This window comes from Diorhabda sublineata, chromosome 6 (assembly GCF_026230105.1).
Source record: "Diorhabda sublineata isolate icDioSubl1.1 chromosome 6, icDioSubl1.1, whole genome shotgun sequence".
NCBI lineage: Eukaryota > Metazoa > Arthropoda > Insecta > Coleoptera > Chrysomelidae > Diorhabda > Diorhabda sublineata.
This window is the reverse complement of record NC_079479.1, coordinates 16072956-16217134: the sequence shown is the minus strand read 5'-3', so window position 1 is coordinate 16217134 and position 144179 is coordinate 16072956. Positions and strand designations below refer to the sequence as shown.

At 32.8% G+C, this 144179-nt stretch overlaps 4 protein-coding genes and 1 long non-coding RNA gene across 5 annotated transcripts; 3 read left to right on the top strand and 2 right to left on the bottom strand.

The window, feature by feature from the left end:
- Positions 1–60204: 60204 nt before the first annotated feature.
- Positions 60205–104346, top strand: LOC130445622 (UMP-CMP kinase 2, mitochondrial-like). The gene is made up of 6 exons (XM_056781357.1): positions 60205–60366; positions 90026–90099; positions 94958–95090; positions 98604–98802; positions 99930–100205; positions 102758–104346. Exons 1-6 carry the CDS (start codon positions 60255–60257, stop codon positions 102891–102893), a joined length of 930 nt encoding a protein of 309 aa, XP_056637335.1. The 5' UTR covers positions 60205–60254; the 3' UTR covers positions 102894–104346.
- LOC130445623 (uncharacterized) lies at positions 68777–77848 on the bottom strand. The gene is made up of 3 exons (XR_008910071.1): positions 75353–77848; positions 74181–74237; positions 68777–69105 (listed from the first exon to the last, which is right to left on the bottom strand). It is a non-coding gene; the product is annotated as an uncharacterized LOC130445623 (long non-coding RNA).
- A 17342-nt stretch (positions 104347–121688) lies between the features above and the next one.
- Positions 121689–122954, top strand: LOC130445814 (uncharacterized). Its single transcript, XM_056781698.1, has one exon. The coding sequence runs from the start codon at positions 121689–121691 to the stop codon at positions 122952–122954; it is 1266 nt and encodes a 421-aa protein (XP_056637676.1).
- Positions 122955–129000: 6046 nt separating this feature from the next.
- On the bottom strand, positions 129001–131247 carry LOC130445813 (matrix metalloproteinase-16-like). Its single transcript, XM_056781697.1, has 3 exons — positions 131188–131247; positions 130364–130970; positions 129001–129266 (listed from the first exon to the last, which is right to left on the bottom strand). The coding sequence occupies exons 1-3, from the start codon at positions 131245–131247 to the stop codon at positions 129001–129003; spliced, it is 933 nt and encodes a 310-aa protein (XP_056637675.1).
- A 2336-nt stretch (positions 131248–133583) lies between these two features.
- LOC130445812 (uncharacterized) lies at positions 133584–134294 on the top strand. The gene has a single exon (XM_056781696.1). It carries the CDS (start codon positions 133584–133586, stop codon positions 134292–134294), a length of 711 nt encoding a protein of 236 aa, XP_056637674.1.
- Positions 134295–144179: the final 9885 nt, after the last annotated feature.

Genomic DNA, 144179 nt, shown 5'->3' with positions numbered 1-144179 from the left:
CAACACAAAGTGACAATCGACCTCAATGGGCTTCAATGAATGTAAATCGACGATATCTGACAAAGTCAGATGCGAACTCACTCAAATATATAAGAAATGTTGAAATTCGACTTCAAATGAGGAAGATAGACTTTGAAAATTTTCAATCAACACAAAGTGAGAATCAACTTCAATGGGCTTCAATGAATGTAAATCGACTATATCTGAGAATGTCAGATACAAACTCATTCAAATATATAAGAAATGTTAAAATTCGACTTCTAATGAGGAAGATTGACTTTGAAAATTTTCAATCAACACAAAGTGGGAATCGACTTCAATGGGCTTCAATGAATGTAAATCGACAATATCTGAGAAAGTCAGATACAAACTCATTCAAATATATAAGAAATGTTAAAATTCGACTTCAAATGAGGAAGATTGACTTTGAAAATTTTCAATAAACACAAAATGACAATCGACCTCAATGGGCTTCAATGAATGTAAATCGACGATATCTGATAAAGTTAGATGCGAACTCATTTAAATATATAAGAATTTTTGAAATTCGACCTCAAATGGGGAAGATAGACTTTGAAAATTTTCAATCAACACAAAGTGACAATCGACCTCAATGGGCTTCAATGAATGTAAATCGACTATATCTGAGAAAGTCAGATACAAACTCATTCAAATATATAAGAAATGTTGAAATTCGACTTCAAATGAGGAAGATAGACTTTGAAAATTTTCAATCAACACAAAGTGGGAATCGACTTCAATGGGCTTCAATGAATGTAAATCGACTATATCTGAGAAAGTCAGATACAAACTCATTCAAATATATAAGAAATGTTAAAATTCGACTTCAAATGAGGAAGATTGACTTTGAAAATTTTCAATAAACACAAAATGACAATCGACCTCAATGGGCTTCAATGAATGTAAATCGACAATATCTAATTAAGTTAGATGCGAACTCATTTAAATATATAAGAATTTTTGAAATTCGACCTCAAATGGGGAAGATAGACTTTGAAAATTTTCAATCAACACAAAGTGACAATCGACCTCAATGGGCTTCAATGAATGTAAATCGACGATATCTGACAAAGTCAGATGCGAACTCACTCAAATATATAAGAAAGGTTGGAATTCGACTTCAAATGAGGAAGATAGACTTTGAAAATTTTCAATCAACACAAAGTGAGAATCGATTTCAATGGGCTTCAATGAATGTAAATCGACGATATCTGACAAAGTTAGATGCAAACTCATTCAAATATATGAGAAATGTTGAAATTCGACTTCAAATGAGATTGATTGAATTTGAAAATTTTCAATCAACACAAAGTGGCAATCGACCTCAATGGGCTTCAATGAATGTAAATCGACGATATCTGACAAAGTCAGATGCGAACTCACTCAAATATATAAGAAATGTTGAAATTCGACTTCAAATGAGGAAGATAGACTTTGAAAATTTTCAATCAACACAAAGTGAGAATCGACTTCAATGGGCTTCAATGAATGTAAATCGACGATATCTGACAAAGTTAGATGCAAACTCATCCAAATATATGAGAAATGTTGAAATTCGCCCTCAAATGGGGAAAATAGACTTTGAAAATTTTCAATCAACACAAAGTGACAATCGACCTCAATGGGCTTCAATGAATGTAAATCGACGATATCTGACAAAGTCAGATGCGAACTCACTCAAATATATAAGAAATGTTGAAATTCGACTTCAAATGAGGAAGATAGACTTTGAAAATTTTCAATCAACACAAAGTGAGAATCAACTTCAATGGGCTTCAATGAATGTAAATCGACTATATCTGAGAATGTCAGATACAAACTCATTCAAATATATAAGAAATGTTAAAATTCGACTTCTAATGAGGAAGATTGACTTTGAAAATTTTCAATCAACACAAAGTGGGAATCGACTTCAATGGGCTTCAATAAATGTAAATCGACAATATCTGAGAAAGTCAGATACAAACTCATTCAAATATATAAGAAATGTTAAAATTCGACTTCAAATGAGGAAGATTGACTTTGAAAATTTTCAATAAACACAAAATGACAATCGACCTCAATGGGCTTCAATGAATGTAAATCGACGATATCTGATAAAGTTAGATGCGAACTCATTTAAATATATAAGAATTTTTGAAATTCGACCTCAAATGGGGAAGATAGACTTTGAAAATTTTCAATCAACACAAAGTGACAATCGACCTCAATGGGCTTCAATGAATGTAAATCGACTATATCTGAGAAAGTCAGATACAAACTCATTCAAATATATAAGAAATGTTGAAATTCGACTTCAAATGAGGAAGATAGACTTTGAAAATTTTCAATCAACACAAAGTGGGAATCGACTTCAATGGGCTTCAATGAATGTAAATCGACTATATCTGAGAAAGTCAGATACAAACTCATTCAAATATATAAGAAATGTTAAAATTCGACTTCAAATGAGGAAGATTGACTTTGAAAATTTTCAATAAACACAAAATGACAATCGACCTCAATGGGCTTCAATGAATGTAAATCGACAATATCTAATTAAGTTAGATGCGAACTCATTTAAATATATAAGAATTTTTGAAATTCGACCTCAAATGGGGAAGATAGACTTTGAAAATTTTCAATCAACACAAAGTGACAATCGACCTCAATGGGCTTCAATGAATGTAAATCGACGATATCTGACAAAGTCAGATGCGAACTCACTCAAATATATAAGAAAGGTTGGAATTCGACTTCAAATGAGGAAGATAGACTTTGAAAATTTTCAATCAACACAAAGTGAGAATCGATTTCAATGGGCTTCAATGAATGTAAATCGACGATATCTGACAAAGTTAGATGCAAACTCATTCAAATATATGAGAAATGTTGAAATTCGACTTCAAATGAGATTGATTGAATTTGAAAATTTTCAATAAACACAAAATGACAATCGACCTCAATGGGCTTCAATGAATGTAAATCGACGATATCTGACAAAGTCAGATGCGAACTCACTCAAATATATAAGAAATGTTGAAATTCGACTTCAAATGAGGAAGATAGACTTTGAAAATTTTCAATCAACACAAAGTGACAATCGACCTCAATGGGCTTCAATGAATGTAAATCGACGATATCTGACAAAGTCAGATGCGAACTCACTCAAATATATAAGAAATGTTGAAAATCGACTTCAAATGAGGAAGATAGACTTTGAAATTTTTCAATAAACACAAAATGACAATCGACCTCAATGGGTTCAATGAATGTAAATCGACGATATCTGATAAAGTTAGATGCGAACTCATTTAAATATATAAGAAATGTTGAAATTCGACCTCAAATGGGGAAGATAGACTTTGAAAATTTTCAATCAACACAAAGTGACAATCGACCTCAATGGGCTTCAATGAATGTAAATCGACGATATCTGACAAAGTCAGATGCGAACTCACTCAAATATATAAGAAATGTTGAAAATCGACTTCAAATGAGGAAGATAGACTTTGAAATTTTTCAATAAACACAAAATGACAATCGACCTCAATGGGTTCAATGAATGTAAATCGACGATATCTGATAAAGTTAGATGCGAACTCATTTAAATATATAAGAAATGTTGAAATTCGACCTCAAATGGGGAAGATAGACTTTGAAAATTTTCAATCAACACAAAGTGACAATCGACCTCAATGGGCTTCAATGAATGTAAATCGACGATATCTGACAAAGTCAGATGCGAACTCGCTCAAATATATAAGAAATGTTGAAATTCGACTTCAAATGAGGAAGATAGACTTTGAAAATTTTCAATCAACACAAAGTGACAATCGACCTCAATGGGCTTCAATGAATGTAAATCGACGATATCTGACAAAGTCAGATGCGAACTCGCTCAAATATATAAGAAATGTTGAAATTCGACTTCAAATGAGGAAGATAGACTTTGAAAATTTTCAATCAACACAAAGTGACAATCGACCTCAATGGGCTTCAATGAATGTAAATCGACGATATCTGACAAAGTCAGATGCGAACTCACTCAAATATATAAGAAATGTTGAAATTCGACCTCAAATGGGGAAGATAGACTTTGAAAATTTTCAATCAACACAAAGTGACAATCGACCTCAATGGGCTTCAATGAATGTAAATCGACGATATCTGACAAAGTCAGATGCGAACTCGCTCAAATATATAAGAAATGTTGAAATTCGACTTCAAATGAGGAAGATAGACTTTAAAAATTTTCAATCAACACAAAGTGGGAATCGACTTTAATGGGCTTCAATGAATGTAAATCGACGATATCTGACAAAGTCAGATACAAACTCATTCAAATATATAAGAAATGTTGAAATTCGACCTCAAATGGGGAAGATAGACTTAGAAAATTTTCAATCAACACAAAGTGGGAATCGACTTCAATGGGCTTCAATGAATGTAAATCGACGATATCTGACAAAGTCAGATACAAAGTCATTCAAATATATAAGAAATGTTGAAATTCGACTTCAAATGAGGAAGATAGACTTTGAAAATTTTCAATCAACACAAAGTGGGAATCGACTTCAATGGGCTTCAATGAATGTAAATCGACGATATCTGACAAAGTCAGATACAAACTCATTCAAATATATAAGAAATGTTGAAATTCGACTTCAAATGAGGAAGATAGACTTTGAAAATTTTCAAACAACACAAAGTGGGAATCGACCTCAATGGGCTTCAATGAATGTAAATCGACGATATCTGATAAAGGTAGATGCGAACTCACTCAAATATATAAGAAAGGTTGAAATTCGACTTCAAATGAGGAAGATAGACTTTGAAAATTTTCAATCAACACAAAGTGAGAATCGACTTCAATGGGCTTCAATGAATGTAAATCGACGATATCTGACAAAGTTAGATGCAAATTCATTCAAATATATGAGAAATGTTGAAATTCGACTTCAAATGAGGAAGATTGACTTTGAAAATTTTCAATAAACACAAAATGACAATCGACCTCAATGGGCTTCAATGAATGTAAATCGACGATATCTGACAAAGTCAGATGCGAACTCACTCAAATATATAAGAAATGTTGAAATTCGACTTCAAATGAGGAAGATAGACTTTGAAAATTTTCAAACAACACAAAGTGGGAATCGACTTCAATGGGCTTCAATGAATGTAAATCGACGATATCTGATAAAGTTAGATGCGAACTCATTTGAATATATAAGAAATGTTGAAATTCGACCTCAAATGGGGAAGATAGACTTTGAAAATTTTCAATCAACACAAAGTGACAATCGACCTCAATGGGCTTCAATGAATGTAAATCGACGATATCTGACAAAGTCAGATGCGAACTCACTCAAATATATAAGAAATGTTGAAAATCGACTTCAAATGAGGAAGATAGACTTTGAAATTTTTCAATAAACACAAAATGACAATCGACCTCAATGGGTTCAATGAATGTAAATCGACGATATCTGATAAAGTTAGATGCGAACTCATTTAAATATATAAGAAATGTTGAAATTCGACCTCAAATGGGGAAGATAGACTTTGAAAATTTTCAATCAACACAAAGTGACAATCGACCTCAATGGGCTTCAATGAATGTAAATCGACGATATCTGACAAAGTCAGATGCGAACTCACTCAAATATATAAGAAATGTTAAAATTCGACTTCAAATGAGGAAGATTGACTTTGAAAATTTTCAATAAACACAAAATGACAATCGACCTCAATGGGCTTCAATGAATGTAAATCGACAATATCTAATTAAGTTAGATGCGAACTCATTTAAATATATAAGAATTTTTGAAATTCGACCTCAAATGGGGAAGATAGACTTTGAAAATTTTCAATCAACACAAAGTGACAATCGACCTCAATGGGCTTCAATGAATGTAAATCGACGATATCTGACAAAGTCAGATGCGAACTCACTCAAATATATAAGAAAGGTTGGAATTCGACTTCAAATGAGGAAGATAGACTTTGAAAATTTTCAATCAACACAAAGTGAGAATCGATTTCAATGGGCTTCAATGAATGTAAATCGACGATATCTGACAAAGTTAGATGCAAACTCATTCAAATATATGAGAAATGTTGAAATTCGACTTCAAATGAGATTGATTGAATTTGAAAATTTTCAATAAACACAAAATGACAATCGACCTCAATGGGCTTCAATGAATGTAAATCGACGATATCTGACAAAGTCAGATGCGAACTCACTCAAATATATAAGAAATGTTGAAATTCGACTTCAAATGAGGAAGATAGACTTTGAAAATTTTCAATCAACACAAAGTGACAATCGACCTCAATGGGCTTCAATGAATGTAAATCGACGATATCTGACAAAGTCAGATGCGAACTCACTCAAATATATAAGAAATGTTGAAAATCGACTTCAAATGAGGAAGATAGACTTTGAAATTTTTCAATAAACACAAAGTGGGAATCGACTTCAATGGGCTTCAATGAATGTAAATCGACGATATCTGACAAAGTCAGATACAAAGTCATTCAAATATATAAGAAATGTTGAAATTCGACTTCAAATGAGGAAGATAGACTTTGAAAATTTTCAATCAACACAAAGTGGGAATCGACTTCAATGGGCTTCAATGAATGTAAATCGACGATATCTGACAAAGTCAGATACAAACTCATTCAAATATATAAGAAATGTTGAAATTCGACTTCAAATGAGGAAGATAGACTTTGAAAATTTTCAAACAACACAAAGTGGGAATCGACCTCAATGGGCTTCAATGAATGTAAATCGACGATATCTGATAAAGGTAGATGCGAACTCACTCAAATATATAAGAAAGGTTGAAATTCGACTTCAAATGAGGAAGATAGACTTTGAAAATTTTCAATCAACACAAAGTGAGAATCGACTTCAATGGGCTTCAATGAATGTAAATCGACGATATCTGACAAAGTTAGATGCAAATTCATTCAAATATATGAGAAATGTTGAAATTCGACTTCAAATGAGGAAGATTGACTTTGAAAATTTTCAATAAACACAAAGTGAGAATCGATTTCAATGGGCTTCAATGAATGTAAATCGACGATATCTGACAAAGTTAGATGCAAACTCATTCAAATATATGAGAAATGTTGAAATTCGACTTCAAATGAGATTGATTGAATTTGAAAATTTTCAATAAACACAAAATGACAATCGACCTCAATGGGCTTCAATGAATGTAAATCGACGATATCTGACAAAGTCAGATGCGAACTCACTCAAATATATAAGAAATGTTGAAATTCGACTTCAAATGAGGAAGATAGACTTTGAAAATTTTCAATCAACACAAAGTGACAATCGACCTCAATGGGCTTCAATGAATGTAAATCGACGATATCTGACAAAGTCAGATGCGAACTCACTCAAATATATAAGAAATGTTGAAAATCGACTTCAAATGAGGAAGATAGACTTTGAAATTTTTCAATAAACACAAAATGACAATCGACCTCAATGGGTTCAATGAATGTAAATCGACGATATCTGATAAAGTTAGATGCGAACTCATTTAAATATATAAGAAATGTTGAAATTCGACCTCAAATGGGGGAGATAGACTTTGAAAATTTTCAATCAACACAAAGTGACAATCGACCTCAATGGGCTTCAATGAATGTAAATCGACGATATCTGACAAAGTCAGATGCGAACTCACTCAAATATATAAGAAATGTTGAAAATCGACTTCAAATGAGGAAGATAGACTTTGAAATTTTTCAATAAACACAAAATGACAATCGACCTCAATGGGTTCAATGAATGTAAATCGACGATATCTGATAAAGTTAGATGCGAACTCATTTAAATATATAAGAAATGTTGAAATTCGACCTCAAATGGGGAAGATAGACTTTGAAAATTTTCAATCAACACAAAGTGACAATCGACCTCAATGGGCTTCAATGAATGTAAATCGACGATATCTGACAAAGTCAGATGCGAACTCGCTCAAATATATAAGAAATGTTGAAATTCGACTTCAAATGAGGAAGATAGACTTTGAAAATTTTCAATCAACACAAAGTGAGAATCGACTTCAATGGGCTTCAATGAATGTAAATCGACGATATCTGACAAAGTTAGATGCAAATTCATTCAAATATATGAGAAATGTTGAAATTCGACTTCAAATGAGGAAGATTGACTTTGAAAATTTTCAACAAACACAAAATGATAATCGACCTCAATGGGCTTCAATGAATGTAAATCGACGATATCTGACAAAGTCAGATGCGAACTCACTCAAATATATAAGAAATGTTGAAATTCGACCTCAAATGGGGAAGATAGACTTTGAAAATTTTCAATCAACACAAAGTGACAATCGACCTCAATGGGCTTCAATGAATGTAAATCGACGATATCTGACAAAGTCAGATGCGAACTCGCTCAAATATATAAGAAATGTTGAAATTCGACTTCAAATGAGGAAGATAGACTTTAAAAATTTTCAATCAACACAAAGTGGGAATCGACTTTAATGGGCTTCAATGAATGTAAATCGACGATATCTGACAAAGTCAGATACAAACTCATTCAAATATATAAGAAATGTTGAAATTCGACCTCAAATGGGGAAGATAGACTTAGAAAATTTTCAATCAACACAAAGTGGGAATCGACTTCAATGGGCTTCAATGAATGTAAATCGACGATATCTGACAAAGTCAGATACAAAGTCATTCAAATATATAAGAAATGTTGAAATTCGACTTCAAATGAGGAAGATAGACTTTGAAAATTTTCAATCAACACAAAGTGGGAATCGACTTCAATGGGCTTCAATGAATGTAAATCGACGATATCTGACAAAGTCAGATACAAACTCATTCAAATATATAAGAAATGTTGAAATTCGACTTCAAATGAGGAAGATAGACTTTGAAAATTTTCAAACAACACAAAGTGGGAATCGACCTCAATGGGCTTCAATGAATGTAAATCGACGATATCTGATAAAGGTAGATGCGAACTCACTCAAATATATAAGAAAGGTTGAAATTCGACTTCAAATGAGGAAGATAGACTTTGAAAATTTTCAATCAACACAAAGTGAGAATCGACTTCAATGGGCTTCAATGAATGTAAATCGACGATATCTGACAAAGTTAGATGCAAATTCATTCAAATATATGAGAAATGTTGAAATTCGACTTCAAATGAGGAAGATTGACTTTGAAAATTTTCAATAAACACAAAATGACAATCGACCTCAATGGGCTTCAATGAATGTAAATCGACGATATCTGACAAAGTCAGATGCGAACTCACTCAAATATATAAGAAATGTTGAAATTCGACTTCAAATGAGGAAGATAGACTTTGAAAATTTTCAAACAACACAAAGTGGGAATCGACTTCAATGGGCTTCAATGAATGTAAATCGACGATATCTGATAAAGTTAGATGCGAACTCATTTGAATATATAAGAAATGTTGAAATTCGACCTCAAATGGGGAAGATAGACTTTGAAAATTTTCAATCAACACAAAGTGACAATCGACCTCAATGGGCTTCAATGAATGTAAATCGACGATATCTGACAAAGTCAGATGCGAACTCACTCAAATATATAAGAAATGTTGAAAATCGACTTCAAATGAGGAAGATAGACTTTGAAATTTTTCAATAAACACAAAATGACAATCGACCTCAATGGGTTCAATGAATGTAAATCGACGATATCTGATAAAGTTAGATGCGAACTCATTTAAATATATAAGAAATGTTGAAATTCGACCTCAAATGGGGAAGATAGACTTTGAAAATTTTCAATCAACACAAAGTGACAATCGACCTCAATGGGCTTCAATGAATGTAAATCGACGATATCTGACAAAGTCAGATGCGAACTCGCTCAAATATATAAGAAATGTTGAAATTCGACTTCAAATGAGGAAGATAGACTTTGAAAATTTTCAATCAACACAAAGTGACAATCGACCTCAATGGGCTTCAATGAATGTAAATCGACGATATGTGATAAAGTTAGATGCGAACTCATTTAAATATATAAGAAATGTTGAAATTCGACTTCAAATGAGGAAGATAGACTTTGAAAATTTTCAATCAACACAAAGTGGGAATCGACTTTAATGGGCTTCAATGAATGTAAATCGACGATATCTGACAAAGTCAGATACAAACTCATTCAAATATATAAGAAATGTTGAAATTCGACCTCAAATGGGGAAGATAGACTTAGAAAATTTTCAATCAACACAAAGTGGGAATCGACTTCAATGGGCTTCAATGAATGTAAATCGACGATATCTGTCAAAGTCAGATACAAACTCATTCAAATATATGAAACATGTTGAAATTCGACTTCAAATGAGGAAGATAGACTTTGAAAATTTTCAATCAACACAAAGTGGGAATCGACTTCAATGGGCTTCAATGAATGTAAATCGACTATATCTGAGAAAGTCAGATACAAACTCATTCAAATATATAAGTAATGTTAAAATTCGACTTCAAATGAGGAAGATTGACTTTGAAAATTTTCAATAAACACAAAATGACAATCGACCTCAATGGGCTTCAATGAATGTAAATCGACAATATCTAATTAAGTTAGATGCGGACTCATTTAAATATATAAGAATTTTTGAAATTCGACCTCAAATGGGGAAGATAGACTTTGAAAATTTTCAATCAACACAAAGTGACAATCGACCTCAATGGGCTTCAATGAATGTAAATCGACGATATCTGACAAAGTCAGATGCGAACTCACTCAAATATATAAGAAAGGTTGAAATTCGACTTCAAATGAGGAAGATAGAGTTTGAAAATTTTCAATCAACACAAAGTGAGAATCGACTTCAATGGGCTTCAATGAATGTAAATCGACGATATCTGACAAAGTTAGATGCAAACTCATTCAAATATATGAGAAATGTTGAAATTCGACTTCAAATGAGGAAGATTGACTTTGAAAATTTTCAATAAACACAAAATGACAATCGACCTCAATGGCTTCAATGAATGTAAATCGACTATATCTGAGAAAGTCAGATACAAACTCATTCAAATATATAAGAAATGTTAAAATTCGACTTCAAATGAGGAAGATTGACTTTGAAAATTTTCAATAAACACAAAATGACAATCGACCTCAATGGGCTTCAATGAATGTAAATCGACAATATCTAATTAAGTTAGATGCGGACTCATTTAAATATATAAGAATTTTTGAAATTCGACCTCAAATGGGGAAGATAGACTTTGAAAATTTTCAATCAACACAAAGTGGGAATCGACTTCAATGGGCTTCAATGAATGTAAATCGACGATATCTGACAAAGTCAGATACAAACTCATTCAAATATATAAGAAACGTTAAAATTCGACTTCAAATGAGGAAGATTGACTTTGAAAATTTTCAATAAACACAAAATGAACATCGACCTCAATGGGCTCACTCAAATATATAAGAAATGTTGAAATTCGACTTCAAATGAGGAAGATAGACTTTGAAAATTTTCAATCAACACAAAGTGGGAATCGACTTCAATGGGCTTCAATGAATGTAAATCGACGATATCTGACAAAGTCAGATACAAACTCATTCAAATATATAAGAAATGTTGAAATTCGACCTCAAATGGGGAAGATAGACTTAGAAAATTTTCAATCAACACAAAGTGGGAATCGACTTCAATGGGCTTCAATGAATGTAAATCGACGATATCTGTCAAAGTCAGATACAAACTCATTCAAATATATAAGAAATGTTGAAATTCGACTTCAAATGAGGAAGATAGACTTTGAAAATTTTCAATCAACACAAAGTGGGAATCGACTTCAATGGGCTTCAATGAATGTAAATCGACGATATCTGACAAAGTCAGATACAAATTCATTCAAATATATAAGAAATGTTGAAATTCGACTTCAAATGAGGAAGATAGACTTTGAAAATTTTCAATCAACACAAAGTGGGAATCGACTTCAATGGGCTTCAATGAATGTAAATCGACGATATCTGACAAAGTCAGATACAAACTCATTCAAATATATAAGAAATGTTGAAATTCGACTTCAAATGAGGAAGATGGACTTTGAAAATTTTCAAACAACACAAAGTGGGAATCGACTTCAATGGGCTTCAATGAATGTAAATCGACGATATCTGACAAAGTCAGATACAAACTCATTCAAATATATAAGAAATGTTAAAATTCGACTTCAAATGAGGAAGATTGACTTTGAAAATTTTCAATAAACACAAAATGACAATCGACCTCAATGGGCTTCAATGAAGGTAAATCGACGATATCTGATAAAGTTAGATGCAAACTCATTTAAATATATAAGAAATGTTGAAATTCGACCTCAAATGGGGAAGATAGACTTTGAAAATTTTCAATCAACACAAAGTGACAATCGACCTCAATGGGCTTCAATGAATGTAAATCGACGATATCTGACAAAGTCAGATGCGAACTCACTCAAATATATAAGAAATGTTGAAATTCGACTTCAAATGAGGAAGATAGACTTTGAAAATTTTCAAACAACACAAAGTGGGAATCGACTTCAATGGGCTTCAATGAATGTAAATCGACGATATGTGATAAAGTTAGATGCGAACTCATTTAAATATATAAGAAATGTTGAAATTCGACTTCAAATGAGGAAGATAGACTTTGAAAATTTTCAATCAACACAAAGTGGGAATCGATTTTAATGGCCTTCAATGAATGTAAATCGACGATATCTGACAAAGTCAGATACAAACTCATTCAAATATATAAGAAATGTTGAAATTCGACCTCAAATGGGGAAGATAGACTTAGAAAATTTTCAATCAACACAAAGTGGGAATCGACTTCAATGGGCTTCAATGAATGTAAATCGACGATATCTGTCAAAGTCAGATACAAACTCATTCAAATATATAAGAAATGTTGAAATTCGACTTCAAATGAGGAAGATAGACTTTTAAAATTTTCAATCAACACAAAGTGGGAATCGACTTCAATGGGCTTCAATGAATGTAAATCGACGATATCTGACAAAGTCAGATACAAACTCATTCAAATATATAAGAAATGTTAAAATTCGACTTCAAATGAGGAAGATTGACTTTGAAAATTTTCAATAAACACAAAATGACAATCGACCTCAATGGGCTTCAATGAATGTAAATCGACGATATCTGATAAAGTTAGATGCGAACTCATTTAAATATATAAGAATTGTTGAAATTCGACCTCAAATGGGGAAGATAGACTTTGAAAATTTTCAATCAACACAAAGTGGCAATCGACCTCAATGGGCTTCAATGAATGTAAATCGACGATATCTGACAAAGTCAGATGCGAACTCACTCAAATATATAAGAAATGTTGAAATTCGACTTCAAATGAGGAAGATAGACTTTGAAAATTTTCAATCAACACAAAGTGAGAATCGACTTCAATGGGCTTCAATGAATGTAAATCGACGATATCTGACAAAGTTAGATGCAAACTCATCCAAATATATGAGAAATGTTGAAATTCGACTTCAAATGAGGAAGATAGACTTTGAAAATTTTCAATCAACACAAAGTGAGAATCGACTTCAATGGGCTTCAATGAATGTAAATCGACTATATCTGAGAATGTCAGATACAAACTCATTCAAATATATAAGAAATGTTAAAATTCGACTTCAAATGAGGAAGTTGACTTTGAAAATTTTCAATAAACACAAAATGACAATCGACCTCAATGGGCTTCAATGAATGTAAATCGACGATATCTGATAAAGTTAGATGCGAACTCATTTAAATATATAAGAAATGTTGAAATTCGACCTCAAATGGGGAAGATAGACTTTGAAAATTTTCAATCAACACAAAGTGGCAATCGACCTCAATGGGCTTCAATGAATGTAAATCGACGATATCTGATAAAGTTAGATGCGAACTCATTTAAATATATAAGAATTTTTGAAATTCGACCTCAAATGGGGAAGATAGACTTTGAAAATTTTCAATCAACACAAAGTGACAATCGACCTCAATGGGCTTCAATGAATGTAAATCGACTATATCTGAGAAAGTCAGATGCGAACTCACTCAAATATATAAGAAAGGTTGAAATTCGACTTCAAATGAGGAAGATAGACTTTGAAAATTTTCAATCAACACAAAGTGAGAATCGACTTCAACGGGCTTCAATGAATGTAAATCGACGATATCTGACAAAGTTAGATGCAAACTCATTCAAATATATGAGAAATGTTGAAATTCGACTTCAAATGAGGAAGATTGACTTTGAAAATTTTCAATAAACACAAAATGACAATCGACCTCAATGGGCTTCAATGAATGTAAATCGACGATATCTGACAAAGTCAGATGCGATCTCACTCAAATATATAAGAAATGTTGAAATTCGACTTCAAATGAGGAAGATAGACTTTGAAAATTTTCAATCAACACAAAGTGAGAATCGACGTCAATGGGCTTCAATGAATGTAAATCGACGATATCTGATAAAGTTAGATGCGAACTCATTTAAATATATAAGAAATGTTGAAATTCGACCTCAAATGGGGAAGATAGACTTTGAAAATTTTCAATCAACACAAAGTGACAATCGACCTCAATGGGCTTCAATGAATGTAAATCAACGATATCTGACAAAGTCAGATGCGAACTCACTCAAATATATAAGAAATGTTGAAAATCGACTTCAAATGAGGAAGATAGACTTTGAAAATTTTCAATCAACACAAAGTGGGAATCGACTTCAATGGGCTTCAATGAATGTATATCGACGATATCTGACAAAGTCAGATACAAACTCATTCAAATATATAAGAAACGTTAAAATTCGACTTCAAATGAGGAAGATTGACTTTGAAAATTTTCAATAAACACAAAATGAAAATCGACCTCAATGGGCTCACTCAAATATATAAGAAATGTTGAAATTCGACTTCAAATGAGGAAGATAGACTTTGAAAATTTTCAATCAACACAAAGTGAGAATCGACTTCAATGGGTTTCAATGAATGTAAATCGACGATATCTGACAAAGTTAGATGCAAACTCATTCAAATATATGAGAAATGTTGAAATTCGACTTCAAATGGGGAAGATAGACTTTGAAAATTTTCAATCAACACAAAGTGGGAATCGACTTCAATGGGTCTCAATGAATGTAAATCGACGATATCTGACAAAGTCAGATGCGAACTCACTCAAATATATAAGAAATGTTGAAATTCGACTTCAAATGAGGAAGATAGACTTTGAAAATTTTCAATCAACACAAAGTGAGAATCGACTTCAATGGGTTTCAATGAATGTAAATCGACGATATCTGACAAAGTTAGATGCAAACTCATTCAAATATATGAGAAATGTTGAAATTCGACTTCAAATGGGGAAGATAGACTTTGAAAATTTTCAATCAACACAAAGTGGGAATCGACGTCAATGGGCTTCAATGAATGTAAATCGACGATATCTGATAAATTTAGATGCGAACTCATTTAAATATATAAGAAATGTTGAAATTCGACCTCAAATGGGGAAGATAGACTTTGAAAATTTTCAATCAACACAAAGTGGCAATCGACCTCAATGGGCTTCAATGAATGTAAATCGACGATATCTGATAAAGTTAGATGCGAACTCATTTAAATATATAAGAATTTTTGAAATTCGACCTCAAATGGGGAAGATAGACTTTGAAAATTTTCAATCAACACAAAGTGACAATCGACCTCAATGGGCTTCAATGAATGTAAATCGACTATATCTGAGAAAGTCAGATACAAACTCATTCGAATATATAAGAAATGTTGAAATTCGACTTCAAATGAGGAAGATAGACTTTGAAAATTTTCAATCAACACAAAGTGGGAATCGACTTCAATGGGCTTCAATGAATGTAAATCGACTATATCTGAGAAAGTCAGATACAAACTCATTCAAATATATAAGAAATGTTAAAATTCGACTTCAAATGAAGAAGATTGACTTTGAAAATTTTCAATAAACACAAAATGACAATCGACCTCAATGGGCTTCAATGAATGTAAATCGACGATATCTGATAAAGTTAGATGCGAACTCATTTAAATATATAAGAATTTTTGAAATTCGACCTCAAATGGGGAAGATAGTCTTTGAAAATTTTCAATCAACACAAAGTGAGAATCGACTTCAACGGGCTTCAATGAATGTAAATCGACGATATCTGACAAAGTTAGATGCAAACTCATTCAAATATATGAGAAATGTTGAAATTCGACTTCAAATGAGGAAGATTGACTTTGAAAATTTTCAATAAACACAAAATGACAATCGACCTCAATGGGCTTCAATGAATGTAAATCGACGATATCTGACAAAGTCAGATGCGAACTCACTCAAATATATAAGAAATGTTGAAATTCGACTTCAAATGAGGAAGATAGACTTTGAAAATTTTCAATCAACACAAAGTGAGAATCGACGTCAATGGGATTCAATGAATGTAAATCGACGATATCTGATAAAGTTAGATGCGAACTCATTTAAATATATAAGAAATGTTGAAATTCGACCTCAAATGGGGAAGATAGACTTTGAAAATTTTCAATCAACACAAAGTGACAATCGACCTCAATGGGCTTCAATGAATGTAAATCGACGATATCTGACAAAGTCAGATGCGAACTCACTCAAATATATAAGAAATGTTGAAAATCGACTTCAAATGAGGAAGATAGACTTTGAAAATTTTCAATCAACACAAAGTGGGAATCGACTTCAATGGGCTTCAATGAATGTATATCGACGATATCTGACAAAGTCAGATACAAACTCATTCAAATATATAAGAAACGTTAAAATTCGACTTCAAATGAGGAAGATTGACTTTGAAAATTTTCAATAAACACAAAATGAAAATCGACCTCAATGGGCTCACTCAAATATATAAGAAATGTTGAAATTCGACTTCAAATGAGGAAGATAGACTTTGAAAATTATCAATCAACACAAAGTGAGAATCGACTTCAATGGGTTTCAATGAATGTAAATCGACGATATCTGACAAAGTTAGATGCAAACTCATTCAAATATATGAGAAATGTTGAAATTCGACTTCAAATGGGGAAGATAGACTTTGAAAATTTTCAATCAACACAAAGTGGGAATCGACTTCAATGGGTCTCAATGAATGTAAATCGACGATATCTGACAAAGTCAGATGCGAACTCACTCAAATATATAAGAAATGTTGAAATTCGACTTCAAATGAGGAAGATAGACTTTGAAAATTTTCAACCAACACAAAGTGAGAATCGACTTCAATGGGTTTCAATGAATGTAAATCGACGATATCTGACAAAGTTAGATGCAAACTCATTCAAATATATGAGAAATGTTGAAATTCGACTTCAAATGGGGAAGATAGACTTTGAAAATTTTCAATCAACACAAAGTGGGAATCGACGTCAATGGGCTTCAATGAATGTAAATCGACGATATCTGATAAAGTTAGATGCGAACTCATTTAAATATATAAGAAATGTTGAAATTCGACCTCAAATGGGGAAGATAGACTTTGAAAATTTTCAATCAACACAAAGTGGCAATCGACCTCAATGGGCTTCAATGAATGTAAATCGACGATATCTGATAAAGTTAGATGCGAACTCATTTAAATATATAAGAATTTTTGAAATTCGACCTCAAATGGGGAAGATAGACTTTGAAAATTTTCAATCAACACAAAGTGACAATCGACCTCAATGGGCTTCAATGAATGTAAATCGACTATATCTGAGAAAGTCAGATACAAACTCATTCAAATATATAAGAAATGTTAAAATTCGACTTCAAATGAGGAAGATTGACTTTGAAAATTTTCAATAAACACAAAATGACAATCGACCTCAATGGGCTTCAATGAATGTAAATCGACGATATCTGATAAAGTTAGATGCGAACTCATTTAAATATATAAGAATTTTTGAAATTCGACCTCAAATGGGGAAGATAGACTTTGAAAATTTTCAATCAACACAAAGTGACAATCGACCTCAATGGGCTTCAATGAATGTAAATCGACGATATCTGACAAAGTCAGATGCGAACTCACTCAAATATATAAGAAAGGTTGAAATTCGACTTCAAATGAGGAAGATAGACTTTGAAAATTTTCAATCAACACAAAGTGAGAATCGACTTCAACGGGCTTCAATGAATGTAAATCGACGATATCTGACAAAGTCAGATGCGAACTCACTCAAATATATAAGAAATGTTGAAATTCGACTTCAAATGAGGAAGATAGACTTTGAAAATTTTCAATCAACACAAAGTGAGAATCGACGTCAATGGGCTTCAATGAATGTAAATCGACGATATCTGATAAAGTTAGATGCGAACTCATTTAAATATATAAGAAATGTTGAAATTCGACCTCAAATGGGGAAGATAGACTTTGAAAATTTTCAATCAACACAAAGTGACAATCGACCTCAATGGGCTTCAATGAATGTAAATCGACGATATCTGACAAAGTCAGATGCGAACTCACTCAAATATATAAGAAAGGTTGAAATTCGACTTCAAATGAGGAAGATAGACTTTGAAAATTTTCAATCAACACAAAGTGAGAATCGACTTCAACGGGCTTCAATGAATGTAAATCGACGATATCTGACAAAGTTAGATGCAACCTCATTCAAATATATGAGAAATGTTGAAATTCGACTTCAAATGAGGAAGATTGACTTTGAAAATTTTCAATAAACACAAAATGACAATCGACCTCAATGGGCTTCAATGAATGTAAATCGACGATATCTGACAAAGTCAGATGCGAACTCACTCAAATATATAAGAAATGTTGAAATTCGACTTCAAATGAGGAAGATAGACTTTGAAAATTTTCAATCAACACAAAGTGAGAATCGACGTCAATGGGCTTCAATGAATGTAAATCGACGATATCTGATAAAGTTAGATGCGAACTCATTTAAATATATAAGAAATGTTGAAATTCGACCTCAAATGGGGAAGATAGACTTTGAAAATTTTCAATCAACACAAAGTGGCAATCGACCTCAATGGGCTTCAATGAATGTAAATCGACGATATCTGATAAAGTTAGATGCGAACTCATTTAAATATATAAGAATTTTTGAAATTCGACCTCAAATGGGGAAGATAGACTTTGAAAATTTTCAATCAACACAAAGTGACAATCGACCTCAATGGGCTTCAATGAATGTAAATCGACTATATCTGAGAAAGTCAGATACAAACTCATTCAAATATATAAGAAATGTTGAAATTCGACTTCAAATGAGGAAGATAGACTTTGAAAATTTTCAATCAACACAAAGTGGGAATCGACTTCAATGGGCTTCAATGAATGTAAATCGACTATATCTGAGAAAGTCAGATACAAACTCATTCAAATATATAAGAAATGTTAAAATTCGACTTCAAATGAGGAAGATTGACTTTGAAAATTTTCAATAAACACAAAATGACAATCGACCTCAATGGGCTTCAATGAATGTAAATCGACGATATCTGATAAAGTTAGATGCGAACTCATTTAAATATATAAGAATTTTTGAAATTCGACCTCAAATGGGGAAGATAGACTTTGAAAATTTTCAATCAACACAAAGTGACAATCGACCTCAATGGGCTTCAATGAATGTAAATCGACTATATCTGAGAAAGTCAGATACAAACTCATTCAAATATATAAGAAATGTTAAAATTCGACTTCAAATGAGGAAGATTGACTTTGAAAATTTTCAATAAACACAAAATGACAATCGACCTCAATGGGCTTCAATGAATGTAAATCGACGATATCTGATAAAGTTAGATGCGAACTCATTTAAATATATAAGAATTTTTGAAATTCGACCTCAAATGGGGAAGATAGACTTTGAAAATTTTCAATCAACACAAAGTGACAATCGACCTCAATGGGCTTCAATGAATGTAAATCGACGATATCTGACAAAGTCAGATGCGAACTCACTCAAATATATAAGAAAGGTTGAAATTCGACTTCAAATGAGGAAGATAGACTTTGAAAATTTTCAATCAACACAAAGTGAGAATCGACTTCAACGGGCTTCAATGAATGTAAATCGACGATATCTGACAAAGTCAGATGCGAACTCACTCAAATATATAAGAAATGTTGAAATTCGACTTCAAATGAGGAAGATAGACTTTGAAAATTTTCAATCAACACAAAGTGAGAATCGACGTCAATGGGCTTCAATGAATGTAAATCGACGATATCTGATAAAGTTAGATGCGAACTCATTTAAATATATAAGAAATGTTGAAATTCGACCTCAAATGGGGAAGATAGACTTTGAAAATTTTCAATCAACACAAAGTGACAATCGACCTCAATGGGCTTCAATGAATGTAAATCGACGATATCTGACAAAGTCAGATGCGAACTCACTCAAATATATAAGAAAGGTTGAAATTCGACTTCAAATGAGGAAGATAGACTTTGAAAATTTTCAATCAACACAAAGTGAGAATCGACTTCAACGGGCTTCAATGAATGTAAATCGACGATATCTGACAAAGTTAGATGCAAACTCATTCAAATATATGAGAAATGTTGAAATTCGACTTCAAATGAGGAAGATTGACTTTGAAAATTTTCAATAAACACAAAATGACAATCGACCTCAATGGGCTTCAATGAATGTAAATCGACGATATCTGACAAAGTCAGATGCGAACTCACTCAAATATATAAGAAATGTTGAAATTCGACTTCAAATGAGGAAGATAGACTTTGAAAATTTTCAATCAACACAAAGTGAGAATCGACGTCAATGGGCTTCAATGAATGTAAATCGACGATATCTGATAAAGTTAGATGCGAACTCATTTAAATATATAAGAAATGTTGAAATTCGACCTCAAATGGGGAAGATAGACTTTGAAAATTTTCAATCAACACAAAGTGACAATCGACCTCAATGGGCTTCAATGAATGTAAATCGACGATATCTGACAAAGTCAGATGCGAACTCACTCAAATATATAAGAAAGGTTGAAATTCGACTTATAATGAGGAAGATAGACTTTGAAAATTTTCAATCAACACAAAGTGAGAATCGACTTCAATGGGCTTCAATGAATATAAATCGACGATATCTGACAAAGTTAGATGCAAACTCATTCAAATATATGAGAAATGTTGAAATTCGACTTCAAATGAGGAAGATTGACTTTGAAAATTTTCAATAAACACAAAATGACAATCGACCTCAATGGGCTTCAATGAATGTAAATCGACGATATCTGACAAAGTCAGATGCGAACTCACTCAAATATATAAGAAATGTTGAAATTCGACTTCAAATGAGGAAGATAGACTTTGAAAATTTTCAATCAACACAAAGTGAGAATCGACGTCAATGGGCTTCAATGAATGTAAATCGACGATATCTGATAAAGTTAGATGCGAACTCATTTAAATATATAAGAAATGTTGAAATTCGACCTCAAATGGGGAAGATAGACTTTGAGAATTTTCAATCAACACAAAGTGACAATCGACCTCAATGGGCTTCAATGAATGTAAATCGACGATATCTGACAAAGTCAGATGCGAACTCACTCAAATATATAAGAAATGTTGAAAATCGACTTCAAATGAGGAAGATAGACTTTGAAAATTTTCAATCAACACAAAGTGGGAATCGACTTCAATGGGCTTCAATGAATGTAAATCGACGATATCTGACAAAGTCAGATACAAACTCATTCAAATATATAAGAAACGTTAAAATTCGACTTCAAATGAGGAAGATTGACTTTGAAAATTTTCAATAAACACAAAATGAAAATCGACCTCAATGGGCTCACTCAAATATATAAGAAATGTTGAAATTCGACTTCAAATGAGGAAGATAGACTTTGAAAATTTTCAATCAACACAAAGTGAGAATCGACTTCAATGGGTTTCAATGAATGTAAATCGACGATATCTGACAAAGTTAGATGCAAACTCATTCAAATATATGAGAAATGTTGAAATTCGACTTCAAATGGGGAAGATAGACTTTGAAAATTTTCAATCAACACAAAGTGGGAATCGACTTCAATGGGTCTCAATGAATGTAAATCGACGATATCTGACAAAGTCAGATACAAACTCATTCAAATATATAAGAAATGTTAAAATTCGACTTCAAATGAGGAAGATTGACTTTGAAAATTTTCAATAAACACAAAATGACAATCGACCTCAATGGGCTTCAATGAATGTAAATCGACGATATCTGATAAAGTTAGATGCGAACTCATTTAAATATATAAGAAATGTTGAAATTCGACCTCAAATGGGGAAGATAGACTTTGAAAATTTTCAATCAACACAAAGTGACAATCGACCTCAATGGGCTTCAATGAATGTAAATCGACGATATCTGACAAAGTCAGATGTGAACTCACTCAAATATATAAGAAATGTTGAAATTCGACTTCAAATGAGGAAGATAGACTTTGAAAATTTTCAATCAACACAAAGTGGGAATCGACTTCAATGGGCTTCAATGAATGTAAATCGACGATATCTGACAAAGTCAGATACAAACTCATTTAAATATATAAGAAATGTTGAAATTCGACCTCAAATGGGGAAGATAGACTTTGAAAATTTTCAATCAACACAAAGTGACAATCGACCTCAATGGGCTTCAATGAATGTAAATCGACGATATCTGACAAAGTCAGATGCGAACTCACTCAAATATATAAGAAATGTTGAAATTCGACTTCAAATGAGGAAGATAGACTTTGAAAATTTTCAATCAACACAAAGTGAGAATCGACTTCAATGGGCTTCAATGAATGTAAATCGACGATATCTGACAAAGTTAGATGCAAACTCATCCAAATATATGAGAAATGTTGAAATTCGACTTCAAATGAGGAAGATGGACTTTGAAAATTTTCAATAAACACAAAATGACAATCGACCTCAATGGGCTTCAATGAATGTAAATCGACGATATCTGATAAAGTTAGATGCGAACTCATTTAAATATATAAGAAATGTTGAAATTCGACCTCAAATGGGGAAGATAGACTTTGAAAATTTTCAATCAACACAAAGTGGCAATCGACCTCAATGGGCTTCAATGAATGTAAATCGACGATATCTGATAAAGTTAGATGCGAACTCATTTAAATATATAAGAATTTTTGAAATTCGACCTCAAATGGGGAAGATAGACTTTGAAAATTTTCAATCAACACAAAGTGACAATCGACCTCAATGGGCTTCAATGAATGTAAATCGACTATATCTGAGAAAGTCAGATACAAACTCATTCAAATATATAAGAAATGTTGAAATTCGACTTCAAATGAGGAAGATAGACTTTGAAAATTTTCAATCAACACAAAGTGGGAATCGACTTCAATGGGCTTCAATGAATGTAAATCGACTATATCTGAGAAAGTCAGATACAAACTCATTCAAATATATAAGAAATGTTAAAATTCGACTTCAAATGAGGAAGATTGACTTTGAAAATTTTCAATAAACACAAAATGACAATCGACCTCAATGGGCTTCAATGAATGTAAATCGACGATATCTGACAAAGTCAGATGCGAACTCACTCAAATATATAAGAAATGTTGAAAATCGACTTCAAATGAGGAAGATAGACTTTGAAAATTTTCAATCAACACAAAGTGGGAATCGACTTCAATGGGCTTCAATGAATGTAAATCGACGATATCTGACAAAGTCAGATACAAACTCATTCAAATATATAAGAAACGTTAAAATTCGACTTCAAATGAGGAAGATTGACTTTGAAAATTTTCAATAAACACAAAATGAAAATCGACCTCAATGGGCTCACTCAAATATATAAGAAATGTTGAAATTCGACTTCAAATGAGGAAGATAGACTTTGAAAATTTTCAATCAACACAAAGTGAGAATCGACTTCAATGGGTTTCAATGAATGTATATCGACGATATCTGACAAAGTTAGATGCAAACTCATTCAAATATATGAGAAATGTTGAAATTCGACTTCAAATGGGGAAGATAGACTTTGAAAATTTTCAATCAACACAAAGTGACAATCGACCTCAATGGGCTTCAATGAATGTAAATCGACGATATCTGACAAAGTCAGATGCGAACTCACTCAAATATATAAGAAATGTTGAAATTCGACTTCAAATGAGGAAGATAGACTTTGAAAATTTCCAATCAACACAAAGTGACAATCGACCAAAATTGGCATCAATGCTTGTAAATCGACGATATCTGACCAAGTTAGATGCAAACTCACTCAAATATATGAGAATTGATGAGATTCGACTTCAAACTAGTAAGATAGACTTTGAAAATTTTCAATCAACACAAAGTGACGATCAACCAAAATTGGCATCAATGCTTGTAAATCGACGATATCTGACCAAGTTAGATGCAAACTCACTCAAATATATGAGAATTGATGACATTCGACTTCAAACTAGTAAGATAGACTTTGAAAATTTTCAATCAACAAAAAATGACAATCGACCAAAATTGGCATCAATGCTTGTAAATCGACGATATCTGACCAAGTTTGATGCAAACTCACTCAAATATATGAGACTTGATGAAATTCGACTTCAAATTAGGAAGATAGACTCTGAAAATTTCCAATCAACACAAAGTGACAATCGACCTAAAATGGCATCAATGGTTGTAAATCGACGATATCTGACCAAATTAGATGCAAACTCACTCAAATATATGAGAATTGATGACATTCGACTTCAAACTAGTAAGATAGACTTTGAAAATTTTCAATCAACAAAAAATGACAATCGACCAAAATTGGCATCAATGCTTGTAAATCGACGATATCTGACCAAGTTAGATGCAAACTCACTGAAATATATGAGAATTGATGAGATTCGACTTCAAACTAGTAAGATAGACTTTGAAAATTTTCAATCAACACAAAGTGACAATCGACCTAAAATGGCATTAATGGTGTTAAATCGAAAATATCTGACCAAGTTAGATGCAAACTCACTTAAATGTATGAGAATTGATGAGATTCGACTTCAAACTAGTAAAATAGACTTTGAAAAGTTTTAATCAACACAAAGTGACAATCGACCAAAACTGGCATTAATGGTGTTAAATCGAAGATATCTGACCAAGTTAGATGCAAACTCACTCAAATGTATGAGAATTGATTAGACTCGACTTCAAATTAGGAAGACAGACTTTGAAAATTTTCAATCAACACAAAAAATGACAAGCGACCTAAACTGGCATTAATGGTGTTTAAACGACGATATCTGACCAAGTAAAATGCAAACTCGCTCAAATATATGAGAATTGATTAGATTCGACTTCAAATTAGGAAGATAAACTTTGAAAATTTCCAATCAACACAAGGTGACAATCGACCTAACCTGGCATCAACGGTTGTAAATCGAAGATATCTGACCAAGTTAGATGCAAACTCACTCAAATATATGAGAATTGATGAGATTCGACTTCAAATGAGGAAGATAGACTTTGAAAATTTCCAATCAACACACAGTGACAATCTACCAAAACTGGCATCACTGCTTGTAAATCGACGATATCTGACCAAGTTAGATGGAAACTCACTGAAATATATGATAATTGATGAGGTTCCACTTGAAACTAGGAAGACCGACTTTGAAAATTTTCAATCAACACAAAATGACAAGCGACCTAAACTGGCATTAATGGTGTTTAAACGACGATATCTGACCAAGTAAAATGCAAACTCGCTCAAATATAAGAGAATAGATGAGATGCGACTTGAAATTAGGAAGATAGTTTTTGAAAATTTTCAATCAACACAAAGTGAAAATCGACCTAAAATGGCATCAATGTTTGTAAATCGACGATATCTGACAAAGTTAGATGCAAACTCACTTAAATATATGAGAATTGATGAGATTCGACTTGGAATTAGGAGGATGGAATATGAAAATTTTTAATCAGAACAAAGTGACAATCGACCTAAAATGGCATCAATGTTTGTAAATCGACGATATCTGACCAAGTTAGATGCAAACTCACTCAAATATATGAGAAATGATGAGATTTGACTTGAAATTAGGAAGATATTCTTTGAAAATTTCCAATCAACACAAAGTGACAATCGACCTATACTGACATTAATGGTGTTTAAACGACGATATCTGACCAAGTAAAATGCAAACTCGCTCAAATATAAGAGAATAGATGAGATGCGACTTGAAATTAGGAAGATAGTCTTTGAAAATTTTCAATCAACACAAAGTGAAAATCAACCTAAAATGGCATCAATGGTTGTAAATCGGAAATATCTGACAAAGTTAGATGCAAACTCACTTAAATATATGAGAATTGATGAGATTCGACTTGAAATTAGGAAGATAGACTTTGAAAATTTACAATCGACACAAAGTGACAATCGACCTAAACTGGCATGAATGGTTGTAAATCGACGATATCTGAACAAGTTAGATGCAAACTATTTCAAATATATGAGAATTGATGGGATTGGACTTCAAATTAGGAAGATAGACATTGAAAATTTTTAATCAACACAAAGTGACAAGCGACCTTAGCTGGCATCAATGGTTGTAAATCGAAGATATCTGACCAAGTTAGATGCAAACTCACTCAAATATATGAGAAATGATGAGATTCGACTTCAAATTAGGAAGATAGACTTTGAAAATTTCCAATCAACACAAAGTGACAATCGACCTATACTGGCATTAATGGTGTTTAATCGGCGATATCTGACCAAGTAAAATGCAAACTCGCTCAAATATAAGAGAATAGATGGGATGCGACTTGAAATTAGGAAGATATTCTTTGAAAATTTTCAATCAACACAAAGTGACAATCGAACTAAAATGGCATCAATGGTTGTAAATCGGAAATATCTGACAAAGTTAGATGCAAACTCACTTAAATATATGAGAATTGATGAGATTCGACTTGAAATTAGGAAGATGGAATATGAAAATTTTTAATCAGAACAAAGTGACAATCGACCTAAAATGGCATCAATGGTTAAAAATCGACGATATCTGACCAAGTTAGATGCAAACTCACTCAAATATATGAGAACTGATGAGATTCGACTTCAAATTAGGAAGATAGACTTTGAAAATTTCCAATCAACACAAAATGACAAGCGACCTAAACTGGCATTAATGGTGTTTAAACGACGATATCTGACCAAGTAAAATGCAAACTCGCTCAAATATATGAGAATTGATTAGATTCGACTACAAATTAGGAAGGTAGACTTTGAAAATTTCCAATCAACACAAAGTGACAATCGACCAAAACTGGCATCACTGCTTGTAAATCGACGATATCTGACCAAGTTAGATGCAAACTCACTCAAATATATCAGAATTGATTAGATTCGACTTCAAATTAGAAAGATACACTTTGAAAATTTCCAATCAACACAAGTTGACAATCGACCTAACCTGGCATCAACGGTTGTAAATCGACGATATCTGACCAAGTTAGATGCAAACTCACTCAAATATATGAGAATTGATTAGATTCGACTTCAAATTAGAAAGATACACTTTGAAAATTTCCAATCAACACAAGTTGACATTCGACCTAACCTGGCATCAACGGTTGTAAATCGACGATATCTGACAAAGTTAGATGCAAACTCACTTAAATATATGAGAATTGATTAGATTCGACTTCAAATTAGAAAGATACACTTTGAAAATTTCCAATCAACACAAGTTGACAATCGACCTAACCTGGCATCAACGGTTGTAAATCGACGATATCTGACCAAGTTAGACGCAAATTCACTCAAATATGTGAGAATTGATGAGATTCGACTTGAAATTAGGAAGATAGACTTTGAAAATTTACAATCGACACAAAGTGACAATCGACCTAAACTGGCATGAATGGTTGTAAATCGACGATATCTGAACAAGTTAGATGCAAACTATTTCAAATATATGAGAATTGATGGGATTGGACTTCAAATTAGGATGATAGACATTGAAAATTTTTAATCAACACAAAGTGACAAGCGACCTTAGCTGGCATCAATGGTTGTAAATCGACGATATCTGACCAAGTTATATGCAAACTCACTCAAATATATGAGAAATGATGAGATTCGACTTCAAATTAGGAAGATAGACTTTGAAAATTTCCAATCAACACAAAATGACAAGCGACCTAAACTGGCATTAATGGTGTTTAAACGACGATATCTGACCAAGTAAAATGCAAACTCGCTCAAATATAAGAGAATAGATGGGATGCGACTTGAAATTAGGAAGATATTCTTTGAAAATTTTCGATCAACACAAAGTGACAATCGACCTAAAATGGCATCAATGGTTGTAAATCGGAAATATCTGACAAAGTTAGATGCAAACTCACTTAAATATATGAGAATTGATGAGATTCGACTTGAAATTAGGAAGATGGAATATGAAAATTTTTAATCAGAACAAAGTTACAATCGACCTAAAATGGCATCAATGGTTGTAAATCGACGATATCTGACCAAGTTAGATGCAAACTCACTCAAGTATATGAGAAATGATGAGATTCGACTTCAAATTAGGAAGATAGACTTTGAAAATTTCCAATCAACACAAAGTGACAATCGAACTATACTGGCATTAATGGTGTTTAATCGGCGATATCTGACCAAGTAAACTGCAAACTCGCTCAAATATAAGAGAATAGATGGGATGCGACTTGAAATTAGGAAGATATTGTTTGAAAATTTTCAATCAACACAAAGTGACAATCGACCTAAAATGGCATCAATGGTTGTAAATCGGAAATATCTGACAAAGTTAGATGCAAACTCACTTAAATATATGAGAATTGATGAGATTCGACTTGAAATTAGGAAGATGGAATATGAAAATTTTTAATCAGAACAAAGTGACAATCGACCAAAGCTGGCATCAATGGTTATAAATCTACGATACCTGACCACGTTAGATGCAAACTCACTCAAATATATGAGAATTGATGAGATTCGACTTCAAACTAGTAAGATAGACTTTGAAAATTTTTAATCAACACAAAGTGACAATCGACCAAAATTGGCATCACTGCTTGTAAATCGACGATATCTGACCAAGTTAGATGCAAACTCACTCGAATATATGAGAATTGATGAGATTCGACTTCAAACTAGTAAAATAGACTTTGAAAATTTTTAATCAACACAAAGTGACAATCGACCAAAACTGGCATCAATGCTTGTAAATCGACGATATCTGACCAAGCTAGATGCAAACTCACTCAAATATATGAGAATTGATTAGATTCGGCTTCAAATTAGGAAGATAGACTTTGAAAATTTTTAATCAACACAAAGTGACAATCGACCTATACTGGCATTAACGGTGTTAAATCGAAGATATCTGACCAAGTTAGATGCAAACTCACTCAAATGTATGAGAATTGATGAGATTCGACTTCAAACTAGTAAAATAGACTTTGAAAATTTTTAATCAACACAAAGTGACAATCGACCAAAACTGGCATCAATGCTTGTAAATCGACGATATCTGACCAAGCTAGATGCAAACTCACTCAAATATATGAGAATTGATTAGATTCGGCTTCAAATTAGGAAGATAGACTTTGAAAATTTTTAATCAACACAAAGTGACAATCGACCTATACTGGCATTAACGGTGTTAAATCGAAGATATCTGACCAAGTTAGATGCAAACTCACTCAAATGTATGAGAATTGATGAGATTCGACTTCAAACTAGTAAAATAGACTTTGAAAATTTTTAATCAACACAAAGTGACAATCGACCAAAACTGGCATCAATGCTTGTAGTAAATCGACGATATCTGACCAAGTTAGATGCAAACTCACTCAAATGTATGAGAATTGATGAGATTCGACTTCAAACTAGTAAAATAGACTTTGAAAATTTTTAATCAACACAAAGTGACAATCGACCAAAATTGGCATCAATGCTTGTAAATAGACGATATCTGACCAAGTTAGATGCAAACTCACTCAAATATATGACATTTGATGACATTTGACTTGAAACTAGGAAGACAGACTTTGAAAATTTTCAATCAACACAAAAAGACAAGCGACCTAAACTGGCATTAATGGTGTTCAAACGACGATATCTGACCAAGTTAGATGCAAACTCACTCAAATATATGAGAATTGATTAGATTCGACTTCAAATTAGGAAGATAGACTTTGAAAATTTTTAATCAACACAAAGTGACAATCGACCTATACTGGCATTAATGGTGTTAAATCGAAGATATCTGACCAAGTTAGATGCAAACTCACTCAAATGTATGAGAATTGATGAGGTTCGACTTGAAATTAGGAAGATAGACTTTGAAAATTTTTAATCAACACAAAGTGACAATCGACCAAAACTGGCATCAATGCTTGTAAATAGACGATATCTGACCAAGTTAGATGCAAACTCACTCAAATATATGAGAATTGATTAGATTCGACTTCAAATTAGGAAGATAGACTTTGAAAATTTCCAATCAACACAAAGTGACAATCGACCTAAACTGGCATCAATGGTTGTAAATCGACGATATCTGACCAAGTTAGACGCAAACTCACTCAAATATGTGAGAATTGATGAGATTCGACTTGAAATTAGGAAAATAGACTTTGAAAATTTTCAATCAACACAAAGTGACAATCGACCTAAAATGGCATCAATGTTTGTAAATCGAGGATATCTGACAAAGTTAGATGCAAACTCACTCAAATGTATGAGAATGATGAGATTCGACTCGAAATTAGGAAGATAGAATTTGAAAATTTTTAATTAACACAAAGTAACAAGCGACCTATACTGGCATTAACGGTGTTAAATCGAAGATATCTGACCAAGTTAGATGCAAACTCACTCAAATGTATGAGAATTGATGAGATTCGACTTCAAACTAGTAAAATAGACTTTGAAAATTTTTAATCAACACAAAGTGACAATCGACCAAAACTGGCATCAATGCTTGTAAATCGACGATATCTGACCAAGCTAGATGCAAACTCACTCAAATATATGAGAATTGATTAGATTCGGCTTCAAATTAGGAAGATAGACTTTGAAAATTTTTAATCAACACAAAGTGACAATCGACCTATACTGGCATTAACGGTGTTAAATCGAAGATATCTGACCAAGTTAGATGCAAACTCACTCAAATGTATGAGAATTGATGAGATTCGACTTCAAACTAGTAAAATAGACTTTGAAAATTTTTAATCAACACAAAGTGACAATCGACCAAAACTGGCATAAATGCTTGTAGTAAATCGACGATATCTGACCAAGTTAGATGCAAACTCACTCAAATGTATGAGAATTGATGAGATTCGACTTCAAACTAGTAAAATAGACTTTGAAAATTTTTAATCAACACAAAGTGACAATCGACCAAAATTGGCATCAATGCTTGTAAATAGACGATATCTGACCAAGTTAGATGCAAACTCACTCAAATATATGACATTTGATGACATTCGACTTGAAACTAGGAAGACAGACTTTGAAAATTTTCAATCAACACAAAAAGACAAGCGACCTAAACTGGCATTAATGGTGTTCAAACGACGATATCTGACCAAGTTAGATGCAAACTCACTCAAATATATGAGAATTGATTAGATTCGACTTCAAATTAGGAAGATAGACTTTGAAAATTTTTAATCAACACAAAGTGACAATCGACCTATACTGGCATTAATGGTGTTAAATCGAAGATATCTGACCAAGTTAGATGCAAACTCACTCAAATGTATGAGAATTGATGAGGTTCGACTTGAAATTAGGAAGATAGACTTTGAAAATTTTTAATCAACACAAAGTGACAATCGACCTAAACTGGCATCAATGGTTGTAAATCGACGATATCTGACCAAGTTAGACGCAAACTCACTCAAATATGTGAGAATTGATGAGATTCGACTTGAAATTAGGAAAATAGACTTTGAAAATTTTCAATCAACACAAAGTGACAATCGACCTAAAATGGCATCAATTTTTGTAAATCGAGGATATCTGACAAAGTTAGATGCAAACTCACTCAAATGTATGAGAATGATGAGATTCGACTCGAAATTAGGAAGATAGAATTTGAAAATTTTTAATTAACACAAAGTAACAAGCGACCTAAAATGGCATTAATGGTGTTAAATCGAAGATATCTGACCAAGTTAGATGCAAACTCACTCAAATGTATGAGAATTGATGAGATTCGACTTCAAACTAGTAAAATAGACTTTGAAAATTTTTAATCAACACAAAGTGACAATCGACCAAAACTGGCATCAATGCTTGTAAATCGACGATATCTGACCAAGCTAGATGCAAACTCACTCAAATATATGAGAATTGATTAGATTCGGCTTCAAATTAGGAAGATAGACTTTGAAAATTTTTAATCAACCAAAGTGACAATCGACCTATACTGGCATTAACGGTGTTAAATCGAAGATATCTGACCAAGTTAGATGCAAACTCACTCAAATATATGAGAATTGATGAGACTCGACTTCAAATTAGGAAAATACACTTTGAAAATTTCCAATCAACACAACGTGACAATCGACCAAAACTGGCATCACTGCTTGTAAATCGACGATATCTGACCAAGTTAGATGCAAACTCACTCAAATATATGAGATTTAATGACATTCGACTTGAAACTAGGAAGACAGACTTTGAAAATTTTCAATCAACACAAAATGACAAGCGACCTAAACTGGCATTAATGGTGTTCAAACGACGATATCTGACCAAGTTAGATGCAAACTCACTCAAATATATGAGAATTGATTAGATTCGACTTCAAATTAGGAAGATAGACTTTGAAAATTTTTAATCAACACAAAGTGACAATCGACCTATACTGGCATTAATGGTGTTAAATCGAAGATATCTGACCAAGTTAGATGCAAACTCACTCAAATGTATGAGAATTGATGAGGTTCGACTTGAAATTAGGAAGTTAGACTTTGAAAACTTTTAATCAACACAAAGTGACAATCGACCAAAACTGGCATCAATGCTTGTAAATAGACGATATCTGACCAAGTTAGATGCAAACTCACTCAAATATATGAGAATTGATTAGATTCGACTTCAAATTAGGAAGATAGACTTTAAAAGTTTTTAATCAACACAAAGTGACAATCGACCAAAACTGCCATCAATGCTTGTAAATCGACGATATCTGACCAAGTTAGATGCAAACTCACTCAAATATATGAGAATTGATGAGGTTCGACTTCAAATTAGGAAGATAGACTTTAAAAATTTCCAATCAACACAAAGTGACAATCGACCTAAACTGGCATCAATGCTTGTAAATAGACGATATCTGACCAAGTTAGATGCAAACTCACTCAAATATATGAGAATTGATTGGATTCGACTTCAAATTAGGAAGATAGACTTTAAAAGTTTTTAATCAACACAAAGTGACAATCGACCAAAACTGCCATCAGTGCTTGTAAATCGACGATATCTGACCAAGTTAGATGCAAACTCACTCAAATATATGAGAATTGATGAGATTCGACTTCAAATTAGGAAGATAGACTTTGAAAATTTCCAATCAACACAAAGTGACAATCGACCTAAACTGGCATCAATGGTTGTAAATCGACGATATCTGACCAAGTTAGACGCAAACTCACTCAAATATGTGAGAATTGATGAGATTCGACTTGAAATTAGGACGATAGACTTTGAAAATTTTCAATCAACACAAAGTGACAATCGACCTAAAATGGCATCAATGTTTGTAAATCGAGGATATCTGACAAAGTTAGATGCAAACTCACTCAAATGTATGAGAATTGATGAGATTCGACTCGAAATTAGGAAGATAGAATTTGAAAATTTTTAATTAACACAAAGTAACAAGCGACCTTAGCTGGCATCAATGGTTGTAAATCGACGATATCATGTACATGTCCGTGTACACTTTTTCGACATAAGTTAACACAAATACGTGGTTCTCCTGTAATTGCAAAGTGTTCGACTCTAACGCTAGTCCATTCTCTATATAAATATCTGCAAAATTTCTAGTAGTTTCCACATTGACGAAATTCACCTTTGTTTCATCATTGGGCTGCGAATTTAAACGTTTTAATAACTTGATCATTCAAATCCACATCATGTAACTCGCATTTCTAATAACCCCTGGAAACTTCTTTCACTTATTTTCCACCTCGTCATCACTATTGTTACGCTATGTTATTATCAATCTCTCATATTATAAATAAATGGTGACTACCACTTCTTCAAATTACTCCTCCTAGTTTAAAAACAAGGTATAATGCGACATACATAAGTGACGGAGGATACTTACTACATCGCGTTTGTGTGATAGCGAAGAAACGTTATCTTAGATAAATACGTTCAGTACATACGTCGATACTTTGGTTCCAAAGTTACTGTCGTATTTGATGGGTATAATGATTGCATAAGAAATATCAAGGCTGCAGAACAACGTCGTCGAACTTTAGCAACAACCTCATCTTCTGATATTTCTTTTGATGAACATATGATAGTTCCAACCAGTCAACAAAAATTCCTTACAAATATTCATAACAAGTCTCGGTTTATTTCAAGCTTACTGCTGCAAATATACTGGTAAAACGAGCTAATAATGATGCTGATGTATTGATCATTGAAACAGCAATACAACCACAACTATTGTTGTTGGTGAAGATGTAAACTTACTCCTATAACTCACTACTCGGACTCCAACTGAGAAAACTATTTTCTTCATAAAACCAGGAAATGCTCAACATCAATTGGAAACGTATTCATCACAAAGCTTATCTACTTCTGCAAAGTGTCAAAATCATGTTCTATTTTTACACTCAATAACTGGTTGTGATATGACATCTGCATTTTATAGGAGGGGTAAAATAACAGTTTTCAAAATGTTTCAAAAACAAAATTTAGTTCAATGTGCTGAAGTTTTTAAAAACAGTAATTCAACTCTACAAGAAATTATCACTAACGGCATTCGCTTTCCTCTCTATATGTACGGAGCTCCTAAAAAAACGACCTGCTTAGAGAAGTATAAATATGCATGTTTTCATGTTCAAGTAGCTTGGCTTCCTCTAACCTCAGTTGCTGCTCATCAACATCTTTTTCGGATATATTACCAAGTTCTAGTGTGGTTTGGTGATCAACTAGACCTTACAGACTGGGTTTGGAAGTTGGTGAACAATGCATTAGATCCAGTCCAATCTTTACTTCCAACTGCGCCGGAAAAACTGTGCTGATTACAGTTTTTTGCAGCTGCAAAAAGGGATGCAGTGCAAAATGTGGTTGCAAAAAAGTTGGACTGTTCCTTTTTCTGGCATGTACAAATTGTTAAGGCCGGTCGTGCTCTAATGTTGAATCACCAACAATGGAGGATTCGTTTGATTCGGATGAGGTGACATGCCATACATCGCTATTGACGCAATTTACATGCACCTCGAATGAAGATGAAGAACAAGAAGAAGAATTTGAAAGCTACGAATCTGATGATTGAACTCCACTATTTTGTTTTAACTTACAACGCTTTTATCTTTACCAGTCTTTGCTGATTTTTATTATTTTGCAATAGTTTCAAATTAAACGGGATCACAACTGACCCGTGGAATAGGCATATTGGGGAAACCACTTTAAAAAAACACGCAAAGTACATTACCTCATAGGTAGCGTGGAAACGTGTGCATATTACAACTTTTACAACTTTTTGAATCGTTATATCTCAGAAACGGTGGCTCGTAGTTAATTTTATGATCTACAATTTTTGTCAGAGGTATTTTTATGATAAAACTTACCTTTTTGCTGAAAATCGCAAAAAAATCATTTTTTCGACCTTTGACCTTGAATAAAATATTTTGCAAAAAGAGGAGGGATGGGGAACTTTCTGATTTTGTTTATAATCATATTTTGAACGATTTCACCGACTTTCAGCTTATTGTGAATTGATGTAACTTCGAAGGTCTAAATTGACCGGACTATATGCTCAATACCCTTGGTGATCAATGTCCTTCGTATGCGACCGTGAAAAATTGGACTACAAGCTTCAAAAGGGGTAAATTTTCCATTGAAGATGATGTCCGATCGGGAGGGCCAGCTATCCAAAGATGTTTTGTTTTAACACGACAACACCCCTGCACACAAATCTCATGTTGCCATGCAAAAAATTCGTGTTCTAGGGTTTGAACTATTAGAACACCCCCCTTATTCACCAAATCTGGCTCCGTCCGACTATCATCTCTTTCCTCAACTGAGAAAAAAGTCGTAAATTTTCTTTCAACGAGGAGGTAATAAAAGCTGTGGAGAAACAATTTTTTTAAAGGCCTAGAAGAAGAGTAATAAAATATTTTGACATTGAAATTCTATTCAGCTCTATAGTAAGCTAAGAATTTTTCAATATATCCTCGTAGATACCCCAAATTCCCAACCACATATGTTAAATCATATCGCTACCCTCAAATCCATAAACAAGAACTGAAAGATCAGATCAATCAAATACTTTCACAAAATATTATACCATTTGGTAATTCTCCATGGACGTCACCTATTTGGGAATCCCTAAAAAACTTGACACATCCAGCCTGTTGTCGAAGACTACAGAAAATTGAATGAGGTTACTCTAAATAATATATATATACCCGGTCTATTGAATCGGCTTGAGAAATATCTATATTTCACAACAATAGATCTCGCATCCGGATTTATTCAGGTTGAAATAAAGCCAGAAAATATACCAAAGAGCACTTTCACAATTCAAAACGGAAATTTCGAATTTCTTAGAATGCCGTACGCTCTCAAAAGTGCCCCTTAGACATTCCTTTCTGGAATTCAAAATAAAAGATGCCTTGTCATATGTACGACATTATTGTTCATTCATCGATTATACAAAAAAATATTTTTCACTTAACGGATGTATTTAAGCCAACCTCAAACGTCAGCCTGGCAAATGCTAATTTTTGAGAAGAGCAACGCCTACTTCTACAAAAATATGATCTGTTAATTTTTGACTCGAAATATCCAGTCGTTTCAAGAATTGGAAGATGCTTCAACTACCACGCCGAATTTGATATATCCTAACTTTGAAGAACCTTTCCTTTTAAATACGGATGCTGACGCATTTGCAATTGCCACGGTTTTATCACAAGGTTCAATAGGGAAAAAATATCTATAGCTTATGCGTCTAGGACATTCTAGAAAGCCGGAACAAAATATTCTACGATAGAAAGAGAACTTTTAGCAATTGTATGTGTAGTGAAGAAGCTTAGACCCTATTTATATGGAAGAAAAATTACTCTGATAACTGACAACGTTATTTTCAATAAAAGATCTTGGCAAATATGGCAAATCTAATAAAACTGCAAATGCCCCTTCTTGGATCGAAATCAACTACGTAAGAGATTTCCATTCTTTTCTTCCAAAATTAGGAAATTTCATTTCATTACCTAATATAACCCACTCATGGAATTGTAGAGTTATCCGAACAAACTGATGAAAGTAAATTTAAAATTGATTGGAAAGTTGCCGTAAAAGAATAAAAAAAGAAATGACCACCTAAAATTGGTCACTGGCTCTTCCTCTATAGCAGGGGTGGCCAACCTGTGGCTGGCGAGCTAAATGCGACTCTTTGGAGGATTATTTGTGGCTCTCGATAAATCTCCTTTTCATTTTTGTGTTATTACATTAAAAAAATATCGTTCTGTATGTGTTTCAAAATGTTTTAAATTACTGACAACAAATAGGAATGACTAAGTGCAATAATGTAACAAATTTCATTTCCGACGAAGTTACGAATATAACTCTCGAAAACACGCGAACGAATATAAACAGTGGCGTAATCGACCGACTCCAGGTCAGTGAAAGCGCTGCAGTCGTTCAATGGAGTTCTTGAAATCAGCAAAAAACACGGACTTTCAAGGTTCAAAACAAGGGAAAGTTGATCAAGAACACTGGCAATCTTGCTCCAGACCGTATTTGAATGTGTAAACTTTCATTGCAACCAACAGTTGACATCGTGCCCGCCTACCCGTACGATTGTCCGCCGTGATTTTCTCTGAATTTGGACTGGATTCTTTGAGGTAACACGGAACGGTTGGTTGTAGCACACACCTCATACCCACAAAAGTAAAAGTGAAGACCGTTGACATTGTGCTTTGGAGGAAACAATTTGTATCACTCTTGCTAACGATGTAATTTGTAATCTGGAATTCTTAGTAATTTAATAATTTGTTTCGTTGTATGTAGTACGTGTAGTTATTATTTAATAACATAAAACTTGTATTTTCTAAATTTCTTTATTTATTTCCAGTTCTTTCACAAACATGACGACAGAGCACGAAAATAAAAAAAGGAAATACGAGCAAGAAAATAGAAGTTTTAATAGGGAGTGGGAGAATTTCTACTTTATTGTCAATAACGGAAAAGCATTAAGTGTTATTTGTAATTCTACGGTCAAAAATTATAAAGCTTGCAATTTACGTCGACATTATGAAACCAATCATCCTTAGTTTTCTAATCATTATCAAATAATGCAGCATTGCATCAAGTTATTTCGCAGATTCCCATCTCGAGACTCACAACCGAACGACACATAACTGCAATAATTAATATTTCTCTTGAATATCATCGACAATTCAAAAATTTCCTTGAAGAATTTAAAAACGAAGAACTTCCAAGTGATATTAATTTTTTTTGTATTGTTAGATGGTTATCTAGCTACAATGTATTAAATCGATTTGTAGATTTGTTTGATCCGATACCTGCATTTCTAAAATAAAAGGAAATAACCTATTCAGAATTAGACGATGACAAGTGGTTTCAAGACTTAATGTTTTTGATGACTTTTTCAAAAAGACATTGCCACTTTCCTCGAATTAAAAAAAAAACTATTCCAATATTAAACAAGAAACACACAACGAGTATATAAAACAGCTAGAAGGAATATTGGCGGAATTCCAAAACAGATTTCAAGACTTTAAAATTTTGAAATCGTCTCTTGATTTTTTTCTGAATCCATTTGAAATTAACATAATTCAAGATGAGTTTACCATTTCCAATATAACTATGACCCAAAAAACATCTGGAGAATTAGAATTAGTAGAGATGCAAGCAGATCAAGCTCTACAATTAAAATATAAGTCGAAGTATCCTGAATTAAAAAAGGCTGCTTGCCGAATTATTTCAATATTCGCAACAACGTACCTATGTGAATCATTTTCTTCTACTTTAAAATTCGTGAAATCCAAACAACGATCAGTATTAACTAACCAGCATCTGAAAGAATTATTGAGAAGTGCTTTTACAAATTATTCACCACATTTTAAAAAATTATCAAAAGATGTAAAATAAATATGTTTAACTTTTAAATTCAATACAAACATTTTGTATTTTAATTTATGTTTTCAATAAACATAATTTCTGTAAAAAAAGAAAAAATAATACCCTTTTTGCCTACATTTTCAAATGCGACTCGCGAGACATTTCAAATTTTGAAAAATGGCTTGACAACACCCCTGCCCTATAGCTTTGTCCATAAAATTGTAAAAATATTCTAGTCTCATTGAGGCTTATAACTCTCTTAATACACTCGAGGACTAGCTGCTGGTACATGTAAACCTGTTTCTGAAGTTAGCAAAAAAATATTCTGATGTAATTTATTTAGTATTTCCTATGTTATATTGGACACTTGGTAAGCACACAACTGTCATTACATTTTATAGATTTAAATTTTTTGATCACTTATTGCTTTTATTTTCATAAAATATTTATTTCGATTGTAGTAGGCAGGGGCACATTGATACGTATCAATATGCCCCAATATTTTTTTGAATGTATGGGAATGTAAGACATATTTTTATTTTCTTTATAGAAAAATCGTTCGAACATTTAAACGCAAAACTGTTGGAAGGAAAATTATCAATAAGAAAAACAGCTGCAGATCTAATTAAAGTGAGAAGAATCACATTAACTATTAAATTTTTAGTTGATGCGTTTAGTAACGATGATTCTTCCACATATGTTCATTTTGAAATTTAATTGTTTAAAAATACTTTAGTACTTTCCAACATAATCCTCCCTAAATACTTAGTATTTAGGGAAGATTATGTTGGAACAACCCCATAAACTATTGTTTCTGTAAGTTTTTAGCTAAGCCATCTTCAACTATTCTTCATCAAGATGTATTCATTGCCTTTTTATTTCTGCTATTTGGAATCCAACAGAAAGCAATAATAGTGACGAACAAAGTTGAAACTATTATCGACAATATAAAATTATGAGATACTTTTTATATAATTTATATGCGGAGAATCATATTAACTTTTGAATTTTAGATGATGTGTTTAATAAAAATGATTCTCCCGCACGAGTTAATTTCAGTTTTTTCAAGGAAGTGTATTGGGAAAATTATTTTGGACGCAGGAGCCCCTAAAGTATTACGTACGCACTATAGGAGGTGAGGGAGTCTTTGTTTTGCTTATTTCGGATGACATTGGGGTAGGGGAGTCTAGATGATGATTACGGTAGTCATTTACTTTTTTGCCCGAATAGCAAACCTCACATTGTCTATGCTTGAAAACGAAATGTATTTTCGGGGATTCCCGCATACGTGTAAGCAATCGCTTTAGAACCGATAGGAATTACCGCGCGCTATTCACTTGTCTAGCAAAGCATGTTACGTCACCGTTGATTTCATTATCCAAAGTTTAACATTTAAATAAGATATCGTTTCAAATAAACAAATCCAAGTTATACCAAAAATTGTTTGAAAGTTTTAAAAAATCTCTTAAAAGTACGAAAGTATAAAATGTACAGAAGTTAGTAAACGAAGTGTGGCAAAATTATAAATTTCAAGCAAAGTTCGATAAAGAACTAGATTTGCTTGGCCACCGAGAGGCCCTGATTTAAATCCTTTGGATTTTTCAATTTAGACGCAAATGAAGGCATTGATTTACAAAAAAAAAATTACTTCTCTTCCACAACTGCCACGGAAAATAGAAGAAGCCGCGGATGTAATTAAAAATAATAGACAAGGATTATTTGATATTAAGAGAGTTTACGAAAGCGGATCATGAAGTGTATTGAAGTAAATGGTGGGCATTTTGAGTATTAGCTTTAAAGTTTTCTATTTTTGCTTAAAAATTTGTTATTGTTACATATTTAAGGAATAATAAAATTTTTTTATGAAAAAATTAAAATTTATTGAACTTTTTAGAAACAAATAACTCGATAACCGATTAAGTTACACAAATGAAGGAGGAGTAACTTTTTTTTGTAGAATTTAACGCTTTTTATTATTTTTTTATTATTTTAGATGTAAGTTTAGCACAAAAAAAGTTTATTTGGATTTAATTAACACAAACAAGTGTAACTATCGCCCTCTATTAGCAATGCTAAATTAGATTGCAATTTATGATTTCTCATGCCAAAAAAACGTAAAATTGCCAATTTTCAAAGAGAAATTATGAAAACATAAAAATTTTGCGAAAATCAAAATTTAAACTGTGAACACACCCCGTATCTCGGAAACTAGCAATATTTGCATGAGGCATGTTGAGCAGAAACATCATATTTTGAGGTCTAGAATCTACAGTTCGGAGATTGGACATTCTTAATGAATCACTCTGTATATCTTTATTTGATAGTGTAACAGATGATAGAGGACGAACGAAATCTATTCGCAGCGTAAAAACTATTGATGAACTTACAGAAAAATTACGTAAAATAGGATTTGACATTAGTCGCAGTTGGCAGACCTTCATTTAATTCCCAGAAAATCTAATTCTGTAGAGGGACGAAGACATGTATCGACAGTCCCTGTTAAGCTCATTAGGGCTCAAACTGATCAACACAAGAGCTACTTAGCACCTCTCCTAATGCCCATGGAATATGGAATCAAATTGTCTGACTAAGATTGGGAAATCGCTGAGCGTCATAAATTAATACCATCTGTTTATGCTGATATCAAAATCACTTCCAGTATGCTAGGACAACTGCAAGCCGTTGGATATTCTGAACCAATATACATCGCTATTCGAAGTGGAAAGCATAGTTCATCTACTGTTCCTGATTTTCCAGTCATTAAATGATATTCAGAACATGTGCGTGAAAGCCAAACTTGCTTCAAATTGTAAAACAAAATGCTGTCGTCCAAGTAGTGGCCTATTCAGATTACTAGACAACAGGTTTCTTCCACTACCTGTAAAAGTAAAACAAACAGTTGTTGACTTGGTTTTGGATGAAGGAGGGCAATTTCTCCATCTTCCAGTCAATTTAGCTCTACGCTTAAGTGCATACATATTCCAGCTTTCTCCCACGTCCACGGCAGGGGATTTTCATCTGTAAAATGAGTAACATATGCTCTTATGATCTCCTTAGCAGATCGACTGTGATTATTTCCACGTAAATGATTAAAAGGCTGCATATTATTAGCATTTTCTCTCCAAAGTCCAGGTGTGATATTTGCGGTATTCAAGTCTCTCCATCTACTGCTTGTTGTGGCATGTAGTTACCAGGATCAGTCTTTCTTCGCCAATTATGAAGACAACCAGCCCAAATGACTTAATCTATTGTTTTCCGGCGCCAAATCAATCGGTCTCGAAAATATTCTAAGCCGCCATACTAGTATGCAAAAGGCATTTTCTACGACCCGTCTGGCACAAGAAAGACGATAATTAAATATTTTTTCGGCAGCACTAAGACCTATTTCACTGTACGGTTTCATGAGATTTGTCCTCAAAGAGAAAGCATCATCTCCAATAATAACGCTATATTCAGGCAAGCCAAGGGTCTTGTTTTCCATCACAATATTCAACGTACTATCTCTAAATATTACACTATCGCTTGCTCGTCCATTTGCATCTACGTCTATGTAAAATAAAACAGTAATCAGCATCAACCATAGTAAATAATATTATACTGTAGGTTTTTTTATAATTGAAATAGACTGAACCTGAACACGGCGGCCTCTTGACGATAACGTGTTTTCCGTTGTTTGCACCAAAACATCTAGGAAAATTTCAACGATGAAGAAATTTATTTTCGATTTCTTTCCATTCATCAGCTTGTTTTGGGACCTGAGAACAAATAGAAGTTAAATTTTAATGTATTTTCTAGGAACTGTCACAAAGTAGGTCAGACACAACACAACATGAAGACAATAAAAGTGTCGATTCTGAAAACGACAACGATGTCTTCTCAGGAGTCGCCTGAAAAAATAGGAGCACCTTCGACGCCAAAGAATAGGTCTAAAAAACGACCAGCTTCCGAACATCTACTGAAATATCGCAAGCTATTAAAAAATTGGATGAAATTGCCATGGAGTCATCAGATGAGAAGCCTTATGACCAGTTCGAAAAATGTGTTGCATCTGAGCTCTTAAAGACTGCTTCATTCTTTTAAGTTGTCATATTTAGATCAGCAGGCCCCATATTCTGTCGAAAGTGGACACTCGCAATTTCTGGGGGTTCCAGGCTTTTAACCCTGGGTGATTTAAATTTTTTGAGGTCATTATATGATATCGCCGATTTTCAAACATAAATTGAAAATACAATTTTTCTCATTCAATTCTTAGTTGTTGATGATATGGTGCGAGCTGCATTCCAAAAGTAAAAATGAAAAAGCTATTTATGTATCAAGGCACTAAAATCATACTTTTTGTTAGAAGGCTGGAGGTTGGTTGCGGTGGCATTTAGCCAAGGCAACCATCCATCGAGAGAGAATTTGGGTGCTACGTTCAGTTACACAACTGAATAATACTTTATACAGACGTACAAAATTTTTATGACAAGAGTTGAAACTTATCCAAATCATTTTTTACAAGATAATAACTTATTATTGTTTTATTAACTAACAGCATTGTATTTTTAATTTTTATTATTATCAACTACATAGTACGTTTTCATTAGATAATAATAATTTACTATTGTTTCATTACTAACAATATTATTATAAAATGTTTTGAAAAACTGTCTTTTTTTGAAATAATTCCAAATAAATTTTCCTGCCTCCACTACTTTTTTAATATATTCACTATGTTCATAATATGTGTCTCCTTTCAAGAAATGAATATGTCCATCAATAAACTTGAAAGCATATGTTATATCAAGCGGTAGTCCAGAAAACTAGTCAGCAATTTGACTACGTGCCCTTATTAACAATATTATTATACACTATATTATTATATTATATGCAAGTTACATATGAAGTAACAGCTGACAGCATATAACAAATGTTTTGAAAAAACAAGTTTTAAATTTTGAAGATGTTTGGTACTGAATATTATTATGTCGTCCATATACCATACACACTTTGTTTTGGAGATCTTTTAAAACTTCATCCATAAAACGTTGAAATGTGGATGGGGAGTTTCTTAACCCAAACGGCATTCTAAAAAACTCATAATGGTCGTTATCGACAGTAAAAGCTGTTTTTGGTATGGAATTTTTGTCCATTTGGATTTAATGAAAACGAGCCCAAAGGTCAATAGCTGAATAATAGTTTGATCTTCCCAGTTTATCGAGAATCGAATTAATATTTGGTATCGGATATCGATCTGGGATCGTTTTTTCGTTGAGTTTACGATAATCGATGACTAGACGATATTTTTGTTTCCCTGATTGGTCTTCCTTTTTATTGACTATCCAAATAGGGGACGTATGATGCCTTTATCCAGAATTTCATTTATCTGGTTATTTATTTCCTGTTTATGAATATAGGGATATCTGTACGATTTACAATGTATAGGAATTTCGTCGGTGTTTTAATTTCGTGTTTTGTCCTTGCCGTGAAGGATAATTTATCACCAGGTTTGAAGAAGATGTCTGAAAATTTTTTAATAAGTTTTAAGATTTCAGTTTTTTCTTCCGCGTTCATATGGTTTGTTCTGATTAATTGTAATATATCGATATTTTTTTTTGATTTATTATTATCTTCGTTATTTAAGTTAAGAAACAAGTTAATATTAAAAGTATCATAACCAGATTTTTCAAATGACTCTACCTCTAAAGGTTCTTTAAGATTAACTGAAATTATTCGATCTGTTTTGTTTTGGATTTCTACAAGAGCAAATCCGTTTCTGGCATCAGTCAAAATTTGCGGTATATACAATGGTCCTATTTTACCTTCATTTATCTATATTTCTCCATTAAAAATAGAAACAAGTAACTTCTTTAGAATTTTTTGTTGTGGTTCTACTGAGAATAATGTATTTGAGTTTTCTTTTCGTCTATATCTGAGAGGTATCTCAGTATTTGGTCCTATTAATTTGTTATGTATAAGACCAATATTGAAGTTCATATTTCTCAAATCATTTAGTCCTATAATACCATTGAAATATTCGGGGAAATCAAATAATAGAAAGGAGATGAAATAGTTTGGATTCTGAAATTCAAGAAATGCTCTAAGTGTTGATTGATATACAATATCTTGGCTACCCAAAGCTGTCTTAATTTGTGCATTGATTCAATTATCGGAATTTGGATAAGTTTTTTGTATAATATCAGGTTTAATAATTGAAAGTGAACTATCTATAAGTAATTTTAATTTGAGATTATTAATTTATATGTAAGGTAATGTGTTTTCTGTTGAAATGTTAATTTCTACTAAGGTGTTCCTTGTTGTTGGCTCGTTTGGATAAAATTTTCATTTTCTGTCTTGTCATGGTTATGGTACGTTTGATTTTGGTCATTATCGTCCGTATTCTGATTCTGATAGAAATGTTGTTCGTCTGATTGGCTGTAGTCGTTTGTGAATAGCTCTTAGGAATTTGAATTCTGTCCAGAATTTCGAAATTGTTGATTTCGATTATAATTGTTATTATTTGGCCATCTTTGTATTTGTGATAATGTAGAAGAATTTCTTGAAGTCGTTGGCATAGGTGTTGGTTTAGGAGGTTGGTGTATGGGTTTTTGGTTTGGTATGAAAACGTTTTGTGGAGGACTGAATGCTTGTCTGTTCTTCGGGTATTGTCTGGGGGGCATTTGTCTAGGTTGGAAATTACTAGGTTGACTGGGGAATTGATTAAGTGGTTTATTATTGTCAACGGAATGATAAGGTTGTTGGAAAGAGGGCTGTGTATGGTTTCCAGGATAGTATCTTAGTTGTGAATAAGGTTGTCGATAATTACCATTAAATCTGGACATCGTTGCTAGGTTAGTGTCATTCAGATTGCCATATAATTTTTCAAAGTTTTCAAACCCATTGAAATAGGCCATTGCATCTTCCAGTGAGGCTGGATTTTTGAGATGCAAGTTATTTCTTAAGGTAACATTACAACCTGCTATAAAAGTACTAAGTGTAGTTTTATAATAATTGTTTATTTGGCACACTTTCTCCGCGTTAGTTATGTTAGGATTATTACTAATTTTCTGCACTATACTACTCCTTAATAATTGAATTCGACTTCCAAAGTTCATCAATGGTTCGTTCCTAAATGGTTTAATTCTAGTTCTTGGACTAAACAGTCAATGTTTCTACGATCAGCGAAACATTTCAATCTCAGCACGATTACCTATTAATATTCCCGCTTTATCTAAAGTTTTTCTTGAACTGATTGGAATATGTGTTTAGATAATTGTGAATCATTAAATTGCAGATAATCATTAATGAGGTCTTCATACCTAATTTATTTAACGTGTTATTGTTACCGTCATACGGTTCAATGTTATCAATTCTAAACTTTAAAAAATCCCAGTTCATCTCAGGCATATTTAAAATTGAATTTATTGATTTGGAAGAATTACTGAATTGTTTAATTATATTCCGTTTATTGTAAATATTATTTTTGTTATCCAATCCTAATTTGAAATTCCGTTAATTATTTCATCAATATTGCTCATGAAAATAATTTAAAATTAATGTTTATAATGAGCAATTTATTCGCAATGAACAGAATTCAACTATCTTTACCAAAATCATTATACAGAGGGGTTTGGAAAGATAAAAAGGAAAAGGCACTTACAGATAGTTCGTCGATTCCCTGCTCCCGTTGCCACAAGTTCGAGAGTTTATAAGTTCGTACTACGCACTTAAGGTGTAGAAACTCCAAGATTCCGAATTTCACTTCCGACCCAATTCTACTTTACATTTCACAATTTTTATTAATAAAATAAATATAGCTATTAATATGACACAAGTCATTGCAAACACACTACTTCATCTTTAATGTTGCTAAACATGATCTGGCTAGTTGTTGTTTGAGGTAACTTGGAATGATGCTGCTCCATTTCTTTAGGTGTCCAATTTATTTTGTAGTAACCTTGCGTTATATTGTTGTTCCATGAATGGATAAGACATATATTTTTTAGTTGTTTTATAGCTGAACAAAGTCTACTTCTTTAATATGCAGTCGATATTGCCATTATCGCCTTACAAAACACGTACGTATATGACTTTTCCACCCCCGATACTCCGATGTTACCGTTGTTGTCTTTCAAAATAAGTACGTCACGTCGATGTTGCTGTTATCGCCTTACCTCGCCTTTGATTTTGACTTCGATTTTTCGACCCTGTATAATATGTATTCCTGCACATACATCCCACCCGAACCATTATCAACAAAACAATATGCCATACCCTGTCATTATTAACAAAACACGTATGTTTTTGCTATTATTGCTTTTTGTTAACTTTGATGTTGGTGTTTGTAGCCCGCAAACGTAACTTCTATTCCAGAACCCTCGTAGAGCATTTACTCAAAGATTTATAGTGACAGGGTGTTCTTTAAATTATTATGAATATCATGAAATTTCTAATGTGGAGTATACGAATGAAAAAATCGTATTGAAAACTCATAAATCAGACACTGCTACTTATTATTCTTTCAAACGAATACATCCTAGTGGAAGATGAAAACTACATAGATATACAATATAGTACTTATATGTATTTAGAACAAGAATGCAGAATTGACAGCTTACAATAGCATAGTTATAAATGCCGTATTTAATCGATTACTTTACCGTCTTTTGGGCAGTTTATAAGTTTCTTAATATCCTGATCTTCTTGTACAAACTTCTTGTGTGAAATATGAGCTACTGTATACAACAATTTATAATCTACACAACAGATGATAAGCTTTATAAGCGGTGAAAATAACACTGGTGAATTTTTTTGTGGTAACATCTTGTTCTTATTTTAGTTTTTCTTCTTTACTTACTTCTTACTTAGCCATGATGCCTAGAAGAATAACAATGAATATCCATGTTTTTCTGTGGTATATCAGTATATCCCGACGCTATTACGTTGCGAGGGCTAGGGGGCTTCCTACCTTTTTTCCTGTATCCCGGATTGGCTGTAGTCTACTGGGAGTGCATCGCTCTGCTTTCGGTTCGTCACCCAAGTAGCTGCTGATGCTGTTGTGAGCTAGTCTCTGCCGAGGTGGATGATGGCGCTGGATCGGAAGCCAGCCACTACGGGCCCTGATCAGGTAGTATGTATTGAATGTGGAAGTCGGAAGTTCACATTGCCCCGGGCGAGTCTGGTCCGTCTGTGTGTTCCGGGACTGGCTAAGCGAGGATTGGGCCTCAGTGAACTGGGGTAGGCGACCGCCGAGGGTAGACCCGTTCTCAATCAACTCGATCCGCCCCCTTACATACGAAGCGCTGGTGACAAGAAATAAATGGATAGCTATGGTTCAAACGACGAAAAAAATGCAGTGTCTTTAGAAGGCAAAGGACAAAATGAAGGAGATATGACCCCAACAGGTTATCACTGGATGTTTACTACAGACCCTAGTATTAGGAGATCCTCATTGGCAAGAACACCACCAATGAATCGCAAAGATTCAACTGCCTCTGCCACGGATGATGTTTTTGTTAGCCTAGAGACAAGCTCTGGCACACGTCAAGATGACAAGACTGGGAGCCCCAGTAACACGGCGTACGAAGCAAGTAGCGACAACAGTCACGACGGACTGGCAAAAAAAATACCAGTCCAACCAAAAAGAAACGAAAGCGAGACTCACATGGAAAGCATATCCCGGATGATATTAGCCAAGAGATGACTGCTGCTACGACCGCCTTGGGTAGTCTTAATAAAAAAGTTGGCGAATTAAAAAATGAAGTCAAAGTGAGTACAAAGACAAAAAATGAAATCAAGGCAATAACGAGAGAGCTCGTAAGCATAATGGCAACCCTGAAAAGAAGAATGGATGTTTTAAACATCAGACACACGCAGATGGTGCGAAACAACACTGAGCAATCATCGCCAGGTAAGAGCAAAACTGCTAATAATTTAGCTAAATCAGAAGACAATAGTCTTAGCTACGCAAGACAAAGTATAGGAGTCCAAGCTGATGAAACCGACATAAGACGAGAGTTATTCGATCTTAATAAATACCTGGATGAGAGACAACAAGCTTGCTCTTGCCCCCCAAAAAACTGAGGCAATTCTACTAAAGGGTAAACAAAAGAGGGAGCAAATAAGCTTCAGCGTAGACGGAGTCAATATAAAGCCAGCAAAGAACCTGAGATACCTAGGTATAACCATTGACGAAAGTAGTAATTTTGGCAAACATGTAGAAACAGTAACAAAGAAAGCAATAGAAAGGGTGTCCAAACTTGCTCGGATTATGCCAAACGTAGGAGGTCCTAGGCAAAGCAAAAGAGCAGTGTTGTGTAGTGCTATGCAAAATATTGTCCTATATGGAGCCCCAATATGGCAAAAAGCGCTTATGAGAAAAAAGCACTATACTACGGTCAATAGAGCACAAAGAGACATGCTGTTGCGTGTAGCCTCCGCCTTCCGAACTGTGTCTGGGGTAGCACTCCACTTACTGATGATGGGAATACCACTGACTCCTCGACATTATCTCAGTAAATTCTCTCTCCCTTCTTCCTAAACATTCTCCCTTGATACAGTGAAACTATGATGGTTTATATCCTAGACTAGAAAGAATTCAAAAAATCATTTCCTCCCATAAACCTGACTTCCTTTGTCTCCAAGAAATCAACTTCAAAGTTGATCATAAACGCAATTTGAGAAACTTTGAAGGATATCATTACATTCGTACCAACTGCATAAGAGCCAGTGGCGGTACTTCAATATTTTTAACAACAGCAACATATACTCATCCCACTTTTCATTATCAACAAACCTTGAAGTAGTAGCTATAACTACTTGGTGCCCCAATAAACTCACCATTTGCAGTATATATATGTATATGTATATATATATATATATATATATATATATATATATATATATATATATATATATATATATATTCCACCGGACCACCCCCTTGATGAAAAAGACCGTCAGCTTCCCCAACCATACATTCTTGTTGGAGACTTTAATGCACATCACACTATGTGGGACGCCACCCAAACTCGCACTAGAGGCAACACAATAGAAAAAGTCATAAATTCAACTGGTATCTGTTTGTTAAATACTGGATCCAAAACTCACTTTAACAACTCCTCAGGTTCCTTTTCTGCTATTGACCTCAGCTTCTGTGACCCTAAAACTGCACTTTCTCTTTCTTGGCAAGCTTCCGATGACCTATATGATAGCGACCACTTTCCTATTATTATATCCAATCCCTATAATAAAGAAACTGTTGCCAAAAGCTTCTGGCAAATAAAAAATGCAAACTGGCCTGAGTTTACCTCTCTCCCCGAAGCATACTTATCATCTTTGATAATTTCTACGAATATAAACGATACGCCGAGGCTCGCATTGGTAAAACGGTCTTTTCCTCGGCATGTAGGGCTGTTCCATGATGTAGTTCGGATTGTGCGAATGCCATACGTGAATCAAAACATGCTTTTAATAGGTTTAGACGTCACAAAACACAAGAAAACCTTATTGTACATAAAAGGCTTAAAGCTAATGCTAAATTTATTATCAAGCAAAGTAAGAAATCTGTTTGGCAAAGTTATACTTCATACCTTACCCACAATACAGACCCCAGTCAAGTTTGGAAAAAAATTGCACAAATTCAAGGCAAAAAAACTAATATCAAAATTCCTTCTTTATTATCTAACGATCTGCTTATCATCGACAGCCAAAAAATCTCTGATTCACTCGCACAACATTTTAAAGAAAATTTCAGCTTCCATAGCCCGGCATCCCATTTTCATAACTCACATATTCAGCACTCCTCCACACTCCAGCTAAATCCTCTCGATATTGCGTCTGTCAATGCTCCATTAATTTTATGAATTTTATAACTGAAATTTGCGCTATCGTCCTGCAAAAATTCTACTGCCAGTCCTGATGATGTCCTGTATATATTTCTCAAAAAACTATAGACTCGTCCCTTTCCAAGCTCCTTGATATCTATAACATTATTTGGAATACTCACCAGTTCCTTGATGCATGGCGCAACTCTATAATCATTCCAATTAAAAAAGCATGTAAATCCACATCATCCCCTAAGTCTTTCCGTCCAATCTCATTTACTTGCACTACTTGCAAACTCCTTTAAAAAATAATCAATAGAAGACTCCAATGGATCCTTGAAAAATACAAACTTATTCCCGACGCACAATCGGGTTTTCGACGTAATCGGTCGACATACGACAACCTTGTTCTCTTGCAAACAAATATCTCCTCTGCATTAAATAACCATCAGGACGTCATTGCAACTATTCTCGACATTGAAGGCGCTTTTGACTCTATATCCAGAAGTGCAATACTGAATTAACTTACTCAATACAATCTATATGGTAACATATTATCATTCATCCACAATTTCCTAGCTGATAGAATTTTCAGGTTTTCCGCAAACGGTAAGCTCTCCCTTTCTCATCCACAAAATACTGGCATCCCTCAAGGTTCAGGCTATACTTTATTTATCCTCACAATAAATGAGCTATGTGACAACTTCCCATCTCCCGTAAAATATGTCCAATACGCTGATGACCTAAACATTTATTGCCATAGTAAATACGTTCCCTCTACATGCCAACTGCTCCAAAATGCAATAAATATACTACAAGAGAGGTCCCCCTACCTAGGATTATCATTTTCCCCAAACAAATCCATGCTGATAAAATTCTCTCGAAGAACATCTATTCACTCAGCTCAAATTTTCTTTGAGAACTCCCCTCTACCTATTGTGAATCAGTGCAAAATCCTTGGTATGACTTTTGACTCTCGACTCATCTGGAATCACCATATTCATGATGTAAAAGGCATTTGCCTAAAGAGGCTGAACATAATTAAAACCCTTAGCCACCTTCAATGGAGCTCCAATGAAACTATACTGCTAAGAGTTTACAGAGCTCTCATACGCTCAAAGCTTAACTGTGGTTGTTTTATCTATATGTCCGCTTCCAAGTCTAAAACTGACTTGTTGATCTCTCTACACAACACCGCTCTTTGCCTTTGCCTTGGTGCCTTTCGCTCAAGCCCCGCCGCTAGTGTCAATGTTGAAGCTAATGAGCCACCACTATCATTATGACGACAATTTCTTCTTCTGTCATATGCTGCTAAAGTATCTTCCAATCCTTCTAATCCTGTCCATTCGCTACTTACCACCACTTCCGTACCTATCAACTCACGAACAACTGTAAACTCAATCCCTCAATTGCTCTCACCTCTACCCCAACATACCAACCTCTCGTTGACCTTTCCACTTTCTTTGCCTTCTTCTCCCCCTTGGATAAAAAATATTCCCATAGTAGATACCTCACTAACCATCTACAATAAACACGAATCCCCTAGCGTTCTTGTAGAAAAAGCATTCTTGGAAATTATGCATAAAAAACCTTCGACCTAATTCTCTATACGGATGCCTCCAAAGCTGAATCCGGTGTGGGTTACGCAGTCACTACAAACCACGAACTCATGAGTTCTTTTCGCTTACCCTCGTTTATCCTTCAAGCTTTCAAATATATTTCTTCTCCCCATAAACATATCGCCATATATACTGACTCTCTTTCATCCGTACAGTTAATCACAACCATATTCACCGACCATCCAATAGTCCAAAACATTCATGACACCTACCAAACTCTCATTGCTCTTGGTATAATAGTCTCTCTCATCTGGTCTCCCAGTTCAGCTGGCCAATGATCTGAAGATCTGAAGATTAACACCTCATTAAAAAATCTTGGCACGATACATGGAGCAAGAGTACTACAGCACTACATCAAATCCACCCAACTACTTCTCACATGTCCCTAAACTTTTTGAATAGGAGAGAAGCTGTGACAATAACGCACATGTTAAGCACATCCTCACCGACTGCAAAGAATATTCTACCGCATATCAACAGTTTGATATGAAAACCAACCTCAAGGAGACATTTAACTGCCAGACGGAAATAAGGAAAATCGTGCAGTTTCTTAAAGCCACCAAGCTGTATAAGAAAATATAATTATGCATTGTAATATATTTTGTAACAGTTCTGTATTTAACTTATGATAGTTTTTGTGTGCCAATGACCAACGCTGTCGAGGAGTGATGGAAATACTTGAAAAACGTAACAGGCCGCTTGGTGTGTTGTACATACTAAAAGCCTTAAATAATATTATTGTTCTAAATGTAGTTCCAAATTACTTTTGACTTGATAAAAATAAAGTAATATCCATTTTTAATTCATAATTATTGCACAAACTCATAAATTAAGTTAAAATCAGTAACGTATTTATCTTTTGGCATCTGTGATATTTACAGAAAACGAACAAATAGTATTGCATTTAAAATTCGTTATTATGGAAATTCTGCGAACGTAAAATTATATTAGAAACATACCACTTAAAAGTGCAGTCGAGTATTCCACAAGAATTATTATTACTTTGGCAGCGAAATAAAGGTAGCTGAATTTTTAATCATGCAGGATATTAAAAGACCTTTCTGAAAAACTTCTGCATTTATTTCCAGATAGAATTGAAAACCGCCAAAAATTCGAATAGGATAATTATTACAGGAGTAATAAAAATGAAAAAAATTAATAGCGGTACTCAAACGTACGTTACGTCTATAACATATTGCGTCAGCGATTATTTCTATGAATTTTTTATTAGATATGCGAAACCGCAAAAACTGATATCCTTCAAGTCCTACTTTAGCAAATTTACGGTGAATTAACCGAGTAGTGATAGTTCGTAATTGATTTTTTTTCATATTAATGTAATAAATTATATTTATATTTTGTAATAAGTTAGGGGATTACAGTCCTGGGAGACCAAGAATACAACCAAATTTTATGCTGTACTAAAGTAGACTGTAATCCCCTAACATATTAAATGGCGATCCTGCCAGTGGCATAAAGTAGTTATGCCATTTCCTCGCCTATTATGTGAGGGTATACAATGTGTATTAGTTCAAACAATGGGGAAAAATCAATCCAAAGAGGAGACAGTGATAGTACAGAGGTGGTACGACAGCTACAGCTGCTACAAATGAATGGTGTGTAGCCGATATTCTAACCATATTTCTGGTTATAGTAGTGTCCCTGTACTAAGGTTCTGTTTCAACAGATATAAAAGAGGATTAGACCAAAGAATACGGAGAGAAATAGCGAGAAGTAGGTATCAGATTGTTTAACCCTTGAGAAGTGTTGCTGGTTCTCAACCCCCTGAGTTGAGATAACAAGTAAGGATATGTCTACATGTCGTTGTTAAACGATATATTCTAGAGGAGGTACGAGTGTTTCATAGGAATTTAGGAAAAGACCCGATAGAGCGAAGACAGAGGGTAGACAAGACTAGAAGATATGTAAGTGAGTTAGATAGAATTAGAAGTGAATTATAAACGGTAAAATCAAAATTTAATAGTAGTGCAAATGCGAAGAAATGTATTGTTGAAACGAAAGATTATGTAAAAACCATAAATACATATTTTGAGGCTATAGATACTATATTAAAATCTAGGCTCAGTTTACCTCGAACTGAACAACTAGAATCTAATAAACATAGAGACAGTAACTCTGAATCAAGTATCGATTGTAGTTGTCAACAGGTCAAGATATCTAATTTTGATTTGAAAACAGTGGCTAGTCTGCTAACTGTTATGGATAGATCTGAAACCACAACAAAACAGCTTATTGATTTCATTTAGTTATATTGCGATTATTGAATGCCGACGGGAAAAAATTGCATATAAATTATCTACTAAAGACCCGTATAATCCAGAAAGTAAAGATTAGGCTGAAAATTAGTTATACCATATACGATAATGTTTTATCGGATTTAAAAAAGCATTTTATTACAAAGCATCTGCATTGTTATTCCAACTGAATAATAGTAGGCAAGGTATAAAATCAGTTGATTATTTTGGAAAAACCATAGAGGAATTATCAGTTAACCGTACTATTAGTCAGGCGGACGGCGATGATGATAGTTTGCCTGTTTTAACGAGAGTGACGAAAAGGTGTTATTTTCTTAAAAAAGGAGATTATCCAAAGTTTATAAAAAATTTCGCTGAAATAGCAGCACCATCAAATTACTTATCTAAAAAAAAGATTGTTACGTTTAACTGAACATTAGAATGTCAACATGCTTTCGAGACTCTTAAAAACGCTCTTGTTAACCACCCTATCCTACAATACCCAATTTTTGAACCCAATAATGTAGAGAGCAGAAATTTACCTTCAAATTAAAAAAGATTTTAGGTTGGTGAGAGGTAAAAAGTTATCCGAGGGGGTGCCAACTGAAACTACAATTAGTGATAAGAACCTGTTTGCTGTTGTAAAAGAAGGCGAACTCTGAAATTATTTGCAGTGTGGCTGGCTAGCACAGAAAAGAATAAAACTCCAGACATTGAACGAAACTATAACTGACAAGATAAAACTTCCAAAGGGTTGATCGCTGACCACCATATTATAAAATATGTCTGGTACAGAAGAAGAATATACAAGGAAAATAGAAGAATTGGACAATCGTCTAATAGAAAATAGAAAGGTGAATAGAACACCCAATAAAAATATTGTTGAAAAAGTCGTGGGGAACAAAACGTGGAAATGTAGGATGAATCAAGAAAATTGATGGAAGAACAAGAAGGGACGAATGAGAGTTCAACTGAACCGAAGTAGTATATGTTGAAGTAGATGTAAAAAAACAAAGCCTAAAAAAGATAAGGGATGCAGTGTGTGTTATTAAGACAAAATATTTTAAAGATAAAGTGAAGATACTGAGAAACAAAAGTGATCTAAGAAACCTCAAGGAAAAATGCATATTGAAATGGATCGAAATAAACGAAAGTAGGTTATAGGATACTCCTCGTGAATGGAAAACTATGGAAATTCACTCTTTATATGGAATATCAAAAGTACTGTCACAAGGGATAGAGTAGTATTTAATATATATAATTTTATTCAACAACAAATTTGCGTACAATATTTCCTATGATTGTCTGCAATTAACATAAATTCATTCTGGTTCTTATGAGAAAAATAGGATACTTCATTTTTGGTATGAGATTCTATAGTCTCTCTTATAAATTTATTGTAATTGCTATTGAGCTCTATAGTTTATTCAATGAATCAGTCTTCTTCTTTTTGACGTGTTTGCCATTGGTCATTATTTTTACAAACCATTTTTTCCCAACATGTCTATTTCCACGAAGTAGATAAATATTAACGCAACTTCTTGAATCTGCACCATGGTTAATAAAAATATTTTATGTGCTACCGACCAAGTCGTTGGATCCTTAAAATCGTCTATCGTGTTATTATATTTTTCTTTTTCAGAGGCAATGGATATGGGCGCCTTGTTAGATTCATTATTTGTTTTTTCTTGTTTGGAAAAATCTAAATGTGATTCACTTGATTTCTGAACTAGGTACATTCGTTGAGGTAAATTTACTTTAAGAGGTTTGTGGTAATATTTCAGAGTTTTTCTGTCGGAACTTTTCTTGTCTTAAATATTTGCACTCCATCAATTTTTGTTCGCAGTATTTATTTTACGAAACTCTACTTAGTAATTCTCAATCCATGTAAACCCCATAACTGATAACCAAAGATTATATACTCGATAGATCTGCCAATCTGTATAAAAATTTGATGACAAAGTTCCATCCTAGCGACATCTCTCAAATTGGTTTAGAAAAAAGATTTCTATAATCAAAGATTTGATGTAAGGTTCATATCCATGCTAATTTCGCGGGAAATTAAAAAATAACTCGAGTAATTTTAGTTGTCGCATCAAATTGTGAATGAAACAAAAGTATTACGCAAAATAATTTCATTTTGCTAACATTTCAAATTCAAATATTGATGTTTACAAGAAAATATGATTACCTGAAATTAAAAGGCTGTTTAAATGAAGTATTTTGTAAAATATTTTGGTTACATTTACAATTTATGTGACAACCAGGTCCTACCATCTAAATTTCACAATTAATTGATTCATATAAGATATAGGTAGATGGAATATTGAAACACAGGATGATTTTTATAATTTTTATTTTGTTTTTGACATTTCATAACCATATCCACAAATTAAAATTTTCCTGCACACTTTAACAGGCTTATGACTATCAACAGTGAGATGTTGGCGTATTTAAAAAATGTTTCTGTTTGTACATGGTACATACAATGGTATATAAAAAACTGATATTATAACCATGATTAATTCATTATTACCGTTGTCTTTCTTGCAGCTTTCCCTATATTTAACATATGCCATATTCATCACAACATCATATTGTTGATCTTGGCCCTTCAAAATTTTATTAATAATACCTTTGTAATGAAAGATGCATACGTTAAAACTGATATTTACAAACATATTTACATAATCCTTATGATCTGAACAAAATATTGAGGATATGTGTGTCAAATCCTCCAAACGTAATATTTGTTTCTTTATGCCTAACGAATTGATTAACTGGGGCAATCGAAAATTTTTTTCAGAAAAACTTTTAAAAATATCACAGAATTTTGCTGAAGGCGCACATAAAACATTTTTTTTATGTTCCCTAGAATATATCAATGAATTTGCCTTAATTAATTCGTTTGACAATATTATATTTTTACATAAGTGGCATTTGAGACTTTTAAATAATTTTTTCGTTACTGAACCTACCACAGAAGGAGTGACAAGATCTAATCCTGTATATTTTGAGATTCTATTGAATGTTTTATAAATTGGGACATTGACTATTGGAGGAAATTCTTTTCCTCTGCATAACTTTTCACTAGGATTCATAAGAGGTTTATTGTCACAGTGAATATAAGTACTTACCAGGTAAATGTAGAGTTGGCAGTGAAAGTTTTTTCAACCTGCTATTGGAGTTTCTAAAAATTGGTTCAAAATGAATATCACATATTCTATGTGATGATAGTACTCTATCTGCAAGCATTAACTTGGGGTTATCTATTCTTTGTAACCAAATTAAGCAAACGTCTTCATTCGTAGGAATGGAATGTCTATAAAAAAGTAAAATAAGGATAAAATCATTCAACATATTTAACAATTCAACAAAATGATTTCCTAAATACAAATTAATGAAGTCAGGAAGAAAAGAGTTATTCTCGTATAGATATGAACTTGATTGCAATTTAAATGTTGATAAATAGTAGTGAATATTACTCTCACCTTATCGTTTGCTTGTACGTGCATCCTGGTACACAGCAGGCCTTTACTCGTGTCCTCATATTGAGTAAGTAAACACGACAGCATAATTCGTAGGAAATAATAACTTTTAAATGCACAAAAATGCAAATAGCTAATAAACAAACAATATCAAACATCTTTGCAAAGATTTTATACACGTTTGCAAGATGGACGTTGTTCATTCAATAATCGTGGTTGTTTCTTGATGCATGATTTCAACTTAGTTTCAGAATCCAGATTGACAAACATTCAAAAATAAAAACACCAAAAAGTAAGCTTTTAGATGTGAGCCAGTAACAGAGGTATCGTTGAAAATCGTCCTGAACTTCTATTCCAGTGTACAGTCCCTGCTGATAATCAAAATATTGTTCACATCAAAAATTCCTTTTATGAGAGGTTCGGTACTGATCGGCTGTTATTCGTCATCACGAAGGTGGAAGAATGATCTGTGCCCAGCAAACACAACTTCCTTTACCTCCTCATAATCATGTAGATTTAGTTGGAAAGAGCATGAAAGAAAATTAGCAGCACATTGTATTCAATCATATTTTATGATTTACAAAATTTTGCGTTCGTATCATTATGTTCTAGTTCCGATAGTGGGATGAACGTTTAATTATCATACATAAAAAAATCAGAAGATGGTTTTGTCTGTGATGGTTTGTTGATCTTTGTATCAAAACAAGATTTCAAAGTTTTGATGAATCGACTCGCATGGTCTTGGACAATACCTCTTATATTAAACGAATTATCAAATGTCCAATAACGGCGGAAAAAATAGACGTTATTCAAGAATGGCTTACAATGAATATTACAGAATTTTATTCGGAGCTATTGGAACCTGAATTGTCAATTTCAATTGAATCTAATAAAGAAACATTCGTAGGCTATCGAAGAAAGAAATATTTCTCATAGAATTTCATTATTCAGTATAGTTGCCTTTGTGGGCTATTATTGTATTGTATGCTTGTATTTTTTGTCACATCTCTTCAATTTCTAACTACCTAATACTGTGAACTCCTATCTTATATATGATCTTGCAATAACCAATAATAGACGGAACCACTCGCCTTTTTTTATAGTTTCCATTATAGTGAATCATGACAGGAGCCATTAGATGGAGTGCAGTCAAGTACCCGTCATATTATAGTTTTAATTACATTAAGTTTTATGTCCCGCCTCAATATGAATGAACAAGTTTCTCCACTTTCCACACATTTTCATCTGTTTTCAAGATCCATGTCTCTAAATGAATTATTTCCACTTTTAAATCGTCCATACCAATTGTAAACAATCTTCAACGTATAAGTTTTGAGAGATTCCAATATTTTCTGAGCTTCTTTTACAACAGTCAAAATCCATATTTCACGTCACGTCACGTCACGTTTGTAATTGTTCTCAGCACATGAGGGTATGAAAAAGAAGTTAGAATAAATACAGCATAAGTATTTTCTTATATCCCCTGGTATTCCTACATTCAAGAATATGAAAAATTCCTTAGTTTGTATATAATGATAACTTTGTTGACCTTTAAACGCTAAGCATTTATAACATAACTGTACCACTAGTAGATTGTGCTACGTAACTCAGAATGGAACACTACCTCCAATATACGATATTATTTATAAGTGTTTTAAAGATAACAAGTTTACCTACCCAAAATGGGTGTGCCCCACTGGAAGTACAGGAAAATCGAGAGAATGGTAATTTATTGATATTATGCATTTTTTAATAGGTACTAACTAATTCTTGGAGTATTTGAAAATATTTTCGAACATTATGGTTGATAATAGAATATTAAGGATAACAAAAAATTATACCAGAATATTTTTTCGCATAAGTGACGAATGATTTAAAAAATAGATGCAGACGATGAAAAAACAAACTTGAAAAAGTATATCGTGACATTATGTAGATACAATAATGTAGAGGATAGTTGGACACGTATGAACATTATGATATATATATATATATATATATATATATATATATATATATATATATATATATATATATATATATATATATATATATATATATATGAAAAGTCCATTATTGAAATGGAATTCATTGTGGTGGATACTAATGTACAAGTTACAAGATACAGTCAAAATTGTTTCAAAGAATGGTTATAAATTTTGAAATATCCATACTTTTTATAATGGTATGTTTCACTATGTTCATTCACTTTATGTTTTCAAACATTACAATAGTTCCTATATAACTAACTTTCTTCTACATTTGAATACTTAAATGTTCATATCATATCAATTGTAGAAATTTTATTATATTTTATTTAAATTTAAATAAAGTGTGGTTATTACATTTCAGTTACGTATCTATACAAACGATTATTGTTTTATAGTAAAATGCTTTTCAACTAGTATATAAACATCTAATTCTATTTATAGATATATAGCTAAAAACATAAAAGCAAAACAATAATAAAAAATTCTAGAGTTTACTTGAAAATTTATTTTTCGTGCTTTCACATTTTAGTGCATTGAATATAAAAATATGAATGGGATACAAAAAAATAAACTGCAATGTATAATTACCACATTCACTGCCAGAACCCATTAGTGGCGACTGACTGTGACATTTTTTTTTTAAAAGTTAAATTAGTTTTTAGTTTTCATAATATCTGAGCGCTCTAATATATTGACATTCATTGTTAAATTTTTTAATTTTTAGAACACAGGAAGCTTATTCCGTAGTGTGTGCCGGGGACCGCCTCTGTGGCGTTCAGTTTTTGTTTTCCAAACAAGATCGCCACAGGGGCGGTCGCTGGCACACAGCAAACTAGTTGGGTAGTCTGTTTTCTAAAAAATACACACAATAAATAAACTTACTGCTGTCATTTTTAAAACGTAAAAAGTAACAGTAATAGAGGAAACTTTAAAAGAATAAAATATTGAACTAAACTGAAAATACAATATGAGTACTTAGGTAAGTTTTTTTATTGTCAGGATTCCCTTTTCTGTATAGGTAATGCGAAGTTAGCAGCATAATAAGGAATATCTGAATGCCTCATTTTTTGTACCAAATGAGGGTTTTATGTTCGCAGGATTAATTGGATAGCATCTCATTACAATTATCGACTCCTTACATAAACTGACCAGGTTGAGTTGTTACAGCTTGTGTATTCGCTTGAAATTGCCAAAATTTCACAACAGTCTTTCCATTTAACCACACATATTCCTTGTGAGTTAAACTGAACCACTAATTCCCTTTTTTTCAATTTTTTCAGTTTCCAGGATTTCCTTTTCTGTTTGACCGCAAAGTTCCTGTAACATACGTTTTCCTACGTAGCAACTCCTCAGTTTTACGCTGTTATGAAAGCGAATGACTTTTATCCATTTTCTCTGCCTTTAGTACTAATTATTACACGAAGTTGAAAGGAAACGCATTTATTTGGAAACCACAGTTTTATTGCCACTAAATTCAACTAATTAACATCCCGGCGGGTGTAATTTGGGCGCTAACCATCCTTCTTTACCTGTCTGACCAAGAAGGGTGGATAATCCGACATGTATTTTCGGCGCTAAGAGGTGCAGGTAGGTCGAGTCATAAAATAACCCAATAGATGGAAAGTTGATAGATTTTTAAGTAGGTTAGGTTGGGTTAGGTTAGGTTAGGTTATGTAAATCTCTTATTTTATATGTAATATGTACTTAAGTACTAAATAAAAATATAAAGAAATATAAAATTTACTTTATTCTGTAGAGTGTTGCAAAAATGTTGTGAGGAAACTTTATTAAGGGCAGATTTTTCATTTAAAAAAAGTGCAAAGTAGCCCCCTCCAACAGTAAATTTTTTCAGACCTTAAGTGATAATAGGCCATTTCTCTTATAGGAAAATCTAAAAATACAAAAATATATCTTATTATAAATGTCGGTGATTTAATAAATAACTGTATTTCATAAATCATGTACTTCAGTCGGTTAGCGCCCAAAATACACATAGGATTAAAATGACCCTTCGGTCTTGGCGCCTAGTTTACATGTTGTAAAAAGTACATTAATCCTTTAGCGCCCAAATTACATCCGCCCTAACATCCGCACCAAATGTTTGCTGGGAACATATAATAATGACAAAAAACTAAAATCATACATCGATTCTTCGTTTTCTAATTCGTCAGTGATAAGCGATTAGTCAAGTTCTTGAAAAAACACAAATACCTATATTGATGACTCATTCTTTAGAAAAATACGAATTCTTTATGATGACAAAACGAAATAAAATTATACATACACAATATATTATAAGAACACGATTCTACCCTACATTGTAATACGTATAAACTAGTAACAAACAAGTATCTAATCATAATGCATAATATTCTATTCATAATACATAATATAAAACAATCTTTTCGGTATGCCTCTCCCCGAATAACTCAAGATATGAAGAATCACCATATACCAATAACTTAAGAGCAGTTCCGTTAGGTTCACACAGAACATAAGGCTTGGTACCGAATTTATGTCTTTTGCCTTTTATATATTGACAAAATTTAGGGCGCCCCCTCCACAAAACCAAGGATTCATCAATTGATAATTAATAAATATCATTCATCTTCTTAATATAAAAATTTATCAAGAGCATAATTTTGCTTAACCGATTTCTTGGTTCAGTGCGGTCGGATCTGCAAGCTTCTCAATTCTTCTTCTCAAGGTTCATTATCAAGAACCGATTACGACTTATAAAAGACCAGAACATGTTGAACAGATGGTTCCTTTCCCAATAGTTTCCCAATAGTCACTCATTCTATTAAGTTTGATGATTCCATGTGAAAAAGTAAACACATAAAAGACTCTCCTAATCCCACTGCAATTGAATCAATTGCATGTTTGTTCGCACGTGTACATAGCATATAAAAAAAATCTTGAGTTACTATCAGGTCAAAATAATCGATTGTCTCTGAGGAATTAATATTTACAAGTATACCTGTCGTCTTCGTGAGAGGTATATTTTGATTAGGGATTTGTGCGTAACTCCAATTATTGGTCTATACACCAATAGGGGGTGTTGCAGGCCGATGAGCAGCTAGTGTTGCAGAATTTGATCGAACTGATCTTATTCTCCTAATATAGCTAACGTCTAGGCCTCTGTTAAGTTTCTATTTCCTTGTCCTTTTTGATCGTTCATAATATATCTGTAAAACAAAAAATACAGCGCGTCCTGTATGCCGGACAACGCCCTTATGGTGTAAAATGTCATATTTTTTTCGTAAATACATCTTAAAAATAATTTTAAAAATTCAAAAAAACTATATTTTGAAACTAATAAATATTTATTACATAAAAACTTAACTATGAAACAAATAAATCATTGAAAAAAGGAAGCGATAAATATAATTTTCGGTGGTCGAAAATTATTTTTAAAAATTTATTTAACACAAAAACAATTAATATCTTAAGCGAACTAACTATAATACATTAAAAGGTTGTTCACAATGTTCGTATTTATAATAAAATAAATGCTGACAGGGTGTTTACAATATTTAATGCTATTGCGTTCTATTAAAATAATCTAGAATTATCTCCATGCAATTCCTCCATCACTAAGAATGGAAAATGATAGAGGTATTTTTCATATCTTGTTTTCTCCTTTCTTCTAATTCAATCTCTCCTTTCCTCTTCTCTTCAAACTTCTGTTTTCTTACAAATTTTATTTTATATTTTTGAATTAACCATAATATTATTAGAATTACACAAATTATTATTATTATCGTAGATAGTCCTATTGATACATGGTTTTGTGAATTATAAATTTCATGGATTGGCTTAATATTTCTAGCAAATTTATTTATTTCATATAAGTCTATGTTGGTTAAATTTGGAGTTTTATAAGTTTGATTATTTAAAAATTTGAAGTTTAATTTCGGTAATATTATTGATTTTCCTTTTTTAATTTGTATGTTGGTCGAGAAAATTTCACTTTATATTTGAATACTACAGTTCTTTGGAATTTTTATAATCGATGGATAACTTATTTTCAAATAATGGTCCGAAACACATTTAGAAATCACTTCAGTTTCTGAATTTGGAATTACTAAAAGTTCGTTATTTGTCACTTGTTCTAATATAGTTTCTTGTAGATCTATTTCACTAACAACACAATTTTCAGAGAGCGTCCGTTTAACAATTCAATAGTACAATTTTCTTTTAACTTAAATGTTTCTTTGCAATAATGTTTTTTTCTAACACTGGACATTCTTCTTTGATGAAAATAACTTCTTCTTGATGGGAACATGGGTAGCAAAAATTATTTTGGATTTGGAAAATGTTACTTGTGAGCCCAGAAAGAGATAATACGTTAAAATATTATTCAATTTTGGAATTTGTTCTTCGTTATAAATAGTGGTCAAATATTTAATCATTTCTCATTTCTAGAATTTCTTGACACGATATAACTGAACTGTGAATTGTATTTAATTTGGAAAATGTTATAGTGTTTTCAATATTATCAATTAATATAATTAAACTTTGCAAGTCCAGATTAATCTGTGAAATTGTACTGTGAAATTATTCAAAGTTATTATTTTATTTTCTATCGAAATGTGAAATTTCTCTAAATTATCATAAAGTTTATTTTGATTATTCCATAGAGTCGTAATCGATTTATTATAATGATCAATTAATTTTTTGTGTAGCAATATTTGCAAATTTACTTCATGACTTATTTGTTTTTGATTCTGTTGTAAAACATTTATTGCATTGTAATATCTTTCTTTAACATCTGAATATAAAGTTCCAAAAAGCCAATTATCTATTTTGCCTACTGCATTTATTAAACCTCTTCTTAATCTTAATGTGGATAAATATTTTCTGATTTTTTATCTAAAGTATTAATCAAAATTTCTGTTCTGCTTAGTGATTTTTCAGTTAAATTATGGTATGAAATAGGATTTGTAGTGTTCGCTTGAGATAAATTATTTCTTAAACTATAATAATATTGTTTTAAATTGTTAATCTGTTTATGAAAATGTTCTAAGTCTATATAATATATAAAAGTATGCTTAGTATAAATAAGGTTACTGGTTCCTAAATTAATGGCTAATAATGAATTGTTTATTTTCGTAATTTCTTTATCTTCTGTTTTAATCTCCTTATAAATTAGTAGTAATATTATTATCGTTGTTAGTTTCATTTTTCTGTAACAAATTTTTAGTGCTAGTTTTAGGTTTTCTGATTATATTTTTGTGATAAGTTCCTTCATTTGTTTCTAATAATATACCAGAGTCTTTTACGATTTCTGCCTTTTTAAATTTAAGTAATTTTTTATCTCGAAACTTTGTCTTTATATAAGCTGTATCTTGATTTGCATAAGAAGGGGGATCATTTCCATTCTCATTTCTCTTATTAATTATTTTTTCTTTAATATCAGCATTTCTATCTTTAATTTTTTCATATAATAATTTTGAAGTTTCTTTATGATTTTGTATATAATTAGATTATTAAAAGATCGTCTAAATCAAACGGATCGGGATTATTTATATGACCTTTAATAATTTCAAATGGTGTAAATTGTGTTACAGAGTGAATCGAATTATTATAAGCTAATGTTGAATGTTTAATTAATTGATCGGGCGTCAAATATTTATTAGTTTCTCTTAAACATCTAAAATGTTCAATTAGATTAGAATGGAATCGTTCCACATATGAATTAGATTTACTATTTCTAGATGTCGTATAATGTAGTTCAATTTTGAGCAATTTGCAAAAATCTTGAAAGTCATTATTCTTAAACTCTGAACCACAATCAGCTGTAATTTTGTAAGGTAAACCGTAATGAGTAACATAATTTAATATATTATCAACAACTGAGGTTTCATTCACACCTGACATTGAATATGCCTGACCGTAACGAAAGAATGCGTCAATTATAGTTAAATATGACTGATTAGCTATTTTAAAATTATCTGTGTATACGTTCGAATGGTTTACTAGCTGTTGAGGTTAAATTTAATTACTGGTAGATTTCTATCATAATTGTTCTTTTGACATACTTCACAATTATTAATAAAATTTTCTATATCTTGTAACATTTTACGCCAATAATATTTTTCAGTTAATGAGTTCTTTAATTCGTTAATTCCTCTATGTCCTTTTTTATGTACATGATAGTATTCTAATTTTTCTTTTCGTTCTTCTTTATTAAAAATATCGTTAATCGTAACTACATTTATGCAGTGAACAAATTCAAATGCTGCATTTTTAAAATATTTTTGTACTGTAGATAAAAATCGTTCCGGTTTTAAGGGTTCTCTTAAGTATAATGCATAAGTTTGCTTGAGGTTAATGTACTCTTTAACAAACTGAACTATATTATTTTCTAAATCTCTCTTAGATAAAATTCCAAATATATGTGTATTATCAAAGCATTTTTCACGTTTTGTTCTTTTCTTCATCATTCATATGATTGGTTCGAATTAATTTACTTATATCTATTCTGTTTCAATTATATTTTTGCTGATTACATTTTTCTTTTTCATTTTCGATTTCTGCGCCACTTATATTTTCGTTTTCCGTTAAGTAATTAAAATTATGAATTTCAAATTGACAAGTTTCAAAAGGATAAACTTTAAGAGGTTCATTTAAGGTTATAGAAATTTGTTTGTTTTATGTTTCATTTGTGTTACACTGATTATAATTTAAATTTTTATATTATTTTCTTTTTCCATTACTTAAATAAACAAAGTTATTGTATTGTATTATCAAGTTTTAGTATTAAGTATTATATATATATATATATATATATATATATATATATATATATATATATATATATATATATATATATATATATGTATTCTAATTAATAATAACTTTTCATTATTCTAATATCTAAGAAATTAAAATAAACTTATTTTAATTTTCATTAATTCTAAATCTATCTATTCCTAGAACATAATAATAATAAAAAAAGAAAGTCTTGGTATAAAAATCCATTTTATAATTTCTTGAATTGCGTACCATTTTAATGAATAATAATATTTATTTCTCCAAAATAGGTCTTTTAAAATTTTTTCATTTAATATTGCATTCAAATTCCTATTGAAATATTTTAGACGTGTTTAATTATTATTCCTATCAAATTCTCCTCCCATTTTCATTGTTTATACTTGTTTCGTTATTATTTTGATTTTGTATACGCAATATATTTGTACTTAATTCAGGTTTTATAATATAATTTTCATTTTCTAATATTTCATTATCTATTTTTATTACATCATTTATATCCTTTTCTGTTATTGTCGTATCATTATTTATTCCAGTTATGTTTCTGTGTAATTCTCTAATTTTAATATAAATAATTCCCTAAGTTTAGGCTTTTTGGATTTGCTGTTGCCCTTTTTTCGCAATCTGAATTGTCTTTCAAGTTAAATTTATAGAATATACTTAGTGAATTATCTAAACCGTTAATAAAAAATCAATCAAATCATAATCAATAAATTATCTCTTCCTTACTTAGTTTGATAAGGATTTGAAGTCCTGAAGTTCCTCGTTGAACACGTAGATTCAGTGCTTCTGTACTGGAGTACTTAGTCGGAACTTTTTCGCAGTATGCGTGAAATTGGCGACCGCACTAATCCGAATGATTGCGCCAATTATATTTTCGATGGCAGAAAATATGTTTTTAAAAATTTTATTAGATTCAAAATTACAATAATTTTATAGAGTTGAATGAACAAAATTAATTTTACAAGCGAATTAACTATAATTCATTAAAAATTTATTTACAACATTCATATTTATAATAAAATAAATGCTGACAAAGTGTTTATGACATTAGATCCTATTGCGTTTTATTTAAAGAATCTTCTGGAATTTTCTCCATGTAACTCTATTACCACTTTTTTAAACCAAACTCGAAATGTGACAAACGAAACATTTTTTTACGCGCCGTGCTACTGCAAAATGTCTGTACTAAATTATCTGACGTTATATTATGCAGGTAGGCAAACACCTCTTAGTCCCAGAGCTGGCTACATAAAACTGTACCGATAAAGTACACGACGTTTGAGTTCGTAAACCCCCAGAAAATAGTTGTGACGTTACCAAATGGCTGTTCTGTCTGTTCGGACAACAACAACAGAAACGTATATGTACTTAAATAAGATTTATTAATAAAGTATCAACGTTTAAACGCAAATCATTAAATGCTTTATTGTAATAATGGTCAAATTACACAGAAAAAGTGAATGAGTAGTTTTTCTCGCTTTGTCTCTTTCAACTTCAACTACATTTAATTTATTCAATCGAGAAAATATATTATATGAGTTCACTCATTATCATCTTCATCGATCTCGCTCTCCACATCATCTTCGCTATCATCCGTATCACTTTCTGCATCGAATACATTATTTATATCTTCATCAATCAAATCGTTATGTTGTGGTACTGTGTTATCATTTTCACTTTCCGTGATTTGGTCTAGAAAAGAAAGGTGCATTAAGAAGCGAACAAACTTGACAGCTGATAAATTAAATTAAGAAAAATATTGCGTACCACAATTCTCTGCGATTTCGTTTACAATAACGTCTTTAATTTGGGCAGGCCATTGTTCACCTTGAAACCAACTCGTAGCTGGAAGCGTCTTTTTACCAACCACATTCAGCAGGTTTCAGTTCCGTTGGAATTTTCTGATCAGCATTTCCCCACACGGTAGCAACATAATGAGCTCTTAAAAAGTGTTGGTAGAGTTCTTTTTGGCAAGGTCAGGCCTTGAAGGCTTGAAAGGCAAGAAGGCAAGAAAACAGCCATGTCAAATCAGTTGTAGTACTCGAATCCACTGGTCCAACGATGTGCTTTAAGAGCTTACTTTTTGGTGTCCAGTAAAATGTTCCGTCCAAGTGACAAAAGCAATTAGGCAGTGGAGTTAACGGATACGAAAAAATTTTAAGTACGTCAGCCTCATGTTTGAAAGAAATCACCAATATCCTACCAAATAAATCTCTTTGCATTTGTATAGATTTTTCTTTATTATTCACCTTAATGGTTTGTTTTTTATTTCCCGACGCAAAATTCAAAATTATATTCAATTTGATTGACTTTTCAAATCGATCCGGCAACTCAGAACATTCCTTGATGAAATTATTTTTTAATTGATTGCCAAAACTATTTACGTTTAAAAGAAAATTTGCAATCTCGGGCGAGGCTAGTTTACCTGTACTAATATTATACAATAAAGACTTATCGATGGTGGGATCAAACGGATTTAAGTTCTTTTTTATTGTTTCAACTAAACTCTGCACCCTAACGTTGCTTTTAATTATGTTGTTTGGTTCCAAATCTACCGTTGTATCTTGATTTTTTTTAATCCGGCTTCCGTATGTATGTGCGTAGTGCATGTAGAGCGGAAGCAATTCAATTTCGACCATTTCTGTCGAGTGCTTATTGAATTTGTGAAGCAATATATTCCGGTCAATCGTCTACCTACATCAGCATTGTACGTTTGTTCCAAAGTTAAATCAATAGGCATTGGCGAAAATGACTTATTCGTTCTTTTAATACCAAAAAAGCCTTTTTGCTGCTGAGAATTGATGTAAGGATCCATTTGAGAAACATTTAGCAACTGGTCAAGATAGCAAAGGATCCATCCACAATACTTAACAAGATTGAAAACGAAAAATAAATCAGAGTTAAGCATAAATTTGTATAAATTCAACGTACATCAAATAATATTGTGGAGTTATGCCGTATTGCTCGTTTAGAGTGTCTTCTGCGTACTTTTCATACTTCTGTATCAAGTAATTTAGTTCAGCATGATCAACATTTTCGAAAAAGCTTTCGTCTATTTTTTTGGATTTGCAGGTGATGAATAATGTCATAAGATTTTCTGTTATATCTGGTTTGTAAGTATTAATGAAACTTCCAAAATGTAAAATTTTAATCGCTAAAATTGCTATTGGATGTAGCTTTCTACAACGATTGAAATGTTTCCCAGTCAAAAAACCGTTCACTGATCCAGAAGCTAACAAGTTACATTCCATCATCATATAAAATAAGCCACAATCATCGATAAATTTTCCAACAGCCTTGAAATAAGCAGATTGAATATGAAAGGCACCTAGATGGATAAATAAATTTTGGTACTTGGGAATTATTTGCGTTGCAAGCAAAGTGGCCTTGAATTTTTCATGAGCTTGAATTTGATAAGCCAATTTGGCTATTGCTAAATCATACAAAACTTGGATTTCCGGCTGTTTACACTCTTTGGCAATTCGTTGACTTATTTCAAGCGTTGCTGCGACGACTTTTCGACTAGTTGCAACTCGTTAATTGGCGTTAAATAAGAAACTCGTTACTTCATACTATTATCAATAACAACGAAAATATTAAAGCCGACCCACATTGGCGTTCTTGGTAATTTAGATATCATCCAGCATTTATCTAACATACGTGCAGTTTTGTAAGATGAATCATTGATTTTTCTCAACGGATGATTCAGTGGTAATAAATTCGCTTTAATTTTTGCCTTTCGTAAATAATCCGCGATTGGAGTATCTGTGCCCTCAAACCGACGCCTTTTCAAAGTAGGTGACGTGACTTTTTCAAGCACAACCTCGTCAGCCTCGCTAATATGCCAATTAGATAAATTATGGGTATCTGTGTTGAAATCGGGAAAATGTTCACGCATTAATTCATAAATATCGTCACTCAACAATTCTCTAAATTCGTAATTATCGTCATTGAAAATAGTTTGGTATATTATTCCCATTGTATCGTGCAAAGTATCTTTTCTACTACTAGTTTCCGTAAATCTATAGAAATTATCAAGCGCCACTCCAGTGATACATTCTCGCGCAAGCTCAATATCATCCTGACAAAGAACCGATTTGTTGGTCGAGGTGTACGTGGCTTCCGTTTCTAACTGCTCTACTATGTGGTAACCACTACAATGCCCAAATTTATTCAATAAATCCACGACTTGTCGACTGCTCGTCATACTTTTCAATGACACTCCCAAACATAAATGTTTCGACGGCTTTATTCCTCCGTTACTTGCGTTGTGAATTAAGTCATAGCACACTGACTTGACTTTCCTTTGAGAATTTTCGCTTTTAATAGTTCGGGGATCACTACCACATATAATTCCTTGTACAAGCTGACAACTTTGTTCGAAAATACGTTCAGATTTGACTAACTATTCCATTTGTTTATACGGGAGTTCTAGCCTATTTGCACTTGCTACTACTTTCAATTTTTCCTTTACAGTTGTTAATATTTGTATTTCAGCTGCGAAATGTGCAACTAATTTACTCTGCAATCTGTTAGCTGTCAAAATATTGTCAAACGATCCAAAAGCAGCTTTATACTCTTGTTCAAGCATTGTCCGACCACAAGCCAGTAAATATTTATATAAATTTTCTATTTTTAATAACAGTTTCTGAAACTATTAAAAAAATTTCCCCGAAAACTCGACTATAAATTTCATGAGAAATGCCATAAACCGTGCTCAGCCTTTTTCCACGCATGAGTATGACTTTTATAATATTTTGTTCTACACGATATGTGATAGTGAACAGGATCATCATTATTTAGACCATTAATATAATCAACCATGATCTCATCTTGTTTTTTTTTGGGCATTTACTGTGATTGTTTCTTTGAACTTAGCGGTATTAGAAACACTAATCTTAACTGTTTTACCACCCTTTTGTTTACGCGATGTACCACAAAATATACAAGTAAATTCTTCAACTTGTTCACCATTGCCAATAAGAACATTACCTTCCGGCTCATTATAGATCTCATCTATATATATAAAAGAAAGTCGTGTTAGTTACTCCATTTATAACTCAAGAACGGCTGAATCGATTTAGCTGAAAATTGGGAGGGAGGTAGTTTAGAGCCAGGAGAAGGACACAGGATACTTTTTATCCCGTTCGACAGCATTTCCGTGTGACTTGGCATGAAATTTATCCCGTTCGACAACATTCCCGTGTGACTTGACATGAAACGTCAGTCACTATAAAACGTGGTATAACAAAAAATAATCAGACTTGGAATAACAAAACGCAAATGACAGCTATGTAATTGACGTATAATGACAGATATGTAATGACGTATGAATGACAATTTGATATTTGCAAGAAATCAATAATAAAACTATTTCTATTAAATAAATAATTAACAATTATAATGTAATGATAGTGCCATTGCCCATTCGTAAAAAGTGAAGAGATGTTTTGGAGGAGCAATGATTTTACTGTCTAGCGATTTCCGCCAAATACTGCCAGTAATTCCAAGATCCACTGCTGCCGACGAAATAAACGCTTGCCTCAAATCGTCAAATCTATGGCGCTATGTGAAGAAACTGCAACTGACAACAAACATGAGAGTTACATTGCTTAATGATACATCTGCTGAAGATTTCTCGGAGCAATTGCTGACTATCGGTAATGGTCAAGTACCTGTCGATGAATCGAGCGGATTAATATCATTTCCAAATAATTTCTGTAATTTTGTCTCATCAAAAGACGAATTTATCAACAATGTATTTCCAGAAATTATTTCTAACTACAAAAATAATGAATGGTTGAGTGAGCGAGCAATTTTAGCGGCTAAGAATAAAGATGTAGATGACCTAAACTACATAATTCAAAATAAGATCATTGGAACAATGCATTCATTCAAATCTATTGACTGCGTCACAAATGAAGATGAAGCCACCAACTATCCAATTGAATTTTTAAACTCTTTGGAGGTGCCTGGCTTACCACCGCACAATTTACGCCTAAAGGTTGGCTCCGTAATAATCATGCTTCGAAACATGAACCAACCAAAAATGTGCAGCGGTACGCGTTTGGTGGTTAGAAAATTGATGAACAATGTAATTTACGCTACGGTAATGATAGGAAAATTCAAAGGTGAGGAAGTTCTCATTCCGAGGATACCGATGATCTCAACCGATAAGCCGTTTGAATTTAAAAGACTTCAATTTCCGATACGTCTTACATTTGCCATGACCATCAACAAATCACAAAGCCAATCCTTAAAAGTTTGTGGTTTAAATCTAGAACATTCATGTTTTTCCCATGGTCAATTATACGTGGCATGTTCACGGGTCGGAAGACCATCTTTGAGTGTTCGGCTTCGTATAAGCTACGTGAGTCTACTTGTTGGGCCCTTGTTTGAAAATCAATTATGCAACTGCATTTTATAAAAACGATTTAAATACTTCAAACAAGGGCCCAACAAGTAGACACACATAGCTTATTCAAAGCCGAACAGTTGCAGTCAAAGAGTACAATACACGACTGCATGCAATTGATTTTATAAAAATCACGAAGTTTTAATTTTGAAAAGCATACTCGCGGGGAGTTTACCGGATAAATTTGAGGAGCAATTTTAACATCACTTGAAGCTACGCGCGGACAATAAAATACATGCATTGTCGATTTCTTTCAATCAATTGAAATTCTTTTTAAATGAAAACAGCAAATAATATCTCAATTTTTTATGAACCTTTAAATATGCAAATAAGCTATAATGTACAAACTAACCTTTTTTCTGATTCATCGTCGTCTACTTCAACATCATGTTCAAGTGCGTGTTGATCCCTGAAAAGTAAAATTAGTATTCAGACGCCCCATTAAAAATTCAATAAAAAATGGTATTAAAGAAATTAATTTCATAAAAATTATACATCTAAATGGCAACTTGTTTGAGTATAATACTTTACAGAAAAAAATAAAATAACAATTAATATGCAAATATAACAAACCGTTCTAATAACGCAGGATTGGCTAGTATTTCAGCATTAGCCTCTTTTGGTATTTCAACGTCTTTTTGTATTTCAGCACTGCGATCAACGACTCTATCAAATAAAAAGATAAGGATTCCAATTTTCATGTTATTTCACCAACCATAAAATTATTAAATGCTGTAGTATTGTACGCTGACAAGCGAAGTACTGTTTAATAGATTATAGATTTTAACTGATTAAAAAAAAAAACAAATGGCTATTTTTCAAGAATGATCATTTGACGAATAGTTAATTTACTCAATCATCTTCATACATTAATTGAACGGTCAATTTTAAGTGCAGGTAAGAAAATTCGCCAGAAAGGTTCAAGGCAAGGATCGGGCTCCTGCAGCGTTATGTTCTCATTTCATTCATGTCACGGTGAACAGACCATTCTAGAAAATTTGAATATGTACACTCGGCGGACTCTATTCTCTATAGTGACTATAGAGAATTATGGTTTTCATGACAGCTTTTGAACTATTGTAGTCCGAGATACCGAGTCCGCCGAGTGTATCTGCACCATAAATCTCCCCCTATTCAAAATCCAAGCTTCAGATATAAGAGCTAGCCAGCCCTCGTCCTCGCCCTCCCCTTTTTTCTACGGCGCACTTTCACTTTTCGCTGGCTTAGCTATCCGATGCATAGAAAGAAAATGCCAACAGATAGGGAAAATGCACCCGCTTCATTTATATTCGTTGTTAACCATTAGACAATACTATTGAACTTCCTACGACGACCCGCACTTTTCATAATTTTTTAAGAAATACATGATAAAAATAAAAACGACTTTCTATTAAATATTAGTGGAATTAATTTTATACAAATAAACCGGAGCAATTGAAGATTAGTACTCATAAAGAACACGAGATAAATCTTTTTTGCAATAAAATTTTTTTTGAAATGCGAAGAAAAAAATCTGTAATTTACCTGTTAGTTGTTGAGGCAGTAGAATTACTGGGTACTGCTTTATGTTGACTATCATCCACCAAGGGAGAGTTTGAGCGAGAAGTCGAGCGGGAACTGGCTTGGCTTCTTCGGCGAAACGGCTTCAACTTTTCACTGTTTTCTATCTGAGATTTTTTCAAAGTGGTAACGTTTTTTTTACAAACACTGTGGTAACCGTACACGTCTGCGTGGGTCGAAGTTAAACGTACATTCCCATACCGTATTTGCAGCACGTTTCGAAAAGGATGCGCATGTGCAGACAGAGAACAATAGGCAGACGGCTAGACATATATTTTTTTTCCAAAATCAAGAACGTGATATTCTTTTTCATTGAAATAACAAAGTTGTCTTATAAAAGTGAAGGAATAATGTGATTGAGAAAATTGCATTTTATAACGATAGGTTATTATAAAGCAGTATTTAAATCGATACTTATTAGCTTCATACGAGCAAATTGAATAGGCGCACTACGTCCGCGTTTCCGAGAGGCCAGCGACGGCGGCGGCGCGATGCGCCAAAAACGGAGAAACTTGCTTCAAATCGAACGCTCTGTTATAAATGATAATGTTTCAGTGAGTTTTCGGCGTATCAAAGTGATTTTTTCAATTTGGTGCCGGTGTCGGCAATGAATGTTTTAAAAAAGTAAAGCTCATATGAAAAAATTTATTTAAATAATTAATATTATTGTTATCACTAGAATTATTTTGTCCATCCTTTTAATGATTTGTTCATTTGTATTTACCATGTTTGATAATTCAGCAGCTTTGAAAACTAAATCAATTATTAAGTATGATGTTTGAGATTCTTTGGATACAATTCATCTGCATATATAGTTTCTTTCTTTTTTATTGTGGCGAGTCTTTTAATAAAATTATCTAATTATTGTTGGATATCCAATTGGTTCTGAATGGAAAGAAGTGCTTGGCTTAATTTCTTTGATTTGCTGGTACTTGTGTGATAGTAGATAATTATTGGAACTAATCTTCAACCGTGATAATCCATTATAAAGTTTTTTGTGAGATAATATTAACAAATTCAATTCACGTGGGAATTTCACAACTCTATTTTGATCATGATCATATTCTTCAGTAAAATAACCAAATCTGCACAAAGTCCAAACCTTCTTTAATTAGAGTTGCATTTAAAATAGGAAAATACTCTTCGTTGTTGTCGCTATGTTCTCATTTATGATGTAGGCCTAAAGACTCAAGCTTCTATCAACTAATGACTCCTCTAGTTGTTCTGGAAAGAGAAGTATTTCTAGGTTTCCCAACTGATAATTTTTTGTGGGTTCTTTGAATTTTGTTACGCGGGGGATACAAGATACAACCCTTGTAACTACTAGTTATGTGGGAGAACTATATTTTGCATTCAAACTATACTATATACTATATTACTCACGAAAAACATATAAAAAGGTCTAAGAAAGTTGAAACAATGAAATTGTTTCCTATAATTTAGATGTTAATTTCATTATTTTTCTCACAAAACAAAATAACAAATTAATTAGATATTTCTCATTATTACCACACTTAATATACCGTTTCGTTAACACAATAAACAGCCAGAACAATGAAATTTCGCAATATAATTGCGTTGATAGTGTCAATGAAATTGTTCACTAGCTTTAAACTTAGCTTCCGCTGTTTATCGTTAAATATGCTCAACAAAAAATACTTCTTTCTTACTGGTAATACACAGTCTCAACCAGAACAAACACAAAACAAAGTTTTTTGCAATACTAATAACAGACAACGTTGCTATAGTGTTTATTCTTACTTGAAGGACTATAAAAAGTATGAAAGTATCAATATAAACTTCCACAAGAAAAGTAGAGAATTTCAGTACCTAGTTTATATATTCTCATTCCCCCAGTAAAAAATCAGGCAACGGAAACGTTTAGATAAAAAAATCATTTTATTTGGTTAATTTAGTTTGCGATTTTGATATTAAACTTATTGTATTGTATTGATGATTATTAATTATTCAAATACATTGGGAGAGTTACATCTAGAAAAATCCAGACATCCTTAGAATTGAAACGTAGAAAAATCATATTTTCTAATTACTGCTTCAGCAATTATTTTAATATAAATAGAAATGGTTTCGAAATACCATTTCAATGAAATCAATTAGTTCAGTTAATGAATTAGATTAATTCATTTAATATATTTAATATTGTAAAGTCGAGTCCAGACTATGTAACAAAACATGTTGTATTAACAAAGTTATACAACAAATGGTTGGGTTGCCTAATAGTATGCGATCTATGATTTTAATACTATCGAAGAATCTCTGTAGACACGCGTAAGATAGCAGGAGTGAAGAATGCGTCGTGAACAAACACGCATGTGAAGAGACATTATTATGTTTTTCTTGCATCTATACATAACCGTATTGCATATCTTATTGTTTATTACATATAATTCATGTCAACTTAAATAAGGTATTTTGTTTTCTAAAACTATGAATCACATCAATCACACACACGTATTTACAAAATGTGTTATACAAGTTATGGGAACGCTTCTAGTAACCCGACACCGCTAGACTGTCGAATTGCAATCCCCATGATAACATATTTTAATGTCAAATTCTTTAGCTTTCGAGTTGCAAGGTTTCACTTTTAGTTTGTAGAAATAAAAATCATTTTTAAAAAGTAGTTTTAATAAACTACAAATTTGATTGGCGCAGTCAGTAGGACTGCAAATCGGTCCATATCTACGGTTTGCTTGCAATCTCGAACCTTGTGTTATTCTGTGGTTTGCAAGAAACTTCAAGAATCCAGTCCAGGGAGGAGGGACCACATCGTCCAGATCCTTTTGGAGAAGAAAGAACATATTCTTCATAGTACTGTAAGTCGAAAAACATTCCATTTTTCCTTTTCCAGAATAAATTTTCGCTTTTTATTTACGTTTATATACTTTTATGAGAATAAAACATTTATAGTAACATAATTTAAATTAGTTGATGAATGACTCAATTGTAGAAGAGTTAGCAGATTTATTTAATTCTAGTATAACATTAGAAGAAAAAAATAATATACCAGAAATTAAAACAATGGCTAATGCAATCTATCAATTATTAAAATTATATATTGATACTATTCCACAATACGAGGGTAATCCTCATACTTTGAATATTTTTCTGGATAACTGTGACACAGTTAAATAGTTTTCCATTACCCGCATTATTGAGTAAATTAGTAGGTAGGGCTTTAATGCTTATAGCTTTAAGAACGGAATTACGAACATGGGCTGAAATAAAACAAGCTCTTCAATTCAATATAGATTGCTTAGTTTTGAGACCAATGAAACACCATACAATTTCGGTATGTGATGTCAGGAAGCACGTAGCTTAGTAATTTCGAAATTAAATTCCTCAAATGATCCTCTTGCAGAAAAAGCAATTAAAATTTAAAATTATAACGATTTAGTACTTGAAACTTTTGGAGGTTTAACTGGTCAATTGCAAAATAATATACGTTTGCGAAACCCAGACAGTTCAGAAGTAGCTATGTCTAGTTATAGAAGAAGAGAATTTTATGTATAGTCAGAATAGAAAAAATACTCTAAATAATCAACCTTACAAGCCAACACCGAGAATTATTCTATCCAAACAAAACAATTATGATCCCAATTTCTTCAATAATAGCATTACTAATTACCCAAATTTCCATTCGCCACCTTCTGAACCCACTATTTCATTTAATAGAAATTCATATCCAGGTGTAGCTAATAATCAATTCTCGCAACCCCCACAGAATTTTAGTAATTTCAATCGTCCTTTCATACAAAATTCACAACTCCAGTCGAGGAACTATAATAACTTTCAAACTCAAAGACAACCATTTTCCAATCAACCCAGGCAAAGCCAGATATCGAGAGCACCCTCAAATCAAAGCAGAAATCAATCAAAGCCCAACAAACTATACAAACCTACTCCAATGGATACATCATCAGGTAATACAATGTTAGCACCTTAGAGAAAAGTTACGTCCACAGAATCGTTGGCACATGATATAAATCATCAAAATTATGAATTCAATAACCAACATGGTGAATGCTCGTACCAAACCCATCATGTCCAAAATAATTTTGATACACACACTAATCAAACATATCCAGAATATGACAATTCTGATCAATACCAATTTGATGATCCGTCTCAAATTTCTTAAGACCCAAATGAACATTTTCAACAAGAAGAACAATCCCACTCAAGAACTTTAAATATGTCTAGAGCCAATTTATCACATACATTCCCGAACTGAAAACAAATTTTTTAATTGATACAGGTAGTAATTGCAGTTTAATTAAACTTCATTTAGCTTATAAATTTTATCCAAATCAAATTTTTAAAGAAGATTTTCAAATACAAAGTGCACATATCATTATCAGTTTGAATTGGTGAAGTAGCGGACGTCATGGTAGATCACCTAGGTCTATTGTATGATTGGGTGTCACTTTCTACTTGTAATTGTTGGAATTGGAGTAGTTGCAGGTGTATCGAACGCTGGAGTAGTAGATGGCTGAGGTATATTCGAAGGTATGTCTACTATCTACGCTCGGTAGAGAGCATTATTTATTTCATATTTCGCGAAGTCATCTCGTTTTTTCACGATACTGGATAGTTGTTTCATTTCCACGTAAGCTTCTTCAGATTTCGCATCTAAAATTCTTCTCTTGTTACCTTTTGTGGTAGCAATGGTTTTTTCCACAGTTTTTTCTTGACATTTTTCTGAAGCACTTTGCACTTCTGGATGTGATTTTGGTTGCAGTTCTTCCAAAAGATGAAAAAAACTGTGAAGCATTTTTTTAGGTGCCTAAATATCAAGAAGAATGGCTAAAGATTGCAGACAATTTCAACCAGATGTTGAATTACCCTCATTGTTGTGGTAGTATGGATGGAAAACACATATGTTAACAATGAACACTGGAAGCGACTATTTCAACTACAAGGGATTTTTCAGCATAGTGCTTTTAGCTATAGTTGACGCTAACTATAGTTTCACTTAAGTAAATGTGGGTTGCCAAGGACGTTTGTCTGATGGTGAAGTATATGCTAACACAACATTTAAATAGCTACTCGAAAGATCTTCCTTGAATCTCCCTCCAATGATAGTATTACCGGGAAGAACATCACCATCACCGTTCCTATTTCTAGGTGTTGAGGCATTTGCTTTGCAACCGCATATTATGACACCCTTCATAGGCACTCAACAGGAAGGTTCACAGGGGCAAATTTACAATTACAGACATAGTAGAGCTAGGCGTTGTAGTCGAAAATCCATTTTGAATTTTATCTGTCGTAATCAGGTTGTTACGGAAACCAATACTTCCTGTGCCCGAAAGAGCAGAAAAGATAGTTTTAGGATGCTGTTATATCCACAATTTTCTTAGGAAAGGTCAGTCATCTTCATCCTACTGTCCAACAGGTACTTTATATTCAGAAGACCCGTTTATCGGGCAACTAAGACCAGGTACATGGAGAGTCGAAGGTCAGCCAAATGGGACTGCTAAGACTCATTAGAATTCCTAGAAAACCCAGTGTGCTAGGCAAGGAAATACGAAAACAATTTTACCAGCGAGGAGGGAAAAGTGTCGTGGCAGAATAATTACTGACTTCAAATTGATAATTAATTTGAAATGTGGAGTACTTACCTCTGCAGTTTTGTTGTCACTTTGTTCGGGAAATTTTTGTAGGTAGGATGCCATAAAACACGTTGCTTGCGAAATAACTCGATTAAATGAGTGGTGAGTTCTTTCGACCATTCCATCGCGTGAAAAAAGTATGGTAAAACTAAATTCAATCGCCGATTCTCCAATGCGCTGGCTGGCTGGCGCAGCAGTAAATGTTTAATAACACAAGTGTGGACAAGTAGCGGCGTGTTATATAACAAAGTTATATAACTTTCTTTGATCTTTACCGACACCCAACGGATAACATAAAATTTGTTATATAGCAAGAAAAATGTTGTATAACATTGTGTTGTATGACTTTTTCACTTGAATTTCTCTAACATATTAAATAACTAATAAATAAATGTAATAAATAGATTTAAGGAAAAAGCAGAGAATCCTTAATTAGGAATGGTTTTCTGACAATTCCAGGAAGATGATACAGTATATACAAGTGAGAAAACATAAAAAACTTTATATCAGAGTGTAAGTAAGTAAAAAGTATACAGATTCAAATAGAAATACGTACTCAAATATATCTGGGTTAATGATTCTGAAAATTGTGTCTTGAATACTCTTTGCTTAGGGGAGAAACGAGTAGTCATTCTTTATGCTGGTATTAAATTTGATTTTGTACCAAATGCTTTGGACACTTTTCCCAATCCTATGCAAATTACCACGAAGATACGACCACGATATACTTTGAAAAATAGTTCACTTTTCATTTCATTAGGAATAACGCATCTTATCATTCTATAATATTAAAAAAAACTTTAATACGACTTTTAGAAGATGTGTTTAATTTATTTTCTCTAATTATGGAAAGTCACGGTAACACTGTGATCAATTTGTATAAATTTAACGATCGCGCAAGGCAGTCAATGTACAAAACTATAAGAGTTGATACGCATGTTAGAATACTGTGAAATGTGATAAATTGAATATGATAAATTGAAAATCATATTCCAATAATCAATAAATAACAATTCAACAAATTTACAAACATTTTCTGGTCCTTCGAGAGTTGGTCTGTGAATAAGTCTATATAGTATCACATCAATTTTCAATCAAATCGAATGAAAAACTATAAATTATATACAAAGTATCCACAAGTTTAAGTGTGTTTACTCCAATCTCCCAGTCAAGTTGCAAGACGGTAACAGCAACGCTTCGAAGAATATCAATTTGGTCGGATGTGCAACCAGTAGCCAGGATAGAACAATACAAGATCACTCCGATCCTATTTTCATCTCTATTCACCATTTCCATTGCCATTAAGATCATTATTACTAGAGCGTAGTTTTTTGAATTCTTTTCGATTTGTAAAAAGAACTATCAGACATTCAAGTATTATTTGCACACACACACCAAATTAAGTAGAATTAATAATAATTAATATTATAATGACTAATGTAGATATTAAACAACTTACTAAAAATGAAGAATCTACCTATTAAAAAACGTTTAACGACTTTTGAAATGTATATCAATTCACTCAAGGACGGTACCATCCCACATGATTTAATAGATATTCAATTACGATTTGATAATAATATTAATCCAATTCATGAATTTGAAAATATACAAGGGTTTATAGAAAGAAATTGAACTTGAGCGACAGTTTGATGAGGCTTTTGAAAAAAAAATACTATAGTACATAATTTATCATTTCTAAAGATTACATTTCAAAAAGAACAGTTCCTGCAACAATAGTAAATTCTTCATCAGTCATAGATTCATTATCAAATTTTTCACTTCCTGAAATTAAACTACCTGTCTTTAACTGTTATTATGACGAATGATTAGAATTTAAAAACAATTTTTGATTCAAATACCTATATAAATGATACTTTTTAAATGCTGCTCTAGAAGGGTATGCAAAACGAGTCATCTCTGGATGTGATGTGATATCAAGACTATCAGAGAGCTTAGCAAATATTGTTAGAAACCAATTTTTAATCGATACCTTATATTAAAGCACTCTTCAATATTCATGATAATAGGAGACTCGCCAATTCTCGTAATGTTTCTAAAGAAACATGGTCCGTTGTGAATGATCTAAGAAATAAGGCTTTTTCATCGAGCATGATCTCTACTTCATCTAATTTTCTTAATATTCACTTTGTGAATGTAGCTAAATATTTATCAAATTCTATAACCCCTTCTCATGATCCGCTTTCATATTTTCATGATGCTAATGCTTAATTACACAACTTCTTCTTTATGCCCGTAGTTTCAGCAAAGCTTTACAGTACAATTAATGACATCAAAAAGAAATTCTCATCTGGACCGAATGGACTTACATCAAAAATGTTTTCCCCATTGCACATCAAATCACCTTACAACTTTAATGAACATTTCATTATAAAATGTCAAAAGATTGGTCAAAAAGAAGCTTTTATCATTTCATATATATTCTCCCTCCTAAATAATGTCTATTCTAGCATTTAACAGCCATCACTCCACTACAACAACTTTTTTGTGATTTTTCTGAAGCTTTCGATTGTGTCATCATATTTTAATTAACAAATTGCAATACTACTGTTTCAGGTGGACACCTCTCGTATGGTTCAAGTCAGACTTTACCAACAGAAGTCAGCTTGTAAGGATTGATACGACGATGTCTTTTTGCAAGCCAATAGAATTTGGAGTGCCCCAAGGCTCAGTACTAGGCCCTATTTTGTTTCTTCTGTTTATGAACGACACCGCCAATCTAGGCATCAGTAGTAAAATATGTCTATTTGCAGACGACACTAGTTTCCCTTGGAGCAACCCTTATCTCACGGCCCTTCGGACCATATCCAGTGACCTAATCACAATAACAAATTATAGAGCGATTCTAATTTTCTCTGTTACTCAAATTAAAGTTGTATAAGTATAAAAAAACACTGCTACCCTTTTTATTAAATAACACCTCTATTGACGTCTTTGAATCTCTAAAATTCTTAGAGCTTTTTGTGAATCATTCCTTTACATGGGCCTTATTTAAAATTATGTTCCACCTGTTTTGTGCTAAGACCAGTTTCCAAAGAACTGAACTTATCTACCTCTTCAACAGTTTATTATGCCCTTATTGAGTCGCATCTCCGATATATATATATATATATATATATATATATATATATATATATATATATATATATATATATATATATATATATATATATATATATATATATATATATATATATATATATATATATATATATATATATATATATATATATATATATAAGAGAGCTGTTAGGTAGTTGTTCGGACTAAACAGTAGGGCTCTGACTATTCCTTTTTAATCTTTGAATCCGTTTGCCTAATTTGTAAGCACGCTTCTTCAATTTCAGAAAGGTCGTTGCACGGCTATCCACTTCGAACGAGGAGCGCAACCTTTACCTACCCAATCCACGTTAAGAATTAGTTAGTTAGTAAGTGTTGATATTTTAAATCGATAACATCCTTTCTCGCATTCCGCAATAATTTGAGGGCATATTAACAGGAAAGTACATTCTACTCTGTAAACGATTTCTATTCTTATAATATTTTATCACAGGCATGCTGCATACTAATTTAATTTTTGCTATAGACTTATATACTAAATATTACCCATTACTATACCTTTATTTTAACTCACTGTGATTTTCTTCTGTATATTAAAATTTTATTTTATTTGTATCTTTATTTAGTTATTTTTTGTCTACAAATTGAAACAATTTTTTGACAATAAAGCATTTCTCTCTCTCTCTCTATTAATCCTATAATGAAATTTACGCAACCAACAAATTTAGAAAATGAGATTTTAAAACATATTATATCACTTGAAGGAATGCAGCTTTCTTTCCAAAGGAGTCCTTTGGGATATGGCAATTATTTGAATTATTCATATCATCTTATCTTCATGTGAATTACCTACGCTATATAATTTTCTATTGGAATCTTTGGAACAGCCTCATTCTAAAACTAAAGTACACAAAATTCATAATCAATCAAAATAATCGCCAAAAATAGAGGGTTGCAGTTAAGTCCATTTATCAGTTAATAAATTAACATTTACTTTTGCAAAGGTGAACATTATATTTATACATGTAATGACTTTTCAAAATTAAACATAAATGGAAGATGGGACGAGGTAAAAGAACTACAGTTATGTTCAAACTGTCTGAGAATAGTACATTTAAAATAAACGTACAATGTAGGTTTATGTAAGGAATGCAGACGAAAACTACGAAGATCTCAATACAATGGAAAACATAAAACAAGTTTATCAATGCAATTCTGTTACAGTTACATGCAGTTCTGTTACAAACAAATTCAACGTATAATCAACAAAATAATTACAATTCATCTATTCTTCTCTCAACTTCAACTTTCAAAGTAAAAGATTGTTAAGGCAATTTTCAAGCACGTAGAGCGTTATTAGACTCTGGAGCTCAATCAAGTCTAATCAGTGAATCCTGTTGCAAGCGTTTAAACCTAACATTGATCCTTGCCAATTTGCTAAATCAATCAAATAATCTGCTCTTACAAAAAATATATGTCGTTCCAATAATATCATCAACCACACCAACAGAACAAATTGATAGTTCCTCAACCAATATTTCAGATAACCTTAATCTAACCGACCCCGAATTTAATTTGCCTAATAAAATCGACATAATCATTGGGGTCACTCTCTTTTGAAAACTTTTATTAGATAGTGAAATCACTCTAAGTAAAAACCGTCCAATTTTACAAAACACAAAATTAGGCTGGATCATTTCCGGATTAATATCAAGTTTAATAAAAATGTCTATTCACAATTTTTCTGAAAACATATCTGATGATTATCAATTACAAAAATTCTGGAAGCTTAATGAGTTCAATGAACCTATTTCAATGTCTGAAGATGACCTTCTTTGTGAAACTCTATTTAAAGAAAACACTTTACGTAATCCTAACGGTCAATTTATTGTTAAACCTCCATTTAAAAAACTACCTGCAATATTGGGTAATTCTGAAAAAACAGCTATTATAAGAATCAAGGCGTTAAATTTTGGCCAAATCAGGATGGTCTCTCAATTACTTACAGTTAGTAGGCCCTAAAATCCAGAATAACATCTTTGATAACTAGACTCTATAAATATGTCGTTTCAACTAATGTCAAAAATGTATAGGCAAATTTTAATCATAAACAACAACAATAGTAATTTGGAAAAGTAACTCAAATGAAGACTTTTCAACATACTAACTCAATACAGTGACGTATGGCACCACGTCAGCGTCTTACCTAGCAATCAGATGTATCGATCAATTATTTATCGAAAACCAAAACTGATTTCCTATTGCATCAAATACGATTTTATCAGACTCTTATGTTGATGTCTTACTAACAGGTTCCAATGAGATCAATAAATTGCAAACTAGATGTATCGATATTTCATCTATTTTATCATCAGCAAATTTCATTCTAAGAAAATGGGTATCTATCTTGAAGATATTCCTAAAAATATTTTGAATTTAGACGAATCTGAAAGTTTTAAAACCCTAGGTGTTCAATTGGACAGTAAACAAGATATTTTAAAATACAATATAAACCTTTCTTGCTCTCGAATCTCTATTACTAAGAGAGTAATTCTTTCCATTATATCCCAAATATATCATCCACTTGGTCTTCTTAGTCCATTAATTATATATATATATTTATATAGATATATATATATATATATATATATATATATATATATATATATATATATATATATATAGAGAGAGAGAGAGAGAGAGAGAGAGAGAGAGAAATGCTATATTGTTAAAAAATTATCACAATTTGTAGACAAAAGCTTGTAAAAACAAACATACAGATAACTAAATAAAGATAAATAAATAAAATAAAATTTTAATATACAGAAGGAAACCACAATGAGTAACAAAATTATAGGTAATGATTAAATTTCGTCAATTTCTCATTTCCTATAATAATTAATATATAAGTCCATGCTCCGAATTAAATATTATTATTTGTATTGAAGTCGTTTATAGAGTAGAAGGCACTTTCCTGTAAATATGTCCTCAAATTATTGCGGAATACGAGAAAAGATGATATTGATTTGATTTCAATTGGCGAAAGAATGTCAACGAAATTTTTTTCAGAAACTTTACTATTATTTGAATGCTCGATATATATCACAACTTTATAATATTCTAATGGGGAATTCAAATGGATTCCAAATATGCAAAATGTAACTTTGATATTACACAGCACTCTGGTACACCCTGTGACATTGTGAATAATTTGAAAATGTGAAGACTAATGACTATAATTTCCCAAATTTAAAAATTGATACCTCAAAAGACAAAGGAGATACTGAACTTCATCACATTAATCAATCACACTGAATAAAAGTAATACTATGTCAACACAGTCAGAGCACAATTGGATAAAATATGGTTCACCCTACCCAGGGTGTCCGTCTACTTATCATAACGTAGCAAGTTTTCGCTGACCCCTTTAAGAATCCTCTTTTGAAATGAAATTAAATAGGTGGTGTGAGAGTATTATAACAATGCCATTTGATGAATTTATATATTTAGTTAGTTTCGAGTACTATGATTAGTACGAGTGCTTTTGATGAAGTTAAAATGTGTAGCAGTACTTCTTTTAATATATTGGTGTTAGCCGCAAGGCGCAAGCTAAACAGAAGTATAATGCCGTATATAAGAAGGTTATGGATGTGTAGCCGACGTAAAAGACATTCGTGTTTTTTACTCGATTATTGAAGGTAAAGTACAAGCCTTTCCAATTATAGGCTTTCCTCTCGATGCTTAAATGTACCCTGAATGTTCATCAAAAAATCAGTATAAAAAATTATATTGAGTTGCAAGTAGTGTTACGATAACGTCAATTCAAAGGACATCGAGTAAAAAAAGCTAAGACAAATGAATTTGCTAAGAAGCCTCGCTGTTCTGAATAAAACTTCAAAACAATTCATTGGAGTTTTGCACAGATTGCATTCTATACAAATTGAAGATGTACAGATAACAACGGAGCTCTTATAATCAATATGGTAAAACAAAGACTTCTCTAACATTTCACTTCATAGAACATTTTATACGAGTTACATATGAAGTAACAGATGACAGCATATAACAAATGTGATGACTTCGCGGAAACAAAGAAGATAATAAAAACTGTATTTCTTTTCATAATTCATTCTTTGTTCTAACGTTGTGTAATAATAATATATTGTAATTGCAATGTTTTTTTTTAAATCCAAATTCGAAGTTTTAATATATAATTTACGTTATTATTCATAACTTGCATTCATTTCAAGTTTTTCTGATAGAAAATCAGTTTGAAATAACAGGTTGAAATTAACGTTTCAACCAATTCCGGTTAGTATCAAAATATGACTTGACATTGACAATTTGCATATTAATATTAATCAATTGACCACCCTCAACATGAATATAAAAATAAAATGGAAATACAAATTTCTTTCAATAATAAAAATTATTTTTTCCACAGCCATCAATTGAATTTGTAGTTGCATTAAAGTTTATAAAATAGAAATATACGACTACATTCTACTCAAATTGTTTATTTCTTTTTGATCATTGTTAGCGTTCTCGCTCCTATATATATAAACCATTATCAATTTTTTTTGTACTTGATTCTGTTTCAAGTTTCGAATTTTTATAATTGAATGTCTGTAGGAATTTCTTGGTTGTCTAGGGTTTTTCTTCTTAAAACGCTGAAAAGAAAAAAGAAAACACTTTTATTATAGAATTTAAGCAATGGAAACACTTTACTTATGTACAATGTAAATAAGAGAACTTATATGTTAAATGAGCGATAGATAGTCAGTCATCTTAGTTGCGTTACCTTTACCGTCTACGACATACTCCCGGCTGACTCGACTGTTTGTGTCGGCATTAGGCTGCTGAAGAGAACTCGCATTTCGTGTGAAGATGGAGTAGAGCAATAATTTCAATCCTACATGTATGTTTTTCGATATTTTATAGTTTCTTAATGCAATTTCGTTTTTCATCGCATAGATGACCTTTTAATACATATATTTTCTAAATACTGAGTTGTCTGTCCTATATAAACAGCGTCACAGATGTTACAAGGTACTTGATACATTTCTTATGTTTTTTAGTGTTTTAGATTATAATTCGGTGAAATATTCATGTTTTACGTGATCTATTGATTAATATTATTATACAAATTGTTAATGTAAGTCATATTTTGATAAAGACCGAAATAGATCGAAACGTAGATTTTCACGTGTTGTTTTGAATGGATTTTCTATCAAAAATTCTAAAATGAAGAGGATTTATCAAAAAAATAGAGACCTCTAAATCTTCTTGTGTCAAGTAATTTTTACAAAATTTGTAGAATCACTTTCACTGTGACCTCGTCATGCAATATTAAACTCTTCATATCTAAATTACCAGAATAGTAATTGCACCGTACATAAAGTCTTCAATAACTTAAATGCTATACAAACCAACGGTTCTGAATTTTTCATGGTTAATCAATTTCATCAATTATGATTCCTTAATATTTTCTAATATAAATTCGATTGATTTTTTTTTCACAATACCAACTTTATCATGTCATGTGACATAAAATTCCCAACAATTTCTGTGTACGAGCAAACATGCAAGGGAAATCAGTCTAAAAGGCAATTTTGAGTACTATAAGCTGCGTTGCAAGTTTCAGTGGAATTTACTAAATAATTCAGGAAAATGTTTAGGGGTCGATATACTTTTGATCAGGTACATAATATTATCTATGTGTCTGAAAAAATTGTGTTTATTTTGTGAGATTGCTTTTTCAACCTTACTTTTTCGTACTATGATTAAATATTAGATTCTGAATTTAGTAACTTAGCCAGTGACAAAATTAGAACAGTATTAAGAGAGAATAGCTATTTTGAAAAAATGATTAATAATATATTTGAAACGAGATGTCAGTTATTTTTTTTTTCACTTTCAGTCTCAATTGAAGTACCTTTTCCTTCGGTGTTCAACAACATAGCACCTATGTTGAGAATATTACAGTCACCTCAGGTGAGTTATTTTGAATTCTAGATTAAATTAATTAAAAAATTAAAACACGACTGGAAATGTCTTTTCGAGTTTGGTTGTGCTCACAAACGTTCTACTCATACTGCAGATATTTTTTTTTCAAATTCAAGTTCGGCAGCTATTATGTACCAGATGGTGTGAGACTCCAAAATCTTCAACTATTTGTATAATAGTCACACGTCGAGTTTAAGCCATGAGATCATGGACTTTTTCGACTTTTTCGACATTTTAAGTTGTGGTAATGATTAACAATCTCTGTGAATTTGCTTTGCGGTCAATTCTTTTAAAAGCAAATTCTAATGATTGGGGGCAATTCACCTCTATCCTAAGTTGCATCCCTGAGGAGTTATCCGGCCTCAAAGTAAGACCCAAAATTCCTGCACTTGTCAGGCATGGTAAGGATGGAGTAAATTACATCTTATAGTTCGATGTACAGATGATCTTGATATGCCACTAGCTAGATAAAATTGTAGTGCTAATATGTGGTTTATCGTCAGTGGTATACAAAATATTTTCTTCATCTCGAACACTCACTCGTACAGGAAGTTACCGATCAATACTATAAAGCTTTCCCGTTTCTCGATTTCGTGTGTCATAATTAGAAAATGTTTCTCTGTGAAGAACTACGCAATCAGTAAATCTCCTCCGATATGCTTCCACGTTTCTTCTATAATTTCTCCACAAAATCCAAGAACAATAAAATATCCTATAGCAAACTCGTGGACAACTTAATTTTTTTGTCGGCATCGTTCTTTGGTTATTTGCTTTACCCACAATTGTCAGTTTCTGTTCTCCCTTATACTCCTCTACTCTGAGTCTATTGTTATCTGAGAAACCCCGTATATTTAAAGTATAATAAATAAGTGTTTGAATATATGAAAGTTGTTCCGCGTTGGAATTGATAAGTTTTTTTATGAAGTATATTGGTCAAACGGTAGCATTATTAAAAAAACTTGTTGATTGAAAATAACTTTTTCATTTAAAAGATAGCTAGCGGAAATAGATGCCGAATCACTATTCATGCAGCATTAAAAATGACGACAATGGAAACCAAAATGTCTTATATGAAATAACGTACCTGTACCCTTCAAAGAGTTTCGGTCTAAATATCATCGAACTCTTTTAGCTAATAGCATATTTTTTATGTCTTAGATGTACATCAGAGTTTGCAGGCCAAGACAAAAAATATTGGAGCCGTTGAAATTGAGTGAACTTTTTTACCACATCAACGCACAGCCGCAAGGGAATGAGTAAAATGACTTTTAATTGATTTGTTGATATTTTCACATGAGGTCTTGTTTGGAACTAATCTTTTAAATTAAACAAATTTCCGCCAACAACTGCAGCACTTCATTTGTATAGTGCGCGCTGTCAGCGGCAAACAGAACCAAAGATATATATGTGTAGGCAAAGAAAAGGAAATGTTCCAATGAATTGAATCAAAACAAAATGCAGTTAGAAGTTATTTATTTTTATTGGGTTCAAAGTATGCAGATAAAAGTTCAATATTTAGTATAATTTTGTTGTTTACATAAAACTTATCAATTACTCGAATATTTTGAGATTAAGAAAACCAAATAATATTTAAAGTGAGTCAATAATAAAGAATGTTAAAAGCAACAAAGACAAACAAGGAATGTCCAAGCTGAGCTATATTTCATTTTCGATCATATTTTAATGATTTGAAATACTTCTCTAGTAAAAAATGGCATCAAACACATCAAGTCTCTGTATTTACACAATTCCATATTTCATATGTGAAAATTCCTACTTTTCAAATTATACATGTCATTACTTAAAATTAGTCATAATTCTATGATGAGTACAATTCTTTTTATCTCATTTAATCATTCTCGGTGTTTTTAACGATCCAGTACGTTTGTATAATAAGCGGTATGGAGTGCTATAAATATGAAATTCGTGTATCCTGAGATATTATTGGAAACAAAAATTTGAAGCAGTCGTATAGGGAAGGAAAGTATGTGAAATTGGAAAGAAAGACACAGTAAATGAGCGAATGGCACAGCGTTGGTTTAATTTTTTTAATAGTGGAGATTTGACGCTTCAAGATCGTTCGTGCTCAGGTCGTCCACCTACATGGGATATTGAGATTACTAAGGAAAATAGTAGAAAACCAACTTAGTGACACCACTCGTCGATTATCTCACTCCCTTTGACGGCCTTAGGAATGTATAAGTTTCTAAATAGTGCCACACGAATGAATCGAGATGCAAAAGTTACGGGAAATGAGATTGAAGAACTTAGTGGTAGGGAATCCGGCTTTAGCAACTGTAACGTTAAAAGTGAAAGTGTTAGCTAATCGATCCAAAAAATATTCTATTCACATCAAGGCTGTCAAACAATAGAATGTGCATCTACCTCGCAAAGAAGATATTGTAGAACGCTTCATGACCTATCAAGAAGGGCAGATAATTATTAACAACACTTCTATCCAAGCCCGAAAGCTTATAACACCTTCCGAAAGATTAATACTCTCTCAATTGTATGCCATACCATACTCAGCTCTAATTGATGAATTTAACAAAATAGGTCTCAATACACTTTCACCAATGTAATTCCTAATTATTAGCTCCTCAATTCCGGAATATAATCACATCTACAGCTTCAGAAGACAAATCTTCATTTCACCACCCACAATCCAAATAGCAGATTGTCTAATGATCACACACGGGAACACCAGCTACAGAATTTATCTATCCCAAGACCGTCTACTATGTTTAACATGCAAAAAACCAAAAATAAATATATAAAACTTGCGTAATGCCGGTCATGACATATGCAATGGAAACTAGAGCGGAGAATACAACCACTAAACGGCTCCTAAGAACAACAGAAATGCGAACTCTGAGATCAATAACAGGACTTACGTTACTCGATCGGAAGAGAAATGAAGAAATAAGGGACATGTGCGATATTCAGGATGTAGTAAGATGGGCAAGGAGCCGCAGAAGAGAATGGAGAGGCCAAATGCACGGTTAGCAAAAATTGCAAAGGAAAAGAAACCAGACACAACTCGGCATCCTGGACAACCACCTATAAGGTGGTATGAAAGCTGGTCCTCAGCATCCCAACTACTCCTGGCAAACCCTTGATGAAAATACAGGACCTAGTCCTAACGTAAGAAGAAGAAGAAGCAGCAAAAAACCAGGTCATACTACATCAAACTCTTAATTACAAACTTATGGCGAACCTCAACTAATGGAACTACCACAAAACCCCACCCAACATTCCGGGCAACCCCAAAATACCGAAGCCAATACCCAAGCACACCTGCAATTAAACATATCAGAAACAGACCTCTCAGAAACAAAGAGTGAATCTTCTCAAACAAACATTCACCAACTGAATTAATAATTTACTTTGATATTTTTTTCTTTCTCTATTACATCTATTCTACAGTGGAATATCAATGGCTTTCTTACCAATGTTGCAAACCATCCTATCCAAACAGAAGTACGAAGTTATTTGTCTTCAAGAGACCAATTTCAAATAAAGTAACAACGAACCGCTTAGGTCATTCAAAAGCTTCGGCAAGAACCGAATAAATACTGAAATAGCTAACGGAGTAGTAATATTTGTGGAAAAATCTCTCCATGCTGCAAAAATCAAACCTAGAAGACGTAGCTATCTAACTACACACTAAACCAAAAGTAAATATATGCAATGTATATATTCCTCCAGCATATCAAGTAGATGTTGAAGAATTAACTGAATAATTGGAAAAAAATCCACAACCTAGAATCATAGTCGCGGACTTCAGTACCCATAACTTCATGTGGGGATCCATATCAATAAACCACAGGGGTCGCTTATTAGGAGATTCCTTGATGACGCATATCTCTCCATCGTAAATGATGGAGGACCAACTAGATTTAACAAATATTTATAGATAAAACACTTAATTTTTTCTGAATCGCTAATAACCAGTATACAGTTGATGAATTTTATTTGAAATAAAAAAAACACAGTAGTATAGAACACCTACATCCAACGATTAGTACGGACCATGCTTCGTCACATTACTCCACTCGTGAGCAAAAATATCGACCCAAGATTCACGATAGCGGTCAAAAGTGTCTAGCAAAAAATCTGTAGCTTCTATTTTTTCTCATTTTAGCATCTTAAAGCCATTGGTCTTAGCTTAATAATAAGTGGTCTATGTTATTATGGGATTATTTTTTTCGCTAAAGAAACAATGTCAAACGAAAAAGAATCTTAAACAATGAGGAAGGATTATAATTGACATTGAAGAAAATACAAGCTTAAATTCGTCAAAAGAAAAATTTATTTGAAATTTACCCATCAATTTTTAGTGTTTCTTTCCCCGGCCCGAATACCAGCTTATAACCGCTTCTCAAGGATCGAATAGTTTCTTTACTAGATCTTGGTCGATACTATTCCATTCTTCAGTGCCGTTTTAAGATCTGATTTCGTGGCTAGTGCTGGATTTCTAGTTCGAATTTTTGTTTCAAGTTCATCTCAGAAATGCTCCATATGATTTCAGTCCGAGCCACGCGCTGCCCAATAAATAGTCACAATTGCGACATCCCATAAATACTGCCCTACATTATGTAAACGTGTGTGTATTTATTTTAAAATAAGGAGAAATTGGACCGTTTCCAGATAAGAGTTTCCTTTGAGTGAAAACAGGTCTTCTTATTTTGCTTAGAGGAAAAAGGAATTCAAGTTTCTTGACTCCTACCATATTTGGAACTGAAAACTAATAATTATTTTCCTGTTTTTTGTGCTAAATTTTTTGTTTACAATGTTTTATTAGTACATTTTCTGTAATTATTTGAAATTTAATTGAATTTTTTAGTATATTACACACGTGGGAGCTAAGGAAATCTTGAAGGTTTTTCAAAGAGCAAAAGAGAAAAAAAGGGAATTTGAAGCAGCAGGTGGAAAGAAGAATTATCCGTTGATAGTATTGGAAGGTTTGGCGGGTTCAGGTATATATGATTTACCAGTTTAAATTGTTGAAAATTTAACTTCTCATAGACTTTTTGGAAAATATAACTCGGGGTTCAGGTAGGTCACCTATCAGCTGATTTCGAATCCTAACCCAGAACGAGATACAGATCACAGTTTCGAACGTCGCTTTCAATTTTCGATAGACATTTCAAATTTAAAACATGATCTACAAGAACTTTCGATTTGTATTATTTTTTTGTGCGTTAATTCTTCCATGATATCTATTTATGAGAATTAACAGCAAACAACATTTAAAAGGAATAAATAATTTCCAAAAATAATGTTCAAAAAACCATAGACAAATGGCACAACCTGATTGCTGATCGCATTTATTTCCTCTCCTATCAGGGTAGAAAGGATCCTATTATATGGATACGACATGATTAACTCGATTAGTTAGTTTTCGATCACTCTATCATGAACTGAATGTTCGTAAACTTACTTGGATCACGTTCATTGTTGTTCGGAATCTGATCGAATTAGTTGGGCCATAGTCATATGAAATGATCGTTTCTATCTTAGTAGACTTCTCGGGTAGACCAGTGTATGAATAAGATCAGCTGACGGATTATTCCATTTGTCTTTGGTTTTTTGAACTTTAAAATTTATATATTCCACTTAAATGGCTCTCTACTATTAATTCTCATGGACAGCTTCATTGATAGCTACTACTGCATAAAAATAGCTTGTATTGTATTGAACTTTAGTACAAACTCCTTGTGAGGGAGTAAATTGATAACTGATTGATAACAATTATTGAACATCTAGAGTCTACTATATAGCAAAATAAATATCAAGGAAGAATAAGTAGTAAAAATTAAAAGAGAATACAAAATGGGATAAAATCACACGGACATACCTCCAAACACAAGCTACAGAACGACATCTACTTTAGAATGAAAACTGTGAACAAATTGATGGTTGTGATATGGGAGGCATGTGAGCATCTCTATTAAGTGTTATAGCACAATAAGTAATGGAACATCTTTATAAAAGTGTCTTAAGCAAACTTAATATAAATTTCCCGTGATTTTTCCGTTATGTAAATTGGAAATATAAGTCATTTTCAATTCTCATAATAAAAAACAATACACAATCAAATTAATAAAAACTCAATTTCCTTGATGTCACATAATATAAAATTAACTGTAACATAAGAATAGAATAATATATAAACCAACTTGGTTTATATATTTAAACTTTCATGTCATCCTATGTCACAAAAAGTCAGTAATTAAGAGTTTGGTTGATATGAATACGTGTAGACAAGCAAATCTAATTCAAAAATCCTCAATTTTATCTATAATAGAGCCCCAAGAATTTAGCTGGGAATTTCAGATCCATTCCTGCTGGAAGTATGTATATTGAGCTGACTAGATCGACAATTACTTCTCATGTAATACAGTGAAAATGTTTCAGAACCTGATAATTCTGTTTATCCTCTAATAAATCGTCCACGTCCTCCATCAGACATTCTGGCTCAAAGCTTCAGCCACTTCCGGTAAACCTGCCATCACTCATAATCAATATCAAAAAACCTGAACAGACCCCATTTCTCATTCTGTCCTCCTAAGAGGAAAGTTTGATACCAGTCTCTATAAATATAGTCCCCTAGAGTGAAATATAAAGCGATATACTCGTATTATAAAAATGATTTCTAAATATTATTAATTCCACTTATTATAATAATAATAAACGTCGTCTACTGTATTTGTCTATACAGGAGAATTATATGCAATCCTCCAAAGTGTAAATCCAACAGATAAATATATATTGTAAGTTATAGATTTTTATGAAGTCGTTTTGGATTTCCAGCCGCTTTACATTTACACATGAAAAGATATTTTGTGCAATACTATGCATCTTGTTGTTCTGCCTACCCTTCTTCCAAAGAAGACTTTCCAATACGTAGCAATACTCCTTCGAAATATTTAAGCCTTCTGTTGAAATAGGTAAGGCAGTTACAAAGCAGATACTCAACTGTCTCTATGGCTTGTTTGCAGAATCTGCAATTGTCGCCCTCTGTGATGTCAATCGGCTGAAGGTGATATTTGACAATTCGCGACTCAAAAACTTGAACAGTTTCTTCACAAATATCGCAACAGTGCGAGTTTTTACTAGATTATGGTAGTTTTTATCACTTCATTCCCGGCACTATTAATACTTACACTTACACAAAATGCTAAAAAAGTGATCTTAAATAGAATAAACAGATTTCCTGGCATTTTGGGTATTTGAAGCGATAGCAATGGTGCTAAAATCAATGTTGATACTATGAATACCATAAATCTATTGATTTTATTAAAGCGATGAACTAATAACCTATCTGATATAGAGTCGAAATAGCGAATAATTGAAGATTAGAGGGGAGAACTACCGTTTATTTATGCGCTGTCCATTTTAAAACAAGGATTGCCACCTCTCGCTCTTCAAACGCCTTTTTTATGGATTAATGTGAAGTGTTGTCAATAGCGCCTTCTATTTCATTGAAGCCTATTAGAACAACATTAACCTTTTAAATCACCTTACCATTTTAATTAACGTTTTATTTCAAAATAGCACTTTTTCTCAATTGCCTTAAGACGACTATAATTGAGCCCCTGCATAAAGAAGAAGAGAAAAATCAAACATCGAATTATCGCCCAGATACACTCCTTCGCTTTGATTGTGTAATTATAATATTTTAATTACAAAATGCAAGACAAACACCCCGCGCATGGCTTAAGTCATACCTTACTAACAGAAATCAGCTTGTAAGGGTTGATACAACGATGTCTTCTTGCAAGCCAATAGAATGTGGAGTGCCTCAAGGCTCAGTACTATTACTATTACCTACAATTATTTTGTTACTCATTGTGGTTTTCTTCTGTATATTGAAATACTATTTTATTTGTTTTACCTTTATTTAATTATTTTTATAATCGTTTCTTAGTTTTTATAAGCTTATGTTTACAAATTGTAACAATATTTCGACAATAAAGCATCTCTCTGACTCTCTCTCTCTCTCTCTCTCTCTCTCTCTCTCTCTCTTTGACTATGTAATTCACTTGTAGTGGGCTTGTCTTATTGATAAGCAAATTGTTTTGTTATAATTGGCCTTTTTGAGATAGCCGTGCTTCTGGTGTATTGTTCGACATATTATTTTTATACATTTATTGAAAAAGGAGGTGATGCTGATCTGGTGGTGAGAATTTGGTTCATCTTCTGATGGACCGTTTTTGGTATGATACTTTTTTCCCTTTCTAGAGTCTTTGAATATGTTTCTTTATTTCATGAAAGCGTTCTTCTAGTTCCTGTACCGTCTCTATGCTATAGAGAGATTCTTCCAAACACTTTTCAATAAACCTAAACAAGACAACCCTAGGTAATTGAAATGAAAAGTTGGCTAGGAAAATTCATTTTATTGGCAACCAATGAGTCCAACATAAAATTAGTTCACGAGTAATTCATATATATTATAAGAAAGTTTTTGTATTCGTTTTTTTTTGTAGGTAAAACTACGCTGGTGAGAAGCCTAGCAAAAAAAATCAATGGAGTTCAAAGTCATTCTCCGTCGTCTTCAGCTCAAAAATTGAGGAGATTATTCTTGAATGACACTGTAATGGACAATTTATATCATTACTTTTCTCATTATATAACGGGTCTAGAAGTCAGCTTATGGTTAAAAGATTCCCCAGTAATACTCGACAGGTAAATTTAAAAATTTACTTTCTATTGTCATACTTTAACTTACTCTACTACTGGATATTTATCTAGAAAACAAAAACGAGGAGAAAAATTATTTCTATTAATAGCAATGATCCCGAACATGATATCATCATGTTCGGGATCATCATCATGTTATGCAATTCACAACACTATCTAGTTACTAGTAATTAATCCACAATATTAAGGTGACTTGCAACTAAATATAACAAGCAGACTTCGACCACTTCTTTTCATCGATACTTGGACATACCGAAGTGTATCCAGGCTCACCAAACACAATATCAATTTTTTCTGTCTTTGTGTGTTTATTAGACCATCTATTTAATTTGACAAAGTATTTTCTAATAAGATTAATCTCCTGACTGCGATAATTCCTTTTTAAATTAAACTGACCACATTTCACTTTCCATAAATACATGAAGAGGTGAAATATATGGGACCACTTCTAGAGTAGCCATTGGCCATGTTCTTATGGTCCCGAGTGTACATACACAGGTTAGTCTCTTCAACTTCGAGATATTAATTCTTGTATTGTTCAGACCAGTTCTAGTACCCTAGACTACTGCTTCATGCGTGATGATTAGTATAACTATCGCCGTGTACATCCACATCAGGATTTTTGGGTTATAACCCCAATTTTTTTATGCGAAGTTTTTGGACATCATCAGACTTTTTGTGGCTTTACTGTTTACCTCGTTTTCAGTCTTGTTGAAGAGAATTTCACTATCGTTTTCAAGTTTATTCTAGAATACATGAATCCGTCGTTTTATGTGATTTGATAATATTTCGAACGATATATCTTGACTTAGCAACAATGTCAGTGTTTGAGAAGTATTTGTTCTTTACCACGTGTATATTATTTCTATAACTTGCAGTTAACGATAACATCAATGCATGAGAAACGAATGAAAATGTCAAAATTGGCTTCTTTAAAACGAAAATATTATTGCTTTATAAAGCCTTATAAACTAGCTAATCTGTCGATGAAAATTTGAAAAAAATAAAATATATTACACTTAAAATTCCAATTTACTTTGACATAAAAAAGCAAATATACTTAGTATCAAAGTCTATTCAATATTCTATGAATTTTTTGGTCTCGATTTTAGATTTTGGCATTCATCTTCTACTTATTCTATCGCACGAGCAGCTTATAATACTCAAGGAATATACACTTTACCCCCAAGAGGTGATAAAATCTACAACTGGCCAGATGATCTTCTCAAACCTGACGCGGTGCTTTTTCTTGACGTGGATGAAACTAGCCGAGTACAAAGAATTAATCTTAGACTTCAAGACAATCTGAAGAAAGGAAGTGAGAAAGAGGAATTAATCTTGGGAAAAAATGAATTGTTGTTACAAATTTGTCCAGACTACAGAAATAAGTGAGTGATTATCAAATTGTTAATTACAAGGTACATAAATGATTGGATGATCTTTGAGTGTAATAATATTTCTGATGATATATATTTTTTATCAGTCTTTCTTCTGATTATTATAAATACTGGTCGCTGGTTTGATAAATGAAGGTCGCTGAATATCATATGTCTATTTTTTACTTTCATTTTCTTTTAAGTGACAGTTGTCAAATTTTCAGCTCATTCCCTACAATAGTTTGTTAAAATTTTAATTCGAACACACTGTTTCTTATAATGGTGAGAAGTAATCAGTACGTTCGGAAAATAAACTATTGAGGCAATGACTTGTTTGAAAAATATCAGGGTAACTCTTCCTCAAAAAAATCAACCATCATTGAGTGGTATGCGAAATTCAAACGAAACCATACAAACATCGATAATGCTTAATCATAAGGGCATCCAAGTAATTCAAAAAAGGGAAAACTTCAGAAAATCGTGATGGTAGATTATGCGGTGGGGTTAACACTTTTTACTAGAGCATATTAATAAACGGTTGCTGAGTTTCCTAAAACATAGAAGAGAATCAACAACAAATTGATGATTCCGACACAGTAGACACCTGAATTAAAACGACAGTCATATTAATAGGACCTAGATAAACGAACGTTATGTACTATGAATTTTTGCAAATAGTACATTCTTTTATTTTCATTCCATAACAAACCGTTCTCAAATTTCCATAGTTTCCAAATATTTTTGCATTTTTGTTATGAGTTGATTTAATGGGACAAACACTGTTAATATCGGATCGGAATTAAGAGCTTGTGCTTCTATGAAATAAAAGGTGAATAAATAAATGCTTTGGTTGGCTTGATGTCATTACATTCTCAAAGTTATGTTTTGAATTGAACAATACGTCTGAAGCCATAAAGTTTTTTGAAGACAACTTATTGATTCCGAACCCAAGGACCATAACAACGAACTGTTAGAGCTTAGAGCTTTCCTAAGAGTACCAGAAAGAAGAGTTCAGCTAGGTCGGCCGAAAGCCAAATACTCGCCCAAGATTTGCTCACTCACAAGTCAGTTTGAAGAATCCGGAGTTCGGCAAGTGAATAAAGACATTTCTCTGTGTGCTATGGCAAAGTTCCAGAGACATTTGCGGTACATATTAGATGAACTAGTTGCTTTTACCTTTTTCTATGACAAAAAATAGTGCAAGCATTGAGAAATGGGGAAAAAGGTGAACACTTGAAACATGCACGTGTTGATCCTGACGAAATGATGTTTTTCAAATAAATCCTACAAAACATGTAAGACACTAGTAAATTTACTTAAAGTTGTTGATGTAGTCGAACGCGCGGTAGAAAACTAACACAGAAGAAAAATGGTATTATTTATTGTTCGTCGAGCAGTTTTGCAATCTACATTATTGTCTTGAAATAAAATTGATTCTGATGATTTCAAAAGAGAAAGATTATGTTTTCTCCCTCAAATGAATATCACAATGTGTAGTGTGGTACTTTCAAAATTATTCAATAAAAATTTGTTATTATAATATTATTTTCTTTCAATATTTTTGAATACTTCTGAAGATTGACGGGTGGTACAATTGTCAAGGTACCAGTATACATCGTTCCCATCTTCTAAAAACTACCACAATATATATTTCTCATGTTGCTACTCGGATCCATTTTTTATTCTCTTTTTATACTTGTCAAAACGAATGTTTTCAAGTTTTCATATTTTTATCTTATTAAATAATATCACTGTTAGATATTTTCACAGCACTAGTCTACATGTAAAAAGATAGTTTTTCGTGCAGTCATGGAATTATTAGACTATTATATTTATTTACCCTATAATATTGATATATCTTTTGTATGTTATACTATATTATTATTATTCATACTATACGACCGAGTTTAATTGCATGTGAATTGTTAACTTGTTCCGAGAGGTCGAACAAAAGAAATAAAAAAATGTAATATTCGCACATTTGCCAATTACACTGACCCTCATATAAGCAGCTATTCCGTTGAAACTACTTTTTCTTCAAGCGTATGTCTATATTATTTTCGGCAATACATATCGTATTCTTTTACTAGTAAAATAAATAAAAGAAACGCTCATTATTGTACTAGTAACAAAATAATGAGAAACGGTAGGAACGTCTTATTATGGGCGTTGTAACCAAGTAGGCAAGAACCCTCATTTAAGTTTCATTTGATTTGATTTTTGTCAGTTTTGAAAAGTGTATTGTAAAAATGTCTCAAAAAGACGAATTTCAATGTATTGTTTCTACGCTTGAAGGAAACATAGTATATGTCAGAGTAGTTTGTACAGCCTCGTCTAACTCATCGGCAGTGCAAAAATCTGGGCTCAACTATAATGATAGCTTTCTAGTCCTAGCAACATGGTGTACTATTGTTTTGATCTGAACTTGATTAACACAATTAGATAATGGAGTTTCAATAAGCACTTCGTCGTATATATCTAGAGTTGTAATGCAATGAATGCAAATTTTTAATGTTTTCTGATTCCTTTTTTATAATTAGCCAATGTAATTTTGATTGTTTTAGCATAATTTTGGCTTATAAAAACATGGACAGACCAGCAGTGACGTTCCTAAACGCTAGTTTATCAGTAGAAGATGTTCTAGATGAAGCTTATTCAAAAGTGAAACCTTTACTAGGATCTAGTTATCAAGTCTCCTAATACAAAAAATATTTACTATATACTATTAAAAAGTATGAAGCTATATTAGATTTTTTTCTATTTCTATGAAACAAAATTGAATATTGATATCTTCCTATCAATTTACAGTTCAATTATCACTTGAAAGTAATACTAAAATTATTTTGAAATCGCTAACTTCCTTGTAACTATTTAAAATGAATATAAAGCAGGAATTCACGTCGTTATTTGAAAACTTTTGAATTTGTTGATTTGGATATATTAATCCAAATATGTTTGAGTTATATGTAGCTAATTACTGGTTGCTACGGACAGCAAGACTTCTTACAAAAATAAAACTATTTTAAATCATTGAATACTCAAATAAACGTAAATGATTCCTCATTTCAAAATCTAGAAAAAGAGAATGCAATGTATTCAGCTTTTAATTATAATTTCAGATTCCAAGGAGAATATAGCTAATTAGCCTCTATATTTCATTTTTGGACATATGTCTCTCCCATCAAATTTCTATCTTCTCTGTTTTTCGCGGTATCTACCATCTAGATCCTGCGTGTACCTTCAAGTCGTTCACCTCTCATCTTCCTTGCAACCTAGCCTAAATTATCAAAGATGTTTCCATAGCACTCAGAATATTAAGGTTTCGCCTTAGTTCAAATATTCAATGTCAAGTGTGAATGGAACTTCAGTTGTTGACAATATATTGTTTTACGTTACTCATCATGGTTTGCCCTATAAAATAACAGCTGATTGTGGTTCAGAGTTCAATAACGACCTGCAAGATTTTTGCGAACTATATAGAATTGAATTACATTATACAACATCAAAAAATAGTAACTCCAATTCACCTGCAGAACATTGTCATTCTAGTCTAATTGACCATTTCAGATGTATAAAAGAAAATAATAAAAATTAAACACCTAACCAGTTAATAAAACATTCAATATTAGCTTATAACAATTCAATTCACTGTGTAACACAATTCACACCTTTTGAAATTATAAAGGTCATATAAATAATCCCGATCCATTTGATTTAGATGATCATCTAATAATATCCAACTATATACAAAATCACAAACAAACCTCCAAATTATTATATGAAAAAATTAAGGATAGAAATGCTAATATTAAAGAAAAAATAATAAATAAGCGAAACGAACATAGAAATGATCCCCCTTCCTATGAAAAACAAAACAAAGCTTATATAAAAACAAAATTTAGAGACCAAAAATTAGCAAAATTCAAAAAAGTATGAATTATAAAAGATTCTGGAATATTGTTAGAGACTGATAGAGGAATCTATAATAATAACATATTCAGAAATTCAAAAACTAAAACTAAAACAGAAAAATTGTTACAGAATAATGAAGCTGATGACAGTATTAATAATACTACTTACTTACAAGACGACTAAGACAGAAGACATAGAAATTACAAAAATGAATAACTTACTATTACCTATTAATTTAGGAACCAGTAATCATATATACCAAACATACTTTTAAATATTATATAGATTTAGAATTTATTCATAAACAAATTATTATAATATTATATAATATTATTATAATTTCAAAAATAATATATCTCAAAGCCTATTTCATATCATAACCTAGCTGAACAATCCCTAAGCAGAACAGAAATTTTAATGAATACTTTAGATAAAAAATCAGGGAATATTTATCCGCAATTAAGATTAAAAAGAGGATTAATAAATGCAGTAGGTAAAATTGATAAATGGCTTTTCGGAACTCTAGACTCAGATAATGAAGAAAGATATAATAATTCTATAAATGTTTTACAACAAAACTAGAAACAAACAATTCATGAAGTAAATTTGGAAATATAGTTACATAAAAAATTAACTGACCATTATAATAAATTATTTACGACTCTATTGAATGATCAGCGGAAACTCTCAGATAATTTGGAAGAATCTAATATTTCGATAGAAAAAAAAATAATAACTTCAATTTTAACGTCACTAGACCTTTAAAAAAAATATTTCTTCCTGCTCAGCAAACCAGACCTCCACAGCTTTTATTACCCCCTCGTTGGAAGAATATTTACGAGCTTTTATACTTTTTTCAGTTGAGGAAAGAGATGATAGTCGAACGGCCCAAATATGGTGAATAAGGAGGGTGTTCTAGTAGTTCAAATCACGAATTTTTTGCATGACAACATGAGATTTGTATGTAGAGGTGTTGTCTTGCAAAATCGACATAACTTTGGATAGCTTTCCACGTCTTTTCTCTTTAATTTTTTCCCGTATTGTTGTCAGTAATGTCGAATGGTGATCTTCAGTTATTGTTCTACCCTTATCAAATCAATCATGATTACTCCATGACAATCCCAAAAAACTGAAGCAATAACTTTTCCAGCAGATTTTTGGACACGGAACTTCTTAGGTCTTAGAGAACCATAATGTCGCCATTCCGTCTATTGTTGCTTTATTTCTATATCGTAGAAGTGTATCCAAGTCTAATCCATAAGAACAATTCGGTTTAATAAGTATACAAATCGAGCAGCACAGATCGAACGCGATGCTTCTACTCTTGCACGCTTTTGGTCAACATTCAAACATTTGGAGATCCATTTTGCAGCAATTTTTCTCATGTCCAAATTGTCGTGAACTATATGAAATATTGCCGGCGATTTTTGATATTAAAAATTTTCCGAGTTATTCACCGATATATCTTTAATTTTGTATACGTGTTGAATCTCGAAATCTTCCACCCAACCTCAACATATGATATATCTCTACTTTAATACAATCTTCCGATTGGTTCAAACCATGTGGAGATCCGTCTACAATTTTGCGAGTTAATGACCGATATAATCCACCCAACCTGAACATACGAAGCATCAAAATTTCCCATTGAATTCGATCTTCCGATTGGTTTAAACCGTGTGGAAATCCGTCTACTAGTTTGATAGTTAATCACCGATATACAAAATGACAGAAGTAGAATATGTCTTTCATATTGAATATGTGTTGAATCTCGAAATATTCCACCTAACATCAACATATCATATATCAGAATCTTCTTTTTGATTCAATATTTCGATCGGTTGAAACCTTGTGAAAAAATCCTTCTACTATTTCGCCAGTTAATGACCGATATACAAAATGACAGAAGAAGCATATATCTTTCATATTAAATATGTGTTGAATCTCGAAATATTCCGTCTATCCTCAACAAATGATATATCAATACTTCCTTTTGATTCAATATTTCGAATGGTTTGAATCGTTTGAAAATCCGTCCAATAGTTTCCGTGTTATTCGCCGATATAATTTTGATATTATATACATGTTGATTCTAGAAATATTCAACCCAACCTCAACATATCATATATCAAAGTCTCCCTTTTGATTCCATCTCTCGATTGGTTTGAATCGTGTGGAAATTCGTCCATTAGTTTCCGAGGTATTCAAGAGTTATTCACCGATATATGATATATTGATGTTAGATAAAATATTCCGGGCTTCAACACATATTTAATATGAAAGATATATGCTACTTGTCATTTTGAATATCGGTGATTAACTACCAAACCAGTAGACGGATTTTCACAAGGTTTGAATCGAACGAAAAATTGAATCAAAAAGAAGATTTTGATACATGATATGTTGAGGTTAGGTGGAATATTTCGAGATTCAACACATGATTAATACGAAAGATACATGCTACTTCACTTATTTTTTATATGGGTAATTAACTCGCAAACTAGTAGACGGATTTCCACACGGTTTAAACCAATCGAAAGATTGAATTGAATGGGAGATTTTGATGTTTCATATGTTCGGGTTGGGTGGAATATTTCGAGATTCAACACATATTTCATATGAAAGATATATGCCACTTCTGTCATTTTGTATATCGGTGATTAACTACCAAAGTAGTAGACGGATTTTTTCACAAGGTTTGAACCGATCTAAATATTGAATCAAAAAGAAGATTCTGATATATGATATGTTGAGGTTAGGTGAAATATTTGGAGAGTCAACACATGATTAATATGGAAGATATATGCTTCTTCTGCCATTTTTTATATGGGTAATTAACTCGCAAACTAGTAAACGGATTTCCAAACGGTATAAACCAATCAAAAGATTGAATTGAATGGGAGATTTTGATGTTTCATATGTTCCGGTTGGGTGGACTATTTCGAGATTCAACACAAATTTAATATGAAATATATATGCTTCTTCTGCCATTTTCTATATCGGTCATTAACTCGCAAAATAGTAGACGGATTTCCACACAGTTTAAAACAATCGAAAGATTGAATTGAAAGGTAAATTCTAATATATCACATATTGATGTTGGAGAAGATATTCCGAGATTCAACACATATTTAATATGAATGATATTTGTCATTTTGTATATCGGTGATTAACTACCGAACTAGTAGACTGATTTTTTCACAAGGTTTGAACCGATCGAAGTATTGAATCAAAAAAAAGATTCTGGTATATGATATGTTGAGGTTAGGTGAAATATTTGGAGATTCAACACATGATTAATATGAAAGATATATGCTACTTCTGCCATTTTTTATATGTGTAATTAACTCGCAAATTAGTAAACGGATTTCCACACGGCTTGAACCAATCGGAAAATTGAATTGAATGGGAGATTTTGATGTCTCATATGTTCGGGTTGGGTGGAATATTTCGAGATTCAACACATATTTAATATGGAAGATAAACGCTACTTCTATCATTTTGTATATCGGTGATTAACTACCAAACTTAGTAGACGGATTTCCACCCGGTTTGAACCAATCGAAAAATTGAATTGAAAGGTAAATTCTAATATATCACATATTGATGTTAGAGAAAATATTCCGAGATTCAACACATATTTAATATGAAAGATATATGCTATTTCTGTCATTTTGTATATCGGTGATTAACTACCAAACTAGTAGACGGAATTTTTCACAAGGTTTGAACCGATCGAAGTATTGAATCAAAAAGAAGATTCTGATATATGATATGTTGAGGTTAGGTGACATATTTGGAGATCCAACACATGATTAATATGAAAGATTTATGCTACTTCTGCCATTTTTTATATGGTTAATTAACTTGCAAACTAGTAGACGGATTTTCACACGGTATAAACCAATCGAAAGATTGAATTGATTGGGAGATTTTGATGTTTCATATGTTCCGGATGGGTGGAATATTTCGAGATTCTACACATATTTAATATGAAAGATATATGCTACTTCTGTCATTTTGTATGAACCGATCGAAATATTGAATCAAAAAGAAGATTTTGATATATGATATGTTGAGCTTAGGTGGAATATTTCTGGAATCAACACATGATAAATATGAAAGATATATGCTTCTTCTACCATTTTGTATATCGGTCATTAACTCGCAAAATAGTAGACGGATTTCCACACGGTTTGAAACAATCGAAAGATTGAATTAAAAGGAAAATTCTAATATATCACATATTGATGTTACAGGAAATATTCCGAGATTCAACACATATTTAATATGAATGATATCTGTCATTTTGTATATCGCTGATTAACTACGAAACTTAGTAGACGGATTTTCACAAGGTAATTAACTCGCATTTAGTAAACGGATTTCCAAACGGCTTAAACCAATCGAAAGATTGAATTGAATGGGAGTTTTTGATGTTTCCTATGTTCGGGTTGCGTGGAATATTTCGAGATTCAACACATATTTAATATGAAAGATATATGCTACTTCTGTCATTTTGTATATCGGTGATTAACTACCAAATTAGTAGACGGATTTTTTCACAAGGTTTGAACCAATCGAAGTATTGAATCAAAAAGAAGATTCTGATATATGATATGTTGAGGATAGGTGAAATATTTGGAGATTCAACACATGATTAATATGAAAGATATATGCTACTTCTGCCATTTTTTATATGGGTAATTAACTCGCAAACTAGTAAACGGATTTCCACACGGTATAAACCAATCGAAAGATTGAATTGAATGGGAGATTTTGATGTTTCATATGTTCCGGTTGGGTGGAATATTTCGAGATTTAACACATATTTAACATGAAAGATATATGCTACTTCTGTCATTTTGTATATCGGTGATTAACTACCAAACTAGTAGACGGATTTTTTCACAAGGTTTGAACCGATCGAAATATTGAATCAAAAAGAAGATTCTGATAAATGATATGTTGAGGTTAGGTGACATATTTGGAGATTCAACACATGATTAATATGAAAGATATATGCTACTTCTGCCATTTTTTATATGGGTAATTAACTCGCAAACTAGTAAACGGATTTCCAAACGGCTTAAACCAATCGAAAGATTGAATTGAATGGGAGATTTTGATGGTTCATATGTTCCGGTTGGGTGGAATATTTCGAGATTATACACATATTTAATATGAGAGATATATGCTACTTCTGTCATTTTGTATATCGGTCATTAACTCGCAAAATAGTAGACGGTTTTCCACACGGTTTGAAACAATCGAAAGATTGAATTAAAAGGAAAATTCTAATATATCACATATTGATGTTACAGAAAATAATCCAAGATTCAACACATATTTAATATGAATGATATCTGTCATTTTGTATATCGGTGATTAACTACCAAACTAGTAGATGGATTTTTTCACAAGGTTTGAACCGATCGAAGTATTGAATCAAAAAGAAGATTCTGATATATGATATGTTGAGGTTAGGTGAAATATTTGGAGATTCAACACATGATTAATATGAAAGATATATGCTACTTCTGCCATTTTTATATGGGTTTTTAACCCGCAAACTAGTAAACGGATTTCCACACGGTATAAACCAATCGAAAGATTGAATTGAATGGGAGATTTTGATGTTTCATATGTTCCTATTGGGTGGAATATTTCGAGATTCAACACATATTTTTCATGAAAGATATATGCTACTTCTGTCATTTTGAATATCGGTGATTAACTACCAAAGTAGTAGACGGATTTTTTCACAAGGTTTGAACCGATCTAAATATTGAATCAAAAAGAAGATTCTGATATATGATATGTTGAGGTTAGGTGAAATATTTGGAGATTCAACACATGATTAATATGGAAGATATATGCTACTTCTGCCATTTTTTATATGGGTAATTAACTCGCAAACTAGTAAACGGATTTCCAAACGGCTTAAACCAATCGAAAGTTTGAATTGAATGGGAGATATTGATGTTTCATATGTTCGGGTTGGGTGGAATATTTCGAAATTTAATACATATTTAATATGAAAGATATATGCTACTTCTGTCATTTTGTATATCGGTAATTAACTACCAAACTAGTAGACGGATTTTTTCACAAGGTTTGAACCAATCGAAGTATTGAATCAAAAAGAAGATTCTGATATATGATATGTTGAGGTTAGGTGAAATATTTGGAGATTGAACACATGATTAATATGAAAGATATATGCTACTTCTGCCATTTTTTATATGGTAATTAACTCGCAAACTAGTAAACGGATTTCCAAACGGTATAAACCAATCAAAAGATTGAATTGAATGGGAGATTTTGATGTTTCATATGTTCCGGTTGGGTGGACTATTTCGAGATTCAACACAAATTTAATATGAAATATATATGCTTCTTCTGCCATTTTCTATATCGGTCATTAACTCGCAAAATAGTAGACGGATTTCCACACAGTTTAAAACAATCGAAAGATTGAATTGAAAGGTAAATTCTAATATATCACATATTGATGTTGGAGAAGATATTCCGAGATTCAACACATATTTAATATGAATGATATTTGTCATTTTGTATATCGGTGATTAACTACCGAACTAGTAGACTGATTTTTTCACAAGGTTTGAACCGATCGAAGTATTGAATCAAAAAAAAGATTCTGGTATATGATATGTTGAGGTTAGGTGAAATATTTGGAGATTCAACACATGATTAATATGAAAGATATATGCTACTTCTGCCATTTTTTATATGTGTAATTAACTCGCAAATTAGTAAACGGATTTCCACACGGCTTGAACCAATCGGAAAATTGAATTGAATGGGAGATTTTGATGTCTCATATGTTCGGGTTGGGTGGAATATTTCGAGATTCAACACATATTTAATATGAAAGATATATGCTACTTCTGTCATTTTGTATATTGGTGATTAATTACCAAATTTAGTAGACGGATTTTCACAAGGTTTGAACCGATCGAAATATTGAATGGAATGGAAGATTTTGATATATGGTATGTTGAGGTTAGATGGAATATTTCGAGATTCAACACATATTTAATATGGAAGATAAACGCTACTTCTGTCATTTTGTATATCGGTGATTAACTACCAAACTTAGTAGACGGATTTCCACCCGGTTTGAACCAATCGAAAAATTGAATTGAAAGTTAAATTCTAATATATCACATATTGATGTTAGAGAAAATATTCCGAGATTCAACACATATTTAATATGAAAGATATATGCTATTTCTGTCATTTTGTATATCGGTGATTAACTACCAAACTAGTAGACGGAATTTTTCACAAGGTTTGAACCGATCGAAGTATTGAATCAAAAAGAAGATTCTGATATATGATATGTTGAGGTTAGGTGACATATTTGGAGATCCAACACATGATTAATATGAAAGATTTATGCTACTTCTGCCATTTTTTATATGGTTAATTAACTTGCAAACTAGTAGACGGATTTTCACACGGTATAAACCAATCGAAAGATTGAATTGATTGGGAGATTTTGATGTTTCATATGTTCCGGATGGGTGGAATATTTCGAGATTCTACACATATTTAATATGAAAGATATATGCTACTTCTGTCATTTTGTATGAACCGATCGAAATATTGAATCAAAAAGAAGATTTTGATATATGATATGTTGAGCTTAGGTGGAATATTTCTGGAATCAATACATGATAAATATGAAAGATATATGCTTCTTCTACCATTTTGTATATCGGTCATTAACTCGCAAAATAGTAGACGGATTTCCACACGGTTTGAAACAATAGAAAGATTGAATTAAAAGGAAAATTCTAATATATCACATATTGATGTTACAGGAAATATTCCGAGATTCAACACATATTTAATATGAATGATATCTGTCATTTTGTATATCGCTGATTAACTACGAAACTTAGTAGACGGATTTTCACAAGGTAATTAACTCGCATTTAGTAAACGGATTTCCAAACGGCTTAAACCAATCGAAAGATTGAATTGAATGGGAGATTTTGATGTTTCCTATGTTCGGGTTGCGTGGAATATTTCGAGATTCAACACATATTTAATATGAAAGATATATGCTACTTCTGTCATTTTGTATATCGGTGATTAACTACCAAATTAGTAGACGGATTTTTTCACAAGGTTTGAACCAATCGAAGTATTGAATCAAAAAGAAGATTCTGATATATGATATGTTGAGGATAGGTGAAATATTTGGAGATTCAACACATGATTAATATGAAAGATATATGCTACTTCTGCCATTTTTTATATGGGTAATTAACTCGCAAACAAGTAAACGGATTTCCACACGGTATAAACCAATCGAAAGATTGAATTGAATGGGAGATTTTGATGTTTCATATGTTCCGGTTGGGTGGAATATTTCGAGATTTAACACATATTTAACATGAAAGATATATGCTACTTCTGTCATTTTGTATATCGGTGATTAACTACCAAACTAGTAGACGGATTTTTTCACAAGGTTTGAACCGATCGAAATATTGAATCAAAAAGAAGATTCTGATAAATGATATGTTGAGGTTAGGTGACATATTTGGAGATTCAACACATGATTAATATGAAAGATATATGCTACTTCTGCCATTTTTTATATGGGTAATTAACTCGCAAACTAGTAAACGGATTTCCAAACGGCTTAAACCAATCGAAAGATTGAATTGAATGGGAGATTTTGATGGTTCATATGTTCCGGTTGGGTGGAATATTTCGAGATTATACACATATTTAATATGAGAGATATATGCTACTTCTGTCATTTTGTATATCGGTCATTAACTCGCAAAATAGTAGACGGTTTTCCACACGGTTTGAAACAATCGAAAGATTGAATTAAAAGGAAAATTCTAATATATCACATATTGATGTTACAGAAAATAATCCAAGATTCAACACATATTTAATATGAATGATATCTGTCATTTTGTATATCGGTGATTAACTACCAAACTAGTAGATGGATTTTTTCACAAGGTTTGAACCGATCGAAGTATTGAATCAAAAAGAAGATTCTGATATATGATATGTTGAGGTTAGGTGAAATATTTGGAGATTCAACACATGATTAATATGAAAGATATATGCTACTTCTGCCATTTTTATATGGGTTTTTAACCCGCAAACTAGTAAACGGATTTCCACACGGTATAAACCAATCGAAAGATTGAATTGAATGGGAGATTTTGATGTTTCATATGTTCCTATTGGGTGGAATATTTCGAGATTCAACACATATTTTTCATGAAAGATATATGCTACTTCTGTCATTTTGAATATCGGTGATTAACTACCAAAGTAGTAGACGGATTTTTTCACAAGGTTTGAACCGATCTAAATATTGAATCAAAAAGAAGATTCTGATATATGATATGTTGAGGTTAGGTGAAATATTTGGAGATTCAACACATGATTAATATGGAAGATATATGCTACTTCTGCCATTTTTTATATGGGTAATTAACTCGCAAACTAGTAAACGGATTTCCAAACGGCTTAAACCAATCGAAAGTTTGAATTGAATGGGAGATATTGATGTTTCATATGTTCGGGTTGGGTGGAATATTTCGAAATTTAACACATATTTAATATGAAAGATATATGCTACTTCTGTCATTTTGTATATCGGTAATTAACTACCAAACTAGTAGACGGATTTTTTCACAAGGTTTGAACCAATCGAAGTATTGAATCAAAAAGAAGATTCTGATATATGATATGTTGAGGTTAGGTGAAATATTTGGAGATTGAACACATGATTAATATGAAAGATATATGCTACTTCTGCCATTTTTTATATGGTAATTAACTCGCAAACTAGTAAACGGATTTCCACACGGTATAAACCAATCGAAAGATTGAATTGAATGGGAGATTTTGATGGTTCATATGTTCCGGTTGGGTGGAATATTTCGAGATTATACACATATTTATTATGAAAGATATATGCTTCTTCTGCCATTTTGTATATCGGTCATTAACTCGCAAAATAGTAGACGGTTTTCCACACGGTTTGAAACAATCGAAAGATTGAATTAAAAGGAAAATTCTAATATATCACATATTGATGTTACAGAAAATAATCCGAGATTCAACACATATTTAATATGAATGATATATGTCATTTTGTATATCGGTGATTAACTACCAAACTTAGTAGACGGATTTTCACAAGGTAATTAACTCGCAAACTAGTAAACGGATTTCCACACGGCTTAAACCAATCGAAAGATTGAATTGAATGGGAGATTTTGATGTTTCATATGTTCGGGTTGCGTGGAATATTTCGAGATTCAACACATATTTAATATGAAAGATATATGCTATTTCTGTCATTTTGTATATCAGTGATTAACTACCAAACTAGTAGACGGATTTTTTCACAAGGTTTGAAACAATCGAAGTATTGAATCAAAAAGAAGATTCTGATATATGATATGTTGAGGTTAGGTGAAATATTTGGAGATTCAACACATGATTAATATGAAAGATTTATGCTACTTCTGCCATTTGTTATATGGGTAATTAACTCGCAAACTAGTAAACGGATTTCCACACGGCTTAAACCAATCGAAAGATTGAATTGAATGGGAGATTTTGATGTTTCATATGTTCGGGTTCGGTGGAATATTTCGAGATTCAACACATTTTTAATATGAAAGATATATGCTACTTCTGTCATTTTGTATATCGGTGAGTAGATGAGCAACGTATGTCTGACTACAGAAATAGGGAAAACCGTGTGTTAGAGAGAGAGCAGCGAGACAATGTGTAAGAGAGAGAGAGAGAGAGACTTCGTTTTTGCGCATGCGTAAAGTTATATATTCGTTGCGATGATTCGGTTAAAAGTCTTTGGGTTTTAAAAAATTATATATACCATTATTATTCGCTAATCTTGTAACATAAAAGTATAATGTATAAATAAAAAGAGATTTTTTGTCAATGTAAGGTATCACGCACGTAATCGAGACAGATTCGTTGCGATGATAACAGCGGGAGCGCTAATCTTGTAATATAAAAATCTGCGGTTAATTGATAGCGTCTTATTACTGAAATACAGTTAAAAGTAACGTATACCGGGTGACTTAAAAGTAACATAGAAAAAAACAACAATAACAATAATAATTATTTATCTAAATCATTGATAACTTTAACTTTATAAAAGTATACAAATTCTCTAAGAGCATTGTGTAACATATCGTTTGGTGTAATAGAACAAAATGCATATAAAATTTGTAAAGGACTTTCGGAGAAGGTATTTTTACAGAAATCCAAAACATTATAATAATATTCACAAAAATTCAAATTTTCTAACACAGATATACGTTGTATAATTAAATTATTTAATTCTAAAATTTGCGATACTTCTTCTTCATCCATGTAATACTCAACACCATTTTTCTTGACTAAAATTACCTTACTGTCATCGTAATTCAATGGGGTGATGGTACAGTAATCTCCACATGGTAATGAATCAGGTTTGAACTCGTCTCCGGTATGAAAGATCTGTTGTGACATAATTGAGATAAAGGTATTCCATTCATAAGTACTGAAAGATATTTTGCTGAACTTAAGATGTTGAGATAAGATAACAGCAGGTGTGAATGATCTTGCAGGACTTATTCCACATTTTACTTCATACCCCGAAATTGGATACTGTGTTGAAAGCAGGTAAATGTTTTCAGCCTTGACAGCAGTCTCATAGTTTTCCAATATTCTATCTAACTCTGAACTGTAGTTACTCGAATCAGATTCGATGTCGACAATACCACTACCTTGGGAACTCATGTTGCTAACTGGGTTTGATATCCAAAGCTCACTCCAATTTATAGAGCTCTTTCAAGGTTTTTAGCGCGGCGAACCGAAAAAAAAAAAAATCTATACAATATCAATATTTTCTATCCAACTGTTGTGTTTGCTATCCAAACCAAGCCACTTGACGTACATTTTGTTACCCTTTCTTCTGAGCACCTTTTCAACTAAGTAAATGTCTGAATTCGATGTTTTCTGTAGTTCTTCGTGATAGAAGCAGCCGCTGATTGGTGTACCTTGCATGTCTTCAAGTAAATACGTAGCAGGATTGGTAATTTTAACTTTGGTGATTTTGAATAGTTCTGTAGTCCAATTGGGTGTATATCCTTTTTCAAAGACATGCTTTGCCTTGGATATGCGCACAATGTCGCCAACTTTAAATTTTCGTGGACCGGCTATCTTTAAATGACTATAGGTGTTATTCAAAATAGATTTTTCGTTGGATTTGTTGACTTGAGAAGGTTTATATTTTGATGTGGAATGTTTTGTATTGTTATAGTTTTGAGTTATTTCAGGCAGAATATCAATCCATTTGTAGGTGCCATTTAAACTGAAATACTTGTAGAGTTTCGATTTTAGCGTTCTTATAACTCGCTCTGCCATAGAGGCTTTCATTGTACTAAATACGCTATAATGATTTATGTTGTGTTTTCTCATTAAATTTTAAAATTTGCTGTTGTAAAATTCCTTTCCCTGATCAGATTGCAGATTTTTCGGTATTCGTCTAGTGTGAGCGAGAATGTCCGAGAATGCCCGAGTAATCTCCTCTCCGGTCTTCGTTTTTAGTGGGCGTGTCCACACAAACTTTGAAAAACAATCAATGACGACCAGTATCATTTTATGATTCCTATTTTGTGATGCAAAATTCCTCATCTCCGCAAGATCCATTTGCCAAAGATCGTCAAGACCCTTAATAATAGTGCGTCTCCGAGGAAATTTTTTCCGTATCGGTTTGTGGAGTTCGTTTACAAGATGAATTTTTTCTTTAGAATACATATTATGACGTACTACCAGCTAGCTTCAGCTCCAGACTGTTAATGCAGTTAACGGTATTCGTATTCATAACCTTAATATTGTTTACAATGCCCGAAACGTTAGTTTTCATATCAGAGACGGATCTGATATTTTCTGTAATTTCTTTTTGTAACTAACGTATGATCTCAACACACATGTTAATAGAAGCAGTGAATTCTTTTCGAATAAATATTTTGGCTGCAACAATTGAATCGTCAACGTATTTCTTCGTAGCCATATCCCTAGCTGCTACAGGGGGATTTCGCGAAATAAATGTATCAATTTCGTTAGTTTTATTTTGTAAGTTAGTAATGTGCGCCTGTAATATGGGGATTTTCGTCTTATGAACCTCATTTCTCATTTCGTTCAATCCTATAGCTAAATCCTTTATATCACAGTCTTGTTGCTGCAGCACCACACCATGTGCTTGAATTAATGGCGAATTGATAGCACGTAGGTCATTCAACTGCACATCAACATATTTTTTTGTTGCAGCATCACTATTTGTTGTCGGTTCCTTAACATTACAAATTTTCATATTTTCAATATCAATATTACCGTCCTGTGTATGAGGAAACGTAATTTTCACTGGTAAACGCGCATAGGGCGTTTGATGTCTATGTCCGAATTTATCGACTGGCATAATTAAAATGAACAAGTTTCAACTTGTATTATTCTATTATATCAGCCTCCTTGAGTTCATTGATAATTGCTACTATTTCGTTGTCGTGTGACGTATTACCTGCCTCTTTTGAAGCAATCAACAACTTCAAACGTTCCACCAATTCATTCGCATCATCCCAATAAATATACTCCATAGGTTTATCATTATATCTTAAACGATCGATGCCTTTTCCTTTTGCTGAAGGAATCGATTTTAGACGAGTCAATACCTGCGACGATCTATTCGTCGTCGTTAGAGATTTTGTTTTGAATAAAGGTTTTATGATGTAGTGATATTTTTCAGTACTTGACCCCTTAACACGATCTAACGTGTCTAAATGAACTTCAGTTGTTGTCAAAAGATTTTTATAGTTCTGTAAATCTTGATCATTGTAACTGGGGTCTCGGTAAAATAGAAGCTCATACAAGCCTGGTGTTCCAATTACATATCTTCCTCCTTTGTTTTTCTCAGGTAGTATGTTTATATTACTGGTTTTTCCATCAAATGCAATTCGACGTTTGCCTAATGACCAACCGATTTCATCGTTGTATATCGGACCATAATTTTTATCAATTTTATCATCTTTTTAGAAGTAATCTTCAATGAACTGATGACTGATGGCTGGATATTGGTCCAAATAGTCTGCGAAAGCTTCCTGGGAAATTTCGGGGCGCATCTCTTCTGGAGATTCAGAACGTGTAATATTTCCGGATTCATCGGTTTCGGCCACCGGTTCCGTTTCGAGAAAAGGTGTGAACACATCATCAGGTTCTTCCTTCTTTATTTCCTCTTTTGGATTTAAATTTGTAATCGTTTTTTGTAATGTCTTTGAGGATTGCACAATTTCTTCAAGTGGTTTAGATATCGACTTGAATAGTTTATTAATAGACTCATCTTGCTCTGATTTACCTAATTTTAACGACAAGTATTTTTTGCGAATCGATCTGGCAAGTTCGGACACTTTTTTTGCGCAATGCATTAGCAACCTTATCGTCAGACATTTTGGTATGGACCAAAGATGCAGCTTACAATTTTATATATTTATCGAATCCTTTGCGATACCTACCACCATTAAGGGTAAAATCCTTCATAATTACCAAAGTACCATAGCGATCACACCAACACTTTGAACACACATTTTTGAATGTGTCAAACGTCATGTCTGGAGATACGTGTTCGTCGAATATATGTTTCAAGTTCACCTCATCCTGCTTGAATAACACAATAACATTACAATTGTCGCGAATAAGCTGTTTCGGTATTTTTGAGTATGTTTGACAAAGATATGCAGCATCAATATGGAGTAGTATTCACGAATTTTCTGCTGATCGTCACAGGCTACGTCATCGAATAAAAAGATGGAATTTGGTCGAGCTTGCTCTGGACTAATTATTTCCTCATTGTCTTTAAATGGGAAATACCCAACACCCTTGACTTGCGCTATAACTTCTTGTAGCAATTGATACTTTGGTTGAAATAACGATTTTGAATAGACATAAACATTTTTGAATTTCGCGCCATTTGGATTGAATAGGAGCGCCAGCACGACGTTCGTCTTACTACACCCACTGGGGCCACATATAATGGCACGGAAAGAATTTGGCAACAATTTACCATGTTTGCCAACAGTTGGTGTTGAGGTGAAATCCAGATTTTCAATGGGTATAGTCGGCTCTTGTTGAATTATTTTCATTGTGTGTGTCGTTTTTCGTAGTACTACTCTTTAAATATAGGTGTCACCAATTAAGCGTGTCAGTCTTAATGTTGGTGTTTGAAGGAGAGGGTATTTTGAATTCTCTCATCAATAAACTACCTATTGAACTTCACTTACCTAGCTATCAGTACTGTGGACGTAAGTAAACCACCCCCCACCCTTTGTCCGAAAAACTAATTTTTTTTTTACTAATTTTTTTTTAGCTGGTATAAAATTGGAGAAACGTCTTGATCGTGGAGATCCGGGCATCAACCCCTTGGACGCTGCTTGTAAACAAAACGATATTTCTTACTGGAAGAATAAGTCTCTCGAAGAACGACACAAAGCCGATCAGATACTTGAAGGTAAAGCTTGGGCACGCGTCAAATTAAAAGACGCTTCACTGGGAGAGAAAGCTGCTGCATTACTTGTAACAGGCGGAATGAAGGCGAAAAGAAAGCTGGGAATGGGTTGTCGTCGCAAACGTCGTTCCTTGCATCGAGATGTTATTCTGAAAGTGGGAAAGTCATCGAAGAGAGGAACATCTTTGAAAGACACCGCAACGTTTGCCTTACGAGCAGCCAAAGCACTTATTAAAGAATTTGGTGGCAAAAAAGAAGTCGAGGTTCCTCGAGTAATACCTGTAGCGAAATCCGGAGGTTTCCTACCACTTATTCCTTTGTTTGCCGGTCTTTCGGCACTTGGAGCTTTGTCAGGTGGTGCTGCTGGGATTGCAAAAATCGTCATTGATGCTAAGCATGCGCAAAAGAAATTGGAGGAAGATGTACGTCATAATAAGGCTATGGAACGTGTAGGATCTGGCCTATACTTGAAAAAGTATTCAAAAGGTGGATTTGGATTGTATTTAAAAAAAAAATAAAACAAAAACTAATAAAGCTACCCAATCACGCACTATCTGACTTTGACATTGCGCATTATGCAAAACTACTTAAAATACCACATTTTCGAGGAGTTTTCATGCGAGACACCCTCTCCACCGACGGTCCTCGAAGACAAGAATGCACAGTGGTTAATTTAGATGTCTCTAAGAATAGTGGGAGTCATTGGGTGGCTTACAGAAAGATAAACAACGATGTAGAGTATTTTGATTCATTTGGTAATTTGAAGCCTCCGAAAGAAGTTGTTGAATATCTGGGAAGCAGTGCGAGAATTTTCTACAACAATACCCAATATCAAAACTACAATCAAATAAATTGCGGACATTTGTGTTTGAAATTTCTACAGCAACAATGACGAGCGTAGAACTATTACTACAACATATCTACCATGGAAAAACATTGAATAGTTTTACTGCCGAAGAACTAAAGCCCTTTTCCATTGAATATCTAATAGAGTGTGTAAGACCTTGGGAATTGTTGGATATGTGGCATAAACTTCCCAATGAATATCGAGGAAATTTTGAACTACAAATACGACTACCTTGTTTCATCCATTACAACCGACCTGATTGGACAACGCATTGTGATGGTCCTCCGAGTTCTCAAGCCACTTGTTTTCTTTGTAACAATAAATAGAATAAACAAGAAGTATTATTTAAATTCAAACATCACCCGAATTCCATTGTGCTCGATCCGAATAATGATTACGAAATAGCTTTGCGATCTTTTCATTCTTATCACAGTATACCAAACATTGAAAATTGTAAGTTTTACTACTACGATACCAAGGGCAAGCTTCAACGTTTTGATTTTCCCACAGGATGTTACGAAATTGCCGATCTTGAAGCGTTTATACGAGATAAATTGGGTGTGGACAATTCAACTAGACCAGAGGGTATATTTTCACTAAAACCCAATCACAATACGTTGAAATGTGAAATTTCCAGTAAATACAAAATTTCATTCAAAGAAGATAATAGTCTTGGGAGAATTTTGGGTTTTTCACCGAAAATACTCGACGCAAACAAAATACACTCGTCAGATCTCCCCGTCAAAATCATTAAAGTATCCAGTATTCGCTTCGATTGTAACATTACCACTGGAGCCTTCGATGCAAACAGACCTGCTCATACTATATACGAATTCGTCATACAAGTGGATCCAGGATATTCCATAGACGAAATTCCTCATAATTTGCTCTATTTACCTGTTATACCACAACGTGAAATAACCAATATCACCGTCATCGCTTTAGACCCAGACGGTCAGCCTGTAAACTTTCGTGGAGAACTAAGTACGTTGGTGTTGGAGCTTAGAGCGCGCGAAGCAAATGGGGCTAATAATAAATCATAAAAGACAGTCTACAGAGCATTCAACTTCATTAGATAAGCTACCATCAAAGCTGAAGCAACTCACGTTCGCAAACAAATTGGTTCTGCAATCGTTGGGTTTTAAATTGAAAAATGACAACAATGTATGGAAAACGTCAACGCCAAAACGACAACATGCCTCCAATGTTTGATATCTACCGTAAGCCGATGTTTGACGATTCAATTCGAAAGGCTGAATACAGAACCTATGCTCCATTTATAAAGTCATTCAATTGCAGTGACATTGTGGAGTTTAGCATTAATCAGGTTGATTCGTTCTTTGCAATGAGCGAAACTTTGTTGTGCATTAAAGGTTCGCTTGAAATACACGGAGCTGGTGACGTAAAATTAGCAAATAATGTTGGAGCCTTTCTATTCGATTCATGTACGTACAGTGAAAGTGCCAGGGAAATGGAAACAGTTCGGGATCCTGGAATAGTGAGTGCCGTACGTGCTATGACTTGTTATAACCAAGAAGATTCCAATCATATGGTTATAGCCGGCTGGAATTACCCGAAAGATCCTATTCTGAATGTTAGCGACAAGTCCTTCAACCTTCAAATACCTCTGAAACATATTTTCAGCATTTTCAACGATTATTCAATGATTACATGTGGGCGAAAAACAATACGACTAGTTCGGGCACGAAATGATAATGATTGCTTATATATTACTGAAAAGAATGTCTCTGGAACGCTCTCCACTACAACAGCTAAAATAAACATTACAAGCGTTGAGCTAAAAGTTAAACATATCTTTCCTAATGACGACATAAAATTAAATCTCATGAAATCCATTCAAAAAAATCAACCTATAGTTATTCCATTTAGGAAGTGGGAGTTACACGAATTATCCTCAATTACTAAAGGAGCAAGACATGAAGTTTGGGCTGTCAAGACATCCACTTCAGTTGAAAGACCTCGTTTTGTTATTGTTTTCTTTCAAACCGACAAACGTAACTTGAGTACAGCTGACCCGACTTTATTTGACAATACCGACGTACAAAGTATAAGACTGTCACTTAATGGTGATTATTGGCCCAATGAAAGAATGCAATTGGATTTCGCTAAAACTGATTACAATGAAGCCTATTTTAACTATACTGAATTCTATCCCAACTACGCAAACTCCACACAGAAGCGCCCCCTGCTGGATTATTCTTCTTTCAAGAAACGAGCATTGTTTGTTATCGATTGTTCAAAACAGGAGGAAAGCATGAAGGCATCCACAGTAGATGTGAAACTTGACATTGAAGCAAACATAGGTTTTCCCGAAAATACCAAACTCTATTGCATCATAATTCACGACTGTGTAATGGAATACTTCCCCCTCACCGAAATTGTTAAAAGCTTGAACTAAATGTTGTGAGTTAGTGTTCGAGCAGACGTCAACATGAGAGTAGCTTTTGTAGACATTCAAGGTTTTGTCGTAGACGGTCTTTTCGTTGCCAAAGAGCTCACCATAGAAATTGGCTTCAAAAGTTCACATTACATATTTTTACCACCGCAACCGTTTTCTACATTAAGTAACGAGGACAAAAAGACCACATCATACTTGGAAAGAAATGTGCACGGCATTCGATACTCTTCAGGAGATGTAGAATATTCTAAAGTAAATGAAATATTAGAAAGCAAGTTATTGTATGCCGCAGACTACATTTACGTTCGAGGACAACAAAAAGTCGAGTTTCTGCAAAAGAAATGCCACATTTTCGGTATTTTTCCACATATTATTGACTGGAAACTGGAAACTTTGCTCAAGATCCAAACCCCTGTCACGCATCTGGACTATTTTCATGTACTGAAAGAAATGTACAACGTCTCCGTCACTGGTTTTTAAATACTGTATTACCATTATAAATAAAGTTTTTTTTTTTTAAATATGTGTTTTATTGAAACACTCTGTATATTCATCAACTTTTATATTACATGAAGATTGGGATTTTCGTTTTACAATTTTCAAAATAATTTTTAAAATTAAAACAAATACAGCCACTAATATTACACATGACATAGCAAAAACAGAATTAATTTTATTTTTTATATCCCCTTCTGTTCTGTTGAACATGGTGTAGGTTGAATACGTCTTAACGGATAAGTAGTTTGCGGCAGTCTACGGGCCAACTGATGGACCTCTTCAGACACCCAGTGAAGACTGCTCCACGTCACTTTCTTATCAAATAAACTAAGATTCTGCATTTGTTTCATAACCTCACTTTTATCTCCATAGAAAAAATATCTTTTCTTTAATTCACCAATGCTATTAATAAACTCTTCAATTCGACGTCTGTACTCTTCTGAAGACATATTACGAAAGAGAACATTCTCATACGTAGACACGTTTGATGGTCGTTTGACGCAGCACTTGACGTTTGACTTAACGACGTGACGTTTGACGAAACGACATGACGTTTGACATAACGACGTGACGTTTGACGTAACGATGTGACGTTTGACGTAACGATGTGACGTTTGACGCAACGACAAGAGAGATACATTTCATGAATATTGTTTTTACTGCTATTACATAAAGATATATTGGAAACTAACAAAAACACAAGAATTTCAAAAATAATTTTATTATAAGAAAACGACAATATTCTACATTTATGAGAGAGATACATTCCATGAATATTGTTTTTACTGCTTTTCTTAAATAAAAGCTCACATTATCGCTGAAACTCGTGACTGTCATAGTATAACACTTATACATGAAGGATGACATCACAATGGAAAGAAAAAAAAAATAAAAATACATTTCTAATAAAGCCCTGTTGGGTACAGACTTATGTCTAACACTAACAACGCTCATATAAATCACCTAAAACGCATACTAAAAAACTATGATAAAACAGATATTTTGATGTGGCATTATGAACCGCCACCGTTCATAATACCGCAAAAACACAGGAATAATTTTATAATAAGAAAACGATAATATTCTACATTTATGAGAGATATATTGTGTATGATACATACGATACAATATTGTTTTTACTGCATAGCGGCCTCAAAAGTATCAATGTCACTGTCTATATCAGAATCATCAAAACGATTATTTCTAGGTATCTCATGTAAATTATTAATACAGGACTTATGTGATTTTATCATGAATAAGACTTTGTTAAAACAACTCTGACACCAATAGGACATTTTTTGATATACACATTCAACAATTTCGTCACCATCAAATACTTCATGACAGTGATCATAATTAACAAAAATGTTCTTTTTTAAATATTTATGGACCGTTCTAAATACAAAATAACATGATTTACAAACATTTATACGATATTGTGGAAGCCAATATCCACTAGACCATACGCAGTAAGTAAATTCTTCAAACATATCTCCCCAATTTGTTTTACTTAATATAGTGTTTCTTAAATATAACGGTATTTCTTTATTATAGTCAATATATTCTATTCCAATGGATGAAGAATTTGGATTACTCTCAGCCTCTTTTATCATCGCATTCCATTTGTAAACAGGAAATTTTTTCACAATTTCCGAGGAAGAGGGGATTGCTCTGCGAAATCGGCTGCTGACTTTATCGTTTCACAAATTTTTATGATGCATAATTCCATTAATGTTGAGGAGTTCATTATCTACAAGAGAGTAAGTTTGGAATACTATAATGACCCCACGGCAGCGTATCATAACTATTGGTAATCAAATATCTTTTATCGTCATGAGGACTTAGCGCAATTTTTGTCTGTTCTATGCTATATACGTTATGAGCATATGACCTAATACAACGTTGAGTAATATTTTTTTCTTTGAAATCATTTAAACAGTTTACATAATCTTCAAAATTTATTTTGTTTTTTACTACATTATATCGAACTCCTTTTGCCTTTTTTACTATTGCACCTGATTGAACTTTAAAAGAATACATTTTAGACCTCAAGCCTGCAAAATGAGTCATAATTTGGCCTTTGTTTTCATCTTTCATAACTCCCAGAACTATTTTATTTACCTGTGGAATATTATAGTTATTATTGATGGGGTAATTTGAAGTATCGAATTTTGTTAAATCAGCTTTTAGCACCTCCGCATATGCATCATCACAGATGAGCTCATACACAAAACTGTCTGTGTCCATGTACATTAATTTACATCTATCAATACCCAATTTCGGAATCATGTAATCATAATGGAATTGATACATACACAGCTTCGACAAATCCAAAACTGTCATACCAACATAAAGAGGCTTATTGAAAACCAATTCTGATTTAGTGAGTTCTACTGCAATTAGGTTTTCATTAAAAACTGTTCGACTATGAAACCTAATACTAGATATCAAATTTTTGGCGCCGTATCGACCATTCCAGGTTTTAACAAGTTTTACAATTCGGTGCTTCCGTATATTTTCCATCGTCTTTCCAAACACAGCATTATTTGCCAATTTATATAAATTTTTCTCAAAGTCATTGGTAGCTGTAGCCCTCAAACGAGTATTTAGTTCGATGTAGGGCCACAGCCATGCAGATTGATTGAATTTCAGAATTTTATGTATCTTTTTAATTTTCAAACCGTTGGCTAACATTTGTTTTAAATTACGATAGTGAACTGTGTATTCTTTTTTACAATAAAGCGTTGTCATTAATTTGGAATAATTTGAGCCTACAGGCTTGCGGTGTTCGGGAGCAAATGGAAAATCTCTGTGAAGATCATGTAATTCATATGGATACTCCAAGTCTACTTGTAATATCCTACGGAAGAATTATCTGCCACAGACATAACATCAAAATTTTCATTATCCAACCATTCAAATCCTCCGTATGGTAATGGTTCACACATAGCCCACCCGTATAAATTATTGACGTCCAGGTAGAGTAAGTACTTTGAGGGTTTTGTAGAATCATATTCAGGCATGTACTTATTGTTAGCATTCGATAATCTACTGCTACAAACCGAAATTCCTCCTCGAATTGCTTTCTCGATAAACATGATCATGTCTACGTCATGCAATAACTCTAATTTACATCCTACATATTTCAACATACAGTCCCAAGTATATCCAGGCATTGTATAGTACCATGCAGGGTCTAAACCATAAGTAATTGAACATTTTCTTCGAAATTGTTCGAAAACATCTGATAAAAGTAAAACATCGGTCTTTAAGTACAGATCAGAATACTGACCCAAATTTTCAATATCAAATGATTTCCACACTGCATGAGCATGAGAATACTTCTCAATACTGATGTTTTTATCCTCCAATTTATTATAAAATGCCTCTATTGGTGGTAGTTCACAAGTATTTAATTTTTCCCAACTATCTATAAAATCGTAACAGAAAACCCCTTTTTTGGCTATTAATTTAAATTGTTCGACACTTAAATTACTAAATTCTCTTTTGGAAATTTTTAAATCATTATCATTCAATGTGGCAGCCAATTCTTCCAAGGAAGCACCCAAAAACCTCAGTGAATCTATGAATCGAAATTTTATATTTGTATCTGAATCGTTAAGTGTAAATGAAATGTATTTTTCTTTATTGATGGGGAGTAAACTGATGTTTCCTCTTTTACTTAATTCCGAAATGATGAAATGGCTATCGTAGTTACTTAAGTTATGGAAAACTGTAGGTACAACAAACAGTTTTTTGAAATTTAAATTGCATGCTTGATGTGCAAAATTTCTAAACTTCCCCGTAAAATGATCGTGATCTCTAACAATGAAAACCCTGTTCACATATGTGACACATTGTTGTCACACGTAAATTTGGTTTTTCTTCCATAGGTGTAATAGTTTTAATTTCTGATTTAATACTTTCAGCTAAATTCGATAATTCATTTGCAAACCAATCCATGCAATCTCTACCTCTGTAGCTCTTGAAAAAACTCAAGTCTTCGTTGTAGCTACATTTTACATAGTAACCAGCACTATATGCTATATGTTTTTGATATTTATTTGTCTTATTATGAAGCTGTGTTTTATCTGTAAATTGTTCTAGCATGCACTCAAAGTCGGCATAAACTACAAAAGGCGTAGTTTGTTTATATATATAATTTCTAAAACTAACAGATTCATATTTTGCAAAAGACATTTTATAATTATTTAATTCAGAGCATAATTTCAAGTGGACATTCAATTTACTTTCACTACTGAAATAATTTATGCAGCGATTGCAAATAAATTTTTTATATGTAGTTTTACTTAACTGACTATTAATTAAACGTGGCAAATCTTTGATCCAGCAGTAGTGATATGTGATTTCTGAATTGTCATTATCTATAGGAGGTGCTTCATAATCGTTTAGCTTTGGAAAATATGTATTTTGAATTAATAAAAGATTTACATGTTTCTCGTGTATTGATTTAGCAAGTCTTACTGGATATACTTTGTAAAATGGTTTTTTATTATTTATTTCAATTAAATCCAAGGCATAGACATTGACGGAAATGTTATTAGATTTTTCAAACTTTGAAATTTGATGCAGGGGCATCGGAGCTTCCAAGTCTTGTGTATAGAAGACTGTGCTATAATATGGATATGAGGAAGTGAATTCTTTATGATTTTTGGCTGGGTACAAAGCACTAACAATTGACCAATAAAAACATGTTTGGTCAGAATTTTTAATGTTTATGCACCCTCGCTTTTTTTGAATAGGTTCTGGAAGTTTAATATAAGATGAGCCGTTTCCAATTTCAAATTTATTGATATTTACTTCTAAAGAAATAATTTTACTTGATGCAAAACCAGAGTCCCTCTCTTGAAATTCTGATAATTTAAAATTAATTTTATCTTTGACGTTCTCGAAAAACCATCGCTCTATATCGGTCGATACATCGATAATAGAATTTTTAGTCATAAAATAATGGAAACTAGAAATTTCATTTTCACCAGATTTTTTAATGAACTCTCCACAAAAACAAACATAAACTTTAACAAAAGAATATTTTTTCCTAAAAATTTCCCTTATTTTATTTTTAAAAATTATTTGACAATCATTTAAAAATTGCGTTAAGTCCTTATGATATAAATTTACTATAAGTCCGGCTTTAATTCTTCTTGTAAATGCAGAAGCTACATTTTCCCATTTAACCCTATTTTTCAGTTTATTATTCAGCCCCATACCTATATTCCTATTTGAAATAAGTTGTTTAAAATGTTTGAAATGTCCTATGTATGTTTGTAATTTCCTAATTGTACCTACATGCAGTCCTCCTTTTTTAATTGTCAAATTACATACTTTAATTTGTTTTTTCAATCGATTCAACCAAATTTCCACATCTCTATCCGTTATCTTATCAAACAATATTTTTCTGACATTTTTAATGACTTGCAGTAAATTTTCAGATTTTTTTACAATATTCATGGTACTCACCTCTCTCTCTCTCTCTCTCTCTCTCTCTCTCTCTCTCTCTCTCTCTCTTTGTGTGTCTTAGGCACGTCTATAGTTCCTCAATTTCAAATGACGCTAGCCGTTGATTTTTTCCAACATCCACTAATCCCTTGAATATAATTCCGTATTTTTCCTTTTCAAATTCTTCAATGACTGGTTTGTAGACACTTGTGACTCTTTGCGGTAAAAACACTACTTCTGTATCTAAATCCAATAAAACTGATTCTCCGAATTTGGAATTGACTATTTTTGCCTTCTTTATAGCCCTCAGAGTATTCAAAGGTAGATCTTGTACTTTTGTTATTGGTTTTCTCTCTGTAATTAGAGACGTTGCGTTAATTTTTTTTAAATCCATCTGAAAAGAGAGAGAGCGCGTAACCCACAAGAAAAAAAAATACTTACATTTTTTGTTAAGGCACAATTTTAACAGATACTAGTATTTGTTCTTCAGAGCTGGTTTCTCTTGCTGGCAGTGGAAGAGACCGACTCCAACACAATGCAACATCTTATTTATACTCATGTCACTATCTCCTTACGATTGTGATAGAATGTTCTAGAAAAAATATTTTATTTGCGACAATTTTGTAATTTTGTAATTTCCTGTAAATGTGGTCCATATGGTTTCCGAATATTCTAATACATTTTCACTATTTCCTGTACATGTGGTCCATTTGGTTTAGAAATATTCTTATCAATTTCCTGCGTTATCAAAAAATTTCTTATTAATAGGTAAAAGTTATCTTAAGATTGGCGTTCGGGAATTTCCAAAAAAAAAAAAAAAATTTAATAAGAGTTTATTTAAAATATACAACATCATTGATAAAAAGAAATTATTTTTGTTAATAAAATTTTGAGATGATTTAAAAGGTTTCTATTTGGACATGGAATATCGAACACGTTCCAATTAAAGGGTCCGGCTGCAACAAGTTTTTTGGTAAACTCATTATATTTGTAGTATGTGGTGTTTTTGAAAAAGTACATGTGTCCGTCAATATACTGGAATGCTCCTGTAACATCTGTGGGTAGTCCAGGGAAAATATCTTTTATTTGTCCTCTATTCCGAACAGTTTTCAAGTTCTTGTCAAATTCAATATAATTACTGTTATTATAAAATACATATATTTTCCCATGATTGCTTTGAAACATTGTGTTTATTTGAGAATTCTTAGGTATAATTAAATTATTTTCCTCAAGTATTTGTAGAGCGGGAAAATCTGCTACATAGTATTTACGGTCATTGACTGCTATTAAATTATCTGAAGAACTTTGAAAAATCTGAATTATGGGACCCACTTCTTCAGGTAAATAATCATCGAGTATTTCTGGTTGCGAGGGAATAAGTTTCGAGTTCAAATCAATTTTCCATAAGGAATTTTCATTAATAATATATAAATGGTAATTTTCAAATTCACCAGCCATGGCAATGAACATATACTCCGGTGTTATGACGCATAAATTTTTATCCGATTCATTTGGTTGATGTGCAAGTGTCTTTGTAGTCGGTGGCAGCGCTGATGTGGGTTTGAAAGGATTATTTACATATGTATTGATTGGTCCATAAAGAGCTTCAAGGGCCATTTTATCATCCTCATCCAATTTAGGAGCAATGTTGAATTGATACCATGGATACATTATTGCTGTCTCAATATCACTGTGAGCAATTCCTAAAATATGCCCAATTTCATGAATTAATACCATAAGTAGGCTAGTCTGATCTTCTGAACTTGATCCATCCAAACTTAAATCCCACTTCTCATCAGCATCAATATGAAGCTCTATACAACTGTTGCCTTTTGGGAAATAAGCATGTGCCAACACCTTTCCGGGGCCATCAAATGTACTGGAGCACTCACCTCTACCTTGGCAATTTGCTCGAAAATAGTGCTTTCCCCGTACAACTGTAATAGATATATCGGGAGCATAAGGCCGTATTTTGTGTATTATTTCAAATTTAAACTTTGAACTGTTACTCCACACTTCAAAAGCCTTTTTGGTTACTTTAAGATATTCTGGAGTTGCCTGAGGGAAATACCATATCAAATCAAATTTTGACCATTTTGATTTAACTCTAAAAGAATGATCATCGTCGGAAGCTGCTTCACTCACATTACATCTTGGTCTATTTAGAAGTTGAATTGTATTTTCATCTAAATCTCCCGTTGCAGAGATATTATATCTTTCTTGAAAACTCAACAAATAATCCTCAAGTTTAGTCAAATCATTTTCATTTGCGTACCCGAACCGGTGTAAATACTTCATAGCATACTGTTGGTCGACAACGCATAGTACTGGACATAGTACTGCAGCTAATATAATGATTAAGATGATCTTCACTCTTCTGCTATCCTCAAAAAACTAATTTCCAATCACATTAATAACGGAATATATAATTTTTAAAAAACCCAAAGACTTTTAACCGACCTGGTATATCAGCGCTCCCGCTGTTATCATCGCAACGAATCTGTCTTGATTACGTGCGTGATACCTTACATTGACAAAAAATCTCTTTTTATTAATACGTTATACTTTTATGTTACAAGATTAGCGAATAATAATGGTATATATAATTTTTTAAAATCCAAAGACTTTTAACCGACCTGGTATATCAGCGCTCCCGCTGTTATCATCGCAACGAATATATAACTTTACGCATGCGCAAAAACGAAGTCTCTCTCTCTTACACATTGTCTCGCTGCTCTCTCTCTAACACACGGTTTTCCCTATTTCTGTAGTCAGACATACGTTGCTCATCTACTTCGGTGATTAACTACCAAACTTAGTAGACGGATTTTCACAAGGTTTGAACCGATCGAAATATTGAATCAAGAACAAGATTTTGATATATGATATGTTGAGGCTAGGTGGAATATTTCGAGATTCAACACATATTCAATATGAAAGATATATTCTTCTTCTGGCATTTTTTATATCGGTCATTAACTCGCAAAATAGTAAACGGATTTCCACACGGTATAAACCAATCGAAAGATTGAATTGAATGGGAGATTTTGATGTTTCATATGTTCCGGTTGGGAGGAATATTTCGAGATTCAACACATGATTAATATGAAAGATATATGCTACTTCTGCCATTTTTTATATGGGTAATTAACTTGCAAACTAGTAGACGGATTTCCACACGGCATAAACCAATCGAAAGATTGAATTGAATGGGAGATTTTGATGTTTCATATGTTCGGTTTGGGTGGAATATTTCGAGATTCAACACATGACTAATATAAAATATATTTGCTTCTTCTGCCTTTTTGTATATCAGTGATTAACTACCAAACTTAGTAGACGGATTTTCACAAGGTTTGAACCGATCGAAATATTAAATCAAAAAGAAGATTTGGATATATGATATGTTGAGGTTAGGTGGAATATTTCCAGATTTAACACATGATTATCATGAAAGATATATGCTACTTCTGCCATTTTTTATATGGGTAATTAATTCGCAAAGTAGTAAACGGATTTCCACACGGCTTAAACCAATCGAAAGATTGAATTGAATGGGAGATTTTGATGTTTCATATGTTCGGGTTGGGTGGAATATTTCGAGATTCAACACATTTTTAATATGAAAGATATATGCTTCTTCTGTCATTTTGTATATCGGTGATTAACTACCAAACTTAGTAGACGGATTTTCACAAGGTTTGAACCGATCGAAATATTGAATCAAAAAGAAGATTTTGATACATGATATGTTGGGATTAGGTGGAATATTTCGAGATTCATCACATGATAAATATGAAAGATATATGCTTCTTCTGCCATTTTTTATATGGGTAATTAACTTGCAAACTAGTAGACGGATTTCCACACGGTATAAACCAATCGAAAGATTGAATTGAATGAGAGATTTTGATGTTTCATATGTTCCGGTTGGGTGGAATATTTCGAGATTCAACACATATTTAATATAAAATATATATGCTTCTTGTCGGAATTAGCGACTTCAATAAAAAAAAGAGGTACAATAAAGTCAAAAATAACACATTTTTCAAAGGTTTTAAGTAATTTATTAAATTCAGAAACAGTTACGGAGGATGATGTAATGCAAATTGTGGAAAGAGTCGAAGCTTTAAAGGAGGTTAAATTTGAGTTCGAAGATATATAGGGTAATATTGAAAAATTAACGGAAGCTGCGGATTTAGATAATCAATTAGAATTACGGCATAAATTCGAAGATGAATATTTTAAACAAATAACGTTAGCAAAACGATTTTTGCGTGAACACGAAATTAAATCGAGTCCGAGTGATTCAACAAGGAGTTCGGAAAATAGTCCCGAAATTCAAACAAATGAGCATTTACAATCATTAAATAATGTTAGGTTACCAACAATAAATCTTCCAAAATACAGTGGCGTGTATCAGAACTGGCTACAATTCAGAGACACTTTCTATTCGTTAATTCATGAAAAATAAATCAGTCAGTAATATTCAAAAGTTTCACTATCTCAGAGCATCACTAGAAGGAGAGGCGGCTCTCGTCATAAAATCACTAGAGATATCAACGGCAAACTATGAGGTAGGGTGGAATGCATTATTAGATCGGTATGATAATTGCTAATTAGTTGCTAATTCACAATCATGTCAAATCATTATTTAACGGTGAATCGGTAATGAAGGAATCTGCTAGCGGGCTGAGAAAACTTATAGATGATTTTTCTAAAAATATGCGGGCACTGAGTCAATTGAATCAACCAGACCCAACCTTTTTCAAATCAAGCAAAATCGAAATTTTGATAGGAGCAGACATATTCTGGGAGGTCATCAGTGCTGGGCAGATACCTTTAGGCCGAAACAACCCCATACTGCAAAAAACTCAATTCGGTTGGATAGTATCAGGTCCAATCGGCGTAAAATCTAGTTCGGTCGCATGCAACTTTATACAAAATGACAATGTCGATACGGATATTCAAAAATGTTTGACTAAGTTTTGGGAAGTGGAAGAAACACCCTTAAAGTTACCAAGGTCGAATGAGGAAAATGCGTGTGAAGAGCATTTTAAGCGATACACTAAACGAGATAAAGACGGGCGTTTTGTAGTAACGTTACCGTTTAAGGAGAATCCTGAAAAACTAGGAAGCTCACGGGAAATAGCAATAAAGCGATTCATGTCTTTAGAACGCAAATTAGAAGGGGACGCACGCTGGAAAAAATTATATGGCGATTTTATGCGCGAATACAAGGATTTAAACCATATGAGTAGGATACAGGATACCGAAACTGACAAAAGTTTCTATATGCCTCACCATGGAGTTATAAAAAATGATAGCTTGACAACGAAGCTTAGAGTCGTCGTCGCCAACTTCTTCCGGATTATCGCTTAATAACTTACAATATGTCGGTCCCACCCTTCAACAAACTCTTTTTTCTATTTTGTTAAGATTTAGGCAACATGAATTGGTAGTAAGCGCGGACATTACAAAAATGTATCGCCAGATTCTAATAGAGCCCGAGCAACACCGGTTTCAGCGGATTTTATGGAGACAAAAGCCGAGTGATACGTTAACTACATACGAATTAAAAACCGTAACGTACGGTACAACAGCGGCATCATATTTGGCAATACGGTGCTTATTTGAGCTGGAGATCGAAAACGAATGTAGATATCCAAAAGCAGCAGAAATTATTAGATTATTAGATTTTTATGTTGACGATCTCCTAAGCGGAGCGGATGATTTATAGGAAACAGCTCAAATGTGTCTCGATATAAGTAACGTATTAAAACAAGGTGGTTTTCAACTGCGAAAATTTTATTCGAACAATCCAGACGTGTTGAAATATGTGGGTGATAATACTGAAAATCATCATGTAATTAATTTTGGAGAGTATGAAAATGCAAAAACATTAGGCATTATGTGGCAGCCTTCTGGCGATAAATTAGTGTTTAGTATATCTGACATATCTGAAACCAAGGTTTCTAAACGAAGCATACTTTCTAACGTCTCACAAATTTGGGACCCCTTGGGCCTCCTATCGCCAAGTGTCATTCTAATGAAAATATTGCTGCAAAAGTTGTGGCTGGAGAGGCTATCGTGGGACGAGGTAGTCCCAATGAAAATCGAAAGGTTTTGGAGTGAATTTAAGGCCGATTTGGCGGTACTAAACTCCTTGAGCATCGCGAGACGCGCTATATGCCAGGGTGCATCGAAATGCACGGATTTTTGGATGCGTCCGAAGATACATTCGGATCTTGTATACAGTGCTTTTCAGATAAAAGTATCCACCTTTAATAACTTTTGTAATACTGGTATTTAGAAAAAATCCAAAAACACGTCAACAGTTCAAACTCTTTAATCTTTTTAACTGTGCTATTTATTCTACTTAAAAAATGCAAACAACAAAAAACTCTACTTTTTATTAAAGTTTGACATTGTCAACTAGAATTTGTAGTCACTATTGATAGTGTAATTTGATACATTATTTATTTTGTTTCTCTGAAATGGTTTACTCTTTGCAAGAAAGAATTGAAATTGTAGGTTTATACTACCAAAATAATAATTGTGCAAGAGCTGCTGCTAGAATATTTAACGAATTACATGACGGAAGACATGCAACTCATAAGTATGTAATTCAACTGATGGAGAACTTTACCACAACAGGGTCTGTTTGCAATAAAGTGCATAAGCGAGAGGGACTCGTAAATAACGAAGCAATCCAAGTGGCAATTTTAGGGCAAGTCAGCTTAGAGGCTCAACAACCCCAATCGTTGTCAACAATATGTAGAGCGATCGGTGTTTCATCTTCTACAGTTTTCCGAGTTCTACATAAATTCAAGTACCACCCATACAAAGTTAAGTTGGTGCACGAGTTGAATGAAGATGATTTTGATCGTCGTCTAGAGTTTTGCGAATCAATGACGCAAATTATCAATAACAATCCACAATTGTTAAACAATATTTGCTTTTCTGATGAATGCTCATGGTCATTAAATGGCTTAGTAAGTAGGCATAATTGTAGATATTGGGCTGAAAGTGATCCACATATTATGCGTGAATTCCATACACAGCATCCCCAAAAGTTAAACGTTTGGTGTGGTATCCTAGGTGACCACATTGTCGGACCTTTCTTCATCAACGGAAATTTAAATGGTGAATCATATCTTGAGTTACTCAGGGAAGGGGTTCACCCACGTATTACAACAATAATAGAAAATGATGATAACCTTTCCGAAGATTTACTGGTATTTCAACAAGACGGAGCTCCCCCACACTATGCTATGCCTGTCCGACAATTTTTAAACGAAACATTCCCCGCTCGTTGGATAGGTAGAAGGGGGCAGATGATGGTGTGGCCACCTAGGTCACCGGATTTAACACCCCTAGACTTCTTTTTATGGGGGTATTTAAAAACAAAAGTTTATGCTACCCAACCAGAATCTCTGGATGATTTACGAGAGAGGATAGAAAATGAATGTCGACAATTAAATCCAGCCGTATTAAGCAATGTCAGAGAGGCATTTCAAAATAGATTATACCATTGTCCGGAAGTGAATGGTACTCATTTTGAACACTTATTGTAACTTCATAATAAATAGCACAGTTAAAAAGATTAAAGAGTTTGAACTGTTGTACAACCCATTTTAGTACAGGCAAATAAGGTGAAAGTAAATAATAAGTAAAATTTGTGCTCTTAAAAGAAAAATTGTTTATCTCATAAACTAACCACTTTAACCTACAAGTATTATACATTTTTGAAATCAGCTCAAAGAGGAGTATCCAAATTTTACATAAAAAATATGACAAGTAATTAAAAAAAATAAAGGGGATGCTGCTAGGGGTGAGGGGGTGGCTTTTCCAGTAAGTTTAAATAAGCCATAATGCTTGCCCCTTCCAACATAAATTGACGTGTTTTTGGATTTTTTCTAAATACCAGTATTACAAAAGTTATTAAAGGTGAATACTTTTATCTGAAAAGCACTGTATACCTGAGATCTATCGACGCGAATGGTGAAGTGTTTACAAGTCTTCTATGCGCAAAGTCCAAGGTCGCACCGTTAAAGACCGTTACGCTGCCGCGACTCGAGTTAATGGCAGCCGTAACCTTAGTCAGATTGTCGAATGAAGTCAAAAGGTCATTGCGTATAAAAATTGATCAGTGCGTTTACTGGTCAGATTCAACGGTAGTTTTGGGATGGCTGAAGCATCCACCCAATCAATTGAAGCCCTTCGTTGCTAATCGTGTCGCCGAAATCCAAGACTTGTCGGCAGCTGATAGCTGGCGTCACGTACCGACTAAAAGCAATCCCGCAGACCTCGTATCGAGAGGTGTAAAACCCAGAAATTTATTGTTTAATTCGCTGTGGTGGGAGGGGCCTCCATTTCTAAAAGAAAGAAAGGAGAGCTGGCCTGAATGTCCTAACAAAAACGAAAATTTGCCCGATATTCGTAAACAAAAGGTTAATTTACTTATCTTGTGTTCAGAAAATGATTTTATTAAACATTTTTCGGACGTAAATAAACTCAAACGAATCACCGCATATATAAGACGTTTCTATTTAAACTGTAAGGCCAAGGGAAATCCTGAACTAAGTAATAGTGGACCATTGGAAGTTTCTGAATTAGACGGTGCATTAAACTGTTTGACAAAATTATCGCAAGGCGAATTCTTTCATCGTGATATTAACAAATTGAACAAGAATAAACCTGCCGCTGACTGCAAAATTATTAGTCTTAATCCGTTTTTGGACCGCGATGGCATTTTACGAGTTGGCGGACGGTTAACCAATGCCAAATTTGCTTTTGAGAAAAAACACCCGGCAATTTTATCGTCTAAAAGTCATTTAGCCGAGTTACTAGTAAGGAACACGCATTTACGATTGATGCACGTTGGACCGCAGCACACGTTGGTTACGCTCCGTGAAAGGTTCTGGATGTAGGCGGACGCGCATTAGTTAAAAACGTTGTGCGAAAATGCATTCCATGTTTTAGGTATAAACCCACTCAAACTCAACCCATAATGCCGTTTGAATTCGTCGGCGTTGATTATGCCGGACCTATGTTGATCAAAAATAAATCCGGAAGAGGATACAAGGTATCCAAAGCTTACATATGCCTCTTTGTTTGTTGCGTTACGAAAGCAGTACATACAGAGTTGGTGAGTAATCTTAGTACGGATGCTTTTCTATTGGCTTTAAAACGATTTGTCTCACGACTCAAGCCCGCTTGTATTTACAGTGACAACGGCACAAACTTAGTAGGGGCCAACAATGCCCTAAAGGAACTGGGAAGGTTTATTATTAATAACGAAACAAATTTAACAAACTCCTTTCAAGCTGATGACATAACTTGGAAGTTTATACCTCCGCGATTTCCTCACTTTGGAGGACTTTGGGAATCGGGAATTAAATGTATTAAGTATCATCTAAGACGTGTTACAAAAGATTTGTCATTCACTTTCGAACAGTTGTATCCTATATTGACCGAAGTGGAAGCAATTCTAAATTCTCGACCATTATCGCCCCTATCAGACTCTCCTCATGACCTTCATCCTTTAACACCATCACACTTCTTAATCGGTCGATCATCAAATGCTGCTCCTGAGCCTAACATAACCCACTTGCCGAGAAATCGGTTATCCATGTATCAGCATCTAGCCCAAGTTAAACAGCACCTTTGGAAAAGATGGAACAAGGAATATGTGAGCGAATTACAAACGCGAACCAAATGGAAATTTAACTACGACTCGCTCAGGGCAAACACATTAGTGCTGCTAAAGCAGCACAACCAACTCCCAATGAAATGGAAACTAGGACGCGTGGAAGCCATTCATCCCGGCGCAGACGGCGTAGCAGGAGTAGCCACAATCCGTACCACCGACGGCCACGTAAAAAGATCTTTTGCCAAGATCTGCCCGTTGCCGCTTGACGACAAGGAGTAGTGAAAGACTAATGAACTGTGTTTTTTTTGCTCTTTTCGTGATGACTACGTAAGTGTAATTGGCCTCATCGTTCTTTATGCAAAATCCACTTCTCTAGACTCTGATTCCATAGAACTGAACAGTTGAAACTTCTTTCAAGGCGGGGGGCATGTTCAGTTTCCCCAGTATGCCTGCGGAAAAGTGCGTATCGGCAACGCCGCTTAATAAGAGCTTCTTGGCGAGGCCAAGTATTAAAAAAGTGCGAACAACGAGTGCAAAAAGAGATTCGATTGTTTTCCGTACTGAAACGTAGTAGTTTGTAACGTTATGTTATTAATACAGTTTTGATTATAACCTTAGAAAATATAGCTGATTTTTAGTAGATGTAAAATTGGGTTTGATTTCAAGTAAAAGAATATCAATCCTAAACAAAGGATATATGCTACTTCTGTCATTTTGTATATCAGTGATTAACTACCAAACTTAGTAGACGGATTTTCACAAGGTTTGAACCGATCGAAATATTGAATCAAAAACAAGATTTTGATATATGATATGTTGAGGTTAAGTGGAATATTTCGAGATTCAACACATGATAAATATGAAATATATATGCTACTTCTGTCATTTTTTATATGGGTAATTAACTTGCAAACTAGTAGACGGATTTCTACACGGTATAAACCAATCGAAAGATTGGATTGAATGGGAGATTTTGATGTTTCATATGTTCCGGTTGGGTGGAATATTTCGATATTCAACACATGATTAATATGAAAGATATATGCTACTTCTGCCATTTTTTATATGGGTAATTAACTTGCAAACTAGTAGACGGATTTCCCCACGGTATAAACCAATCGAAAGATTGAATTGAATGGGAGATTTTGATGTTTCATATGTTCCGGTTGGGTGGAATATTTCGAAATTCAACACATATTTAATTGTTAAAATTAATCTTTAAAATAATTTTTTATTATGTTAAAATAAGTCGAAAACGTGGCAACGCCGCCCAACATAAAGTTTTTTTCTATTTTTGTATTAATTAGAAATGTGTTGTTGATATATCGCCATTAAAACCCAACTAACACATGTTTTAATATTATTAATAAATAATACAGTCCACACATCAACAATTAGTTTATTTGAACCAGCAAAGAATTTTAAACATTTTGGTCTTCGATCCAGATAAATATAAGATAGAAAAATATCTAAACAGTGTAAAAACTATCTGGAATTTAAAAACAATCGAGTGTGTCCAGTGGCCCAGAGAAGAGGCGAAGAAAAATATCGATAAGCGATAGTGACTAACTGACTGAACGACTGCAATTCAGGTACTTTTTCCATATAATTCCTATTTTATTCTATTTTTTCTCCTTTATCTTAGGATCATTTGTTCTATTTAATCAGAAAATGGTCGAAACTCTTCAATAAACTATTGAAAATTGATTCAATTATTTCAATAAAAATTACAATTTAAAGGTGTTAAGACAATTTTAGCGTTATTTTACATCGCAACAAGATATGCGACGTATTTTTCTTACAATTTTCAATTGAACAGCTTATAATAATACAATTTATTTTCTATTCAGTCTAGGCAATTTATAATACAATTTCATTAGATTGATTTATAAAAATCACATGCAATTATTTTAAAAGATACAAATTACTACTTTACTTACAATTTTAAGCCTAGTAAGAAGGTACAATCAATGTTAAGCAATTGAAGTAGCTATTTCATCACAATTAAGGTGCAATTTTCTGTCGTAGGTTATTTTTTGATAATAAATTACAATTTAAACTGCAATAATGCCCCCAATAGAGAATATTGACCTCACAATTTTATACCGTAAAAGAGGTACAATTATACAAAAACTTACATTATTAGAAAAATTCATAGATAAAATTAACGAATCAGTTCCAGGATTTAATGAAATACAAATGCGATACGACAATCACTTAAATTTATTAGATGAATTTGACAAAATCTAATCGATTATAGAGTCTGAATGTAAAGAGGATGACTTAGATGAACAATTCAATGAACGCGATACATTTCAAGATAGATATTATGCTGCTTTTGATTTTTTGAAACAATTTATACAAACTTTACAACCACGTCTAGATACAAGCGTTGAACAAAATTCAAATTAAGTTAACAACATTTCGTCGAATAATTTTGATCCTCTTCAGAATGTTTTATTACCAAAGTTAAAATTACCTAGCTTTGATGGAGAGTTTCATCATTGGCTTCAATTTAAAACCAATTTTAAAACTATCATATATGACAATACAAATTTGAATGAGAATCAGAAATTTCAGTTTTTAAAGGCGTCTCTAGAAGGGTACGCTTCTCGATTTATTGAAGGTTTAGACAGTACAGACAAACCATTTGAAAGAGCTTGGAACCTTTTAGGTGAAAGATTTGATAAAAAACATTTCTTAATCGATAGCCATTTCAAGTTTATTCTAAGTGTGTAAAATATTGTTAGAGAAAATTATATACAATTCCGTAAGTTATTAGATGAAATTTCTAAACATTTAACATCGCTAGAAGGCTTAAAGTTAACTAAACATATTTTATACGACTCCTTTATTATTCATATTGTGTCCAATAAATTGGACAAAAATACGATTCGTGACTGGAAAGAAATGAAATATCATTCTGAATTACCAACTTTGGACGAATTTATGAATTTCTTGAAAGACAAATCTGACATTTTACAATATTTGGACGAGTCTCAACAATCAACTAAATCCATAGGCAGTTTAAGTAAGAATAAGAACAATCCAGTACATATGCTTTTATCAACAAATAAATCATTGTCCTGTAATTATTGTAAACAAGCGCATACAATTTATAAGTGTCCTCAGGTTTTAGCTTTCAATGTTGATACAAGAATTCATAAAATTAAAAATTTGCACTTATGCGAAAATTGTTTACTTGCAGGTCATGATAAACAAAATTGTAAACACGGCAAATGTACAATATGCAAAAGAAAGCACAATACACTGCTTCACAAATAATATAATGTAGTACCCCCGGCAAATAATCCTTCTAATGAACCAACAACTTCGATGAATGTAGTTGTAAACCACAATAATTCAAACACGATTTTAAAAGCGGAAGCTTTCGTCAATTCACTGTTATCTACCGTCTCATGTCAAATTAAAGACAACCAAGGCAATTTTCATCAAATAAGAGCACTGCTGGATTGTGGAGCTCAATCCAATATAATAACTGAAAGGCTGTGTAGTTTACTAAATATACCATTGTTACCTACCAATGTCTCAATTTCTGGAATAGGTAAATCTGTATCTTATATAAATAAAAAATGTTCTATTTCTCTTTATTCTTGCGTTAATGATCATGAATATACAATTTCATGTTTAGTCGTCCCTGTAATAACTGGTAATATTCCATTTGCTTATTTTAATCCTAGTACATTAAAGATACCGGAACATGTTCAATTATCTGATCCCAGTTTTGGATGTCCATAAGAAGTCGATTTATTGTTGGGCGCCAATATATTTTGGGATTTGTTATTAAAAGAAAAAATAAAATTGGGAAATAATATGTTAGTTAACACTGTATTTGGATGGATAGTAACAGGTGGGCTTCCAATTGATAATAATAAAACAATCATGTGTAACCTTTCAAGTCATATTCCTGAAGATGACCAATAAAGAAATTCTGTGAAATTGAAGAAATAAAAGATAGTAATCAATTTTTATCTCAAGACGATATTGTGTGTGAGTCTTTATTTAACGAAAATACTTTCTGCATAGAAAACAGTCAGTTTGTAGTGAAATTTCCGTTAAAACAATCCCCAGAGCTATTGGGCAGGTCTAAACCCGAAGCAATTAGAAGATTTAAGACATTAGAAAAACGGTTCGTGGATGTTCAATTTAAACAATTATACACCGATTTTATTCAAGAATATGAAACTTTAGGTCATATGACTAAATTAACTATTGAACCCGATGGAATTAAATACTTTTTACCACATCATGGTATTTTAAAAGAAATGAGTACGACAACTCGTTTACGCGTAGTTTTTGATGGAAGCTGTAAGACGTCTACAGGGTGGTCGCTTAACGATCTACAATATATCGGCCCTAAAGTTCAGAATGACATTATAAACATTCTTTTACGATTCAGAACATATAAATTCGTGGTTTCCGCTGACATATCAAAAATTTATCGTCAAATTATCATAGATCGAGAGCATAGACCTTTACAACAGATACTATGGCGTGATAACCCCAAAAGTAACTTTTGCACTTATCACTTGAATACAGTTACATATGGAACTCGATCAGCTCCATATCTTGCTATCAAGTGTATTAAGACGCTAGCGGAACACAATATGAATCAATACCCCAAAGCCTGTGAAACAATACTAAAGGACATGTACGTGGACGATTTGTTGACCGGTTCTAACGATTTAATAGAATTACAAAAATTATGCAAAGACATATATGATGTCTTATCATCCGCTAATTTCATTTTAAGAAAGTGGATTTCTAATAATTTTCAAGTAGTTTGTGGCTTCAAAGATAACAATATCTCAAATGCAATTTTAGATATAGGTGATAAAGAAAGTTGTAAAACTTTGGGAATCCAATGGGACAATAAAAATGACATTCTAAAATATACAATTAAACAATTTACCCATCGAAACACAATTACTAAACGTCACATTCTTTCAATTATTGCTCAAATTTACGATCCTTTAGGGTTATTGAGCCCTTCAATAGTTATTGCAAAATTAATAATACAGAAATTATGGTCCCTACACATTAGATGGGATGAGCCTATTCCACAAGATATAGAACAAACTTGGTATCGATTTCAGAATGAACTTGGCAGTTTAAATCAATTATCTATTCCTAGAAATGCTATTTATTTAAACTATGTACTTACAGATGTCCATTGCTTCTGCATATACTTAGTGTTGACGATAACGGAAGTTATAACGTTCAATTACTATGTGCCAAAACCAAAGTGTCGCCACTGAAGACAATAACAATTCCAAACTTGAATTGTGTGCTTGTCTTCTAGGAGCACAACTAGTAAATACTGTGGTCAATGCCCTCAATTTAAAAAATATTCATTATTGTTTGTGGTCCGATTCTCAAGTCGCCCTATGTTGGATTAACACGGAACCCAATTTATTACAGACCTTTGTTGCTAATCGCGTATCTAAAATACAATCTCCCACGAACATTGAAAATTGGAGGTATGTTAGTACTAAGGAAAACCCTGCAGATTTAGCATCTCGAGGTATAATGCCTAAAATGCTGATGTCAAGGGCAATTTGGTGGAAAGGACCTCAATTTTTATTGTTACA

Excerpts from the sequence above, each read along its gene's own strand:
- LOC130445622 (XM_056781357.1), top strand. The coding sequence starts at position 60,255 with ATGGAACACTACCTCCAATATACGATATTATTTATAAGTGTTTTAAAG. Across the intron at positions 90,100-94,957 it reads GAATATTACAGTCACCTCAG|TATATTACACACGTGGGAGC; the intron begins GTGAGTTATTTT and ends TGAATTTTTTAG. Across the intron at positions 98,803-99,929 it reads TCCCCAGTAATACTCGACAG|ATTTTGGCATTCATCTTCTA; the intron begins GTAAATTTAAAA and ends TCTCGATTTTAG.
- LOC130445814 (XM_056781698.1), top strand. The coding sequence starts at position 121,689 with ATGACAACAATGTATGGAAAACGTCAACGCCAAAACGACAACATGCCT.
- LOC130445813 (XM_056781697.1), bottom strand. The coding sequence starts at position 131,247 with ATGTCCAGTACTATGCGTTGTCGACCAACAGTATGCTATGAAGTATTT. Across the intron at positions 130,971-131,187 it reads AAGTATTTACACCGGTTCGG|GCAACTCCAGAATATCTTAA; the intron begins GTACGCAAATGA and ends TATTTCCCTCAG. Across the intron at positions 129,267-130,363 it reads TATGTTCATTGCCATGGCTG|AGAGAAAACCAATAACAAAA; the intron begins GTGAATTTGAAA and ends CTCTAATTACAG.
- LOC130445812 (XM_056781696.1), top strand. The coding sequence starts at position 133,584 with ATGAAGGAATCTGCTAGCGGGCTGAGAAAACTTATAGATGATTTTTCT.